Here is a 144,179-nt window from a genome sequence, read left to right on the forward strand (position 1 = left end):
TGACAGGAGGGGAGCCAATCCGATCCGCCACCGCCGCTGGAATCCGCTTCCCACCAATCGGCGCCCCGCAATGGATTAGATGGGATCAGCGTCTTCACCTCGCGCTCCATCATGCATATTCAGCCCAAATAATAACAGCGGCGCGTCTACAAAGACAAACAAGTGGAAGTATGAAGGACGGGATAACTTTGGGAATTGTATTCACCGGCGGACTGCGCGCCAAGCCGGGGATTTTTATTGGACGGGAGTAATTAGGGAGATGGCAGAATTATACCGGCAGCTGTTGAAGCTCCAGAATTCTCTCTGGAAAGTGTGAGCCTGAGATAAGTTCTAGGAAAGCAATACGGCTAATGTGTGAGATTTCATTACACGTTCCCTCCGTTATCCAATATGTACACAATGTATCTACGTGCGCATGCATAGATGATGGCGGCATTGCAGCATGATACCACGCAGACAGCATAGCCGTGTATATCGGGCAGGGGGTCAGGACTATGTCATGTACAACATATTGTATAGAGTGCAGGGGTCAGGACTATGTTATGTACAACATATTGTATAGAGTGCAGGGGTCAGGCCTATGTAATGTACAACATAGTGTATAGAGTGCAGGGGTCAGGACTATGTTATGTACAACATATTGTATAGAGTGCAGGGGTCAGGACTATGTAATGTACAACATATTGTATAGAGTGCAGGGGTCAGGACTATGTTATGTACAACATATTGTATAGAGTGCAGGGGTCAGGCCTATGTTATGTACAACATATTGTATAGAGTGCAGGGGTCAGGCCTATGTAATGTACAACATATTGTATAGAGTGCAGGGGTCAGGACTATGTTATGTACAACATATTGTATAGAGTGCAGGGGTCAGGCCTATGTAATGTACAACATATTGTATAGAGTGCAGGGGTCAGGACTATGTTATGTACAACATATTGTATAGAGTGCAGGGGTCAGGACTATGTTATGTACAACATATTGTATAGAGTGCAGGGGTCAGGCCTATGTAATGTACAACATATTGTATAGAGTGCAGGGGTCAGGACTATGTTATGTACAACATATTGTATATAGTGCAGTGCCAGGACCAGTGGCAGCTGGTATTTTTTTGTGTGTGTGTGTGGGGGGGGGGGCAGGCAAACAACCACCCCCCACAGCACCCCCCCCCGCTGTCTGCTGGACCACCGGCACCTACCCCATCGCTGGCAGGGGTTGGTGGGCACATTGGGGATCGGCAGGCACACAGTGGAGAGGATCGGTATGCACATGGGGCAGGGGATCAGGCTGCGGCGGGCATCTAGGAGTGCCACCTGTATCCCCTTTACTTCTGAGATCACGGTGGTTTCCGCCGTACGTCTCCTCCTCTCCTCCTAGACGGTTCAATGTTATAAAATTTGATGAGGTACAGAGGCTGCATTTGATGGCACAGTGGCTGTGTTTGATGGGCACAGAGGCTGCATTTGATGGGCACAGTGGCTGTGTTTGATGGGCACAGTGGCTGTGTTTGATGGGCACAGTGGCTGCGTTTGATGGGCACAGTGGCTGCATTTGATGGGCACAGTGGCTGCGTTTGATGGGCACAGTGGCTGTGTTTGATGGGCACTGTTCTAAGGGGTTCTAAGGATTTTTTTTATCACTTCTAAGTTTGTATTTTTTTTTTTTAAATCTTTAATAAAAAAAAAAATATGAAAAAAAAATACTGATTGTTACATCCAAGGAAAATGTGCCAGAAAAGGCCTGTGGGGGTAAACTGGGTACGAGCTATAAAAAAAAGTATCCTTTTGGATTGGATTAGTTTATATTATTGGATTTATATTTTCACAATATTTGTTACTTTGTTTTGCTTTTGTAATTGCTACATTTTCACAGGATAATCAAAACGATCTGCTACTTGTTGTTTGTTACAAATATATATATATATATATAAACAGGCAAATATGTTGTGAAAGTTACTTTTTCATTGCTAATAAACACTCTTTACAGTAAAACCTTGGTTTGAGAGTAACTTGGTTTGAGAGTAACTTGGTTTGAGAGCGTTTTGCAAGACAAGCAAAATGTTTTAATACATTTTGACTTGATATACAAGTAGCGTCATGTCACAACTGAGAATAAAAGAGAAGAGAGGAGCCTCTAAGTGTAGTAATATGGTTACATTTAATGAAGGGACAACATTTAGCAACTTATTGCTACACTTAGAGGCGCCTCTCTTCTCTTTTACACTCTGGAGCTCCTGATGGATTTTGCTTCTAATCCCCTTGTGGAGGCTTCCATCTGTGGATGGACATTTTATGGTCACACAACCAATCACATCGCTCTAATCTTTTTTATATGGACTATAAACTGAAGAAATTATGAATAAATGGTCGTGGAACGAATCATTTGAGTTTCCATTATTTCTTATGGGGAAATTTACTTTGATATACAAGTGCTTTGGATTACAAGCATGTTTCTGGAACGAATTATGCTCGCAATCCGAGGTTTTACTGTATTTAATTGGGTAGGTGGGGCTTTGCAAGAGTGGGTGGGATTAAGTAGTAGATAAGGACTGGGCATTGGTTGGGCAAAAATACTCCCCGAGCTCCAAGCACACAGCGCGTAGAATGAACTCAACCATTTCCGATGATTATTAGCGACCAGCGAGCCCCCGACCCGCCTCTGACGAAGATCGGGAAGATATAGCGGCATTAATCTCATCTGCATCACGCTGTGTAAATCCTCATATATCTACATTCAAATATTTCTCCGATGTCAGGGCGCGGGTTCCAATTAAGCCTGCTGGGGTCAGGGAAGGTGGCGTGTAATAAAATGGATATTAAACTCGGATATCTATGTTAAGCAGGGCCTCAACCTCCATAAAATTGATTGAAACGACTCGCGTAAAACGGTTTTGTAAGAATTTGCTGTGGCGACTCATTAAATCACCGAGGTTGTTACGTGGTTGTATGTCATGACATAATGGGGAGCTCTCCATGTATATATTAAACACAGCATGGATATATAGCTGGAAGATTATGTTATGGGATGTTTAACCACTTTAGGTCCTGCAGGTTTATTATTAGACGTTGGTGTGGATTTGCCTGAATTGGGATTGGAGCAGATAACCGAATATCAACAAAATGTGTCCGATCTGCCAGGTGGGGGTTCGGTCCTCATTTGCTCTAAAAGGGTCAGCCCAACCACCAGTGACATGGTTATAGGCATGGGCGTCTGCAGGTAGGGGCAAGTGCCCCCCCCCCGGAATCAGGATCGGATCGGCACATTCAGCGCAGTGGCGTCACTATGGGGGGGGGTGAGGGCAACCAGTGGGGTGACACCATTAAGGTGCTGTCAAGCCCCCCCATCAGTGCAGTGTGACTGCAGGCTCTTTTCCCTGCTCAGTCCAGCAGAGAACTCGGCAGCGCTGTGACAGGAGAAAGGCGAGCTGTGGGCTGTCAGAGGTTTCTTTCGCTCGCCCCCTTTCTCCTGTCAGGAAGAAGAGACAGTGGCTCTCACCAGGTTCCCCAGACAGCGTTCTGCCTGCTCCCTTCCTTCTCTATTGGCCATAACTGTGGGCCAATCAAATGAGACTAGGAGAGCATCATGGGACATGTAGTCCTGAAGATTGGTGGACCCATTTTCGTCAGGAAGGAGGCTACAGCTTGATCAAAAGAGAGATTGAGAGACTGCATTCTGGAAAAAAGCTGAGGGATTGAGTGCTACATGACAAAGAAAGAGGAGTGTGCTGGGCAGAAGCCAGAGAGAGCCACACTGCCCAGCGCCACCAGAGAGAGAGCCACGCTGCCCAGCGCCACCAGAGAGAGACACACGCTGCCCAGCACCACCAGAGAGAGAGCGCTACGCTGCCCAGCAGCACCAGAGAGAGAGACACGCTGCCCAGCGCCACCAGAGAGAGAGACACGCTGCCCATCGCCACCAGAGAGAGAGAGACACGCTGCCCAGTGCCACCATAGAGACACGCTGCCCAGCACCACTAGGCACCACTAGAGGGAGAGTGCCACGCTGCCCATCACCACCAGAGAGCGATACACGCTGCCCAGCGCCACTAGAGAGAGAGCCACGCTGCCCAGAGCCACCAGAGAGAGAGAAAGAGACATGCTGCCCAGCGCCACCAGAGAGAGAGAAAGAGACACGCTGCCCAGCGCCACCAGAGAGAGAGACACGCTGCCCGGCGCCACCAGAGAGAGAGAGACACGCTGCCCAGCACCACCAGAGAGACACACTGCCCAGCGCCACTAGAGAGAGAGAGACACGCTGCCCAGTGCCACCATAGAGACACGCTGCCCAGCACCACTAGGCACCACTAGAGAGAGAGAGCCACGCTGCCCAACGCCACCAGAGAGAGAGAGACACGCTGCCCAGCACCACCATAGAGACACGCTGCCCAGCACCACTAGGCACCACTAGAGAGAGAGAGCCACGCTGCCCAACGCCACCAGAGAGAGAGAGACATGCTGCCCAGAGCCACCAGAGGGAGAGTGCCACGCTGCCCATCACCACCAGAGAGAGATACACGCTGCCCAGCGCCACTAGAGAGAGAGCCACGCTGCCCAGAGCCACCAGAGAGAGAGAAAGAGACATGCTGCCCAGCACCACCAGAGAGAGAAAGAGACACGCTGCCCAGCGCCACCAGAAAGAGAGACACGCTGCCCGGCGCCACCAGAGAGAGAGAGCCACGCTGCCCATCGCCACCAGAGAGAGAGAGACACGCTGCCCAGCACCACCAGAGAGAGAGAGACATGCTGCCCATCACCACCAGAGAGAGATACACGCTGCCCAGCGCCACTAGAGAGAGAGAGCCACGCTGCCTAGAGCCACCAGAGAGAGAGAAAGAGACATGCTGTCCAGCGCCACCAGAGAGAGAAAGAGACACGCTGCCCAGTGCAACCAGAGAGCGCCATGCTGCTCAGTGTCACCAAAGAGAGCCACACTGCCCAGCACCACCAGAGAGAGAAACTCTCATGCCTTGTACACACAAGCGTTTTTCCCGGCAGTAAAATGTCCGCCGGGAAAACCGAGGGGAAAGCCCAACCACCAGTGACATGGTTATAGGCATGGGCGTCTGCGGGTAGGGGCAAGTGCCCCCCTGGAATCGGGATCGGCACATTCAGCGCAGTGGCGTCACTATGGGGGGGTGAGGGCAACCAGTGGGGTGAAACCATTAAGGTGCTGTCAAGCCCCCCCATCAGTGCAGTGTGACTGCAGGCTCTTTTCCCTGCTCAGTCCAGCAGAGAACTCGGCAGCGCTGTGACAGGAGAAAGGCGAGCTGTGGGCTGTCAGAGGTTTCTTTCGCTCGCCCCCCTTCTCCTGTCAGGAAGAAGAGACAGTGGCTCTCACCAGGTTCCCCAGACAGCTTTCTGCCCGCTCCGTTCCTTCTCTATTGGCCATAACTGTGGGCCAATCAAATGAGACTAGGAGAGCATCATGGGACATGTAGTCCTGAAGATTGGTGGACCCATTTTCGTCAGGAAGGAGGCTACAGCTCGATCAAAAGAGAGATTGAGAGACTGCATTCTGGAAAAAAGCTGAGGGATTGAGTGCTACAGGACAAAGAAAGAGGAGTGTGCTGGGCGGAAGCCAGAGAGAGCCACGCTGCCCAGCGCCACCAGAGAGAGACACACGCTGCCCAGCACCACCAGAGAGAGAGCGCTACGCTGCCCAGCAGCACCAGAGAGAGAGACACGCTGCCCAGCGCCACCAGAGAGAGAGACACGCTGCCCATCGCCACCAGAGAGAGAGAGACACGCTGCCCAGTGCCACCAGAGAGAGACACGCTGCCCAGCACCACCATAGAGACATGCTGCCCAGCACCACTAGGCACCACTAGAGAGAGAGAGCCACGCTGCCCAGCGCCACCAGAGAGAGAGAGACATGCTGCCCAGATCCACCAGAGGGAGAGTGCCACGCTGCCCATCACCACCAGAGAGAGATACACGCTGCCCACCGCCACTAGAGAGAGAGCCACGCTGCCCAGAGCCACCAGAGAGAGAGAAAGAGACATGCTGCCCAGCACCACCAGAGAGAGAGAAAGAGACACGCTGCCCAGCGCCACCAGAGAGAGAGACACGCTGCCCGGCGCCACCAGAGAGAGAGAAACACGCTGCCCAGCACCACCAGAGAGACACGCTGCCCAGCGCCACTAGAGAGAGAGAGCCACGCTGCCCATCGCCACCAGAGAGAGACACGCTGCCCAGCACCACCAGAGAGAGAGAGACATGCTGCCCATCACCACCAGAGAGAGATACACGCTGCCCAGCGCCACTAGAGAGAGAGAGCCACGCTGCCTAGAGCCATCAGAGAGAGAGAAAGAGACATGCTGCCCAGCGCCACCAGAGAGAGAAAGAGACACGCTGCCCAGTGCAACCAGAAAGCGCCATGCTGCTCAGTGTCACCAAAGAGAGCCACACTGCCCAGCACCACCAGAGAGAGAAACTCTCATGCCTTGTACACACAAGCGTTTTTCCCGGCAGTAAAATGTCCGCCGGGAAAACCGAGGGGAAAGCCCAACCACCAGTGACATGGTTATAGGCATGGGCGTCTGCGGGTAGGGGCAAGTGCCCCCCCCCTGGAATCGGGATCGGCACATTCAGCGCAGTGGCGTCACTATGGGGGGGTGAGGGCAACCAGTGGGGTGAAACCATTAAGGTGCTGTCAAGCCCCCCCATCAGTGCAGTGTGACTGCGGGCTCTTTTCCCTGCTCAGTCCAGCAGAGAACTCGGCAGCGCTGTGACAGGAGAAAGGCGAGCTGTGGGCTGTCAGAGGTTTCTTTCGCTCGCCCCCCTTCTCCTGTCAGGAAGAAGAGACGGCGGCTCTCACCAAGTTCCCCGGACAGCTTTCTGCCCGCTCCGTTCCTTCTCTATTGGCCATAACTGAGGGCCAATCAAATGAGACTAGGAGAGGAGAGCATCATGGGACATGTAGTCCTGAAGATTGGCGGACCCATTTTTGACAGGAAGGAGGCTACAGCTCAATCAAAAGAGAGATTGAGAGACTGCATCCTGGAAAAAAGCTGAGGGATTGAGTGCTACAGGACAAAGAAAGAGGAGTGTGCTGGGCGGAAGCCAGAGAGAGAGCCACGCTGCCCAACGCCACCAGAGAGAGAGAGAGAGCCACGCTGCCCAGCATCACCAGAGAGAGCCACGCCGTCCATCACCACCAGAGAGCGCTACGCTGCCAAGCACCACCAGAGAGAGAGCGATACGCTGCCCAGCGCCACCAGAGAGAGAGAGACACGCTGCCCAGCGCCACCAGCGAGAGAGAGACACGCTGCCCAGCGCCACCAGAGAGAGGCAAGCTGCCCAGCGCCACCAGAGAGAGAGACACGCTACCCAGCGCCACCAGAGAGAGACACGCTGCCCAGCACCACCAGAGAGAGAGAGACACGCTGCCCAGTGCCACCAGAGAGAGACACGCTGCCCAGCGTCACCAGAGAGAGGCACGCTGCCCAGCACCACTAGAGAGAGGGAGAGACACGCTGCCCAGAGCCACCAGAGGGAGAGCGCCACGCTGCCCATCACCACCAGAGAGAGATACACGCTGCCCAGTGCCACTAGAGAGAGAGCCACGCTGCCCAGAGCCACCAAAGAGAGAGAAAGAGACATGCTGCCCAGAGCCACCAGAGATAGAGAAAGAGACACGCTGCCCAGCGCCACCAGAGAGAGAGAAAGAGACACGCTGCCCAGTGCAACCAGAGAGCGCCATGCTGCTCAGTGTCACCAAAGAGAGCCACACTGCCCAGCGCCACCAGAGAGAGATACACGCTGCCCAGTGCCACTAGAGAGAGAGCCACGCTGCCCAGAGCCACCAAAGAGAGAGAAAGAGACATGCTGCCCAGAGCCACCAGAGATAGAGAAAGAGACACGCTGCCCAGCGCCACCAGAGAGAGAGAAAGAGACACGCTGCCCAGTGCAACGAGAGAGCGCCATGCTGCTCAGTGTCACCAAAGAGAGCCACACTGCCCAGCGCCACCAGAGAGAGAGAGAGAAAGACTGATGCCTTGTACACACAAGCGGTTTTCACGGCAGTAAAATGTCCGCCGGGAAAACCGAGAACCTTCCCCATACACACGACCGGGTTTCCCGACAGGAAAACTGCCAGGAGAGCTTTGGTCGGGAATCCCGGCCGTGTGTACGCTCCATCGCAGGAAAACTGCTGGGTTAAAAATCGGCGGGAATCCCGGCGGGAAAAAAGAGCTAGTTATCTTTTTTTTCCGGAAGTTTTCCTGTCGGGAAAACTGCGATGGATCATACACACGGACGGTTTTCCCAGCCAAAAGCTCTTACGGCAGTTTGTACGAGGCTTGAGCCACTGCCAGGGTACAGACACGCTACACTACTTACCAGAATCTCCCCCGGGGAAACCCAGAGTGAGCGATCGTCCTGCCGGAGGGATCACTGCTGTCATTTCTCTGGGTCCGGCACATTAGTGACCCTAAAATGATGCCCCCCCCCCTGAAAAAAGTTCTGCGGATGCCCATGGTTATGTGAGTGAGTGAATAACTTGTATAGCGCTACAAATGCCAACTGAATCGCCTCAAGGCGCTTGGCATCCATTTTCCTTCTATTTGTCCTTCAGAATAGGGGGGTCTTGAGTTTTTTTCTGAAGGCCTGGTGATCCATTTCCATTCGGATGTTAGTCGGTAACGCGTTCCACAGTCGAGGTCCTTGGACTGCAAATCTTCGTTCTCCTTTGGTCTTGTAACGAACTTCGGGGATTTGGAGTAGTTTTTGGTTAGTTGATCGAAGAACGCGATTGGGGTTTTGGTATTTTATTTTCTCAACCAAATATTCGGGGGGGGGGGGGGTTCCGTGTACATATTTGTGCGTCAGGCATAGGGCCTTAAATGTGACTCTGTCCTTTACGGACAACCAATGGAGGGATCTCAGGGACGGAGTGATTGATTCCCAGGGTTTTTTCCCTGTTACCAGTCGTGCCGCCGGGTTCCGGACAACTTGAAGATGGGCAATCTGGTATTTAGGGAGTCCGAGGTAAAGGGAATACAATATACAGCCCTCAAAATTTCCACTCGCCTACTAGCATTTGGCGAGTGGATTTAAGCTGGGGGCGAGTGATGACAGGGCTACATGACCAATCTCCCTCCAATCTGTGCCTACACTAAGGCCCTGTACACACGAGAGGATCGATCCGCTGAAATTGATCCGCGGACCGGTTTCAGCGGATAGATCCCCTGGTGTGTACAATCCAGCGGATATTTTTCCGCTGATTTTTTCCCCCGGGGATGGATTTCCAGCGGATCAAGATTTCTTAGCATGCTAAGAAATCTATCCGCTGGAATCCTGTCTGTACAGACTCAGCGGATCAATCCGTCCGATTCCATCCCTCGCATGCGTCGTAATGATTCGACGCATGCGTGGAATTCCTTATATGACAGCGTCGCGCACGTCGCCGCGTCATCATCGCGGTGACGGCGCGACACGTCACCGCGGAGGGAATTCCGTGGGGATTTTGATCTCATGGTTAGTACAACCATGAGATCAAAATCCGCCAGAGGATTTATCCGCCGAAACGGACATCCGGACCGTTTCCGCGGATAAATCCTCTCGTGTGTACTAGGCCTTAGAGTCCCAATGAGATTGGCGGCCGAAGAGGAAAGGTGCATGCTCGGGAAAAGTAGTCTGGTGAGCCCAGGCAGAGCAGTACACAGCAGTACACAGGTGCTCTCCTTACAATTCTCATTAAGCCATGGGACCTAACAGTATGACCTCTCTGAGCCTGCCCCCCTCCCCCGACCAATGTAGCTGGAGAGCAGAAAGTAATGAGTGAGGTGGAGGATTGCAAAAATTACCACTCCGGTGCAGCGCTCACTGAAAGTTGCCCTGACATGAGAGTGGCAGCCTTCTAGTTTGTGCAGTTTTCTTCTCCTTGTGCTCTATGTAAGTTTAGCCTGAGCACTGTGAGCAGACTGGTCTCAATGTGTGCTGTGCGCTGTCAGTGTGCGCTGTGCTATGGTCTCAATGTGTGCTGTGCGCTGTCAGTGTGCGCTGTGCTATGGTGTCAATGTGTGCTGTGCGCTGTGCTATGGTGTCAATGTGTGCTGTGCGCTGTCAGTGTGCGCTGTGCTATGGTGTCAATGTGTGCTGTGCGCTGTCAGTGTGCGCTGTGCTAGGGTGTCAATGGCTGTGCAGTTGTGTGGATCTCAGCGCTGGATTGTACTCCCTCCCGCTGTGCTGCAGCTCCTCTCCTTTCTGCCAGCCTGAATAAAAGGGGGAAGTGGGGACATGCAAGCGTGGAGCCGCACACACAGGCTCCTGATAAGATGAATGGGAGAGAGAGAGAGAGAGAGAGAGAGAGAGGATGGATGGGAGTTGCAGAGGAGACAGCAAGAGAATGGGGAAGAGACCCAGTTCTAGTGCCCTGTCCCTCTGGTCTGCCTCCAGTGCCCTGTCCCTCTGGTCTGCCCCAGTGCCCTGTCCCTCTGGTCTGCCCCCAGTGCCCTGTCCCTCTGGTCTGCCTCCAGTGCCCTGTCCCTCTGGTCTGCCCCCAGTGCCCTGTCCCTCTGGTCTTCCCCCAGTGCCCTGTCCCTCTGGTCTGCCTCCAGTGCCCTGTCCCTCTGGTCTGCCTCCAGTGCCCTGTCCCTCTGGTCTGCCTCCAGTGCCCTGTCCCTCTGGTCTGCCTCCAGTGCCCTGTCCCTCTGGTCTGCCTCCAGTGCCCTGTCCCTCTGGTCTGCCTCCAGTGCCCTGTCCCTCTGGTCTGCCCCCAGTGCCCTGTCCCTCTGGTCTGCCCCCAGTGCCCTGTCCCTCTGGTCTGCCTCCAGTGCCCTGTCCCTCTGGTCTGCCTCCAGTGCCCTGTCCCTCTGGTCTGCCCCCAGTGCCCTGTCCCTCTGGTCTGCCTCCAGTGCCCTGTCCCTCTGGTCTGCCTCCAGTGCCCTGTCCCTCTGGTCTGCCTCCAGTGCCCTGTCCCTCTGGTCTGCCCCCAGTGCCCTGTCCCATTTTGTTAAAGTTGTTGTTGGTAATATTTAATTTTGTAACTTGATTCTGCATAAAACATTGTCATTCCATGAGATAATCTACGAGGGCGTGTTTACGGGTGCAATTAGACGCAGGGCAGTGTATGAATTAGGTGGGGCAACCGGTGGCGAGTAACTCTTGAGACCTGGCTAGTAGCTCAGGACTTGAAATTTTGAGCCCTGCAATATATATATAAATGTAAAGTCCCACCTTCCTTCACTCGGTCTCTGTTGGCCATGATGGATTTACAAGTCTGATTTGCATTAGAAAAACTCCACATTTTCTACGCCCGCCTCGCGGCTGTAATCCGTACAACGCTCCACAATTTACACCAAACGGGCAGAAGTCCGGCTGGAATTTGCCATCTATTTTTATACAAATGATGAATGTCATATACAGGAATGAGACCGAAGACTCCCCCAACAGTACTTCATAAGCGGCATTCACCTATAGGCTGCACCCCGACCGCGACACCTGCCGCCTCCTTGAGCGTCTACGGAGCGCATCAAAGATTAATGGATTTGGGGAACGGATGAAGTTTCCTGGAGACAGTGAAATATCTGAGAGGGCATTATTTCCCCAGCTTACAGCCCATCAACACCTGAACATGGGCCGTATCAAAGCTGGTGAAGCCACCTGCAATCCCCTGGAGGACTGGTGACAAATTGATGGAGATAATAGCTGTTATAGTGATACATAACCCAGAGGTGACCCTTTGCTACAAAAGATTTGTCATAAAACTCATAATTTCGCCTCGTTGTTTATATTGCTCCGTGGTGCCCGTGGAGGATCCATGAGATGGATTTGGTGGTACGAGGAGACCCAGAGGACCGTCGTTCTCCTCTGTAACCCCGCTCTTCTGGATTCATGAGGAATACAGACGGGGGAGGGGGGGGGGGACACTTAAAATCCTAAAACTATGGGGAGATATTTTGACCATATCTGGAAAATCCAGTAACGGCATTCTCTACTGGAAGGGAGCAAATCCTTGAAATGAAAATGTAAATATTAAGGTGAAACCATTTATAATGTGGCCCCCAAATCCACAGAACTATCCAGGGGCCCGGTCACATTATTTCCACTGGTCACCGCTCTCTAGTGAAGGGATAGGCTGCATTCTCAGTGATGTCACCGCTCTCTAGTGATTGGATAGGCTGCATTCTCAGTGATGTCACCGCTCTCTAGTGATTGGATAGGCTGCATTCTCAGTGATGTCACCGCTCTCTAGTGAATGGATAGGCTGCATTCTCTGTGATGTCACCGCTCTCTAGTGATTGGATAGGCTGCATTCTCAGTGATGTCACCGCTCTCTAGTGAATGGATAGGCTGCATTCTCAGTGATGTCACCGTTCTCTAGTGAGGGGATAGGCTGCATTCTCAGTGATGTCACCGTTCTCTAGTGATAGGATAGGCTGCATTCTCAGTGATGTCACCGCTCTCTAGTGAATGGATAGGCTGCATTCTCAGTGATGTCACCGCTCTCTAGTAAATGGACAGGCTGCATTCTCAGTGATGTCACCGCTCTCTAGTGATTGGATAGGCTGCATTCTCAGTGATGTCACCGCTCTCTAGTGATTGGATAGGCTGCATTCTCAGTGATGTCACCGCTCTCTAGTGAATGGATAGGCTGCGTTCTCAGTGATGTCACCGCTCTCTAGTGATTGGATAGGCTGCATTCTCAGTGATGTCACCGCTCTCTAGTGATTGGATAGGCTGCATTCTCAGTGATGTCACCGCTCTCTAGTGAATGGATAGGCTGCATTCTCAGTGATGTCACCGCTCTCTAGTAAATGGACAGGCTGCATTCTCAGTGATGTCACCGCTCTCTAGTGATTGGATAGGCTGCATTCTCAGTGATGTCACCGCTTTCTAGTGAATGGACAGGCTGCATTCTCAGTGATGTCACCGCTCTCTAGTGAATGGATAGGCTGCATTCTCAGTGATGTCACCGCTTTCTAGTGAATGGATAGGCTGCATTCTCAGTGATGTCACCGCTCTCTAGTGATTGGATAGGCTGCATTCTCAGTGATGTCACCGCTTTCTAGTGAATGGATAGGCTGCATTCTCAGTGATGTCACCGCACTCTAGTGATTGGATAGGCTGCATTCTCTGTGATGTCATCGCTCTCTAGTGATTGGATAGGCTGCATTCTCAGTGATGTCACCGCTCTCTAGTGATTGGATAGGCTGCATTCTCAGTGATGTCACCGTTCTCTAGTGATTGGATAGGCTGCATTCTCAGTGATGTCACCGCTCTCTAGTGATTGGATAGGCTGCATTCTCAGTGATGTCACCGCTCTCTAGTGATTGGATAGGCTGCATTCTCAGTGATGTCACCGCTCTCTAGTGATTGGATAGGCTGCATTCTCAGTGATGTCACCGCTCTCTAGTGATTGGATAGGCTGCATTCTCAGTGATGTCACCGCTCTCTAGTGATTGGATAGGCTGCATTCTCAGTGATGTCACCGCTCTCTAGTGATTGGGTAGGCTGCATTCTCAGTGATGTCACCGCTCTCTAGTGAAGGGATAGGCTGCATTCTCAGTGATGTCACCGCTCTCTAGTGATTGGATTGGCTGCATTCTCAGTGATGTCACCGTTCTCTAGTGATTGGATAGGCTGCATTCTCAGTGATGTCACCGCTCTCTAGTGAAGGGATAGGCTGCATTCTCAGTGATGTCACCGCTCTCTAGTGATTGGATAGGCTGCATTCTCAGTGATGTCACCGCTCTCTAGGGAATAGATAGGCTGCATTCTCAGTGATGTCACCGCTCTCTAGTGATTGGATAGGCTGCATTCTCAGTGATGTCACCGCTCTCTAGTGATTGGATAGGCTGCATTCTCTGTGATATCACCGCTCTCTAGTGATTGGATAGGCTGCATTCTCAGTGATGTCACCGCTCTCTTGTGAATGGATAGGCTGCATTCTCAGTGATGTCACCGCTCTCTAGTGATTGGATAGTCTGCATTCTCAGTGATGTCACCGCTCTCTAGTGAATGGATAGGCTGCATTCTCAGTGATGTCACCGCTTTCTAGTGAATGGATAGGCTGCATTCTCAGTGATGTCACCGCTTTCTAGTGAATGGATAGGCTGCATTCTCAGTGATGTCACCGCTCTCTAGTGATTGGATAGGCTGCATTCTCAGTGATGTCACCGCTTTCTAGTGAATGGATAGGCTGCATTCTCAGTGATGTCACCGCACTCTAGTGATTGGATAGGCTGCATTCTCAGTGATGTCACCGTTCTCTAGTGATTGGATAGGCTGCATTCTCAGTGATGTCACCGCTCTCTAGTGATTGGATAGGCTGCATTCTCAGTGATGTCACCGCTCTCTAGTGATTGGATAGGCTGCATTCTCAGTGATGTCACCGCTCTCTAGTGATTGGATAGGCTGCATTCTCAGTGATGTCACCGCTCTCTAGTGATTGGATAGGCTGCATTCTCAGTGATGTCACCGCTCTCTAGTGATTGGATAGGCTGCATTCTCAGTGATGTCACCGCTCTCTAGTGATTGGATAGGCTGCATTCTCAGTGATGTCACCGCTCTCTAGTGATTGGATAGGCTGCATTCTCAGTGATGTCACCGCTCTCTAGTGATTGGGTAGGCTGCATTCTCAGTGATGTCACCGCTCTCTAGTGAAGGGATAGGCTGCATTCTCAGTGATGTCACCGCTCTCTAGTGATTGGATTGGCTGCATTCTCAGTGATGTCACCGTTCTCTAGTGATTGGATAGGCTGCATTCTCAGTGATGTCACCGCTCTCTAGTGAAGGGATAGGCTGCATTCTCAGTGATATCACCGCTCTCTAGTGATTGGATAGGCTGCATTCTCAGTGATGTCACCGCTCTCTTGTGAATGGATAGGCTGCATTCTCAGTGATGTCACCGCTCTCTAGTGATTGGATAGTCTGCATTCTCAGTGATGTCACCGCTCTCTAGTGAATGGATAGGCTGCATTCTCAGTGATGTCACCGCTCTCTAGTGATTGGATAGGCTGCATTCTCTGTGATATCACCGCTCTCTAGTGATTGGATAGGCTGCATTCTCAGTGATGTCACCGCTCTCTTGTGAATGGATAGGCTGCATTCTCAGTGATGTCACCGCTCTCTAGTGATTGGATAGTCTGCATTCTCAGTGATGTCACCGCTCTCTAGTGAATGGATAGGCTGCATTCTCAGTGATGTCACCGCTCTCTAGTGATTGGATAGGCTGCATTCTCAGTGATGTCACCGCTCTCTAGTGATTGGATAGGCTGCATTCTCAGTGATGTCACCGCTCTCTAGTGATTGGATAGGCTGCATTCTCAGTGATGTCACCGCTCTCTAGTGAATGGATAGGCTGCATTCTTAGTGATGTCACCGCTCTCTAGTGATTGGATAGGCTGCATTGTTCTCTAGTGAATGGATAGGCTGCATTCTCAGTGATGTCACCGCTCTCTAGTGATTGGATAGGCTGCATTGTTCTCTAGTGAATGGATAGGCTGCATTCTCAGTGATGTCACCGCTCTCTAGTGATTGGATAGGCTGCATTGTTCTCTAGTGATTGGATAGGCTGCATTCTCAGTGATGTCACCGCTCTCTATTGAATGGACAGGCTGCATTCTCAGTGATGTCACCGTTCTCTAGTGATTGGATAGGCTGCATTCTCAGTGATGTCACCGCTCTCTAGTGATTGGATAGGCTGCATTCTCAGTGATGTCACCGCTCTCTAGTGATTGGATAGGCTGCATTCTCAGTGATGTCACCGCTCTCTAGTGATTGGATAGGCTGCATTCTCAGTGATGTCACCGCTCTCTAGTGATTTGATAGGCTGCATTCTCAGTGATGTCACCGCTCTCTAGTGATTGGATAGGCTGCATTCTCAGTGATGTCACCGCTCTCTAGTGATTGGATAGGCTGCATTCTCAGTGATGTCACCGCTCTCTAGTGATTGGATAGGCTGCATTCTCAGTGATGTCACCGCTCTCTAGTGATTGGATAGGCTGCATTCTCAGTGATGTCACCGCTCTCTAGTGATTGGATAGGCTGCATTCTCAGTGATGTCACCGCTCTCTAGTGAAGGGATAGGCTGCATTCTCAGTGATGTCACCGCTCTCTAGTGATTGGATAGGCTGCATTCTCAGTGATGTCACCGCTCTCTAGTGATTGGATAGGCTGCATTCTCAGTGATGTCACCGCTCTCTAGTGATTGGATAGGCTGCATTCTCAGTGATGTCACCGCTCTCTAGTGAATGGATAGGCTGCATTCTCAGTGATGTCACCGTTCTCTAGTGAGGGGATAGGCTGCATTCTCAGTGATGTCACCGTTCTCTAGTGATTGGATAGGCTGCATTCTCAGTGATGTCACCGCTCTCTAGTGATTGGATAGGCTGCATTCTCAGTGATGTCACCGCTCTCTAGTGATTGGATAGGACACATTCTCAGTGATGTCACCGCTCTCTAGTGATTGGATAAGCTGCATTCTCAGTGATGTCACCGCTCTCTAGTGATTGGATAGGCTGCATTCTCAGTGATGTCACCGCTCTCTAGTGATTGGATAGGCTGCATTCTCAGTGATGTCACCGCTTTCTAGTGATTGGATAGGCTGCATTCTCAGTGATGTCACCGCTCTCTAGTGATTGGATAGGCTGCATTCTCAGTGATGTCACCGCTCTCTAGTGATTGGATAGGCTGCATTCTCAGTGATGTCACCGCTCTCTAGTGATTGGATAGGCTGCATTCTCAGTGATGTCACCGCTCTCTAGTGATTGGATAGGCTGCATTCTCAGTGATGTCACTGGTTTCTCTCTGTGGGGTATAGGTGTGCTATGCATAATATTGCACAAATATATATACTGTATATACCATGTATGTGTGTATATATATATATAATACCTTCTGCCAACGTTCTCATGGCTGATGTTGGTGGCGAATGATCGAATTCTTCGGGAAGATCACTAATGTTCATAATGAGCGCGGTGCTCATTATACGCGGATCAGCGTACAGAACACGAGCCGCGCACTCGACTGTCACTTCATAACATACAGAGCGCAGTGACAAGGGATGAATTACAAAGGAACTTCACATTACCATATTACCATCCTATATCTCAACGTCGCTTTCAGCAAACGATCGGCGTCATCATCGGCGCAGGGAGCTTGTCAGTGTAATTGTCACTGGGAAAAAAATCAGAAAGCACACATTGATACTTTGTATCCGAAACCTGCGAACGCTAATTTATTTTTCTATTTATTTATTTGGCTCGGCGCTCATCTCTCTGCGCCTTGTCACACGGAAAATTAATAGGCGCTGACATTTTTTTAATCTATAAATTCCTCGTCTCCTCGCACTCTGCGGATTCCCCTCCTCCTCCTCCGTATGATGAAGATACAAAACGGTTAAAGAACAAGTGTCATCCTATTTTGTATATTAAATTCATATCATCCCGTCTACAGCAATTATTTCTGCAGGTTCTGCGAATCCATCAGATAGACGGGCTCAGGGGGTGCCAGCAGCATAGAGATCAGGCAGAGTTCAGGAGGCAGAGCCGAGACCCAACTACATTCATAAAATAAAGATTAAATGGAAGTCCCGCGTATGAAAACCTTCCCATCTTCTGCCCCCCCCCCCCATTTGCTAATCCTAATGAGTGCCCAGGTGGTGACATTTTATACACTCAGACAGGGCTGCCATCTGGGGGGTACAGGCAGTACACCTGTGAGGGGCCCCTGAGGTCCCTAGGGCCCCGATGGCAACCCCCCTTTTGTTTAAAAAAAAAAATATATATATATATATATTACTTTTTTATATATTTTTAATTTTTTTTTTATTATTATTAAAGGGCCCAGAGGTCCCCAAGGCCCTGGGTGGCAACCCCCCATTTTTTTTATATGTGTATATATATATATATATATATATATATATATATATATATAAACTTAAAAAAATAAAAATTATATATTTTTTTTATTTATTTATTTTTATTTAAGGGCCCAGAGGTCCCCAGGGCCCCGGATGGCTACCCCCCTTTTTATTTATAATTTTAAATCCTCCGTGACCGCGCCCGATCGCCCGCCGGTGTCCCGAGGAAGAACAGGGAGAGATGAGTGTAAACAAACCTCTCCCCGTTCTTCCTAGTGTGGCTGTCACTGATCGCCTGTTCCCTGTGTTAGGGAACGACGATCAGTGATGTCACACGCACAGCCACGCCCCCCTACAGTATGAACACTCCCTTAATACACACTTTACCCTACAGCGCCTCCTCCTGGTTAACCCCTTCACTGCCAGTGTCATTTTCACAGTAATCAGTGCATTTTTATAGCAATTTTTTGCTGTAAAAATGACAATGGTCCCAAAAATGTGTCAAAAGTGTCCGACGTGTCGGCCATAATGTCGCAGTCATGAAAAAAATCGCAGATCGCCGCCATTAGTAGTAAAAAAATATATATATATTAATAAAAATGCCATAAAACTATCCCCTATTTTGTAGACGCTGTGGGCCAGAGCCACATACATTTAGTAAGGCGCAGCGTATCAGAGATACACTACGCCACCGTACCTTACCTGGCGTATATTCAAATCCTCAGCGAGTTTGCGCCGTAAGTTACGGCGGCGTAGTGTATTTCTGGCGGCGGATTTCAAATTGGGCAGGTTTTATTTAAATTAAGCGCTTCCCGCATGTGTCGTCCAGAAATTTCCCGCCATGCTTTGCGCGAAATGACGTCATTTTTTTAACTTAGACGTGAGTTACGTCCATCCCTATTCACGGACGACTTACGCAAAAAATAAAAATTTCAAAATTTTGACGCGGGAACGACGGCCATACTTAAAATGGCAATTCTATCTATACGCCGCAAAATACCAGCTTTAACTATACACCGGAAAAAGCCGACTAGAGACGACGTTAGAAAATGCGACGGCCGCGCGTACGTTCGTAGATCGTCGTAAATCGCTAATTTGCATACCCGACGCGGAAAACGACGTGAATGCCAACCAGCGGACGCCGAAGTATTGCATCTAAGATCCGAAGGCGTACGAAGACGTACGCCTGTCGGATCTAACCCAGAAGCCGTCGTATCTTGGTTTGAGGATTCAAACTAAAGATACGACGCGGGAAATTTGAAAGTACGCTGGCGTATCAGTAGATACGCCGGCGTACTTGCTCTGTGGATCTGGCCCTATAAATTTTGCGCAAACCAATCAATAAACGCTTATTGCGATTTTTTTACCAAAAATAGGTAGAAGAATACGTATCGCCCTAAACTGAGGAAAAAAATTTTTTTTTTATATATGTTTTTGGGGGATATTTATTATAGCAAAAAGTAATAAAATATAGAATTTGTTTCAAAATTGTCGCTCTATTTTTGTTTATAGCGCAAAAAAAAAAAAACCACAGAGGTGATCAAATACCACCAAAAGAAAGCTCTATTTGTGGGGAAAAAAAGGACGCCAATTTTGTTTAAGAGCCACGTCGCACGACCGCGCAATTGTCAGTTAAAGCGACGCAGTGCCGAATCGCAAAAAGGGGCCCGGTCCTTTAGCTGCATATTGGTCCCTTAACCACTTGAGCCCCGGGCCATCGTCAAATGACGGCCTCACGGTGGCTCTGAATATCCAACAGGACGTCAATTGACGTCCTGGATTCCTCCGGCCACTGGGGGGCGCGCGAGCGCGCCGGCGGCGGCGCGCCCGGCGCGTCCCCGAGATGCCGATGCGCGTGCCTGGCGGTCGCGATGTCCGCCAGGCACTCGGGATCGGCGGCTACAGGGACAAGACGTGGAGCTCTGTGTGTAATGATGGGGTGTAAACACAGAGCTCCACGTGCTGTCAGGGGAGAGAGGAGACCGATCTGTGTCTCTTGTACATAGGGACTAGGGATGAGCCGAACATACCCGGGTTCGGTTCGCATCAGAACGTTCGAACAGACCGCGGGTTCGCGCGAACATTTAGAACCCCATTGAAGTCTATGGGACTCGAACGTTCGAATTCAAAAACGATCATTTTAAAGACCAATATTCAATTTAATGTTGGTAAACGTCTTTCAGAACCCGGGTCTTGCCCCAGGGAACATGTATCAATCGAAAAAAATATTTTAAAAACGGACGTTTTTGCGGAGCAGCGATTTTAATGATGTTTAAAGTGAAAAAAAAAAAATGAAAAATTCCTTCAAATATCACACCTGCTGTGTGTCTCTAGTAGTGGCACGTGTTTAGAAATGTCCCTGCACAACATTAAATTATTATAAGAACAAAGTAATTTAATACTGGTTGCGCACGTGCTGTGTGGGAACAATATCTCGATTATTTTAGGGGTGGTGGGGGGGTGGCATTATCTTTTTGGGAAAGCAAAATTGTAGAAAAAAGGGCACCCCTCAAACATACTGTAATTGTAGCGCAACAAAGAGCCACGTGCAAAGTATTGCATCAAAAATTTTTATTAGGCGCCCCTGTTACACAGGGTCATAAAAATGTGTCCGTAGGCGCAACATAACACTGCAACCCCTCCCAATATCTGTAATTGGAGCGCAACAAGGAGCCACGTGCAAAGTATTGCATCAAAAATTGTTATTAGGCGCCCTTGTTACACAGGGGCATAAAAATGTGTCCGTAGGCGCAACATAACACTGCAACCCCTCCCAATATCTGTAATTGGAGCGCAACAAGGAGCCACGTGCAAAGTATTGCATCAAAAATTGTTATTAGGTGCCCCTGTTACACAGGGGCATAAAAATGTGTCCATAGGCGCAACATAACACTGCAACCCCTCCCAATATCTGTAATTGGAGCGCAACAAGGAGCCACGTGCAAAGTATTGCATCAAAAATTGTTATTAGGTGCCCCTGTTACACAGGGGCATAAAAATGTGTCCATAGGCGCAACATAACACTGCAACCCCTCCCAATATCTGTAATTGGAGCGCAACAAGGAGCCACGTGCAAAGTATTGCATCAAAAATTGTTATTAGGCGCCCCTGTTACACAGGGGCATAAAAATGTGTCCATAGGCGCAACATAACACTGCAACCCCTCCCAATATCTGTAATTGGAGCGCAACAAGGAGCCACGTGCAAAGTATTGCATCAAAAATTGTTATTAGACACCCCTGTTACACAGGGGCAGAAAAATTAGGCCTTAGGCCACGTGCAAAGTATTGCATCAAAAATTGTTATTAGACGCCCCTGTTACACAGGGGCACAAAAATTAGGCCTTAGGCCACGTGCAAAGTATTGCATCAAAAATTGTTATTAGACGCCCCTGTTACACAGGGGCAGAAAAATTAGGCCTTAGGCACTGGTGGCGGAGCACAGAAAAACAAAATTTCTTACTAGCTAACAGCATGAAAAGTGAGGAGGAGAAGGATATTCCATCAGCAGCACAACAGGACAGTCACTCAGCATCAGCAGTCTCAAAGGGATCTGATATTTCAACACAAAATTCTTATTCAGTAACATCAGCATCAGGTGCTTGGTAGCCGGTGTTGATCCAAGCCTGATTCATTTTGATGAAGGTCAGTCGATCAACAGAGTCGGTGGAGAGGCGTACCCTGTGATCGGTCACAAAGCCTCCAGCAGCACTGAATGTACGTTCTGAAAGAACACTGGATGCAGGGCAAGCCAGTAGCTCAATTGCGTACTGTGCAAGCTCTGGCCAGTGATCCATCCTCAAGACCCAGTAAGCCAGAGGATTTTCCGTGGGGAAGGTGTCCAAGTCGGATCTTGCCGCTAGGTATTCCCGGACCATGTAAACCAGACGCTGGCGATGGTTGCTGGAACCGGTCAGACCTTGGGGCTGCGGATTAAAAAATTGTCTGAACGCATCGGTCAGACGGCCACCTTCTCCACCGCTCCTTCTCTGACTCACCGAAGCCTCAGCAAGACGTTGTCCAGGGCCAGGTTTTGGTAATCCCCCCGGTTCTGGGAACGCATTGCACAGACCCTTCTGCAAGGCCTCCCGCAGTAGTTTCATCTTCTGCTCCCTCTGCGATGGCAACATAAGATCCGTTACCTTACTCTTGTAACGTGGATCAAGGAGAGTTGCCAGCCAGTAATGATCCCTCTCCTTGATAGCACGTACACGAGGATCCTTACGCAGGCTTTGCAGAATCAGGGAGGCCATGCAGCGTAGGTTTGCAGAGGCATTCGGGGCACAGTCCTCTGGGTCACTGAGGACGACAGGATCCTCAGCCACCTCATCCCAGCCACGTAAAAGTCCACGTGTTCCTTGGGACTGTAAATGATCCCTTGAAGACTGCTGCTGTTGATGCTGAGTGCTAGGCTCCATCTCCATGCTGCTGATACAATCCTCCTCCTCCTCCTCTTCCTCATCCTCCTCCTCCTCTTCCTGTGTTCCAGGTGGGCAAGCAGGAACAGTGTCTGGATAAAGGGGGCCTTGAGAGGTAAGGAAGTCCTCCTCTTCCTCCCTCTGTTCTGCCTCAAGGGCCCTGTCCATTATTCCACGTAGGGTGTGCTCCAACATGTGAATAAGCGGGACAGTCTCACTGATGCATGCACTGTCACTGCTCACCATCCTCGTGGCCTCCTCAAATGGTGACAGGACAGTGCATGCATCCCTGATCAAGGCCCACTGGCGTGGTGAAAAAAACCCAAGCTCCCCTGAGCCAGTTCTGCTGCCATATTGGCACAGGTACTCATTGATGGCCCTCTGCTGCGTGTGCAGCCGCTGCAGCATGGCCAACGTAGAGTTCCATCTGGTGGGCATGTCACAGATTAGGCGGTTCTTGGGCAGGTTGTATTCCCTCTGGAGGTCTGTCAGCCGAGCAGTGGCATTATATGACCTCCGGAAATGCACACAGACTTTCCTGGCCTGCCTCAGGACATCCTGTAAGCCAGGGTACCTGCCCAAGAACCGCTGCACCACCAAATTGGGAACATGCGCAAAACAGGGCACATGGGTGAGTTTTCCACGTCGCAGGGCAGAGAGGAGGTTGGTGCCATTATCGCTGACCACCATTCCAGGCTTCAGCTGGCGTGGCGTCAACCACCTCTGAGCCTGCCCCTGCAGAGCTGAAAGAACCTCTTCCCCAGTGTGGCTCCTGTCTCCCAAGCACACCAGCTCTAGGACCGCATGGCATCTCTTGGCCTGCATTCCTGCGTAGCCCGTCGTACGCCTACGGAGCACGGCTGGTTCTGAGCCAACATCACCACAGGAAGAGGCCACAGAGGAAGAAGAAGAGGAGGGGGTGGAGGAGAGAGGTGTGTCACAAGCAGTTGTAGTGTTTTGGAGGCGTGGTGGTGGAACAACCTCCAAAACTACTGTGCCTTGACCTGCGCCCTTCCCAGCTGCCAGCAGAGTCACCCAATGGGCCGTAAAAGACAGGTAACGTCCCTGTCCATGCCTGCTGGACCATGAGTCAGCGGTAAGATGCACCTTACCACTGACCGCCCTGTCCAGCGAGGTATGGACATTGCCTTCCACATGCCGGTAGAGAGCCGGAATCGCCTTCCGTGAAAAAAAGTGGCGTTTGGGTACTTGCCACTGAGGTACTGCACATTCCACAAACTCACGGAAGGGGGCAGAATCTACCAACTGAAAAGATAGCAGTTGAAGTGCTAGCAATTTTGCTAAGCTAGCATTCAACCGCTGGGCATGTGGATGGCTGGGAGCGTACTTCTTTCGGCGCTGCAGCAGCTGGGGCAGGGAAATTTGTCTGGTAATATCAGTAGATTGGCCGGATGTACTACCACTACTACGTTGTGACACACCTATTTCTACACCTTCGGTGCAGGCTGCAGAGAGGACTAGGGGTCTAGTGGGGTTTGAGGTCACAGAAGGGCAAGGGGAGGACCGCTTTGGTCTTTGGTGTGGGTCTTTCTGGTATGCCTGCCAACGAGCTGCATGGCAGGTCGACATATGTCTGGACAAGCATGTGGTGCCCAAGCGGGTGATGTTTTGGCCACGCGAGATACGCTTGAGACATATGTTGCAAACAGCAAAGGTAGCATCTGATGGACAGGTTTCAAAAAAGGCCCACACCAAAGAACTTTTGCTGTACCGTTGAGACACAGCAGCGCCACATAATGCAGTTGGTGTACTGCCCTTAAGCTGACCCCTGGAGGGCTTCCTGCCTCTTTGAAGATGTGCCTGTGCCTCGTCCTCTTCCTCCTCCTCCTCTCTCCTACCAGGCACCCAGGTAGAGTCAATGACCTCATCATCCCCTCCCTCCTCATCATCACTGGCGACAACCTGGCAGTATGCTCCAGCTGGGGGAACATCACTCCCAGATTGTTGTCCCTCTCGGCCACCCCCTCTCCCTGGGCTCACATCAATGCCTTCCTCTATCAGTGTTCCGTCATCGGAGTCTTCAAAACGCTGCGCATCTTCAGCTAGCATGTACCCAACACTGTGTTGAAACAGTTCGGGGGACTCCTCAGGAGGACACGGTGGGACTAGGGAAGGATTGTGTGATCCCATTGTGCAGAGGGTAGAGGACGCCTTGGCAGCTGCTTTGCCAGACAAACTATAATCAGTCTGTGTGAGAGAGGATGAGGAGGATGAGGACGGCTTGGTCATCCACTCAACTAATTTCTCAGCATGTTGAGGCTCAACACGGCCAGCTCCCGAAAAGAAGGACGAGCGGCCACGGTCACGTGCTGAAGAGGATGCACCACATCCATCACCAGCGTTACCTCTAGATGCAGAGCCTGCTTGCCCTCGTGACTCTCTGCCTCTCTTTGTCCTTCCAGCCATAGTTATGCGTTCAGGTGTTATGTAACAAAATAGTCGCTGTCACACCAACTGCGTTCAGATGGTATTAAACAGCAATCACACAGTAAGAGCGACTTGGTTCAAGTGTAAAGTAACAAAGTAGTCGCTGTCACACCGACTGCGTTCAGATGGTATTAAACAGCAATCACACAGTAAGAGCGACTTGGTTCAAGTGTAAAGTAACAAAATAGTCGCTGTCACACCAACTGCGTTCAGATGGTATTAAACAGCAACCACACAGTAAGAGCGACTTGGCTCAAGTGTAAAGTAACAAAATAGTCGCTGTCACACCAACTGCGTTCAGATGGTATTAAACAGCAACCACACAGTAAGAGCGACTTGGCTCAAGTGTAAAGTAACAAAATAGTCGCTGTCACACCGACTGCGTTCAGATGGTATTAAACAGCAATCACACAGTAAGAGCGACTTGGTTCAAGTGTAAAGTAACAAAATAGTCGCTGTCACACCAACTGCTTTCAGATGGTATTAAACAGCAACCACACAGTAAGAGCGACTTGGCTCAAGTGTAAAGTAACAAAATAGCCGCAGTGACACCAACTGCCTTTAGTTGCTATTAAACAGCACGCACGCAGTAATAGCGACTGCGTTCAAATGCGATTTAACAGCACGCACGCAGTGACACCAACTGCCTTTAGTTGCTATTAAACAGCACGCACGCAGTAATAGCGACTGCGGTCAAATGCGATTTAACAGCACGCACGCAGTGACACCAACTGCCTTTAGTTGCTATTAAACAGCACGCACGCAGTAATAGCGACTGCGGTCAAATGCAATTTAACAGCACGCACGCAGTGACACCAACTGCCTTTAGTTGCTATTAAACAGCACGCACGCAGTAATAGCGACTGCGGTCAAATGCGATTTAACAGCACGCACGCAGTGACACCAACTGCCTTTAGTTGCTATTAAACAGCACGCACGCAGTAATAGCGACTGCGGTCAAATGCGATTTAACAGCACGCACGCAGTGACACCAACTGCCTTTAGTTGCTATTAAACAGCACGCACGCAGTAATAGCGACTGCGGTCAAATGCGATTTAACAGCACGCACGCAGTGACACCAACTGCCTTTAGTTGCTATTAAACAGCACGCACGCAGTAATAGCGACTGAGGTCAAATGCGATTTAACAGCACGCACGCAGTGACACCAACTGCCTTTAGTTGCTATTAAACAGCACGCACGCAGTAATAGCGACTGCGGTCAAATGCGATTTAACAGCACGCACGCAGTGACACCAACTGCCTTTAGTTGCTATTAAACAGCACGCACGCAGTAATAGCGACTGCGGTCAAATGCGATTTAACAGCACGCACGCAGTGACACCAACTGCCTTTAGTTGCTATTAAACAGCACGCACGCAGTAATAGCGACTGCGGTCAAATGCGATTTAACAGCACGCACGCAGTGACACCAACTGCCTTTAGTTGCTATTAAACAGCACGCACGCAGTAATAGCGACTGCGGTCAAATGCGATTTAACAGCACGCACGCAGTGGCACCAACTGCCTTTAGTTGCTATTAAACAGCACGCACGCAGTAATAGCGACTGCGGTCAAATGCGATTTAACAGCACGCACGCAGTGACACCAACTGCCTTTAGTTGCTATTAAACAGCACGCACGCAGTAATAGCGACTGCGGTCAAATGCGATTTAACAGCACGCACGCAGTGACACCAACTGCCTTTAGTTGCTATTAAACAGCACGCACGCAGTAATAGCGACTGCGGTCAAATGCGATTTAACAGCACGCACGCAGTGACACCAACTGCCTTTAGTTGCTATTAAACAGCACGCACGCAGTAATAGCGACTGCGGTCAAATGCGATTTAACAGCACGCACGCAGTGACACCAACTGCCTTTAGTTGCTATTAAACAGCACGCACGCAGTAATAGCGACTGCGGTCAAATGCGATTTAACAGCACGCACGCAGTGACACCAACTGCCTTTAGTTGCTATTAAACAGCACGCAGTAATAGCGACTGCGGTCAAATGCGATTTAACAGCACGCACGCAGTGACACCAACTGCCTTTAGTTGCTATTAAACAGCACACACGCAGTAATAGCGACTGCGTTTCTGTGCAATTCAATAGCCCAGTTGCATTAACAGCGACTGCGCTTCTGTGCAAATAAATTGCACACGTGCAGTAACAGGTAATGCGTCTGTGTGTGCAATTAACTAGCACACGTTAAATAACACAGAATAATTATATTTAAAGTAAATCCCTAATGCAGGCAATACAACACGTTAGAGCGCTGCATGTAGAACATGACTAGTGTAGTCCAGATATGACACAATAACCTTCGACCATTGAGACCCCATGTACTCCACCCCTTAATTGTCCCCCACTTACTATATAGTAAAGAGACCACACCTTTGCTTTGGAGTAAACTGGCCACAACAGCCTATTTTATTAAACATAAATTGCAATAAAACTCCAACTTAAATGAAACAGTAAATATCCAACGTCAAATGACATACAGTAAACCCCCACTCTGTTGGTCCTTTCTGGCAGCACACCCATTCTCCACCATTTTACCATATACCAGATGAACAATGCACTGCGAGCAAACATTAAACTTTTTAGGCCTCCAGTCCGTGTAGTACGCTCGGAGACAACCCCCGCCCGCAGTGCAAACGTTACAGTATCCCAACTAACCTTTCGCTGGGATACACTTTAAGGGGCCCATATATTGATGAGCCCCCCACCCCCGTTTTCACACGTTTTCTACTGCCACCATAAAGGACCAACAGAACTAACCGCCACAGCCCGAAAGGATGACACCTCCACCTTTAAGGGCCCCCACCCAACCTCAACACTCTCTGGATCCCTTCTTGAATCCCCATCGACCACAGCGCAATCCCCACATCAGTCAGGTGGACCCCGTCCCTCCTCAGATACATGCCTACATTAGTCTCCAATTCCTGATGGCGTACCACTAGCCCCCCAAGGCGTGCCAAAAATTTACCCACCACCCGGTTAACCCGAGTCCTGGCTCTGTTGAGCTTTGTAACTGACCGAGCCTTGCGCCACTGTGTGCGGGCGACAATTTCCGACCACACCAGCACCGTCCCCGGAAAAGCCGCACGCAGCCGCTCAAAGTCCGCTTTGATGTCCGTAATCAGAGCCCTGATTTTCCGCACACCAAAATCATTCCCCCCCGCGTGTATAACCAGAACATCGGGGGGCCTGTCCAGTCGGGCGTACCTCTCGACCTCTGGTAGCACCCTACCCCACATCATCCCAGGTATCCCCAACCACCTCAAAACCGCTTCCTTCCTGGAAATACCCAGCTGCCTGCCTTCCGGCTTCTCATCAGCCCTTCTTGCCCCCCAGCAAACGTACGAATGTCCGAAAATCCAGACGAGGCGTGTAGTCCCTCCATCTGAAATGAAATAACAATCCACAATGCTCACCAAACAGACACCAACCCTAGCAAAAACCCCCCCCCCATTTCATCACTCCCTTCCCCATCAACCAACCACCAACTGAGGCCGCACGTATGACCGGAACCTCCGTGATTCCCACCTCCCGATCTTCCGTACTGCCGCCTCGTTCATCCCGCACCTGGCAGCTTCGGTAGCCACCCCGATACGGAAGGAGTGAGACGAAAACTCGGACTTGTCCAAGCCCATTTCTTGTAAGCAACTACGAAAAACCGCCACAAATTGGAACTTTGACAAGAAAGACCCATCTTCGTGCCTAAGCAACGGCCCGCCCCCTTCCGGCCTGACCCCCAAAAATGCCTTGAGCGATGCCACCGGACATACTCTGGCCCCCGGCAGGGAAAAAAGAACCACGTCCACCCCCCTGCCACTCTGGTCGGTTTTTGATCTGCGCAATCGAATACCCACCTTATCCTCCGATATCCACACATCTTCCCCCATCAGCCCCCCAGCCCTCATGCGAGAAGGGCTAACCAATTCACTGATGCGGAACGCGCCGTAAAATGCCAGCGAGAAAGCCGCCGCGAATAACAGGCATTCATACTGCCCCGTGCACACCCCGTCCAAGGCCTCCCTGATACTTACCAAATTGGCAAAAGAGACAGGCCTCCTGGCATCCTGCACCTTACGACCTTTCCTGTAGCCCTTCACTGCCTGTCTGACCCAGAAGTCCTTGGTCCAATCCACCCCACCCATAAGTTTAAAAAAGAACGCTAAACCCGCCAACTTTTTCTCAATGGAGGACACAGACACACCTAGCTCCATGTTCCTAGATACAAAATAAATCACCTGCAACCGCTCCTCTGGCCCCCCGCTCACGACCCCAGCTTCGGCACCCAACTCCAACCATTCCTTCCATACCTTGGCGTAGGCCGACCATGTGGCCGTGCAAACGGACCGCTTAATCCACGAGGCGGCTAATCCAGCGCCAGCTCCCAAATCCAGCCTGGGCACGGAACCCCGACCGCCTCCGCGGCCGGGGCCAGCTCTCTGAACTTGTCCCACTGAAAACGAGACAATGAATCAGCCAGCGTGTTCTCGACGCCCGGGATATGCACGGCATAAATGAAAATGTTCAGTTGCAAACACCTCAACACTAAATGCCGCATGAGCCGAATGACCGGTTGTGACGACGCGGACATGCGGTTCACTACCTGAACCACTCCCATGTTGTCACAGTTCAGCCGGAGTTTCAGGTTGCTGCAGGCCTCCCCCCAAAGCTCAATGGCTAACACCACCGGAAAAAGCTCCAGCAGCACCAGGTTCCGGAGAAAGCCTGCCTCCACCCAAGACTTCGGCCAAGGCTCTGCGCTCCACCGCCCCTTGAAGAAAGCCCCATAGCCCGTGGACCCCGCTGCGTCCGTTACCAGTTCCACGTCGAAGTTACTCACCGGACTGGACTGCCACATCGACCTGCCATTGTAGGATGACAGGAACTCATACCATACCTTCAAGTCCTCCCGATGCTCCTTAGACAGACGAATGAAATGATTGGGGGCCTTTGCCCCCGCCGTAGCCGCCGACAGCCGCCGGCAAAATATTCTGCCCATGGGAATGATCCTACAGGCAAAATTAAGTTTTCCCAGCAGTGACTGTAAAGTCCTCAGCTGCACCTTCCGCAAGCCCTGAAACTCTCTAACTTCCGCTTTCAAGGCCTCGAGCTTATCCCTGGGAAGACGGCACTCCATTACTTCCGAATCGATCACTATACCCAGAAAACGAATCTCCGTCGTGGGGCCTTCCGTCTTGTCAGCCGCCAAGGGCACGCCAAAACGTCCCGCAATGTGCTGCAACGTTGACAGTAGAGTCGCACACACACCAGAGGAAGGCGGCCCCACGCAGAGGTAGTCATCCAGATAGTGAATGATCGAGTCCAGGCCCGACACATCCCTGACCACCCATTCCAAAAAGGAACTGAATGTCTCAAACAGTGCGCAGGAAATAGAGCAGCCCATGGGTAGGCACTGGTCAACATAGTATTGGCCCTGCCAGCAACATCCCAGCAGCCTAAAACAGTCAGGATGCACCGGCAACAACCGGAAGGCGGATTCGATGTCCGCCTTCGCCATTAAGGCCCCACGTCCGTACCGCCGTACCCACCGTACCGCCGCGTCAAACGACGTGTAGGACACCGTGCAAGCCTCCGGATCGATAAAGTCGTTGACCGAACCCCCTTTTGGGAATGACAGGTGGTGAATAAGACGGAATTTGTTCGGTTCCTTCTTAGGCACCACCCCCAACGGAGACACCACCAGCTCCGGCAAGGGCGGGGCCGAAAACGGCCCGCCCATCCGTCCTAGTGCCACTTCCTTGCCCAACTTTTCCCCCACCACCCCCGGATTAAGGAGAGCCGATTTCAAATTTCGTGCCACCGGCGGCACCACCACCAGCGAACACGGTATCTTGAAACCGTCCCTGAACCCCGAGGACAATAGTTCTGCCGCTGCCTTGTCCGGGTACCTACTTAGGAAAGGTAGCATCCTTTCCCCCTTCACCGGAGTCGTCCCTTTTTTGAGCAGCGTCACCGGCACGCTTTCCTTTTTTGAAACACTTAGCCGCGGGGTGGGAGCCCCCACACCCTGAGCACTCGTGCTTGAATTTACATGATCCTCCGAATTTGCAGGCGTTCTCATTGAACTGCCAGCAAACTCCCCACTTCTTACCGGCCGACGGTCCTGAGGAGGATGTACCCCCGGCCCCCCCCGTGAAAAGACTGCGCCGGGGCCTTAGCCGCCGACATGAGCCGCATCCAGAGGCTGATATCTTTCTGATCCCAGCGCAGAGAGGGCCTAACTGCCCGCCGTTGCCGAAACTGCTCATCGTACCTGAGCCAAGCCGACCCCCCGTACACCCGATGCGCCTCCCCAATTGAATCCATGTACCCGAACAACGCCGAGCAATGTTCTGGGTTCTTTTCCCCAACGACGCTAGCCATAATGGCGAACGCCTGGAGCCAGTTCACGAAAGTGCGCGGAATCAACCTATACCTCCTCTTCTCCTCATCCTCCTTTTTAGAATCATCCGGCTTCACCCTGTCGAGGTTGAATTTCTCCAACGGCAACAGGGAGAATATCTCTACATATTCGCTCTTATAAATTTTTTCCTTCACCTCCTGCTTTAAATGACCCCCCAGAGGACACTCGTAGCATATATAAACCTCGCCCCTTGCCGCATCCGCAATACGTACCAGATCGGAACGAGTCACCACCTCCGGGGCCCCCCCTGACTTGTCTTTTCCCGTCCCCACCTGTCCTGCCACTGGGGCCACCGGGGGAAGCTGCGAAACCGCAACCCCCCCTCCGGCCGTAGCATCACCCCCAGTCGCGCCCACAGCCGCAGGTGCCCACGGAGCCACCTGTGGCGAAGGGCCCTGTACAGCAGCCACCCGGCCCAAAAGCTCCTTGAGGCCTCCCACCAATTCCGTCAACAGGGCGTCAGCCCCAGAGGCGGCAGGCGCAACGCCCGCCACCACCGGTGCAGCCACCGCCACTGGCGGCGGAGGTGCTGGAACCCCCCCCCTCCCCACTCCCAACAATTCACACAATGCGTCAGCTAAAGAGGATACATGTAAAGTAGTGGACTTACCAGGCCTGCCGGGAGACGCCCCCGCTGCCGTAGATTGGATTTCCACCGCTGCCTCCCTCTCTGGTTCCCCATCTTCTTCTTCCGATGGCACACCTTCTGACCTGTCCTCCCCGACTGGGATCGGTGCGGCCGACAGTCCCCCAGGAGAAGATGACCTGGAGGCCCCGGAGTCCCCCCTCCGATCCGGCCGGCCTTTTTCTGATCCTCTGCCCCGCGTTGCTGCAGCAGGCAGACCACCCGACGATGACTCCGCGTTGACCGATGCCCCCCGCTCCGAGCCCCGCCCACCCGCGGAACCGCCGGCCCCACGTGTAGAGGGCCCCGCGGCCGTGCCAGGTGGGTCTGAGGCCTTCTTTTTCCCCTTTGCCGCTCCCGTTCCTGCCGCAGGTGGAGAAGGTGCCCCCCCCCCGCCGCCCGCATTTGGGGAAGCGGCGCCAGTACGGCCCGTGGCCCCGCCCACCGACGGAGGTCGGCGGCGTGAGTCCTGCTCTGTCCCCCCCGTTCCGCTTCTGGTAACCCGCTTCGGCGGGGGGGCCGACCGCCCCCCCGGGGGGCTCCGGGCCCCCCTTGCAGTCCTGGATGAGGGCCCCGGGGAATAGCGGGCCGGAGGCCGCGACCTCCGCCCGCGTGGGGTCAACTCACCGCCGCCCGATCCTCCCGATCCGCCCGCCTGCTCCGCGACCCATTCTGCAGCGCGCCTCTCCAGCCAATCCGTGCCCCGATGAGCTGCCTCGGCCCGCAAGCGTGCGAGCACGAGGTCGATGGACGCCATCTTGTCTGTGTGAGAGCAGGAGGAAAAGCTGCTTCCTCGTTGCTCTCCTGACTGCAAGTGCCCGCCTGGCCCCGCCCCACCCTTTTATAGGGTAACTCCCCTGACACCAGCAGCCAATCCTGCTCCTCCTCTGAACTTGCTAATACTAACTCCCCCGCCCCTCTCTACACCAATCCTGCTCTTCCTACCTCCAACCCCCCTAAGCTTAACCCTTCCTGTGTCACTAGACACTCTGTCATGCCCGGCCCTCTGCTAGTCTTTGCTGTCTTTTGCTCCGGGCCTCCCTATCTCCTGCCTGATAGATAAACTAGCTGAGCTGTACAGTTTATAAATATATTGACAACGCCTAAGGATGTGAATATATTCTCTACAAACTGTACTTTTAACTATACTGACTACACTTCCTACTCTATCTATCTTTCTATCTATCTATCTATCTATCTATCTATCTATCTATCTATCTATCTATCTATCTATCTAGTTAAGACACTGTGTCTCTATCTCTCTATCTCTCTCTGTCTGACTGACTGATCTTCTCTAGAACCGCCAACACACTACACTAGGCAGCCGTGCAGGCTGCCTTTTATAGTGGGGGGCGTGTACTAATCCCCCTGAGCCATAATTGGCCAAAGCCACCCTGGCTTTGGCCAATTATGGCTCTTCGTTTTTTGAGCGCTGTGATTGGCCAAGCATGCGGGACATACAGCATGCTTGGCCAATCATCAGCGCTCAACGCCCCAGTGAATTATGGGACGTTTTGCGTCACTCGAATTTGGCGCGAACGACCCGTTTTGTTCGAGTTTCGACGAACGATCGAACGACCGATGTTCGAGTCGAACATACGTTCGAATCGAACGCGGAGCTCATCCCTAATAGGGACACAGCATCAGTCTCCTCCCCCAGTCAGTCCCCTCCCCCCACAGTGAGAACACAATACAGGCACACATTTAACCCCTTCCTCACCCCCTAGTGTTAACCCCTTCACTGCCAGTCACATTTATACAGTAATTAGTGCATATTTATCGCACTGATCGCTGTATAAATGTGAATGGCGCCAAAAATGTGTCAAAAGTGTCCGATGTGTCCGCCATAATGTCGCAGTCCCAATAAAAAAAATTGCAGATCGCCGCCATTACTAGTAAAAAAAAAAATAAAAAAAAATAATAAAAATAATTATAATTCTGTCCCATATTTTGTAAGCGCTTATTGCGATTTTTTTTTTTTTTTTACCAAAAATATGTAGAAGAATACGTATCGGCCTAAACTGAGAAAAAAAATGTTTGGAAAAAAAAATTGGGCTATTTATTATAGCAACAAGTAAAAAATGTTTTTTTTTTCAAAATTGTTGCTTTTTTTTGTTTATAGCGCAAAAAATAAAAACCGCAGAGGTGATCAAATACCACCAAAAGAAAGCTCTATTTGTGGGGAAAAAAGGACGTCAATTTTGTTTGGGAGCCACGTCGCACGACCGCGCAATTGTCAGTTAAAGCGACGCAGTGCCGGAAGCTGAAATTTCACCTGGGCAGGAGGGGGGTATATGTGCCCGGTAAGCAAGTGGTTAAGTGGTTAAAACGATAAACCGAAAACGTCCTTCTTTTTTTTTTCTTTTGCTGACAAATGATGGGCTCGTCTTAAAAATAGGGCAGCGATAATTCGTCCCCCGCCTGCGCCGGACAGACAGAATCTATCACGTATTTCCTAAGAGATCGGAAACGATCACACGGAGACCGGCGAAGGTCCAGAGCCATTAATTCTCCTCTTATCAAAGCGACGCAGTGCCGAATCGCAAAAAGGGGCCTGGTCCTTTACCTGCATAATGGTCCGGGGTCTTAAGTGGTTAAAAACCACCCAGTACCCTCTTTACGTTTAAAGGGGTTGTAAAGGAAAAAAAAAATGTTTTCATAATAAGCATCCTTTACCTGCAGACATTCCTCTTTTCACTTCCTCATTGTTCGTTTTTGCTCAGAAGTTGCTCTATTTCTTCTCTGTTCTGTTCACTTCCTGCTTGTCTGATTCTTACTCACCACCGTGAAGGGAGGCTTTACTGCGGTGGTCAGTGACGTGCTCGCCCCCTCCTGGGAACTACATCTGTGTGACAGAATGCTCTCTACGTGTTAGAGACTTCAAGGAGGTGTGAATTACTGGGCGTGCCGCAATTCATACTGGGAAATGTAGTTCTTACAAGAACGAGCGCCGCAAACCAGGAAGTGAATGAGAGAACAGAAACTAGAACGCCGGAGGTGATATAGATGAAGGAATTTAATAGGTATTTACTAGTTTTTTAACATAATCATTACACTATTCTGTCTGTCTACCTTGCAGACATTCATTTTAGGCAAAAAAAAATTTTCTTTACAACTCCTTTAACTTCCCCATTGATTTCAATGCATTATTTCAGAGAAATGAGAACTTTGGCTTTGGCTCGTCTCTCCTCATTGGCTGTGTTTGACCCCCATCTAGACAGCCCGGAGCTAGGACCAAGGGGACTTGGTGGAGGGCACACATGACACAGTTAACAGGGCAAATTAACCATTGGCTCTCAGGGGCGGGGGGGGCGGAGAAAGGAGGTGATAAAAGGGTAAGTCCCCGCCCCCAGAGCAAGCAGAACGCGCAGGAAAGTTTTTGCGGCCCCCGGAGCGCTTCTCCCCGGATTCATCTCCCAGAGCCCAGCGTTCCACGGGGAGTCCCCATGTGCGGGCCCCTCCGGGCCCCCCCGCGAAGCGCGCGGCAGTGACAGGCAGGGGGGGGGGGACCGGGAGGAATCCCATTCGAGGACGGGGCTGGGCGGGCGGCCGCTCCGCCAGCCCTGGGGCGGCCCCTAATCCCGCACGGCGCGTGGAGTCGGAATCGGCGGGCTCCTCCCCCCGCGGTGCTGCGCGGGGTGTGGGGCCTCAGCGGGGGAGGCAGCGGAGCACTGCTGCTGGGCATTCATCCTCCGCTGCTGGCAGCACGGCTCATGTGGAGACAGATGGAGCGATTGCGGGTGACAGTGGTGTTCGAGGCGTCGGGGCTGGGGGCGCCCCCCCCCCGGCCCGCGGAAAGTGTCGGAGAAATCCGTGAACGGGTCTGGCGCGCTTGCCGCCGCCAGGCTCGCGGCAGCCAGGGATCCTTCCCCTGGCGGGCTGTCCGAGGAGGGCGAAGGACCTGCTACGGTCCGATCGGAGGGTGAGCTGAGTGACTCGGAGGAGGATCTCCCCCCCAGGAGGGGGGTGGCGGCGGTGGAGACTGTGAGATCGACTAGTGGTCCCACCCCTAGGCAGCATGGTAAGCCAGCTTCTCCTGATATCTTGAATGCGGGGTTGGGTATGTTGGGACAAGGGGTGCCTGTGGTAGCGGGGGCGGCGGGGGGTTCCCCTCCTGGCACGGGTTTAGGGGGGGGTGGACTCGGGGTTGGGGGGGTTTGCGGGGTTCTTGGCGGGCATAAAGGCACTGGTGGGTCAGTTTGAAGGCACAGGGGGGGGGGGTTCCGGGGTCGGCGGCCGCATGGGTGGATCCCGCCGGGGCGGGGCCTAGCGCGGTGGTGGCGTCTGCGGCTCCGCCGGTGGTGGCAAGCCTGCCCCCGCCGGTGGTGGCCCCTGCTGTGGCCCTGGCAAGTGCGGCGTCAGCAGGAGTGTCCGGGTAAAGAAAGGGGGCGGGTGATGCAGCAGCAAAACAAGAGATTATACGTCTAGCGGACGCAGCTAAGTGCGAGGTTTACATATGTTACGAGGCTTCGTTAGGGACCCACCTCAAGGCGGAGGTCAGGGAAAAAATATGGAAAGGTGAGTATGTGGAAATTTTTTCTCTCCTCCCGCTAGAAAAATTTAATCTGGATAGGGGGAAGCCTGATGAGTCTAAAAAGGAGGAGGAGGAGAGGCGTCGGTATCGGTTGATACCCCACACTTTCAGTTTCGTCAGAGGATGGCCGTGCGCCCGGACCTGCGCTGGAATCAAAAGGACATGAACCTGTGGTTGTGCTTGATGACGGCGGCCAGGGCCCCGGGACAGTTTTTTCAGGGAGGGGCCGGTGGTCCCTCTACCCAGGGGCAACCGGCCAGTCAGGCAAAAGGGGTGTGCTGACAGTTCAACTCTGGCACCTGTAAGTTTGGGGGCAACTGTCGGTTCAAGCATGAATGCTCAGGTTGCGGAGGCTCCCACCCACTTTCCGAGTGCTTCAAGCAAGCCAAGGGCCGTGGAGGGGAGCCTGCAAACAAGGGGGGAGACGCCGGTGAGGGTGGAAAGGATGCGGCCGTTTCTGGGTAGGTATCTGGACAGGGGGGCAGCGACTGTTCTGGAGAGGGGTTTTTCCGTGGGGTTCCTTATTCCGTGTAAGATGAAGACGGTCCCTCCAGTGCCGCGCAATTTGAGATCGGCGTTGCTTCATCCCGAAGTGGTTTCGGAGAAACTGCGAAAGGAGGTGGCACTGGGGCGCATGGCCGGTCCCTTTCCGGTAGCTCCATAGGGGGGGGATTTGGTAGTCTCTCCATTGGGGGTGGTGCCCAAAAAGGAGCCCAACAAGTTTAGGTTGATACACCACCTCTCGTTTCCGAAGGGGCGGTCGGTCAATGACGCCATTGATCCGGAGGCTTGCGCGGTCAGTTACACGTCATTTGATGCAGCGGTTCACTGGGTTCGCCGGTATGGGCAGGGGGCGTTGATGGCGAAATCGGATATCGAGGCGGCGTTTCGTTTGCTGCCGGTACACCCGGACAGCTTCCGTTTGTTGGGGTGTCACTGGGAGGGGCAGTTTTATGTAGACCGGTGCCTTCCCATGGGGTGTTCCGTCTCCTGTGCGTTTTTTGAGACGTTTAGCTCCTTTTTGGAGTGGGTGGTGAGGGATGTTTCGGGCCTCAATTCAGTTATCCATTATTTGGATGACTTTCTGTGTATAGGGCCGGCTTCCTCCAGAGTGGCCGGGACACTTTTGGCCACGCTGGAGCATATGGCTGAATATTTTGGGGTTCCCTTAGCCCCTGAAAAAACGGAAGGTCCGCGCACGGTGATGACGTTTTTGGGGATCACGTTGGATTCCAAAGCCATGGAATGTCGGCTGCCGGAGGACAAAGTGTTGGCGCTCAAGACGGAAGTTAGAGGCATGTTGGGGGTATGCAAGGTTCGGCTAAGGGAGCTTCAGTCCTTACTGGGCAAGCTGAACTTTGCGTGCCGCATCTTGCCGATGGGACGGGTTTTTTGCCGACGGCTGTCGGCTAGCACGTCGGGGGTGGAGTCCCCGAACCACTTCGTTACCCTACAAACAGTACACAGGGAAGACTTGCGGGTTTGGCACTCCTTCTTGGAATCCTTTAATGGTAGGGCGTTGTGGATGTCCGGCCCGGTTAGCAATTTTGACTTGGAACTCTACACCGACGCGGCAGGTTCCTCGGGCTTTGGGGCCTTCTTTAGGGGCAGGTGGTGTGCGGGCCCGTGGCCGGCGAGCTGGGTGGCGGCGGGATTGACAAGGAACTTGGTGCTGCTGGAATTGTTTCCAGTAGTGCTGGCAGTGGAACTGTGGGGGGAGGAGTTCAGGGACAAGAAAGTGAGGTTTCATTGCGACAATCTGGGGGTGGTGCAGGCGATTAATCGGGTATCAGCATCGTCGCCGCCGGTGGTGCGATTTCTGCAACATTTGGTACTTAGATGCTTGCAATTGAATGTTTTTATTCATGCAGTGCATATCCCTGGGGTGGAAAATGTTATTGCTGACGCATTGTCTCGCTTTCAGTGGGACAGGTTCCGAGAGTTGGTGCCGGAATCGGAACAACACGGAGTACCTTGTCCGGAAGGGCTATGGAGGATTGCGTTGGCGTGATCTCTGGTTGGCTTAGAAAGTCGGTGAGCGAGACGACATGGGTGGCGTACAGTAAGGTATGGCGGGACTGGGAGACCTTGGCGGACTGGGCAGCAGCGGAACCCTTTGGGTCGGAGGCGCGGGGTTTGTTGTTTTATTTTGTTTCTAGGAACATGGAAGATGGGGTGTCAGTGGCGGCGTTAAATAAAAAGCTGGCGGGGCTGGCGTTTCTATTTAAGCTAAGGGGATGTCAGGACTTTACCAAGGATTTTTGGGTGAGACAAGCGGTAAAGGGGTATAGGAAGGCGAATGTTTCTAGAGACTCGAGACGCCCGGTGTCGTTTTCAGTACTACAGGGGCTGTTGGAGAAATTGCCTTCAATATGTTCTTCGGAGTACGAAGTGGGGCTATTTACGGTGGCTTTCTCGTTAGCTTTCTTCGGGGCCTTTAGGATAGGGGAGCTGGTTAGTCCGTCCAAGAAGAAACACGATGGCTTGGGAGCCCATGAGGTGAGTTGCGGTGAGGACAGGGTATCCATATGGCTGCGCAGGTCCAAGACGGACCAGGCAGGTAAGGGTAGGGAGGTGCTGGTCTTTGCGTTACCAGGTTCTCCGTTGTGCCCAGTGGGGGCGGTGCGGGCTTTCCTAAATATGCGCCCACAAGTGGGAGGTTCGCTTCTGATACATGGGGACGGGTCTCCACTGTCTAAGTACCAATTCATAGCCATCTTTAAAAAAGGTCTACGTGCGTTGGGAGTGACAGAGAAAGGTTTTTCTTCTCACTCTTTTCGCATTGGTGCAGCAACTGAAGCAGCTAGGAGTGGTTTGGGAGTGGAGGTAGTGAAACAGATTGGCAGGTGGGAATTTAGGTGATTTCAGAGCTAGGTGCGCCCCCACCTCCTGGACGGTTAATTCCGGTAAGGGGGGGGGGGCAGAGGAAGAGGGTAGAGCATTCGGGGGTTTTTGAAGGTGGTGATGTGTGTGTATGTCGGTGTGAGGATGCGCAGTGTATTATCCCGTTTGTACAAATCTCTTTACAGGTGGGATTCCGGCCCTGGTGTGGATCTTGGGCCACTCCTATGTGGCGTGGGGAGCTAGGCGGGCGGATGCTAGGCCGGAAGGTCGGCAGATGGGCTTCCCAAGGGAGGAAGCCTGTGTTCGCTGGCTGGGGGTCCCGGGAATGCTGTGGGGAAGGTTGGTGGGAGAGGTGCACCGCTATGCACGCCTGGACCGTGCACCCGACGTGCTGTTACTACACGTGGGGGGCAACGATCTGGGGGTCAGGTCCATGCTGGAGATCACGAGGGACATCAAATTTGATGTCCTCAGATTGAGGATGGCTTTCCCGGATATGGTAATTATTTGGTCCGACATTATTGCTCGGACCGCATGGAGACTAGCGAGGTCAGTCAGTAGAATCAATCGGGCCCGAAGGAAGATCAACCGAGACGTGGGCAGGTTTATGGTTCGAAATGGGGGACTGGTAGTCCGGCATCTGGAATTGGAGGAAGAGACCTGGAGATACCTGCGGGGCGATGGGGTGCACCTTACAGATGTGGGCATCGACATGTGGGTTCTGGGATTGCAGGACGGGATTCAGAGGGCCATTAGGGTGTGGAGGGGCACCCAAGGATAAGGTGTTACCCTTGGGTGCTGTGGCTTGGTTTTGGTCTCTGAAGGGGTGAAGGAGGAGCCGGGTTACAATAAAGGATTGAAGACCTGTCGGTGACAGGGGATATATGATGCCCAGAGAATGGAGGTTACCTGGGGAATGAGCATGGTGCACTGCGGTCGTAAGGTCTTTGAGCCAGCATTGGCTTGAGGCCTGTCAGAAGGGCACGAGGGACCGCAGTGCAATTAGAGAGTTGGGATACATATGTTTATATGTATATATGTTTATGTATATATGTTTATATATACAATTTAGGTTTTACAGTTATAGGCTTTCGCCTGCGGAGACCAAATAGGCAGTTAGTCAGTATGACAGGTGTTTACGTTAAAATTGTTAAAAATTATTATTATTATCTTTAATAAATTAAGGCTGCTACGGCCTATTATTTACCCAACAAAATGGTGTGGTCTCCATGTTAATGGGGGGGAACTAAGTTGGGTTGGTTTAAGGTGTTATTTATGTTGGGTAATGGTACATCTGTTATACTTGGGTCATGCCCCCCCCACTCAGCTCTACATGACCACTTTGCCCCCCCCCACACACGGCTCCTTTGTTACTGACATACATACACCGTTCTCCTAACCAATACATTGTCACATAAAGGCCCTGGGGGGGGGGGGGGGGGGGGGGGCTCCCGAGAATTGAGGCCACCGAAGGAAAGAAATTTGCTTCACAAGTGGCCACTAAGTCTGAGCGTTGGCATTGAAAAATGACTCTCGGCATCGACTCTGAATTCCAAATTCATTTAGCGAGCGCGATCCAGCGCGGAGCCGCGTTCACGGGGAGTTAATTGACAGCTTGCGCTGTTAGCTGTGACACGGCGGGCTGGTGGGGTTTTTGCTGTAATGAGATCCGTTGGCGGTGACCAACTCTCCGGTAGGGGAATCATTTACACGATTCCGCAAATTGTTTTTGAATAAGCCTTGCCGGTTCTGGGTCAGCGAAGCCCTGACTACAAAGAAATAACTGCCAGGCAATTAGCATTTTCACAAGGAGAGGTCAGGGACCCCCCCCCGCGCGTTCCTCTAGTGATGGCGAACCTTTTTCAGCCCGAGTGCCCAAACTGCGACACAAAACCAACTAGTGTGCCAACAGTGCAATTAGTACCAGCCACAGATAACGGCCGCAGGGGCTTTTCACCAATCCCGGTGACACAGCAACGACGCTTCCTCTGAACAGACGTCCTCTCACTCTCGGTTGCTCGTTGCATCACCCACAATTGGCACTGCATGGCCGGGATCCTCGCCGCCTCTGCCCCCTGGCTCATAGCATGCTGCTCCAGTCTCTCTCCCTTGCAGCAGTGACCCCCCTCTCTCCGGGTGGTGATGCTGGGCTGGACGTTAAAATGGACCCATATCCCTCCGGGACTACATGTCCCATGGTGCACCTGTCTTGGCTCCTCATTGGTCCCTGGCTGCCACCAATGCGATCTCTGCAAGCACCGTTCTGTCCCTGTCCAGCGCTGCTTGACAGAAGAAGGGAGGGGCGAGCGGGGGAAATACACCGACAACCCGCCGCTCGCTTCTCCCCTTGTTACAATGCCGCTGCACTTCTCAATCCCGCAGCTTTGCCGTGCGGTTGGGGAGGATTAGAGAGCGCGGACAGTAGTGACTTCCCTGTATAGCTGGCGTGCCCACAGGGAGGGCCCTGGGTGCCAGTTGTGGCATAGGCAGAGCTGCCATTGGGAAATTTGGGGCCCCTTACACAGCTTCAGTCATGGGCCCCCTGGAGCAGAGAATGGGGGGGCTTTGGGTGCTGACGAAAAAAAAAAAAGGGGGATGCCATCCAGGGGCCCTGGCGACCACCGGGCCCCTTAGAGGTTGTTCGGGGAGGGGGGGGGGGCTTTGGGTGCTGATGAAAAAAAAAAAAAAAAAAAAGTTATATATATATATATATATATATATATATATATATATATATATATATATATATATATATATATATAATTTATTTATTTATTTATTTAAAAAACGGGGGATGCTATCCAGGGCCCTGGGGACCACCGGGCCCCTGGGCCCTTTAATAAAAAGAAAATAAATTAAAAAATATATATACCACCAGGCCCCTTAGAGGTCGGGGGTATGGGGCTTTGGGTGCTGACGAAATAAAAAGGGGGATGCCATCTGGGGCCCTGGGGACCACCGGACCCCTTAGAGGTGGTTCGGGGGGGGGGGGGGGGCTTTGGGTGCTGATGAAAAGTAAAAAGAAAAATATATAAAATATATAAAAAATGATTTTTTTTTTTAAATAGAAAAAAAATGGGGGATGCTGTCCAGGACCCTGGGGGGGACCACCGGGCCCCTTGTAGGTCGGGGGGGGGGGGGGGGCGGCTTTGGGTGCTGATGAAAATATATATATATAAAAAAGTAAAAAAAAAAGGGAGATGCCTTCCGGGACCCTGGGGACTATCGGGCCCCTTAGAGGTCATCCAGGGGGTGGGGGACTTTGGGTGCTGATGAAAAATAAAAAATAAAAATATATAAAAAACAATTATTATTTTTTCTAAATTAGAGGTCAGGAGGGGGGGGGGGGGGCTTTGGGTGCTGACGAAAAAATAAAGAAAGAAGGGGGATGCCATCCGGGGCCCTCGGGACCACCGGGCCCCTTACAGGTGTACTGCCTGTACCCCCCTGATGGCGGCCCTGGCCATAGGTTTGCCATCACTGTTCTAGATGTTGTTTTAGGCTTTTTTTGTAGACAATAGAAGAATGAGGCAACCAATGAATTCAGATAATGAGGCTCGTAGTTCAGGACCAAGCAATGCGTTTTGGGTAAGGTGCGGTTTTTGAGGGTCGGGGTTCTGTTAGAATCAGGTGACCACGGCTGCGGCTCTAGCATCCCCCTTGGGAGGGTGGTCTATATAAGTGGGCTGGTACTTACACCGGTTGCCCCTAGTGCTGCTGGTAATGGGACTTTTTCCCTGATCCTCACAAATTATTCGCAGAATTTTACCCCGAAGCTTTCCCATAAACCTCTGGAACGTTGGCGATCACGCAATCCTCGATTTCCCACATCTGCGTCGTAATAATTCAGATCAAACGAAAGGGACGTCCTGATACATCAGTGGTAACAATTATTCTATATTTCAGCTTTTGCATTTTTTTTTTTGTATTGTAATCACTATTTACTTTTAGATACATTATTATTATTATTATTATTATTATTATTATTGCTGTAAAATATTGATTTATACGGATATAGGGGCAGATTCACAAAGATCTGCCCCGGCGCAACGTATGTGAGATACGCTACGCCGCCGTAACTTACTTTTTTTGGTTTGAATCCTGGAAGAATTTGCGCAGTAAGTTACAGCGGCGTAGTGTATCTCTCGTGGCGTAACGGCGCCTAATTCAAATCGGCGAGTAGGGGGGCGTGTTTCATGCGTGCATTGCGCTAAATGACGTCGCAAGGACGTCATTGTTTTGACGTGGACGTAAATTACGTCCAGCCCGATTCACAGACGACTTACGCAAACGAAAAAAAATAATTTAAATTAGACGCGGGAACGACGGCCATACTTAAATTTGAGTACGCCACCAAACAGCAGCTTTAACTATACGCCGAAAAAAGCCGACTAGAGACGACGTAAAAAAATGCGACGGCCGCTCGTACGTTCGTGGATCGTCGGAAATAGCTAATTTGCATACCCGACGCGGAAAACGAGGGGAACGCCACCCAGCGGATGCCGAAGAATTGCATCTTAGATCCGAAGGCGTACAAAGACGTACGCCTGTCATATCTAACCCAGATGCCGTCGTATCTTGTTTTGAGGATTCAAACGAAAGATACGACGCGGGAAATTTGAAAGTACGCCGGTGTATCGGTAGATACGCCGGCGTACTCGCTTTGTGGATCTGCCCCATAAACAATTATATTTGAATTCTTTATGAATCATTATTTATTTTTTATTTTTTTACTGCCAATACATTTGTTTCTTTTTTTTTTTTATTTGCCACACACAGTGCCTTGCAAAAGTATTCACCCCCCTTGGCACTTTCGTTGCCTCACAGCCTGGAATTCACACGGATTGTTTGGGGATTTTCATCATTTAATTTACAGACCACGCCGACAACTTTGAAGATTTTTTTTTTTTTATTGTGAAGCAAACAACAAAAAAAGGACAAAATAAGAGAAAAAGTCAATTAGCCGGATTCAGAAAGACTTACGCCGACGTATCTACAGATACGCGGCGTAAGTGTAAATTAGCGCCGTCGTATCTGTGCGCTGTACCCACAGAACGAGATACGCCTGAAAATAGACTTCTTCCGACCGACGTAACTTTCCTACGCCGGCGTAGCGTGGGCGCATATTTACGCTGGACGCATCTGGCGCTCCCATTGATTTGCTATTCAAATATGCAAATGAGGGAGATACGGCGAATCACGAATGTACGTGCGCCCGACGCAGGCTACGCGATGTGTGCGTAAGTTGTACGTCCGGCCTAAAGTTATTCCATCAAAAAGCTGGTTTATCTCAGCACCAGGTCAGCTGGAGAGCAGCTTCAGCAGCACCGTTACAAACAAGCTGAGCAACCACACTTGCAGGACAAGACATCTGTGTGCCAACATGCCAGGGGCAGGCGTGGTCATAGCACTACTAGTGTGTCCACAGGCACGTAGGAGGGCACAGGAGAGGATATACCGAACGCGCATGAACGTCTTTGGCATGGGGGATTTGGAGGTGTATCGCATCTTCAGATTCAGCCCTGATGCCATCCTGGAATTAGCCACACCCCTGCAGGATGACATCACCAGCAAGACACGCCGCGTACATGCAGTGCAGCCACTGGTCAAGGTCCTGGCAACACTGCATTTCCTCGCCACCACCGGTCCCGACTGCTGAAAAACATCCCCACAGCATGATGCTGCCACCACCATGTTTCACAGTGGGGATGGTGTTCTTTGGGTGATGTGTTCGGTTTGCGTTTTCTTTGATGGCCAAAAAGTTCAATTTTAGTCTCATCAGACCAGAGCCCCTCCCTCCATACATATTGGGAGTCTCCCACATGCCTTTTCACAAACTCAAAACGCGCCATTTTGTTTTTTGCTGAAAGTAATGTCTTTCTTCTTCTGGCCACTCCCCCATAAAGCCCAACTCTATGGAGCGTACGGCTTATTGTCCCCCCTATGTACAGATACTCCGGTCTCTGCTGTGGAACTCTGCAGCTCCTCCAGGGTCACCTTAGGTCTCTGTGCTCCTCTCTGATTAATGCCCTCCTTGCCCGGTTTTGGTGTGCGCCCGTCTCTTGGCAGGTTTGCTCTTGTGCCGTGTTCTTTCCATTTGGTGATGATAGATATGATGGCGCTCCGAGGGATCATCAAAGATTTGGAGATTTTCTTATAACCCGACCCTGACTTGTACTTCTCACCAACATTGTCCCTTCCTTGTGTGGAGAGTTCCTTGGTCTTCATGGCCGTGTTTGGTTAGCGGTGCCTCTTGCTTAGGTGTTGGGGCCTCTGGGGCCTTTCACAAAGGCGTGTCTATGTAATGACAGGTCATGTGACACTTAGGCCCCATACACACGAGAGGATTTATCCGCAGATACGGTCCAGCGGACCGTTTCCACGGATAAATCCTCTCAAAGAAATCCGCTGATTTCGATGGGATGGAGTGTACACACCATCCCATTGAAATCCGCGCGGAAATCCTCTGCCGATGACGTGTCGCGCCGTCGCCGCGATTATGACGCGGCGACGGGCGCGACGCTGTCATATAAGGAATTCCACGCATGCGTCAAATCATTACGACGCGTGCGGGGAATCCCTTTGGACGGATGGATCCGGTAAGTCTGTACAGACGAGCGGATCCATCCGTTGGAATGGATTCCAGCAGATGGATATGTTGTGCAGCACAACAAATATTCGATCTGCTGGAATCCATCCCAGAGGAGATTTCTCCGCGGAAACAGATCCGCTGGCGTGTACACACCATAGGATCTATCCGCAGAAACCCATTTGCTGGGATTTATCTGCGGATAGATTCTATCGTGTGTACGGGGCCTTAGATTGCACCCAGGTGGACGCCATTTCACTAATCATGTGACTTCTGAAGGGAATTGGCGGCACCGGAGCTTTTTATGGGTTTCATAACAAAGGGGGGTGAATACTTACGCACACGACAAGTATAATTTTTTTTATTTCTGAAAAATAGTTTTATGTATTTATTTTTCTAATTTTACTTCCCCGACTTAGGCCCAGATTCTCAAAAGAACTTACGACGGCGCAACGCCATGTACGCCGTCGTAAGTCCTAATCCGAGCCGTCGTATCTATGCGTCTGATTCTTAGAATCGGTTACGCATAGATATCCATTAGATCCGACAGGCGTAAGTCTCTTATGCCGTCGGATCTTAACTGCATTTTTTTTTTGGCCCGCTAGGTGCCGCTTCCGTCGAAATCCGCGTCGAGTATGCAAATCAGCTAGATACGCGAATTCCCGAACGTACGCGCGGCCGACGCAGTAAAGTTACGACGTTTACGTTGGGCTTTTCCCGGCGTAAAGTTACCCCTGCTATATGAGGCGCAGCCAATGTTAAGTATGGCCGTCGTTCCCGCGTTAAAATTTTAAAAAGTTACGTCGTTTGCGTAAGTCGTCCGTGAATGGGGCTGGACGTCATTTACGTTCACGTCGAAACCAATGACGTCCTTGCGGCGTCATTTGGAGCAATGCACACTGGGATATTTTAGGGACGGCGCATGCGCAGTTCGTTCGGCGCGGGGACGCGCTTCATTTAAATGATACACGCCCCCCTACCCGCCGAATTTGAATTCCGCCGCGTGATTTACGCTACGCCGCCGAAACTTTACAGGCAAGTGCTTTGTGAATAAAGCACTTGCCTGAAAAACTTGCGGCGGCGTAACGTAAATCGGATACGTTACGCCGCCGCATAGATACGCCATTCTACGAGAATCTGGCCCTTAGACTCTTGTGTTCCGATCATCACATAGAAGTCAGATAAAAAAAAAACATCGAGCTAAAGGCTGTAATGTATCAAAATAAGTAAAAAGCCAAGGGGGGGTGAATACTTTTGCAAGGCACTGTAATTAATTTTCTATGTTGAGGACGGAGCCCCTGAACTGGAAGTGCCCCGGGGGGCCCCCGAATGTCTGAATCCGGCATTGAGTGCCATAATCAATGTGAGGTCACGCCTGGGGGCAACCATTAAGGCGTGGAATAGAGGTGTAATAAGGAAGGGGCCAAAGGTCGGGGCAGGTGGAGGCTACAAGGTCAGGACAGGCGATTCATCACGCGTGACGCGTCTTTATGATCAGATCGAGGCGAATAGGCCAGCTGGGCAACCGGGCACTGCCAAGAGGGTCCAATTATAGAAGAAGAAGATAGAGAGGGGCTTTTCATGAGGCTTAAAGGGCAACACCGCAAATACACAAATCCTTTATATAGCAAAAATAATAATAGAACCGGGGGGTCCGGGGCGGCTCAGTGGTAATAAATCACATTACCGTATATACCCGAGTACAATTAGGAAAAAACAAGCTGCGCTAAGAATAGAGAGATTGTGCCACACAACACTGTTAATATGCCAATGAATAGCATAAAGGTTATATGCACCAAGAAAGTGTATATAGACACAAACAAAACATATATTGTGATATTAACCACTCGAATACCGGCCGCATGTAAAATGACGGCTTCACAGTGGCTTTGGAAACTCAACAGGACGTCAATTGACGTCCTGGATTCCTCCGGCCACTGGGGGGCGCGCGCGCGCGCCCGGCGCGTCCCCGAGATGCCGATGCGGGTGCCTGGCGGTCGCGATGTCCGCCAGGCACCCACGATCAGCAGTGACAGAGCGTGGACGTGGAGCTCTGTGTGTAATGATGAGGTGTAAACACAGAGCTCCACGTCCTGTCAGGGGACAGAGGAGACCGATCTGTGTCCCTTGTACATAGGGATATAGATCGGTCACCTCCCCCAGTCACCCCCCTCCCCCCACAGTTAGAACACACCCAGGATACACATTTAACCCCTTCCTCACCCCCTAGTGTTAACCCCTTCAATGCCAGTCACATTTATACAGTAATTAGTGCATTTTTATAGCACTGATCGCAGTATAAATGTGAATGGCGCCAAAAATGTGTCAAAAGTGTCCGATGTGTCCGCCATAACGTCGCAGTCCCAATAAAAAAATCGCAGATCGCAGCCATTACTAGTAAAAAAAAAAAAAAAAAATAATAATAATAATAATTCTGTCCCATATTTTGTAAGCGCTTATTGCGATTTTTTTTTTTTTTTTTTTACCAAAAATATGTAGAAGAATACGTATCGACCTAAACTGAGAAAAAAAATTTTGGAAAAAAAAAAATTGGCTATTTATTATAGCAACAAGTAAAAAATATTGATTTTTTTTTCAAAATTGTTGCTTTTTTTGTTTTATAGCGCAAAAAATAAAAACCGCAGAGGTGATCAAATACCCCCAAAAGAAAGCTCTATTTGTGGGGAAAAAAGGACGCCAATTTTGTTTGGGAGCCACGGCGCACGACCGCGCAATTGTCAGTTAAAGCGACGCAGTGCCGGAAGCTGAAATTTCACCTGGTCAGGAGGGGGGGGGGGGGTATATGTGCCCGGTATGGAAGTGGTTAAAGAGTCTGTGAATATTAAATTAAAAGTCCATGGGTTATGGGTCAAAACAATCATGAACGGTCACACATGTATTGAATTTCCAGTATCCAGGGATAAAGAAAACCAGGAAGTAAGATATCCAAGCTCCAGGTGATGAAGAAGTATATAAACAACCCAGAAAAGTGATGACAGGATAAAACCTCCGACCTCGAAAAAAGCTGACCCTTACCAGCTGATGTTGACCTCTTGTTACAGGAGATCAAATAAAGCGTTTGTGTGCTGATGAAGTGTAAACCGCCTATGGCATCAGATTGCAGCCTCAATGGATGGATGTTGCGGGATGCGCCAAAAAAGGTAAAGGAACGCACATAGCATAAAATCCGAGAAAGTAAAATATGCACTTACAGGGTTGTAGAATGCAAATCGCATGTAAAAGAATCGAGCCGGCCGGCTCCTCAATTCGCCTGCCCGTGTCTTCCGGGTTCAGCTGAGCGCGGTGACGTCAGAACGTCGCTGACCCACGTTCTGACGTCACCGCGCTCAGCTGAACCCAGAAGACATGCAATCTGGACGTAATTTACGTCCACGTCGAAACCAATGACGGCCTTGCGGCGTACTTTGGAGCAATGCACACTGGGATATGTACACGGACGGGGCACGCGTCATTCGTAAAAAACGTCAATCACGTCGGGTCACCAATCATTTACATAAAACACGCCCCCTCATCCTCATTTGAATTAGGCGCGCTTACGCCGGCCCCATTTCCGCTACGCCGCCATAACTTAGGAGGCACGTGCTTTGTGAATACAGCACTTGCCTCTCTGACTTACGGCGGCGTAGCGTAAATACGATACGCTACGCCGCCTGAAAGATGCGGCGCCCTATCTGAATTTAGCTATTAGTCCGGAGGGTTCAATATTGAGTTGGCTCCGCCCTTTGCAGCTATAACAGCTTCAACTCTTCTGGGAAGGCGGTCCACAAGGTGTAGGAGGGTGTCTATGGGAATGTTTGACCGTTCATCCAGAAGAGCATTTGTGAGGTCAGGCACTGATGATGGACGAGAAGGTCTGGCTCGCAGTCTCCCAAAGGTGTTCTATTGGGTTGAGGTCAGGACTCTGTGCAGGCCAGTCAAGTTCCTCCACCCCAAACTCCCTCATCCCATGTCTTTATGGACCTTGCTCCCGAGTAGAGCCTGATCACTGGGCTGCGGTTATCCAAGGTCCCCAGCTGTGGAGGTGTGACTGTTCCAGCTGGCCTGTATTCGCCCAAAGTGGTTCGTGGTCTTCAGCTGAAAGAAAGAGACTTCTCCAGTCCACCACATTTGTGTTGAACCTCTTTTTTTGTCCATGGTCTTCAGCTGTCAACTAGTGACTGTGATGATGCTATAGAGAGACGTGTCCTCAGTCTAAATTTGCACTTAAGTATTTTGGAGTATCCCATTCCCCATTGTTCTCCTTATTTTTTGAAGATCCCCCCAGCAACAATAGATCTCCCCAGCAACAATAGATTCCCCAAACAAAAATAGATCCCGCCAACAATAGATTACCCCAACAACAATAGATCCTCTCTAGCAACAACGGATACCCCCCAGCAACCACAGATCCTCCCCAGCAACAATATATCTCTCCAGCTACAATAGACTGCTAGCAACAATAGACTCTCAGCATCAATAGATCCCCAAGCTACAATAGATCCTCCCCAGCAACGATAGATCACTCCAGCAACAATCAATCTCTCCAGCTACAATAAACTCCCAAGCAGCAATAGATCTCCACAGCTACATTAGACCCCAACAACAGATCCTCCCAAGAAACCAAGCAGCCAGCATCAATAGACCTTTCATCAGCCAGGAAAAAATAGACCCTTCATCTCAAAAGTAGATCCCCCGCCACAACATAAGGGCTCCATTACAACAGTAGTTCCCCACTAGTCATGTTATGTCTCCAGCAGCAATAGATATCGGCAACAACAATAGATCCTCTCTAGCAACAATGGATACCCCAGGCAACCACAGATCCTCCCCAGCAACAATATATATCGCCAGTAACAATAGATCCTCCCAAGGTACAATAGACTTCCAAGCAACAATAGATATTCCCAGCTACAATAGACCCCCCAGAAACAACAGGTCCTCCCAAGCAACCATAAACTCCCCCAGCAACAATAGTCCCCCCCAGCAGCCAGCATCAATAGACCTTTCATCAGCCAGCAACAATAGCCCCTCCAACTCAAAAGTAGATCCCCCACAACAACATAAGACCCCTCTACAACAGTAGATCTCCGAAGTCATGCTATGTCCTCAGAGACAATAGATCCTCTAGTAGCCAGCATTAACAGACCCTTTAGCACACCCCAACACATACGTTTAGTGCTGGAGGTGCAGGAGGTGCTGGAACTACGTACCACAGCGTTCCCACTAAAAAAGCCCTGAATGTATAACTTATTAATCCCCCAAATTCCTCTGGGAAAAAAATCTTTAGAAGAGTTCCTCTGGGGGGAGAATCTTTAGAAGGGTTCCTCTGGGGTGGGGATCTTTAGAAGGGTTCCTCTGGGGGGAGAATCCTTAGAAGGGTTCCTCTGGGGGAGATAATTTAGAAGGGTTCCTCTGGGGAAGAATCTTTAGAAGGGTTCCTCTGGGGTGGGAATCTTTAGAAGGGTTCCTCTGGGGTGGGAATCTTTAGAAGGGTTCCTCTGGGGTGGGAATCTTTAGATGGGTTCCTCTGGGGTGGGGATCTTTAGAAGGGTTCCTCTGGGGAAGAATCTTTAGAAGGGTTCCTCTGGGGTGGGAATCTTTAGAAGGGTTCCTCTGGGGAGAGAATCTTTAGAAGGGTTCCTCTGGGGTGAGAATCTTCAGAAGGGTTCCTCTGGGGTGGGAATCTTTAGAAGGGTTCCTCTGGGGGGAGAATCTTTGGAAGGGTTACTCTGGGGGAGAATCTTTGGAAGGGTTACTCTGGAGGAGAATCTTCGGAAGGGTTACTCTGGGGGAGAATCTTCGGAAGGGTTACTCTGGGGGGAGCAGATCTTTAGAAGGGTTCCTCTGGGGGGGACCAGATCTTCAGAAGGGTTCCTCTGGGGGGAGCATATCTTTAGAAGGGTTCCTCTGGGGGGAGCGGATCTTTAGAAGGGTTCCTCTGGGGGGAGCAGATCTTTAGAAGGGTTCCTCTGGGGGGAGCAGATCTTTAGAAGGGTTCCTCTGGGGGAGAATCTTTGGAAAGGTTACTCTGGGGGAGAATCTTCGGAAGGGTTACTCTGGGTGGAGCAGATCTTTAGAAGGGTTACTCTGGGGGGAGAATCTTCGGAAGGGTTACTCTGGGGGGAGCAGATCTTTAGAAGGGTTCCTCTGGGGGGAGCAGATCTTCAGAAGGGTTTCTCTGGGGGGAGCATATCTTTAGAAGGATTCCTCTGGGGGGAGCGGATCTTTAGAAGGGTTCCTCTGGGGGGAGAATCCTTATAAGGGTTCCTCTGGGGGGAGAATCTTCAGAAGGTTTCCTCTGGGGGGAGAATCTTCAGAAGGGTTCCTCTGGGGTGGGAATCTTCAGAAGGGTTCCTCTGGGGTGGGAATCTTTACAAGGGTTCCTCTGGGGTAGGAATCTTTAGAAGGGTTCTTCTGGGGTGGGAATCTTTAGAAGGGTTTCTCTGGGGGGAGAATCTTTAGGAGGGTTCCTCTGGGGGGGAGAGTCTTTAGAAGGGTTCCTCTGGGGGGAGAATCTTTAGAAGGGTTCCTCTGGGAGGAGAATCTTTAAAAGGGTTCCTCTGGGGTGAGAATGTTCAGAAGGGTTCCTCTGGGGGGAGCAGATCTTTAGAAGGGTTCCTCTGGGGGGAGAATCTTTAGAAGGGTTCCTCTGGGGTGGGAATCTTTAGAAGAGTTCCTCTGGGGGGAGCGGATCTTTAGAAGGGTTCCTCTGGGGGGAGCATATCTTTAGAAGGGTTCCTCTGGGGGGAGCAGATCTTTAGAATGGTTCCTCTGGGGGGAGCAGATCTTCAGAAGGGTTCCTCTGGGGGGAGCAGATCTTCAGAAGGGTTCCTCTGGGGGGAGCAGATCTTCAGAAGGGTTCCTCTGGGGGGATTCTTCAGAAGGGTTCCTCTAAGGGGGATTCTTTAGAAGGGTTCCTCTGGGGGGAGAATCTTCAGAAGGGTTCCTCTGGGGGGGATTCTTTAGAAGGGTTCCTCTGGGGGGAGAATCTTCAGAAGGGTTCCTCTGGGGGGAGAATCTTCAGAAGGGTTCCTCTGGGGGGGATTCTTTAGAAGGGTTCCTCTGGGGGGAGAATCTTCAGAAGGGTTCCTCTGGGGGGGATTTTTTAGAAGTGTTCCTCTGGGGGGGATTCTTTAGAAGGGTTCCTCTGGGGGGAGAATCTTCAGAAGGGTTCCTCTGGGGGGGATTTTTTAGAAGTGTTCCTCTGGGGGGGGGGAGAATCTTTAGAAGAGTTCCTCTGGGGGGGGGGAGAATCTTTAGAAGGGTTCCTCTGGGGGAGAATCTTCAGAAGGGTTCCTCTGGGGTGGGAACCTTTAGAAGAGTTCCTCTGGGGGAGAATCTTCAGAAGGGTTCCTCTGGGGGAGAATCTTCAGAAGGGTTCCTCTGGGGTGGGAACCTTTAGAAGAGTTCCTCTGGGGGAGAATCTTCAGAAGGGTTCCTCTGGGGGGAATCTTTAGAAGGGTTCCTCTGGGGGAATCTTTAGAAGGGTTCCTCTGGGGGGGAGAATATTCAGAAGGGTTCCTCTGGGGGGGGGGGGGAATCTTTTGAAGAGCTGCTCAACAGAACACATCACAGAAGAAAGTCTGAATAGCAAATGGTTAAAAAAGTTGAGCTTTTGAAACAATCTTTTTTTTTGCTTTTCTTTCGATCGGATTTCGATTTTGACCCTCCGACACTTTTATTAATTAATACCGGAAAATAAATAAAAAAGGCGTCCATCTCCCCGGATCCTGACTGACCCATCGACTGGGAGATGAGAGAGCGGAGGAGAACGGGAGATTAAAGGCAGACACACAGGCGGAGAGAAAATGTATTTCTATGTCGGAGAATTCTCCGATATCCTCCTAAGAGACATCAAAGCGCGCTGATTTGGCCTGGCCTTGTCACACGCCAATCTCTTGATCTGAAAGGAGTTTAGGATTGGCTGTGATGAAGTATTGGAACATAATGTCTCGGCTTCTGAAAAGAGGAAATATTTATGGAAGGGAGAGGAGAATTAACGGAGACGACGTTTACTCTCCAGCCGAGGGGAAGGTTCCACTTCTGTTTGAAGGAACGAAGAGCGCGATTATCAGAGCGACGTCTACATTATAATATTAACGAGGCAGCAGTGGAGTGTCGCAACGCGTCAGCCCATTGATCAGTGTAGAATGTTTAGGAAACTGAAAGGAAAATGTTAGATTGCCGCTCAGGTCTCTGCATCCAAACCCCGTGGACTCAGAGCTGTAGGTGCCGATTCCAGTGGCGGCTGGTGCGCAAAATATTTTTTGGGGGGGGAGGGATGGTGGACTGGAAAAAAAAACATCAAATGCTGCCAGTGTGCCCATCAAATGCAGCCACTGTGCCATCAAACTCATCTACTGTACTGTCCCATCAAACACATCTACTGTCCCATCAAACGCAGCCACTGTACCCATAAATTGCTGCCACTGTGCCATCAAATACAGCTACTGTACCCATCAATTGCTGCCAGTGTGCCCATCATTTGCCGCTACTATGCCCCATCAAATGCTACCAGTGTGCCCATCAATTACAGTCACTGTGCCCATCAAACGCAGCTACTGTGCCATCAAACACAGCCACTGTACCCATAAATTGCCGGAACTGTGACATCAAACATAGCTACTGTACCCGTCAATTGCTGCCAGTGTGCCCATCATTTGCCGCTACTATGCCCCATCAAATGCAGCCACTGTGCCCATCAAACGCAGCTACTGTGCCATCAAACGTAGCCACTGTGCCCATCAGATGCAGCCACTGTACCCATAAAATGCAGCTACTGTGCCATCAAACACAGCCACTGTACCCATAAATTGCCACCACTGTGCCATCAAATGCAGCTACTGTACCTATCAATTGCTGCCAATGTGCCCATCAATTGCTTCCAGTGTGCCCATCAATTGCCACTACTATTCCCCATCAAATGCTGCCAGTGTGCCCATCAATTACAGCCACTGTGCCCATCAAACGCAGCTACTGTGCCATCAAACGCAGCCACTGTACCCATCAATTGCTGCCAATGTGCCGATCAAATGCTGCCAATGTGCCCATCAAATGCTGCCAGTGTGCCCATCATTTGCCGCTACCGTGCCCCATCAAATGCAGCCACTGTGCCCATCAAACGCAGCTACTGTGCCATCAAACACAGCCACTGTACCCATCAATTGCTGCCAGTGTGCCCATCAAATGCTGCCAGTGTGCCCATCATTTGCCGCTACCGTGCCCCATCAAATGCAGCCGCTGTGCCTATCAGACGCAGCTACTGTGCCATCAAACGTAGCCACTGTGCCCATCAGATGCAGCCACTGTACCCATAAAACGCAGCTACTGTGCCATCAAACACAGCCACTGTACCCATAAATTGCTGCCACTGTGCCATCAAATGCAGCTACTGTACCCATCAAACACAGCCACTGTACCCATAAATTGCCACCACTGTGCCATCAAATGCAGCTACTGTACCCATCAATTGCTGCCAGTGTGCCCATCAATTGCTGCCAGTGTGCCTATCATTTGCCGCTACTATTCCCCATCAAATGCTGCCAGTGTGCCCATCAATTACAGCCACTGTGCCCATCATTTGCTGCTACTGTGCCCCATCAAATGCTGCCAGTGTGCCCATCAATTGCAGCCACTGTGCCCATCAAACGCAGCTACTGTGCCATCAAACGTAGCCACTGTGCCAGAGAGCCAGCACAGGTTCCCAGAGGCAGTGTTAGAGCCGGGCAGATGATGGAAGCAGAGTCGTGGAGATAGCCGGGTTCGGTAACAGGCGGGCTGCAGAGTACAAGGCATAAGCAGGAGCGAGGTCAGGTGAAGGCCGGAGTCAGGTACCAGTAATCAAGTATATCCAGAAGCAGAGTCAGAGGAAGCCGGGATCAGGAATGGGTATCAAGTAGTGTTGCTCACGAATATTCGCATTGCGAATATTCGACTCGAATATAGCATATTCGAGAAATCGCGCTATATTTCGAATTTCGCGGTGAATATTCGCAATTCCGAATATTCGCATTTTTTCAATTTGATTTTTAAAACAGATCACATCCTATCGACGTCTAAAAGCATTGCTGGTATGATTAGAGACCCTGGGCCGAGTAGCTAAGCTGAGGCGATCCTATTATGTTGCCAAATTGAAAAAAAAAAAATTGCGATTTTTCGCTATTGCGAATGCGAAAATGATTGCGAATTTTCGATAACTGTGGTAGGAGAACTCTGATTGTCTCTGATGCAAAAGGGGGGGGCTTTGTGTATGTGTATGTGTATGTTATGAATATTTGTATGTTTGATATTATTATTTTTTGTAAGAAGGAAAAAATTGCGCATACCTTAAAAAAGGGGAGAATACAGCAGCAACTCAAAAATGTTATACAACATAAATTAATACAAGACAGAAAATGGAGTCGCTCTACAAGAATAAAAAATATGTCTAGTGACAAGACATGTGGGCAAATTATAAAATAAGCAAGCGCAAATAACTTGTGAAATACACAGTGAAACAAATATATAAAGAAATATAGTCCCAATAATAGAAAAATAATCTTTCATAAAAATGTCTTTGATATGTGAAGTGAAAAAAAGTCCAAAGCATGCAGCATGAACGTGTTCAATCTTTAAGGTGTTTGATTGACAAACGGCTGTGACAGATGGATAGAGTAAAGAATCACCACCAATGCAAAACACTTTTTATTTTCTATTGTAAAATATCAAGAATATTCTGAGCCAATCAGAGTGCTCCTTCCGCATTTGCCGAATATTCGCAATTATTTTGTATTGTAAAATATCAAGAATATTCTGAGCCAATCAGAGTGCTCCTTCTGCATTTGCCGAATATTCGCAATTATTTTGTATTGTAAAATATCAAGAATATTCTGAGCCAATCAGAGTGCTCCTTCTGCATTTGCCGAATATTCGCAATTATTTTGTATTGTAAAATATCAAGAATATTCTGAGCCAATCAGAGTGCTCCTTCCGCATTTGCCGAATATTCGCAATTATTTTGTATTGTAAAATATCACGAATATTCTGAGCCAATCAGAGTGCTCCTACAGCATTTCTCGAAATTGCGCAATAAATATCGCATTCGCATGTTGCGATATTTCGATAAAATATCACGAATATTCTGAGCCAATCAGAGCGCTCCTCCAGCATTTCTCGAAATTGCGCAATAAATATCGCATTCGCATGTTGCGATATTTCGATAAAATATCACGAATATTCTGAGCCAATCAGAGTGCTCCTACCGCAGTTATCAAAAAATCGCAATTATTTTCGCATTCGCAATAGCGAAAAATCGCAATCATTTACTTTCGATAAAATATCACGAATATTCGAATTTAGCGAATATATCTCGAATATTCGAATATATATTCGAGATATATCGCGAAATCGAATATGGCATATTCTGCTCAACACTAGTATCAAGCAGGCTTCAGAGGATCCAGGACAAGCTGAAGACCAGTCAGCAAGGGTCTGGGGTTAGGGCACTTTCTTAAATAGGCTGTCTGGCGCCAATTAGCGATAGAGGCGCGTGCACGCCCATTAGTGCGCCCAGGAAACTGTGGGCGCCCGTGCACGCGAATGCGCATTAGTGCGCATCGGGCAGAAGATAGTAGTTTTCTTACACCAAGCCTGCCACAGAGGCTGGAAAATACCCGGGCCCGGATTCCGGTTCAGTGTCTTACAATAGAACGAATGTCGAATGCAAGGTGAAATATATCGATTATCCATGACCTCACCTCGCATATAGTCACAATGGCCCAGATTCACAGAGAGCAAGGCGCACATTACGCAGCCGTAGAGCAAACACTGTACGGCACGCCAACGTAGCGCGGAGAGGCAAGCATTGCATTCAGCAAGCCAGTGCTCCCAACGCTGTGCCAGTGTGGCGTGGGTTTTCGAAGGCGCACCTCATTTATGGGGCCGGGTTGCACCTCATTTATGGGGAATAACTTTATGCCGGACGTACAACTTACGCGCATCTGGCGTAGCATGCGCCAGGCACACGCACGTTCGTGAATCGGCGTATTTCCTTCATTTGCATGTTTGAATGGCTAATCAATGGGAGCGGCACCATGCGCCCTTCCCATATGTGCGCCCACCCTACGCCGGCGTGTGCAAGCTACATCGGCAGGGTGTAGTCTGTTTTTAGGCGCATGTTGGTTCGTGGGTCTGCCGCACACATACGCCGGCGCACATTGGCACTTACGTCGGCGGAATGTGTTATACGTCGGCGTAAGTGCTTTGTGAATCTGGGCCATTAGCTTTATATACAGAGGCGTAGGTTGAAGCTTGTGTGGCCCCCGATGCAATAGTTGACCTGGCCCCTAGGCTGTTCTCACCCCGTGCTCCTCTCTATTCAGGAAATGGCTCACAGCTTCTCCCCAGCCAATGAGAACAGAGGGGTGTGGACTGTGGAAGGTAAAGTGGAAGCCCAGTACTGGAGCGTGGCTGTGGGGCCCTAGGGCAAATCGGAGCTGGACTTTGTGGAGGATATGATAATATGACAGGGAGGCCGCAGGGGCCCCCCTGGAGCTAGGGGCGGGGGTTGCGATTGTGACCCCTGCAACCCCTTATGCTACGCCCATATTTATATAGAAGTTGTGATTAGGGTTGTCCCGATACCGATACTGAGCATTTGCGGGAGTACTTGTACTCCCGCAAATGCCCCCGATGCCAGATCTGATACCACACACATCCCCCCCGCCCGCCCGCCGCCGCATACCACAACGCCGCCGCTGCATACCGCAACGCCGCCGCCGCCTTTTGAATCATCGTGTGGGGGAACATTACAGCTTTCATTTGAATAGCTGTGTGTTCCCCGCCGGGCCGCGTATAGACACTCCCCCTTGCTCGGGATTGGACGGGTGATCTGATAGACAGATCACCCGTCCAATCCCGAGCAAGGGGGGGTGTCTTAACGCAGCGCTGCAGGGAACACACAGCTATTCAAATGAAAGCTGTAATGTTCCCCCGCACGATGATTCAATAGGCGGCGACGGCATCTATGGGGGGACATGGCTGCCTATGTGGGGGGACATGGCTGCCTATGTGGGGGGACATGGCTGCCTATGTGGGCCGACATGGCTGCCTATGTGGGGGGACATGGCTGCATATATGGGGGGACATGGCTGCATCTATGGGGGGACATGGCTGCATATATGGGGGACATGGCTGCATATGTGGGGGGACATGGCTGCATCTATGGGGGGACATGGCTGCATATATGGGGGACATGGCTGCATCTGTGGGGGGACATGGCTGCATCTGTGGGGGACATGGCTGCATCTGTGGGGGACATGGCTGCATCTATGGGCGGACATGGCTGCATCTATGGGGGGACATGGCTGCATAAATGGGGGACATGGCTGCATATGTGGGGGGACATGGCTGCATATATGGGGGACATGGCTGCATATGTGGGGGACATGGCTGCATATGTGGGGGACATGGCTGCATATGTGGGGGACATGGCTGAATCTGTGGGGGACATGGCTGCATCTGTGGGGGACATGGCTGCATCTGTGGGGGACATGGCTGCATCTGTGGGGGACATGGCTGCATCTGTGGGGGACATTGCTGCATTCGTGGGGGACATGGCTGCATTTCGGGACACATTTTAAAAAAAGTATCGGTATCGGTATTGGTACTTGTACTCGGTACTAAAAAAGTGGTATCGGGACAACCCTAGTTGTGATAATAGGCAGCAGGTCTGGATGGGGACAGTTGTCACCTCAGGTTGGTGGGCACCTAGATTCCAGATAAATACAACTCTGACATGAAAAATATAGACTGCGATTCCCTTTAGCTCTCTTCTATACGATCCTATAAAAAAAATCCCTAAGCAGTTAATATATAACACTCATACTGGAGCCTCCTCCGACCTGATTCACCGCAAGATAAATGCGTCACCGGCAAAAAAACATCAATATTAATTCTTCATGCGGACATCAATCTGTTCGTTCCTACTTCAGCCCCCTGCACTCTATAAATCATCCGTCGGAGTAATATACATCTCATAATGATGCGATAAATGTAATTCTAACTGTAAGGTAAAGACCGCGCCGCGGTGAATCCACATCCACTGAACTGTCAGGGTGAATGAAGCCTCCTCAGGAAATATTGGAACGTTATGGATTCTTCAACATAAATAGCAACCTCTGGTATAAGGCCAATCGATACCGTGTGTACGTGTGTGACATAATCCCCGGTGAGATTGTTAACCAAGAACTCCGCCCCCCCCCCGAGATAGAAGACGAGATTGTCATTGTATATCGAGGAGCTGCTCGCCCGAATAAATGGCTCCAATAACGGCATTTATAGTCAATGGTATGCGAAATAGACCTTCTCCGAAAAGCCAAGTTCCTGTGTCCTCTGCCATAGGGATGTCACCGATCATCCGATCATGTTTGTAGCGTGTTTTGCCATATTGTTTGGCCAATCGCCACATGCGATTTTCATTTTTTTTTTATATATGTTAAAGTGCAACTATGGGCAAAATTTAAAATGACATGTATGGTGCAGTCTGGGATTAGCATTATATGTAGTATCTTGTTCCATGTTGATCGATGCTTTCTAACCCTAGCTATGAGGTCAGACTGGGTGTTCCTGCCCTTTCCTGAGACAAGAGGCAGCAAGAGGAATGCAGAGGGACAAGAAGCTGACACGCCCCCTCTCCCTCTGCATTCCTCTTGTCACTGCTTGTCTCAGAAAACTGCTGACACGCCCCCTCTCCCTCTGCATTCCTCTTTTCACTGCTTGCCTCGGAAAACTGCTGACACGCCTCCTCTACCTCTGCATTCCTCTTGTCACTGCTTGTCCAGGGAAAGTACTGACACGCCTCCTCTCCCTCTGCATTCCTCTTGTCACTGCTTGTCCAGGGAAAGTACTGACATGCCCCTCTCTTTCTGCATTCCTCTTGTCACTGCTTGTCTCGGAAAACTGCTGACACGCCCCCTCTCCCTCTGCATTCCTCTTGTCACTGCTTGTCCAGGGAAAGTACTGACACTCCCCTCTCTTTCTGCATTCCTCTTGCTGCTGTTTGTCTAAAAAAACTGCTGACACGCCCCCTCTCCTTCTGCATTCCTCTTTGCTGCTTGTCTCGAGAAACTGCCGACACGCCCCCTCTCCTTCTGAGTTCCTCTTGTTGCTGCTTTTCTCGAGAAACTGCCGACATGCCCCCTCTCCTTCTGCGTTCCTCTTGTTGCTGCTTGTCCAGGGAAAGTACTGACACTCCCCTCTCTTTCTGCATTCCTCTTGCTGCTGTTTGTCTCAAAAAACTGCTGACACGCCCCCTCTCCTTCTGCGTTCCTCTTGTCGCTGCTTGTCCAGGGAAAGTACTGGCACTCCCCTTCCTTTCTGCGTTGCTCTTGCTGCTTGTCTCGAGAAACTGCCGACACGCCCCTCTCCTTCTGCATTCCTCTTGTCACTGCTTGTCTCGGAAAACTGTGTTAACGCCCCTCTCCCTCTGCATTCCTCTTGTCACTGCTTGTCCAGGGAAAGTACTGACACTCCCCTCTCTTTCTGCATTCCTCTTGCTGCTGTTTGTCTCAAAAAACTGCTGACACGCCCCCTCTCCCTCTGCTTTCCTCTTGTTGCTGCTTGTCTCGAGAAACTGCCGACAAGCCCCTCTCCTTCTGCGTTCCTCTTGTTGCTGATTGTCTCTATAAACTGCTGGCACGCCCCCTCTCCTTCTGCATTTCTCTTGTCGCTGCTTGTCCAGGGAAAGTACTGACACTCCCCCTTCCTTTCTGCATTTCTCTTGTTGCTGCTTGTCTCGGGAAACTGCTGACACGCCCCCTCTCCTTCTGCATTTCTCTTGTCGCTGTTTGTCCAGGGAAAGTACTGACACTCCCCTCTCTTTCTGCATTCCTCTTGTTGCTGCTTGTCTCGAGAAACTGCTGACACGCCCCTCTCCCTCTGCATTCCTCTTGTCACTGCTTGTCCAGGGAAAGTACTGACACGCCTCCTCTCCCTCTGCATTCCTCTTGTCACTGCTTGTCCAGGGAAAGTACTGACACTCCCCTCACTTTCTGCATTCCTCTTGCTGCCGTTTGTCTAAAAAAACTGCTGACACGCCCCTCTCCCTCTGCATTCCTCTTGTTGCTGCTTGTCTCGAGAAACTGCTGACACGCCCCTCTCCCTCTGCATTCCTCTTGTCACTGCTTGTCCAGGGAAAGTACTGACACGCCTCCTCTCCCTCTGCATTCCTCTTGTCACTGCTTGTCCAGGGAAAGTACTGACACTCCCCTCTCTTTCTGCATTCCTCTTGTTGCTGCTTGTCTCGGAAAACTGCTGACACGCCTCCTCTCCCTCTGCATTCCTCTTGTCACTGCTTGTCTCGGAAAACTGCTGACACGCCCCCTCTCCCTCTGCATTCCTCTTGTCACTGCTTGTCTCGGAAAACTGCTGACACGCCCCCTCTCCCTCTGCATTCTTCTTGTCACTGCTTGTCTCGGAAAACTGCTGACACGCCTCCTCTCCCTCTGCATTCCTCTTGTCACTGCTTGTCTCGGAAAACTGCTGACACGCCCCTATCCCTCTGCATTCCTCTTGTCACTGCTTGTCTCGGAAAACTGCTGACACGCCTCCTCTCCCTCTGCATTCCTCTTGTCACTGCTTGTCTCGGAAAACTGCCGACACGCCCCCTCTCCCTCTGCATTCCTCTTGTCACTGCTTGTCTCGGAAAACTGCTGACACGCCTCCTCTCCCTCTGCATTCCTCTTGTCACTGCTTGTCTCGGAAAACTGCCGACACGCCCCCTCTCCCTCTGCATTCCTCTTGTCACTGCTTGTCTCGGAAAACTGCTGACACGCCTCCTCTCCCTCTGCATTCCTCTTGTCACTGCTTGTCTCGGAAAACTGCCGACACGCCCCCTCTCCCTCTGCATTCCTCTTGTCACTGCTTGTCTCGGAAAACTGCTGACACGCCCCCTCTCCCTCTGCATTCTTCTTGTCACTGCTTGTCTCGGAAAACTGCTGACACGCCTCCTCTCCCTCTGCATTCCTCTTGTCACTGCTTGTCTCGGAAAACTGCTGACACGCCCCTATCCCTCTGCATTCCTCTTGTCACTGCTTGTCTCGGAAAACTGCTGACACGCCTCCTCTCCCTCTGCATTCCTCTTGTCACTGCTTGTCTCGGAAAACTGCGGACACGCCCCCTCTCCCTCTGCATTCCTCTTGTCACTGCTTGTCTCGGAAAACTGCTGACACGCCTCCTCTCCCTCTGCATTCCTCTTGTCACTGCTTGTCTCGGAAAACTGCCGACACGCCCCCTCTCCCTCTGCATTCCTCTTGTCACTGCTTGTCTCGGAAAACTGCTGACACGCCCCCTCTCCCTCTGCATTCCTCTTGTCACTGCTTGTCCAGGGAAAGTACTGACACGCCTCCTCTCCCTCTGCATTCCTCTTGTCACTGCTTGTCCAGGGAAAGTACTGACACTCCCCTCTCTTTCTGCATTCCTCTTGCTGGTTGTCTCGAGAAACTGCCGACATGCCCCTCTCTTTCTGCATTCCTCTTGTCACTGCTTGTCCAGGGAAAGTACTGACACTCCCCTCTCTTTCTGCATTCCTCTTGTTGCTGCTTGTCTCGGAAAACTGCTGACACGCCTCCTCTCCCTCTGCATTCCTCTTGTCACTGCTTGTCCAGGGAAAGTACTGACACGCCTCCTCTCCCTCTGCATTCCTCTTGTCACTGCTTGTCCAGGGAAAGTACTGACACGCCCCCTCTCCCTCTGCATTCCTCTTGTCACTGCTTGTCTCGGAAAACTGCTGACACGCCCCCTCTCCCTCTGCATTCCTCTTGTCACTGCTTGTCCAGGGAAAGTACTGACATGCCCCCTCTCCCTCTGCATTCCTCTTTACTGCTTGTCTCGAGAAACTGCCGACACGCCCCCTCTCCCTCTGCATTCCTCTTGTCACTGCTTGTCTCGGAAAACTGCTGACACGCCTCCTCTCCCTCTGCATTCCTCTTGTCACTGCTTGTCCAGGGAAAGTACTGACACGCCTCCTCTCCCTCTGCATTCCTCTTGTCACTGCTTGTCCAGGGAAAGTACTGACACTCCCCTCTCTTTCTGCATTCCTCTTGTTGCTGCTTGTCTCGGAAAACTGCTGACACGCCCCCTCTCCCTCTGCATTCCTCTTGTCACTGCTTGTCTTAGAAAACTGTTGACGCGCCCCCTCTCCCTCTGCATTCCTCTTGTTGCTGCTTGTCTCAAATCTACCGACATGCCCCTCTCCCTCTGCATTCCTCTTGTCACTGCTTGTCCAGGGAAAGTACTGACACTCCCCTCTCTTTCTGCATTCCTCTTGCTGCTGTTTGTCTCAAAAACTGCGGACGCGCCCCCTCCCTCTGCATTCATCTTGCCGCTGCTTTCTCGGGAAACCGCTGACACGCCTCCTCCCTTTTCATTCATCTTGCCGCTGCTTTCTCGGGAAACTGCTGACACGCCCCCTCCCTCTGCATTCCTCATGCCGCTGCCCTACCAAATATTTTGTGTGTGAAAGACACGAAAGAGCCTGCAGGGGGCGTGTTTGTGAATACTTCTCCTGCACCGTACAGCGGGGTTCCCAAGGCTCCAGATTGGTGATATGCTGCACTGGGGTGGACTGGAGCCAGGATGGAAAACTAGGAAAGGAAAAGCTTGTTCACCGGAATGTACTAATAAAAGCTGAACACTCGCATCGTTGGGACCGTCCACGTTTATCAGATCAAATGAAAGCTATCTCATGACATTCATAGCAACTCCTAAAACCATATAAAGGGATAAAACCTTGGATTGCGAGGATAATTCGTTCCAGAAACATGCTTGTAATCCAAAGCACTTGTATATCAAAGCATTTTTTTTTTACACGGTATAAAAAAGAACAGAAGCGCCTCTAAGTGTAGCAATACGTTTCTAAATGTTGTCCCCTCATTAACCACTTAAGGACCGGACCAATATGCTGCTAAATGACCCAAGGGGTTTTTACAATTTCGGCACTGCGTCGCTTTAACAGACAATTGCGCAGTCGTGCGACGTGGCTCCCAAACAAAATTGGCGTCCTTTTTTTCCCCACAAATAGAGCTTTCTTTTGGTGGTATTTGATCACCTCTGCGGTTTTCATTTTTTGCGCTATAAACAAAAATAGAGCGACAATTTTGAAAAAATGCAATATTTTTTACTTTTTGCTATAATAAATATCCCCCAAAAACATATATAAAAATGTTTTTCCTCAGTTTAGGGCGATACGTATTCTTCTACCTATTTTTGGTAAAAAAAAATCGCAATAAGCGTTTATCGATTGGTTTGCGCAAAATTTATAGCGTTTACAAAATAGGGGATAGTTTTATTGCATTTTATAAATTTTTTTTTTTTTTTACTACTAATGGCGGCGATCAGCGTTTTTTTTCGTAACTGCGACATTATGGCGGACACTTCGGACACTTTTGACACATTTTTGGGACCATTGTCATTTTCACAGCAAAAAACGCATTAAAATTGCATTCTTTATTGTGAAAATGACAGTTGCAGTTTGGGAGTTAACCACAGGGGGCGCTGAAGGGTTTATGTTTCACCTAGTGTGTGTTTACAACTGTAGGGGGGTGTGGCTGTAGGTGTGAGGTCATCGATTGTGTCTCCCTATAAAAGGGATCACTCGATCGATACGCCACCACAGTGAAGCACGGGGAAGCCTTGTTTACATACGGCTTTCGGCTCCGGGGAGCGATCGCGGCGGAGCGGCTATAAACCAATAGCCGCGCCGTCGTCCCGGATCGCTCTTGAAGCCACGGGGACCGCCGCAAGTACCAGGGGGGGGGGGGTCCCGATCGGACCCCCGACCCACGTCTAGGCAGGGTACGTACAGGTACGTTGATGTGCCTGTCCGTGCCATTCTGCCGACGTAAATGTACATGCGGCGGTCCGGAAGTGGTTAAATGTAACCATATTGCTACACTTAGAGGCGCCTCTCTTCTTTTTATACTCAGTTGTGACATGACGCTACTGTTATATCAAGACAACGCTTGTATATCAAGGCAAAATGTATTAATACATTTTTTCTCGTCTTGCAAAACGCTCTCAAACCAAAGTTACTCTCAAACCAAGGTTTTCCTTCAGGAAGAATCGACCCTTGCAATAGACAAATACATGTTAACTACTGTATCCAAACCCTAATAAATAATTCAGCCTAAATAAAGGAAATTGCGGGGGAGGGGGCCGGGGAGGGGGGGGGGGGGGGCTGTCCGCTCCGGCTTTCCGCTGCCACTATCATTATAACTGGACAAGACTTTTTATTGATCATTTCAAGTCAATGGCGCAGAGCGTTTCGCACCTCCTTCAGAGGTCTGTCCTCCTAAAAACACAAGCGGGTGTAATTATATGTAAGGCGGCAGAAGGAGAGGGAGGGGCGGGGGAGGGGAGGCAGCGGCGGCGATCGATACAGTCGAGATGGAGGAAAATCCCCCCCCTCCCCATGAAACTCGTGATCGGGGTCTGGCGTTTTTTGTTTGGGCTTCCATGTTGTGGATTATTGACAAATCAGAACTTCTGCCACCAGAGAGAAGCGTTCTATGAGCGGCTAATGTATCCAGTAATCCCTGCAGCTGTGCTAAAGTCAGAACTTCCTTTCCTTCTCCCCTGTGAGATCTCTTGTAAAGTAAAGGTGTTCAGGGCCGCTGTTAGGAATCATGGTGCCCCATACAGCCTACCTGACGAGAGAGGGAGAAACCTGGGTGAGAGACACGGAGGGCATTGTTCTTCACCGATCCTCCTGCTGGTCGGGCCCCTCTGTGTGCCGGGGGGGCCCCCTACAGGAGGGCTGGTGGTCGCCCCGCTATCAGCAGCCCTGAAGGTGTTGCCTAGGCGCGGACTCGCTGTTCACTCAATTACCTAAAAAAAAGTGTCCGATGTGTCCGCCATAATGTCGCAGTCACGATAAAAATCGCTGATCGCCGCCATTACTAGTAAAAAAAAACAAAAATTTATAAAAATGCCATAAATCTATCCCCTATTTTGTAGACACTTTTGCGCTAACCAATCAATAAACGCTTATTGCGATTTTTTTTTTTTAATGTAGTAGAATACGTATCACCCTAAACTGAGGATTTTTTTTTTTTTTATATTTTTTGGGGGATAACAGATTTTTTGGGGGATTACAGCAAAAAGTAAAAAATATTGGGCCAGATTCACGTAGATCAGCGGATCTATAGATCCGCTCGATCTACGTGAATTAAGATCCGCTCCCGCAAGTTTAGGAGGCAAGTGGCTAATTCACAAACCACTTACCTCCAAACTTGCGGCGGCGGATCCTAAATCCCCTGGCGGAATTCAAATTCCGCGGCTAGGGGGAGTGTACTATTTAAATCAGGCGCGTTCCCGCGCCGATTTAAATGCGCATGCGCCGTCCGGGGAATTTCCCGGCGTGCATTGCTCCCCACTGACGTCACTGGGACGTCAGTGGTTTCGACGTGAGCGTGACTTGCGACGCGCGTGTTTGTGAATCGGCGTACGCAAACGACGTTAGAAAATTCAAATTCGACGCGGGAACGTCGGCTATACTTAACATTGGCTGCGCCTGATAAAAGCAGGGGTAAGTATACGACGGGAAAGCCGCTACGGAAACGTCGTAAGAAGACTGCGTCGGGTCCGCGTACGTTCGTGAATTTGCGTATCTCGCTGATTTACATATTATTCAAGGTAAATCAGCGGGAACGCCCCCGGCGCCATTTTTAAATTGAAAATAAGATCCGACAGTGTAACACAGTGTAACACTATCAGATCTTAGCCATATCTATGCGTATGTGATTCTATGAATGAGGCGCATAGATAGGACCAGTGTAAGTCAGAGATACGATGGGGGATCAGGAGATATCAGGAGATAATACGCCGGAGTATCTCTTTGTGAATCTGGCCCCTTGAATTTTTTTTAAAAATTGTTGCTCTATTTTTGTTTCTAGCGCAAAAAAATAAAACCGAAGAGGTGATCAAATACCACCAAAGGAAATCTCTATTTGTGGGGGGGAAAAAAGGAGCCACGTCGCATGACCGCGCAATTGTCAGTTAAAGCGACGCAGCGCCGAATCGCAAAAAGGTGCCCTGGTCTTTGGCCAGCCAAATGGTCCAGGGGGCTGAAGTGGTTAAATACAGTTCAGTTAGCGGGTTCATATACTTTTTCCCCCGTGTCCTTCCATTTTATAACACAGAACTTAATTTCTCAACGCATTTGTTTTGGTGTCTTTGGGCCAGATCCACAGCCAGCCAGCGCAACGTAAATTTTTCCATTTAAGTTACACTGCCGCAAATCTCCCAAGTAAGGTGCCGATCCACAAAGCACTTACCTGGAAATGTGCGGCGGTGTAACTTAAATCCGTCCGGCGCAAGGCGGGCCAATTCAAATGGGCGAGTCCCATTTAAATTAGGCGCGCTCCCGCGCCGGACGTACTGCGCATGCTCCGTCAGGTAAATTACCCGACGTGCATTGCGCTAACAGACGTCGCTCCGACGTCATTTGCTTAGACGGTAACGTAAATGGCGTCCAGCGCCATTCACGGACGTCTTACGCAAACGACGTAGAGTTTGAATTTTCGACGCGGGAACCACGGCCATACTTAATAGGGCTTAGTCAAATAGGACTCAGCCCTATTTTTACACGGCGTAACTCGACGTAAACGACGTAGAATTAGCGCGACGGGCCCGTCGGAACGTTCGTGGATCGCCGTAAGTGTTCATTTGCATATTCTAGGCTGGCCGCAATGGCATTGCCACCTAGCGGCCGGCCTAGAATTGCATCTTTAAGATCCGACAGTGTAATTCAATTACCCATGTCGGATCTTCTGTCTAACTATGGGAAACTGATTCTGTGGATCCGTTCCATAGATAGAAACAGGGATACGACGGCGTATCCCTTTTGTGGATCTGGCCCTTTGTGTGTAATAGGTTTACCGAGAAAAATGGTGACGCGTTCAATACTTATTTTACCCGCTGTGTATCAATACATAAAGAGGTGCTTGAAACAGAAGATAGGGGAAGAACTGCTGAGCAGCACAATGGTGTCACCTTCACAGGTCCATGTCTCCGTGTCCTGAAGGTAGGTGTATCTGTGGGCGTTGTTGTAATATGAATAGGAGCTCTTGAGAAACACGAGTGTAATAGTTTGTATTGTTTTATATATATCTGAGAATTTTATGGGATGTTTTATCTGCAAACTATTTATAAGATTCTATTCACACCGATAAGTAGGAGAAAACCGTCATGGATGGTGGAGAAGGTTCTGTGATAGAAAGGAGGACATGAGAAGAAGAAGAAGATGTGGGTTCTGCTAAAAGCCATACCCAGAGGCAATGCCGCCATCAGGGGGGTACAGGCAGTACACCTGTAAGGGGCCCGGATGGCAACCCCCCCTTTTTTTTGTTGTAAGGGGTCCGGAGGTCCCCAGGGGCCTGGAGGTCTCCAGGGCCCTGGATGACAACCCCCCCCCCCTTTTTTTTTTATAAAAAAATATATATATATATATTTTTTATATATTTTTTTATTTCTTTTTTCTTATTTTTTTATTTTTTATATTTATAATATATTTTTTTTTTTAAAGGGCCCAGAGGTCCCCAGGGCCCTGGATGGCAACCCCCCCTTTTTTTTATTAAAAAAATATATATGTATTTTTTATATATTTTTTTTTTCTTATTTTTTTTATTTTTTTTATATATAATATATATTTTTTTTTATTAAAGGGCCCAGAGGTCCCCAGGGCCCTGGATGGCAACCCCCCCTTTTTTCTTATTTATTTTTTATAAAAATAAAAAAAAATAATATACATCTTTTTTTTATTAAAGGGCCCAGAGGTCTCCAGGGCCCCGGATGACAACCCCCCCTTTTTTTTATTAAAAAAATATATATATATTTTTTATATATTTTTTTATTTCTTTTTTCTTATTTTTTTTTTTATATATATAATATATATTTTTTTTATTGAAGGGCCCAGAGGTCCCCAGGGCCCCGGGTGACAACCCCCCCCTTTCTTTTTATATAAAAAATAAATATATATTTTTTATATTTTTTTTTATTTTATTTATTTTTTCTTATTTTTTTATATATATAATATATATTTTTTTATTAAAGGACCCGGAGGTCCCCAGGTCCCCGGATGGCTCCCCCCTTTTTTTTTTTATATATATATTTTTTTTATATATTCTTCTTTATTTTTTTGTAAAGGGCCCCCCCCCCTCACAATTTTCTCAATTTGCGGCGGCACCCCCTGCTTCTCAATTCTCAAAGCCTGAAGCTGCGTAAGGGGCCCCATAGTTCCCCATGGCAGCCCTGCCCAGAGGAGATCCTCGGAGAGCCGAGTCACCTCACTGTATTGGGGAGATAATATCCGGGATGAGGGTTTGTCTGATTTGAGGTTATTACAATTGTTACAATATCTGCGTCGCAAATAGACAATCGTTACAATCCACCATAACTGATATAAAAACGTGATGACATGTTCACAGCTAATAAAGGGCTTTGTTTTTTTTTTAAACAAAAATTATTCCAGAATAGTTCAAAGAAGTGGTCTTCATACTGTGTCCCCCGAGCTGGATGTGGCCCTTTGTGGGGCACTATTCCTCCCACTGACACCAATGATGGGACACTATTCCTCCCACTGACACCAATGATGGGACACTATTCCTCCCACTGACACCAATGATGGGACACTATTCCTCCCACTGACACCAATGATGGGACACTATTCCTCCCACTGACACCAATGATGGGACACTATTCCTCCCACTGATACCAATGATGGGACACTATTCCTCCCACTGACACCAATGATGGGACACTATTCTTCCCACTGATACCAATGATGGGACACTATTCCTCCCACTGACACCAATGATGGGACACTATTCCTCCCACTGACACCAATGATGGGACACTATTCCTCCCACTGACACCAATGATGGGACACTATTCCTCCCACTGACACCAATGATGGGACACTATTCCTCCCACTGATACCAATGATGGGACACTATTCCTCCCACTGACACCAATGATGGGACACTATTCTTCCCACTGACACCAATGATGGGACACTATTCCTCCCACTGACACCAATGATGGGACACTATTCCTCCCACTGATACCAATGATGGGACACTATTCCTCCCACTGACACCAATGATGGGACACTATTCCTCCCACTGATACCAATGATGGGACACTATTCTTCCCACTGATACCAATGATGGGACACTATTCCTCCCACTGACACCAATGATGGGACACTATTCTTCCCACTGACACCAATGATGGGACACTATTCCTCCCACTGACACCAATGATGGGACACTATTCCTCCCACTGATACCAATGATGGGACACTATTCCTCCCACTGACACCAATGATGGGACACTATTCCTCCCACTGATACCAATGATGGGACACTATTCTTCCCACTGACACCAATGATGGGACACTATTCCTCCCACTGACACCAATGATGGGACACTATTCCTCCCACTGATACCAATGATAGGACACTATTCCTCCCACTGACACCAATGATGGGACACTATTCTTTCCACTGATACCAATGATGGGACACTATTCCTCCCACTGACACCAATGATGGGACACTATTCCTCCCACTGACACCAATGATGGGACACTATTCCCCCACTGATACCAATGATGGGACACTATTCCTCCCACTGATACCAATGATGGGACACTATTCCTCCCACTGACACAGATGATAGGGCACTATTCCCCTTCATTCTGACCACATGTCATTTTTATACCCGCACTGACCACCAAGACTGAGGCATTATTTATGCCCACTGTTGCTGGTGGACTTTCTACTTCACTGGCTACAGTCCAGTCTTCCCAGATCGGAAGGACCAGAAACTGTCCCTTTGTTTAGAGAGTTTGGAGATCCTCGGGTTTGAAGGATCTTCTGCATCCCCAAGAGGTCATAAAAACCAAAAAAAAAAACTTGCACTGTTAAATCCATTAGGTGTTCACCATTGAATGGCCTTGGCAAAATTTCACAGAAATGTCACAATTTCCATCAAAGTTGTCGAGTTTTGGCTCCAGTCATTCGTGTTTTTTGGTTGTTTATTTGTTTATCTTCTACCTTCATGTCCTCATTGGCTGCAAGTTTTATCTTTGTTGCCGGGCCGTCTCTGGCACTGCCCAAATCTCCTCCTGGTGCTCCACCCATTGGGTCTTCTTCTCCCGGAATCCCCCTTGGATTTTCTTTTTCCCGTAATTTCGCAACGATCTCCTCCGCGATCTCCTCATCGGCTTAAACATATTATTAAAATGCAAAGTAAAAGCGTGAAATGGTAACATTAGCCCAGATGATACTGCGAGATCTTTCACAAAGCAACAATGAATCTCGGCGACGGCATTCAGCCCCCGGAATGAAGAAAGATGGCCGATTGATTGGAACCCAAAGAGGCCGCGATAAAAAGAAATTGACTTTCCACTCGGCTGAGCAGATCCCGGGAGTGGAGGAAATGACTGGTTTGCATATGTGGAGGGGCAGCGGAGTATCCAGGGCGGCGCGGATTATATACTCCTATATCAATGGCGCTCTATGTTTTTATTGACATCGCATCAAGAGCCATGTCTGCTTTTTAATTGTGTTGGGAAGGAAACATTGAGGGAAGCCGAAGATAAACGGCCGAGGAGCTTCAACATGCAGAAGTTAATCACGTTCAGTGGACAGTTGGATGCTGTTTGGCCCCGGAGGGGCATCAGAGCTAAATAGCCAATGGGAGGAGAACGCCAATACGTCTCCAGCCACATGTTATTGTGGAACTGATGTCAGATCTCTGCTGAAGACTACTGGACTACAGCCCCCATCCTCCCGCATATGGGCGGCCAACTGTTGACTTCAGAGTTCTTCACACTACTACTTCCCTTCCCCCATATCTGACACATTTTTTTACTTTTACTCCAAAAAATATTTTTCCTTTTCCGGCGTATAAGACGACTTTTTGCATCCAAAATCATGCCCCAAAAGTCGGGGGTCGTCTTATACGCCGGGTACCTGTCTGTCAGACGGCGGCGATTCCATTATTTAAAAGCCGCGCCTCCTCCTCTGACTGTTCCGTGATAGGCGGAACACTAATTTTCCCAGCAGAGCCTCTGTTCAGTGTTCTGCCTATCTCAGCCTCGGCCTCAGACGAGAGGACATCCGTGATAGGCGGAACACTGAAGAGAGGCCCTGCTGGGAAAATGAGTGTTCCACCTGTCACGGAACAGCCTGAGGAGGAGGCGCGGCTTTTGAATAATGGAATCGCCGCCGTCTGACATACTCTGCAAACAGGAGAAGGTATGGAGATTGTCGAGGCAGGGAATGGAATGGCACAGTGAGGCATGTATAGATGGCACAGTGAGGCATGTATAGATGGCACAGTGAGGCATGTATAGATGGCACAGTGAGGCATGTATAGATGGCACAGTGAGGCATGTATAGATGGCACAGTGAGGCATGTATAGATGGCACAGTGAGGCATGTATAGATGGCACAGTGAGGCATGTATAGATGGCACAGTGAGGCATGTATAATGGCACAGTGAGGCATGTATAGATGGCACAGTGAGGCATGTATAGATGGCACAGTGAGGCATGTATAATGACACAGTGAGGCATGTATAGATGGCACAGTGAGGCATGTATAATGGCACAGTGAGGCATGTATAATGGCACAGTGAGGCATGCATAGATGGCACAGTGAGGCATGTATAGATGGCACAGTGAGGCATGTATAGATGGCAGAGTGAGGCATGTATAATGACACAGTGAGGCATGTATAGATGGCACAGTGAGGCATGTATAGATGGCACAGTTAGGCATGTATAATGGCACAGTGAGGCATGTATAGATAGCACAGTGAGGCATGTATAATGGCACAGTGAGGCATGTATAATGGCACAGTAAGGCATGTATAATGGCACAGTAAGGCATGTATAGATGACACAGTAAGGCATGTATAGATGGCACAGTAAGGCATGTATAGATGGCACAGTGAGGCATGTATAGATGACAGTGAGGCATGTATAGATGACACAGTGAGGCATGTATAATGGCACAGTGAGGCATGTATAATGGCACAGTGAGGCATGTATAGATGGCACAGTGAGGCATGTATAGATGGCACAGTGAGGCATGTATAATGGCACAGTGAGGCATGTATAGATGGCACAGTGAGGCATGTATAGATGGCACAATGAGGCATGTATAGATGGCACAATGAGGCATGTATAATGGCACAGTGAGGCATGTATAGATGGCACAGTGAGGCATGTATAGATGGCACAGTGAGGCATGTATAATGGCACAGTGAGGCATGTATAATGGCACAGTGAGGCATGTATAGATGACAGTGAGGCATGTATAGATGACACAGTGAGGCATGTATAATGGCACAGTGAGGCATGTATAATGGCACAGTGAGGCATGTATAGATGGCACAGTGAGGCATGTATAGATGGCACAGTGAGGCATGTATAATGGCACAGTGAGGCATGTATAGATGGCACAGTGAGGCATGTATAGATGGCACAATGAGGCATGTATAGATGGCACAATGAGGCATGTATAATGGCACAGTGAGGCATGTATAGATGGCACAGTGAGGCATGTATAGATGGCACAGTGAGGCATGTATAATGGCACAGTGAGGCATGTATAATGGCACAGTGAGGCATGTATAGATGACACAGTGAGGCATGTATAGATGGCACAGTGAGGCATGTATAATGGCACAGTGAGGCATGTATAATGGCACAGTGAGGCATGTATAGATGGCACAGTGAGGCATGTATAGATGACACAGTGAGGCATGTATAATGGCACAGTGAGGCATGTATAATGGCACAGTGAGGCATGTATAATGGCACAGTGAGGCATGTATAGATGGCACAGTGAGGCATGTATATATGACACAGTGATGCATGTATAGATGGCACAGTGAGGCATGTATAATGGCACAGTGAGGCATGTATAATGGCACAGTGAGGCATGTATAGATGACAGTGAGGCATGTATAGATGACACAGTGAGGCATGTATAATGGCACAGTGAGGCATGTATAATGGCACAGTGAGGCATGTATAGATGGCACAGTGAGGCATGTATAGATGGCACAGTGAGGCATGTATAGATGGCACAGTGAGGCATGTATAATGGCACAGTGAGGCATGTATAGATGGCACAGTGAGGCATGTATAGATGGCACAATGAGGCATGTATAGATGGCACAATGAGGCATGTATAATGGCACAGTGAGGCATGTATAGATGGCACAGTGAGGCATGTATAGATGGCACAGTGAGGCATGTATAATGGCACAGTGAGGCATGTATAATGGCACAGTGAGGCATGTATAGATGACACAGTGAGGCATGTATAGATGGCACAGTGAGGCATGTATAATGGCACAGTGAGGCATGTATAATGGCACAGTGAGGCATGTATAGATGGCACAGTGAGGCATGTATAGATGACACAGTGAGGCATGTATAATGGCACAGTGAGGCATGTATAGATGGCACAGTGAGGCATGTATAGATGGCACAGTGAGGCATGTATAGATGGCACAGTGAGGCATGTATATATGACACAGTGATGCATGTATAGATGGCACAGTGAGGCATGTATAATGGCACAGTGAGGCATGTATAGATGGCACAGTGAGGCATGTATAGATGGCACAGTGAGGCATGTATAATGGCACAGTGAGGCATGTATAATGGCACAGTGAGGCATGTATAGATGACACAGTGAGGCATGTATAATGGCACAGTGAGGCATGTATAGATGGCACAGTGAGGCATGTATAGATGACACAGTGAGGCATGTATAGATGGCACAGTGAGGCATGTATAGATGGCACAGTGAGGCATGTATAATGGCACAGTGAGGCATGTATAGATGGCACAGTGAGGCATGTATAGATGGCACAGTGAGGCATGTATAATGGCACAGTGAGGCATGTATAATGGCACAGTGAGGCATGTATAATGGCACAGTGAGGCATGTATAATGGCACAGTGAGGCATGTATAGATGACACAGTGAGGCATGTATAGATGACACAGTGAGGCATGTATAATGGCACAGTGAGGCATGTATAATGGCACAGTGAGGCATGTATAATGGCACAGTGAGGCATGTATAGATGGCACAGTGAGGCATGTATAGATGACACAGTGAGGCATGTATAATGGCACAGTGAGGCATGTATAGATGGCACAGTGAGGCATGTATAGATGGCACAGTGAGGCATGTATAGATGGCACAGTGAGGCATGTATAGATGGCACAGTGAGGCATGTATAATGGCACAGTGAGGCATGTATAGATGGCACAGTGAGGCATGTATAGATGGCACAGTGAGGCATGTATAATGGCACAGTGAGGCATGTATAATGGCACAGTGAGGCATGTATAGATGACACAGTGAGGCATGTATAGATGGCACAGTGAGGCATGTATAATGGCACAGTGAGGCATGTATAGATGGCACAGTGAGGCATGTATAGATGACACAGTGAGGCATGTATAGATGGCACAGTGAGGCATGTATAATGGCACAGTGAGGCATGTATAATGGCACAGTGAGGCATGTATAGATGGCACAGTGAGGCATGTATAATGGCACAGTGAGGCATGTATAGATGGCACAGTGAGGCATGTATAATGGCACAGTGAGGCATGTATAATGGCACAGTGAGGCATGTATAATGGCACAGTGAGGGGTCGTCTTATACGGCGAGTATATCCCAAAACCAACATTTTTGCTGGAAAATTAGGGGGTCGTCTTATACGCCGGCAAATACGGTAATTATAAAATGGGATCAACAATACATGCCACAGCAGAAGAGCTGACGCGTTTCACACTGTCAATCAGTGCTTAATCATAGCTTTGATAAGGCACTGATTGACAGTGTGAAACGCGTCAGCTCTTCTGTCCGTTCTGCTGTGGCATGTATTGTTGATCCCATTTTGTAATTAAAGGGAAAATATGTTTTTGGCGTGTGGCTTCTCCAGAAGTTTCCTTTCATTCCCATTGCTATACGCATTGTCGGCACCCATGGCTTCTGATTCGAAGAAGAGGTTTATTACAAACTCATCTACCTGGAGCGGTGACTCCCTTTCTCTATTTGTAATCCTTATCAGTGGCGACAATACCCCCCCCCCCCCCCCAACTGGTCGGTCACCAGCCCTGCATTTACCCCATCTAGGTCACAGGCAGCGCTTCCCTCGGGCAGCAGACAACACGTGGCGTCTCTTCCTCCTGGTGCTTCATGGTGGCTTACCCTGCATCTCCTCCCTTCTCCTCCTCGGTGGCCAATAGGATCGTTTCTCCTCTCGGCCAATCAGGTGATGGATCTCAGGCAGGGGCGGACTGACAATTTATGGGGCCCCCGGGCAATAAGAGATTATGGGGCCCCCCGGGCGATAGGAGATTATGGGGCCCCCGGGCAATAGGAGATTATGGGGTCCCCAAGCAATAGGAGATTATGGGGCCCCCAGGCAATAGGAGATTATGGGGTCCCCCGGGCGATAGGAGATTATTGGGCCCCCGGGCAATAGGAGATTATGGGGTCCCCCGGGCGTTAGGAGATTATGGGGCCACACAGTATACACATACAGGCAGGGGCGGACTGACAATTTATGGGGCCCCCGGGCGATAGGAGATTATTGGGCCCCCCGGGCAATAGGAGATTATGGGGTCCCCCGGGTGATAGGAGATTATGGGGTCCCCCAGGCGATAGGAGATTATGGGGTCCCCCAGGCAATAGGAGATTATGGGGTCCCCCGGGCGATAGGAGATTATGGGGCTCCCGGGCGATAGGAGATTATGGGGCCCCCAGGCAATAGGAGATTATGGGGTCCCCCAGGCAATAGGAGATTATGGGGCCCCCAGGCAATAGGAGATTATGGGGCCCCCAGGCAATAGGAGATTATGGGGCCCCCAGGCAATAGGAGATTATGGGGCCCCCCGGGCGATAGGAGATTATGGCCCCAGGCAATAGGAGATTATGGGGCCACACAGCATACACATACACACAGGATAGGTACTGGAGAGGCGGGGCAGCTATAATCTTGGGACAGACGTAAAAAAAAAAAAAGATATATAGATTTTTCCATACTGTCCCTGGTTTTACTGAGGATGGCAACCCTGATGGGGCCCCCTAATGGCATGGGGCCCTCGGGCAGTGCCCGAGTTCCCAAATGGTCAGTCCGCCCCTGGTCTCAGGACCCGCTTACTGATTGGCCAGGAGGAGTGCAAGACTGAAGGGTACAGCTTCATGTTGGGGGTCCCAGCATGTAGGTAGTGTTTGTTCTCATTTAGTAAATACCACAACCCACCAGTGGCGGCCCGTCCATATGGGGAGCATGGGCACCGCCCCCTAATCCATGTGCCCGGCCCCTAATCTACATTCAGGGTGGCAGATGCATGGATTTCAATTGTTTTTTTTTTTTTGGGGGGTGCCCGAGGCTCTAATTGACTCCAAAAAGATGGGCTCGGGGTGCCCTGACGGGCTGGAGGACGCACAGTGACGGGCTGGAGGACGCACAGTGACGGGTTGGAGGACGCACAGTGACGGCCTGGAGAACACACAGTGACGGGCTGGAGGACGCACAGTGACGGGCTGGAGGACGCACAGTGACGGGCTGGAGGACGCACAGTGACGGGCTGGAGGACGCACAGTGACGGGCTGGAGGACGCACAGTGACGGGCTGGAGGACGCACAGTGACGGGCTGGAGGACGCACAGTGACGGGCTGGAGGACGCACAGTGACGGGCTGGAAGACGCACAGTGACGGGCTGGAAGACGCACAGTGACGGGCTGGAGGACGCACAGTGACGGGCTGGAGGACGCACAGTGATGGGCTGGAGGACGCACAGTGACGGGCTGGAGGACGCACAGTGACGGCTGGAGGACGCACAGTGACGGGCTATATATTGAACCCTCCGGACTAAGACTGGGATGCCATTAAAGTTCATGTGCGTGTAAAGACAGACGTCACAATACTCTCTCACCCCCCCTCTCTCTCTTATCCCCCCTCTCTCTCACCCCCCTTCTCTCTCATCCCCCCTCTCTCTCATCCTCCCTCTCTCTCTCATCCCCCTCTCTCTCATCCTCCCTCACTAACCCCTCTCATCCCCTTTCTCTCTCATCCCCCCTCTTTCTCTCATTCTCCCTCTCTCTCTCATCCCCCCTCTCTCTCCTCCTCCCTCTCTCTCTCTTATCCCTCCTCTCATCCCCCCTCTCTCTCTCATCCCCCCCTCTCTCTCTCTCATCCCCCCTCTCTCTCTCATCCCCCCTCTCTCTCATCCCCCTCTCTCTCTCATCCTCCCTTTCTCTCACCCCCTCTCTCTCTCTCTCTCTCTCTCTGTCTCTCACCCTCCCTCCCTAACCCTTCACCTCTCTCTCATCCCCTTTCTCTCTCTCTCTCATCCCCCTCTCTCTCATCCCCCTCTCTCTCTAATCCCCCCTCTCTCTCTCATCCTCCCTTTCTCTCACCCCCTCTCTCTCTCTCTCATCCTCCCTCCCTAACCCTTCACCTCTCTCTCATCCCCTTTCTCTCTCTCTCACCCCCTCTCTCTCATTCCCTCTCTCTCTCTCATTCCCTCTCTCTCTCATTCTCCCTCCCTAACCCCTCTATTTAATTTAATTTGTTATTACAAAAAAAAGTTTGCATTTTTATTTTATTTTTTATAAAAAGCTTCACCAAAATCCTTAGCACCAAGCCCATGATGTTCTTAATCTGGCCCTGCCGTGGCTCCTGTGTTCTCTCCTCTTTCTCCTCTTTCAGCTGCAGGATCAGCCAATGAACAAGTCTTTTGGAGGAGTCCCACCCCTGGCTCCGCCCATCAACTCTAGCTGCCTCAGGACATATTGAAGATCCCAGAGGGACAGCCTGCCTGATTGGATGACTGGGGAGACAGGCAGGCGCCTCCCCCCCCCGCTGGGCCCCCTGATGACCCAATGGACTTCTGGGCCCAGATTCACAAAGATTGGCTTAAGTTTAGGCGGGCGTAGCGCATCTCATATGCGCTACGCCGCCGTAACTTAGAGAGGCGAGTACTGTATTCACAAAGAACTTGCGCCCTAAGTTACGGTGGCGTAGCGTAAATGGGCCGGCGTAAGCCCGTCTAATTCAAAGTAGGCTGGTAGGGGGCGTGTTGTATGGTAATGAATCGTGACCCCGCGTAAATGACGCACCTAACGAACGACGCATTCGCGCGCATGCTCAGTATCACGTTGAATTTTCTCCGTAAATTTCGCCGGCTCAATGCTTAGTCGACGTGAACGTAACTTACGCCCAGCCCCATTCACGTACGACTTACGCAAACGACGTAAAATACGACGCTGTTCCGACGTTTCCGACGTCCATACCCTAACATGACTTACCCCTGCTTTATGAGGGGTAAAGTTACGCCGGTCGGACGCCTTACGTAAACAGCGTATTTTAATACGCCGGGCGCAAGTACGTTCGTGAATCGGCGTATCTAGCTCATTTGCATATTCGGCGCGGAAATCAACGGAAGCGCCACCTAGCGGCCAGCGTAAATATGCACCCAAGATACGACTTACGCCGCTCGTATCTCGGCCGAATTCAAGCGCAAATGATTCTAAGAATCAGGCGCGTAGATACGACGGCGCACATTCGGACTTACGACGGCGTAAGTGGAGATACGCCGTCGTAAGTTCTTTGTGAATCTGATGTTTGCAAAGCTGGGAAAGTGCAGGGGCGCCCCGCTTATTAAGACGGCCCTGCTGCGATCTCCTCTCTGGGTCATCCCACCCTGAACACCCCTGGGCCGACACCCCCCCAATGTGCGGCACTTGGGGCGGACCGCACCCCCCGCACCCCCTTGGTACTCCACTGCCGCTGCTGTCAATCAGATCCAATGACGCTGCTGCCGAGTTACATAACGTACATACATTACATCATTTCCTGTAAATTTCCACCTTTTATGTCCGGATCCGCGGCCCGTTCGATGCAAACACCCGGCCCTGGTCTTTAATGTAATGTGGATCATGGCTGGCGGGATGTTGTCCCGGAGTGGAAGTAATTGTATTGGATTCGTTAATGCACATTATATTTATCCGGGGAAAAAAAAAACATATTCATTGATTGACACCTGACATGACATACGTTCCAAGTGCCGAGAGCTCCGCTACGGAACGCGTGGAGGGCGGTCCATTCCCCCGTGACATATTGTTTAATGCCTTCTAATGGAAAACATGGGATGATAATTATATAACTGGGAGCTTCATGTGACAGAGCAGCCTGATAGAAGAATAATAATAAAGATATATACCCATCTATTAAAATACTTAAAGATATCTTTATATACACTGTAAAAAAATATATGCAGTATCTCACAAAAGTAAGTACACCCCCTCAGTCACATTTGTGTACATCTTTTCTTGTATCTTTTCATGTGACAACACTGAAGAAATGACACTTTGGCCCAGATTCTCAAAGGACTTACGACGGCGTATCGCCACGTACGCCGTCGTAAGTCCGAATGAGAGCCGTCGTATCTATGCGCCTGATTCTTAGAACCAGTTACGCATAAATTCGGCTTAGATACGAGCGGCGTAAGTCTCTTACGCCGTCGTATCTTAGTTGCATATTTAAGCTGGCCGCTAGGTGGCGCTTCCGTAGATTTCCGCGTTGAATATGCAAATTAGCTAGATACGCCGTTTCACAAACGTACGTGCGCCCGGCGTATCAAGATACGGTGGGCCGGATTCAGATACATTGGCGTATCTGTCTGGCCCGCGTAACGTATCTCCGATACGTTACACCGATCTAACTTTGGGCGCAAGTTCTTCATTCACAAAGAACTTGCGCCCTTAGTTAGAGTGGCGTAGCGTATGTGTTGCGGCGTAAGGCCGCGTAATTCAAATGGGGATGTAGGGTGCGTGTTTTATTTAAATTTCCCTTGACCCCGCATTTTTTTACGTTTTACTTGAACGTCCGTAAAATCTCCCAGTGTGCATTGCTCTAAATGACGTCGCAAGGACGTCATTGCTTTTGTCGTGAACGTAAATTACATCCATCCGTATTCGCGAACGACTTACGCAAATTACGTAAAAATGTCAAAACTCGGCGCAGGAACGACGGCCATACTTAACATTAGCTATGCCTCATATAGCAGGGGTAACTATACGCCGGAAAAAGCCGAACACAAACGACGTAAAAAAAAAAAACGCCGGGCAGTCGTTCGTTTCAGAATCGGCGTAACTCCTCGTTTGCATATTCGTCGCGTAATAATATGGAAGCGCCACCTAGCGGCCGGCCTGGAATTGCAGCCTAAGATCCAACGGTGTAAGACACTTACACCTGGCGGATCTTAGGGCTATCTATGCGTAACCTGATTCTATGAATCAGGCGCATAGATACGACGGCCGGACTCAGAGATACGCCGTTGTATCTCTTTCTGAATCTGGCCCGTTGTTTATGTAAGACCTACAGTAGAAAAAGGGGTGGAGATAAGGGCCGTCTAATGTGAGCCACCCTCACTGCGCGTAGCTGGAGAATAAATGTGAACACTAGTGATATTTATAAAATAAATGAATAAATTAATAAATATGCAAGAGCTGCTGCTTTAAAAATTATAGAATCCAAAATAGTTAATATGCAAATACAGTGATACCTATTATAAATAAGGTGCCAAATGTGATATTAAACAGCGCTCAAAAAAATAAGTGAAAATGTAAATCAACAAATATAATATTGGTACAGTGACATAGTGAAAAATAAATAAATAATCCACCCTCTAAGTGAGTCAATATATAAGTGTCCAAAAATCCGTGCAAAAATCGCATCAAAAAATACCAGGTTGGCAAATAAAGTCCATGAACTGTCTAAGTGAACAAAAAAATATATATAAATAGTTCATAAATGGAGAGCAAAGGAAAAGAAAAAATCCTTCCCGATCTTCAATAAGTGCTTTCACCACACCACAGTGACTGCGTGCTTCCACCACCCATCAGAAATGCAAACTCACCGCAACAAATGGCCTGACACTTTCGTGTTTAGGCACACAGGCTTGTTAACTGACCCCCTCAGTTTAGTTGATAGAACTCCTTCTTTTCATATAGAGTGGAGCATTCAGTTAAACAGATGGAGATCCGAAGCAAAAAGAAAACTCCAAGATAACAGCCATATGCAAATAAGAAAAAGAGAGCACAATAGTGTGATACTGTAACACAACTTTTAATAACACACTACAAATCTCCCAAAGAATGCACTCACAAAGGTAACTCTTGTTACAAGCAGTGTATAAATCCAAAAACTGACACGGTGTAAAACAAAAAATAAAGATATCCTCCAGGTGAACTAGTGGTCACAGCGGACCAACGAATAGCCCAAGTGTTACTCACAGCCCTTGTGCAGGTGTACTGGAGCCGCTGCTTAGGTAATTGAGCTGGTGGCAGATTAGACCATTCCACGTTCAAGCTTAGAAAGTTAAGGTGTGCGGTTGTGACTTCAGTAATCACTCCCCGATATGTTTCATCGAAATGATTTCTTCATGGGGTTACTTACCAGCTGTTTAGGTAAGTAACCCCATGAAGAAATCATTTCGATGAAACATGTCGGGGAGTGATTACTGAAGTCACAACCGCACACCTTAACTTTCTAAGCTTGAACGTGGAATGGTCTAATCTGCCACCAGCTCAATTACCTAAGCAGCGGCTCCAGTACACCTGCACAAGGGCTGTGAGTAACACTTGGGCTATTCGTTGGTCCGCTGTGACCACTAGTTCACCTGGAGGATATCTTTATTTTTTGTTTTACACCGTGTCAGTTTTTGGATTTATACACTGCTTGTAACAAGAGTTACCTTTGTGAGTGCATTCTTTGGGAGATTTGTAGTGTGTTATTAAAAGTTGTGTTACAGTATCACACTATTGTGCTCTCTTTTTCTTATTTGCATATGGCTGTTATCTTGGAGTTTTCTTTTTGCTTCGGATCTCCATCTGTTTAACTGAATGCTCCACTCTATATGAAAAGAAGGAGTTCTATCAACTAAACTGAGGGGGTCAGTTAACAAGCCTGTGTGCCTAAACACGAAAGTGTCAGGCCATTTGTTGCGGTGAGTTTGCATTTCTGATGGGTGGTGGAAGCACGCAGTCACTGTGGTGTGGTGAAAGCACTTATTGAAGATCGGGAAGGATTTTTTCTTTTCCTTTGCTCTCCATTTATGAACTATTTATATATATTTTTTTGTTCACTTAGACAGTTCATGGACTTTATTTGCCAACCTGGTATTTTTTGATGCGATTTTTGCACGGATTTTTGGACACTTATATATTGACTCACTTAGAGGGTGGATTATTTATTTATTTTTCACTATGTCACTGTACCAATATTATATTTGTTGATTTACATTTTCACTTATTTTTTTGAGCGCTGTTTAATATCACATTTGGCACCTTATTTATAATAGGTATCACTGTATTTGCATATTAACTATTTTGGATATGTAAGACCTACGCTGGCGTAAAGTTACCCCTCATAAAGCAGGGGTAAGTCATGTTAGGTATGGACGTCGGAAACGTACGAACAGCGTCGTATTTTACGTCGTTTGCGTAAGTCGTCCGTGAATGGGGCTGGGCGTAAGTTACGTTCACGTCGAAAGCATTGACTATTTGCGACGTAATTTTGAGCATGCGCACAGGGATACGTTCGTTAAAAGCGTCAATCACGTCGGGTCACTATTTATTACCATAAAACACGCCCCCACACCAGCCTACTTTGAATTACGCTGGCTTACGCCGGCACAGTTACTTTGGGCGCAAGTTCTTTGTGAATACGGGACCTGCCTCACTAAGTTACGGCGGCGTCGTGTATCTGAGATACGCTACGCCCGCCTATAGATAGGCGCGTCTACGAGAATCCGGGCCTCTGTATCTCCAATGTTGTGTAGTGAGTGTACAGCTTGTATAACAAATAACTCAACACACAGCCATTCATGTCTAAACCGCTGGCAACAAAAGTCAGGACACCCCCTAAGTGAAAATCTCCAAATTAGGCCCCAATTAGCCATTTTCCCTCCCCCCGGTGTCATGTGACTGGTTCGTGTTACAAGGTCTCAGGTGTGATAAATTTGGTGTTATCGCTCTCACTCTCTCATACTGGTCACTGGAAGGACAACATGGCCCCTCATGGCAAAGATCTCTCTGAGGATCTGATATAAAGAATTGTGTCTCTACATAAAGATGGCCGAGGATATAAGAAGATCGCCAAGACCCTGAAACTGATCTGCAGCACGGTGGCCAAGACCATCCAGCGGTATAACAGGACGGGTTCCCCTCCCCCGCCTCGCCATGGTCCACCAGAGAAGTTGAGGTCACGTGATCAGCGTCATATCGAGAGGTTGGCTTTGGGAAATAGACGTATGAGTGCTGCCAGCATTGCTGCAGAGGTTGAAGGGGTGGGGGAGGGGTCAGCCTGTCAGTGCTCAGACCATACGCCGCACACTGCATCAAATTGGTCTCCAGAAGGAAGCCTCTTCTAAAGATGATGCACAAGAAAGAGCCGCAAACAGTTTGCTGGAGACAAGCAGACTAAGGACATGGATTACTGGAACCGTGTCCTGTGGTCTGATGAGACAAGATAAAGGTATTTGGTGTCAGATGGTGTCAGGCGTGTGTGGGAGGGGCCAGGTGAGGAGGACAAAGACAAGTGTGTCTTCCCAACAGTCAGGCATGGTGGGGGGAGTGTCATGGTCTGGGGCTGCATGAGTGCTGCCGGCACTGGGAAGCTACAGATCATTGAGGGGACCATGAATGCCAACATGTACTGTGACCTACTGAAGCAGAGCATGATCCCCTCCCTTCAGAGACTGAGCCGCAGGGTAGTATTCCAACATGATAACCACCCTAAACACACCTCCAAGACCACCACTGCCTTGCTAAAGAAGCTGAGGGTAAAGGTGATGGACTGGCCAAGCATGTCTCCAGACCTGAACCCTATTGATCGTCTGTGGGGGATCCTCAAATGGAAGGTTGAGGAGCACAAGGTCTCCAACATCCACCAGCTCCATAATGTCATCAATGAGCCTTCCTTCCTCACCTCCATCAATAAGCCTTCCCTCCCCACCTCCATCAATGAGCCTTCCCTCCCCACCTCCATCAATGAGCCTTCTCTCCCCACCTCCATCAATGAGCCTTCCCTCCCCACCTCCATCAATGAGCCTTCCCTCCCCACCTCCATCAATGAGCCTTCTCTCCCCACCTCCATCAATGAGCCTTCCCTCCCCACCTCCATCAATGAGTCTTCCCTCCCCACCTCCATCAATGAGCCTTCCCTCCCCACCTCCATCAATGAGCCTTCTCTCTACACCCCCATCAATGAGCCTTCCCTCCCCACCTCCATCAATGAGCCTTCCCTCCCCACCTCCATCAATGAGCCTTCTCTCCCCACCTCCATTAATGAGCCTTCCCTCCTCACCTCCATCAATGAGCCTTACCTCCCCACCTCCTTCAATGAGTCTTCCCTCCCCACCTCCATCAATGAGCCTTCCCTCCCCACCTCCATCAATGAGCCATCACTCCCCACCTCCATCAATGAGCCTTCTCTCCCCACCTCCATCAATGAGCCTTCCCTCCCCACCTCCATCAATGAGCCTTCCCTCCCCACCTCCATCAATGAGCCATCGCTCCCCACCTCCATCAATGAGCCTTCCCTCCCCACCTCCATCAATGAGTCTTCCCTCCCCACCTCCATCAATGAGCCTTCTCTCCCCACCTCCATCAATGAGCCTTCCCTCCCCACCTCCATCAATGAGCCTTCCCTCCCCACCTCCACCAATGAGCCTTCCCTCCCCACCTCCATCAATGTGCCTTCCCTCCCCACCTCCATCAATGAGCCTTCCCTCCTCACCTCCATCAATGAGCCTTACCTCCCCACCTCCTTCAATGAGTCTTCCCTCCCCACCTCCATCAATGAGCCTTCTCTCTACACCTCCATCAATGAGCCTTCTCTCCCCACCTCCATCAATGACCCTTCCCTCCCCACCTCCATCAATGAGCCTTCTCTCTACACCTCCATCAATGAGCCTTCCCTCCCCACCTCTATCAATGAGCCTTCCCTCCTCACCTTACTCAATGAGCCTTCCTTACCCACCTCCATCAATGAGCCTTCCCCCCACCTCCATCAATGAACCTTCCCTCCCCACCCCCATCAATGAGCCTTCCCTCCCCACCTCCATCAATGAGCCTTCCCTCCCCACCTCCACCAATGAGACTTCCCTCCCCACCTCAATCAATGATCCTTCCCTCTACACCTCCGTCAATGAGCCTTCCCTCCCCACCTCTATCAATGAGCCTTCCCTCCCCACCTCCATCAATGAGCCTTCCCTCCCCACCTCCATCAATGAGCCTTCCCTCCCCACCTCCATCAATGAGCCTTCCCTCCCCACCTCCATCAATGAGCCTTCCCTCCCCACCTCTATCAATGAGCCTTTCCTCCCCACCTCCATCAATGAGCCTTCCCTCCCCACCTCCATCAATGAGCCTTCCCTCCCCACCTCCGTCAATGAGCCTTCCCTCCCCACCTCCGTCAATGAGCCTTCCCTCCCCACCTCCATCAATGAGCCTTCCCTCCCCACCTCCATCAATGAGCCTTCCCTCCCCACCTCTATCAATGAGCCTTTCCTCCCCACCTCCATCAATGAGCCTTCCCTCCCCACCTCCATCAATGAGCCTTCCCTCCCCACCTCCGTCAATGAGCATTCCCTCTACACCTCTATCAATGAGCCTTCCCTCCCCCACCTCCATCAATGAACCTTCCCTCCCCACCCCCATCAATGAGCTTTCCCTCCCCACCTCCATCAATGAGCCTTCCCTCCCCACCTCCATCAATGAGCCTTCCCTCCCCACCTCCATCAATGAGCCTTCCCTCCCCACCTCCATCAACGAGCCTTCCCTCCCCACCTCCATCAATGAGCCTTTCCTCCCCACCTCCATCAATGAGCCTTCCCTCCCCACCTCTATTAATGAGCCTTCCCTCCCCATCTCCATCAATGATCCTTCCCTCCCCACCTCAATCAATGAGCCTTCCCTCTACACCTCCGTCAATGAGCCTTCCCTCCCCACCTCTATCAATGAGCCTTCCCTCCTCACCTTACTCAATGAGCCTTCCTTACCCACCTCCATCAATGAGCCTTCCCCCCACCTCCATCAATGAACCTTCCCTCCCCACCCCCATCAATGAGCCTTCCCTCCCCACCTCCACCAATGAGACTTCCCTCCCCACCTCAATCAATGAGCCTTCCCTCTACACCTCCGTCAATGAGCCTTCCCTCCCCACCTCTATCAATGAGCCTTCCCTCCCCACCTCCATCAATGTGCCTTCCCTCCCCACCTCTATCAATGAGCCTTGACTTCCCACCTCCATCAATGAGCCTTCCCTCCCCACCTCCATCAATGAGCCTTCCCTCTACACCTCCATCAATGAGCCTTCCCTCCCCCACCTCCATCAATGAGCCTTCCCTCCCCCACCTCCATCAATGAGCCTTTCTTCCCCACCTCCATCAATGAGCCTTCCCTCCCCGCCTCCATCCATGAGCCTTCCCTCCCCACCTCCATCAATGAGCCTTCCCTCCCTAAGGACCGCCTCCTGCACATACACGTCGGCAGAATGGCACGGCTGGGCACAAGCACGTACGGGTATGTCCTCTTTAAGTGCCCAGCCGTGGGTCGCGGGCGCGCGCCCGCGACCCGGCCCGAAGCTCCGCGGCCGCGGGACCCGATTGCCGCTGGAGTCCCGCGCTGAAAAACGGGGAGAGGTGAGTGTAAACACAGCTTCCCCGTTCTTCACTGTGGCGCCGTCATTGATCGTGTGTTCCCTGATATAGGGAAAGACAATCAATGATGTCACACGTCCAGCCCCGCCCCCCTACAGTTAGAAACACACATGAGGTCACACATAACCCCTTCAGCGCCCCCTAGTGTTTAACTCCCAAACTGCAAATTGTCATTTTCACAGTAATCGGTGAATTTATATAGCACTTTTTGCTGTGAAAATGACAATGGCCCCAAAAATGTGTCAAAATTGTCCGCAGTGTCCGCCATAATGTCGCAGTCACGAAAAAAATCGCTGATTGCCGCCATTAGTAGTAAAAAAAAAAATTATTAATAAAATTGCAATAAAACTATCTTCTATTTTGTAAACGCTATGAATTTTGCACAAACCAACCGATAAACGCTTATTGTGATTTTTTTTTACCAAAAATAGGTAGAAGAATACGTATCGGCCTAAACTGAGGGGAAAAAATGTATATATTTTTGGGGATATTTATTATAGCAAAAAGTAAAAAATATTGAATTTTTTTCAAAATTGTCGCTCTATTTTTGTTTATAGCGCAAAAAATAAAAACCGCAGAGGTGATCAAATACCACCAAAAGAAAGCTCTATTTGTGGGGAAAAAAAGGACGCCAATTTTGTTTGGGAGCCACGCCGGACGACCGCGCAATTGTCAGTTAAAGCGACGCAGTGCCGAATCGCAAAAACTGGCCTGGTCCTTTACCTGCCTAAAGGCCCGGATCTTAAGTGGTTAACGACGTGAAAAACCCGCGCATGCTCAGAAGCAAGGTTTGAGACGGGAGCGCTCGTTCTGGTAAAACTAGCGTTCATAATGGTGTAAGCACATTCATCACGCTGTAACAGACAGAAAAGTGCGAATCGTCTTTTGCTAACACAGAATCAGCTAAAGCAGCCCCAAGGGTGGCGCCATCCGCATGGAACCTCCCCTTTATGGTGCCGTTGTATGTGTTGTACGTCACCGCGCTTTGCTAGAGCATTTTTTTTTTCACGATCGTGTGTAGGCAAGGCCGTTTTAACCACTTAAGCCCCGGACCATATTGCTGGTCAAAGACCAGGTCACTTTTTGCGATTCGGCACTGTGTCGCTTTAACTGACAATTGCGCGGTCGTGCAAACAAAATTGGCGTTTTTTTCCCCCCACAAATAGAGCTTTCTTTTGGTGGTATTTGATCACCTCTGTGGTTTTTAGTTTTTGTGCTATAAACAAAAATAGAGCGTCAGTTTTGAAAAAAAATGAATATTTTTTACTTTTTGCTATAATAAATATCCCCAAAAAATATATAAAAAAACATTTTTTTTCCTCAGTTTAGGCCGATACGTATTCTTCTACATATTTTTCGTAAAAAAAAATCGCAATAAGCGTTTATTGATTGGTTTGCGCAAAAGTTATAGCGTTTATAAAATAGGGGATAGTTTTATGGCATTTTTATTAATATTTTTTTTTTTTACTAGTAATGGCGGCGATCAGCGATTTTTTTTCGGTACTGCGACATTACGGCGGACACTTCGGACACATTTGACAAATTTTTGGGACCATTGTAATTTTTTTAGCGATCAGTGCTATAAAAATGCACTGATTACTATAAAAATGCCACTGGCAGGGAAGGGGTTAAGTATGTCCATGGGTGTGTTCTAACTGTAGGGGGGGTGGCCTCACTAAGGGAAATGACAGATCGCTGTTCACGTGGCCGCGTAGAGAGTCAACGTATAGCTACGGGCTCTCGCGCAGGGGAGCCGACGTGCCGCCGTATAACTGCGGTGGCTGGTCGGCAAGTAGTTAAACATTGTCATTTTTCGGGTTGTAAAAAATGGTCGTGTGTGGACTTTAACGACGTGAAAAACCCGCGCATGCTCAGAAGCAAGTTATGAGACGGGAGCGCTCGTTCTGGTAAAACTAGCGTTCGTAATGGGGATCGCACATTCATCACGCTGTAACAGACAGAAAAGCGCGAATCGTCTTTTACTAACACGGAATCAGCAAAAGCAGCCCCAAGGGTGGCGCCATCTGCATGGAACTTCCCCTTTATGGTGCCGTCGTACGTGTTGTACGTCACCGCGCTTTGCTAGAGCATTTTTTTCTTTCACGATCGCGTGTAGGCAACGCCGTTTTAATGATCAAGTTGAAAAAAACTTAGGGCCAGATTCAGAGAAGAAGTACGCCGGTGTATCTGCTGATATCTGCTGATACTCCGGCGTACTTTCAAATTTGCCGCGTCGTATCTCTATTTTGAATTCACAAACAAAGATACGACGGCTTTTGGCTTCGATCCGACAGGCGTACGCCTTCGGATCTTAGGATGCAATACTTCGGCGCCCGCTGGGTGGAGATCGCGTCGTTTTCCGCGTCGGGTATGCTAATTAGCTGTTTACGGCGATCCACGAAGGTAGGCGCGTTCGTCGCATTCTCTTACGTCGTCGCTAGTCGGCTTTTCGCGTCGCAAAGTTACGGCTGCTATTTAGGTGGTGAACAATAGACAGCCCATGTTAAAGTATGGCCGTCGTTCCCGCGTCGAATTTCAATATATATTTTTTTTGCGTAAGTCGTCCGGGAATACGAAAGTACGTTACGCACGTCGCCGTTCAAAACATTACGTCGGGGCGACGTCATTTCGTGCAAAGCACGGCGGGAAATTTCAAAACGGAGCATGCGCAGTACGTCCGCCCCGGGAACACGCCTAATTTAAATGGTCCCCGCCCCATTTGAATTAGGCGGGCTTGCGCCGGGCGGCTTTACGCTACGCCGCCGCAAGTTTACACGCAAGTGCTTTGTGAATCAAGCACTTACGATGAAAACTTGCGGCGGAGTAACGTAAAGGACATACGTTACGCCGCCGTAATTTTTCCGTGAATCTGGCCCTCAGTTTTTTCTAGAGCTTGAAAAATGTTGTTTTTTACAACCCGAAAAATGATCGCGTGTACGCGGCATTACACTTGTACATTTTTATGCAGCATTACACTTGTACATTTTTATGCAGCATTACACTTGTACATTTTTCTGCTTTTAACACAGCAACTTCAGGGACAACATGTTCACTTGCTACCTAATGTATATCCCACCCACTGTCCAATGCTATTGTAACCAGATAATCAATGCTATTGACTTTTCCTGTCAGTGGTGAGAATGTTACGGCTGATCGCTGAATCATGTTGTCTCGCAAAAATGATTTATTTTGTAGGCAATCCGGAAGACAAAAAAGATAAAAAAGAAATAAAACTCGACTGAAAAATTGCGCCGTATTTCAAGGTCACTTTCAATGTCAGTGAAATATTGTTGCTGTAGATACAAATAGCTGGATTCAGGTCGACGTGCCTAACGTTAGGCAGGCGTAGCGTATCTCATATACGCTACGCCGCCGTAAGTTAGAGAGGCAAGTGCTGTGTTCACAAAGCACTTGCGTCCCAAGTGCAGGCGTAGCGTAAATGTGCCGGCCTAAGCGCGCCTAATTCAAATTGTGAAGAGGTGGACGTGCTTTATGCTAATGAATCGTGACCCGACGTGATTGGCGTTTTGAACGTCCGTGGATGTATCCCAGTGCGCATTGCTCCAAATTACGCCGCAAAGACTTATTGGCTTCGACGTGAACGTAAATCACGCCCAGCCCCATTCACGGACGAATTACGCAAGCGACGTAAAAATTAAAAAATTTGAGCAAGGGAGTACACTAAGGTAATGGTTTCCCTGTGGACTCTGATACAAGTGTCACGGTATCATTATTCTGGAGCCCCGAAATGTCAGGGTGTCATTGTTCTAGGACCCCCAAGTGTCAGGGTGTCATTGTTCTGGGACCCCAAGTGTCAGGGTGTCATTGTTCTGGACCCCTAAGTGTCAGGGTGTCATTGTTCTGGGACCCCCAAGTGTCAGGGTGTCATTGTTCTGGGACCCCCAAGTGTCAGTGTGTCATTGTTCTGGACCCCCAAGTGTCAGGGTGTCATTGTTCTGGACCCCCAAGTGTCAGGGTGTCATTGTTCTGGGACCCCCAAGTGTCAGGGTGTCATTGTTCTGGGACCCCCAAGTGTCAGTGTGTCATTGTTCTGGGACCCCAAGTGTCAGGGTGTCATTGTTCTGGACCCCTAAGTGTCAGGGTGTCATTGTTCTGGGACCCCCAAGTGTCAGGGTGTCATTGTTCTGGGACCCCCAAGTGTCAGGGTGTCATTGTTCTGGGACCCCCAAGTGTCAGGGTGTCATTGTTCTGGACCCCCAAGTGTCAGGGTGTCATTGTTCTGGGACCCCCAAGTGTCAGGGTGTCATTGTTCTGGACCCCCAAGTGTCAGTGTGTCATTATTCTGGAGCCCCGAAATGTCAGGGTGTCATTGTTCTAGGACCCCCAAGTGTCAGTGTGTCATTGTTCTGGGACCCCCAAGTGTCAGGGTGTCATTGTTCTGGGACCCCCAAGTGTCAGGGTGTCATTGTTCTGGACCCCCAAGTGTCAGTGTGTCATTGTTCTGGACCCCCAAGTGTCAGGGTGTCATTGTTCTGGGACCCCCAAGTGTCAGGGTATCATTATTCTGGAGCCCCGAAATGTCAGGGTGTCATTGTTATGGATCCCCTAAGTGTCAGGGTGTCATTGTTCTGGACCCCCAAGTGTCAGGGTGTCATTGTTCTGGAGCCCCGAAATGTCAGGGTGTCATTGTTATGGATCCCCCAAGTGTCAGGGTGTCATTGTTCTGAGACCCCAATTGTCAGGGTGTCATTGTTCTGGACCCCCAAGTGTCAGGGTGTCATTGTTCTGAACCCCCAAGTGTCAGGGTGTCATTGTTCTGGACCCCCAAGTGTCAGGGTGTCATTGTTCTGGGACCCCCGAAATGTCAGGGTGTCATTGTTCATGATCTTTCCTGCCTCGTCCCTGAAGAGCCCCATTCTTACCCCCCCCCCCCCCCCCACTCTCGGTGTAGACGGTGTTCTCCGGTGACCTGGAAGCCGCACAGACCGTATGTTAGAAGTCATTGCAGACGCGGATTACGGCCGAGCCGCCGGTGTGATCCAGCTGCCGCCGCTGCCTGCCGGCTATAACAGACTTTCTATCTGAAACTTGACAGAGCTAAATAACACAACAAAGGCCGGCGGAGGGAGAACTCGCTGACAGCTTCTTCACCGCCAACATCAGCCCAAGGTTGTCATAATGCAGCAAAATACTTTTGTTTCGAAATAAATGCCGAGGATCTGAATGTCTGCCAGCACTGGGAATTCTTCCAGGTGATCGTTCACTACCGCTGCCAATCTCTTCCCAAGATGTACGCCGTATTTTCTTTCCACCGCCGACCCCTCCAATACGCCCCGAGGCCAAGAGCGCCGCTGACCAGCGGACTGGGATATTAGTCCATCACACGGCCAACTGGCCAGGAAATGAAGAGGGAAATCTGCTGCACATTGTCGGTGGAGAGTGAGCGCCGAGCGCCGATTGTGACCGCCGGAATCCTTCTGTGTTCAGAACGTTTTCAAAGTCAACGGCGGCTCCGTTATAATGTGAATGTCATTTAAAGAATCGCAGCTTCACCGACCACATTACAGAATTCACCGGACCGGGAAAATGAGGCATTCGTGTTCAACACCGGGGGGCCATAAAGGGGTCTACTGAGAGCGAAATGTGAATCTGAGACCCCCACATACTAATCATCACTGTAAGACTGACCCTCCCTGTAACCCCAACACTACCCCCTGTAACCCTAAAACCCTCCCTGTATCCCCAACACTAACCCTCCCTGTAACCCCAACACTAACCCTCCCTGTAACCCCAACACTAACCCTCCCTGTAACCCCAACACTAACCCTCCCTGTAACCCTAACACTAAAACCATCCCTGTAACCCCAACACTAACCCTCCCTGTAATCCCAACACTAACCCTCCCTGTAACCCCAACACTACCCCCTGTAACCCTAAAACCCTCCCTGTATCCCCAACACTAACCCTCCCTGTAACCCCAACACTAACCCTCCCTGTAATCCCAACACTACCCCTCCCTGTAACCTCAACACTAACCCTCCCTGTAACCCCAACACTAACCCTCCCTGTAACCCCAACACTAAAACCCTCCCTGTAACCCCAACACCCCCCTGTAACCCCAACACTAACCCTCCCTGTAACCCCAACACTAAAACCCTCCCTGTAACCCCAACACCCCCCTGTAACCCTAACACTAACCCCCCTGTAACCCTAACACTCCCCCTGTAACTAATAAAGAAAAATTATTCAGCGCTGGAATGTAAATATAAACTAAAAAATGCAAGCCAGCACTAAGGTAAATTCAAATAAAACACCTCACATTGACATCTAATAATAATAGTGCAGCGCAAAACAAATAATTTTAAACTATACATACAGAAAGTTAAAACATATGATATATGATATATAATTAAAAATTATATAATAAAGTCCATATAAAGTGCTCAAGTGCAAAAAGATGATCCAAATCGGAATATAATAGTGCAAAAATCCAAAGGGTGATATCCAGAAGGAACCTCCACCAAATAGCAGGAATGGCCTCTCACCTTACAACTTCGACCTGCAATAGGTCACAAAGCATAATCAGAGAACCACCTGTTCTCAGAGGACAGCAAGCAATGCAGCAGTAGAACCACGATATCAGTCAGACTCAGGATCAGGACATGGCAATCAGGGCATAAAAAACAAAGGAGAGGAAATCTAGTGCTCTCTGAAGCCAAAATACATTTATTTAAGAATAAAAAACGAATACACTCACTGTATAAGCACTCTCAAACGAGTGCAGCGAAACAGCATAAAAACATCCATAAGAGCATGGGTTTCAGTCTAGGGCGGCGATCGCGGTTGACGTCACATGTGGCCCCTTCCCCTCGTACGACGTTACGTCCCTATGAGCGGGACTTCATCAGCGTGGGGTGAAAAAAGGCACGCTGATGAAGGCACCCCACGCTGATGAAGTCCCGCTCATAGGGACGTAACGTCGTACGAGGGGAAGGGGCCACATGTGACGTCAACCGCGATCGCCGACCTAGACTGAAACCCATGCTCTTATGGATGTTTTATGCTGTTTCGCTGCACTCGTTTGAGAGTGCTTATACAGTGAGTGTATTCGTTTTTTATTCTTAAATAAATGTATTTTGGCTTCAGAGAGCACTAGATTTCCTCTCCTTTGTTTTTTATGCCCTGATTGCCATGTCCTGATCCTGAGTCTGACTGATATCGTGGTTCTACTGCTGCATTGCTTGCTGTCCTCTGAGAACAGGTGTTTCTCTGATTATGCTTTGTGACCTATTGCAGGTCGAAGTTGTAAGGTGAGAGGCCATGCCTGCTATTTGGTGGAGGTTCCTTCTGGATATCACCCTTTGGATTTTTGCACTATTATATTCCGATTTGGATCATCTTTTTGCACTTGAGCACTTTATATGGACTTTATTATATAATTTTTAATTATATATCATATATCATATGTTTTAACTTTCTGTATGTATAGTTTAAAATTATTTGTTTTGCGCTGCACTATTATTATTAGAACTCCCCCTGTAACCCCAACACTAAAACCCCCCCTGTAACCCTAACACTAAAACCCCCCTGTAACCCTAACACTCCCCATGCAACCCCAACACTAAAACCCTCCCTGTAACCCCAACACTAAAACCCTCCCTGTAACCCTAACACTAAAACCCTCCCTGTAACCTCAACACTAACCCTCCCTGTAACCTCAACACTAACCCTCCCTGTAACCCCAACACTAAAACCCTCCCTGTAACCCCAACACTAAAACCCCCCCTGTAACCCCAACACTAATCCTCCCCTGTAACCCCAACACTAAAACCCCCCCTGTAACCCCAACACTACCCCCTGTGACCCTAACCCTAAAACCCTCCCTGTAACTCCAACACTAACCCTCCCTGTAACCTCAACACTAACCCTCCCTGTAACTCCAACACTAACCCTCCCTGTAACCTCAACACTAACCCTCCCTGTAATCCTAACACTAACCCTCCCTGTAATCCCAACACTAACCCTCCCTGTAATCCCAACACTACCCCTCCCTGTAATCCCAACACTAACCCTTCCTGTAATCCAACACTAAAACCCTCCCTGTAACCCCAACACTAAAACCCTCCCTGTAACCCCAACACTAACCCTCCCTGTAACCCCAACACTACCCCTCCCTGTAATCCCAACACTAACCCTCCCTGTAACCTCAACACTAAAACCCTCCCTGTAACCCCAACACTAACCCTCCCTGTAACCCCAACACTACCCCTCCCTGTAATCCCAACACTAACCCTCCCTGTAACCCCAACACTAACCCTCCCTGTAATCCCAACACTAACCCTCCCTGTAACCCCAACACTAACCTTCCCTGTAACCCATGTGACGGACCCATCCGTATACTGGACATATTGTGTTCGTCTGCTTTGCCGTTTTACATGAAGTCGCCCATTCGTATGTCGGCAGTTATAAAGTTATAGATTTTAATGTCTGTTATTTCAGTCTCCCATCTGGTCCCCTAGGGGAGTGTCCACCAGGTGGGAAACCTGCATAAATACGGGCGGGTAGCCCACAGTAAATGAGTTCGTGTTTTACCCTCATAATGGAGCTTGGTCTCGTTACTGGAGGGGATTGGGTTACTGGCCACTAAGGACGGTGTACTTTGGAGCTCGGGAAGAGAGGTACCGCAACAACTGGTGGCAAGCGACGGGATGAACCTCAGCGCCCAAAGAAACCACTACAACCAGGACCAAATGGAATTGCAATACCAAAACCTGAGAAGAGCTACCTTAAAGGATTTATTAGAGCAAAGAGGCGGACAGGCCAGTAACCTCAAAAAGGGGGACATTATCACATTATTGCTGGAAATGGATGGAGTACCAGCAGCAGAGGGAACCAATGGACTCAGCCCAGACGACAGAACCCCCGAAGAAGAGAGATTTGACCGGGCGGTAAGAATTAGGCTGGCCCATTATGGTCCCAACCTATCGCCCAAGTCCAAGCCGCTGTGGAGGCCAACCTGCTACGCCAAAGCGGCACTGCAGCAGCCCCAGTCACAGCAGACACGGGGGAAAGAAAGAAGGTGCCGTTTGCAGCATTTAAAGCCTTCAGTGAGACAGAAGGAGAGATCGATGGGTACCTTGCCGATTTTGAGCGGCAATGTGCCCTGCACAAGGTACCCCTGGAGGACTGGATCCCTATATTGTCCGGCAAGTTATCCGGCCGGGCCAGTGAGGCTTTTCGGGCCATCCCTGACGAGGAGATCGGGGATTATGTGGCCGTCAGGGAAGCTCTACTCTCCCGGTATGCCGTTACACCCGAGGCATACCGAAGGAGGTTCCGGGACACTGTAAAAACGACTGGGGACTCCTACGTTGAATGGGCATGTAAGGTGCACCGCACCGCCGCACACTGGATGGCGGGGTGCCAGGCTGTGTCCGGAGAGGAGGTGCTACAGATGTTTCTGTTGGAACATTGCTTCGACAAATTACCAACAGGGGTCAGAGAGTGGGTAAGGGACCGTAAACCCTCCACTCTCCATGAAGCAGCTCGCCTGGCGGATGAGTATACGGATGCCCGAAAATTGGACAATTCAGCCACCAAGGCTCCCGCCAGGGTGGAATACAAGCCAGCAGCTACTATTTACCAACCCCCTATGAATCGGCCCTCAGCACCCCCTCCGTCGACCCAGTATCCCCGCTCACCCCGGTTTAACTCTCGGGAATACTCCCAACCCAGTCGGTGCTACCTATGCAATCAGCTGGGACACAAGCGACCGGCGTGCCCAATGAACAATGCCAACCAAAGTCAGTCCTGGAAGAGACCCCCAAGGGCCAATCCACGACCACCTCTCCCCGCAACTCACTGTGTGGAGGAAGAGGAATGCTGGGGTATTCTGCATGAGGCCGACCCCGTTCAGGCGGCCCACCGAGATAACAGGCAGCACCACAGACAGTGTGTCAAGGTCAACGGGAAGGAGGTCAGTGGCCTACGGGATACCGGTGCGACCATGACTTTACTCCAGAAGCACCTAGTATCCGAGAACCAACATACCGGGGACACGGTCGCAGTACGAGTAGCCGGAGGTGCCGTGTTCCGACTACCCGTTGCCCGGGTACATTTGGATTGGGGAGTGGGCGCTAGACAAGTGAACGTGGGGGTTATGAAAGACTTACCCACCGATGTCCTCCTTGGCAATGACTTGGCCCCCCTCCTTTCAGCCTATACTCCCATGGGCCCCGCTGCAGTAGACGCTGTCACGACCCGGGCCCAGACCTGTGCCACCGAAGCCGGCCCACCTGCTGCTGCGACCCAGGTAAGACCCTCTACCCCGACGTGTATGTTAGATCCGGCCCCTTTAGGCTGGGATACCCCAGAGATGTACCGAAGGGAGACTAGGGAAGACCCGACGTTAGCGAAGTACAGGGCCAGGGCCGACTCAGGGGAGGAAGGAGTAGATGGGGAGCACTACGAGTGGGGGGGGGATAGGCTGTACAGGATCCCGAGACCGTCCCAAAAACCGAGCACCCCTCCGCACAAGCGACAGCTAGTGGTACCTGCCAAGTACCGGCAGGAGATTTTACGGATTGGGCACGATGTGCCGTTAGCGGGCCATCTAGGCTCCCACCGCACAGCTCATAGGATCACACAAAACTTTTTCTGGCCCAATTTGAACCGAGACGTGCGGATGTATTGTAGCACGTGCGACACCTGTCAACGGGTAGGAAAGCGGGGAGATCACCCAAAAGCTAGGCTTCAGTCGATGCCTATCATTGGGGAGCCCTTTTCCCGCATAGCCGTTGACCTTGTAGGTCCACTGGCCAGGGCTAGCCCCTCCGGTAAGAAGTACATTCTTACCGTGGTGGACTATGCCACACGTTACCCAGAGGCAGTAGCGCTGTCTAATATCGAGGCAGAGACAGTAGCTGATGCCCTGGTTAAGATATTCACTAGGGTCGGGTTCCCTCAGGAGATTCTCTCTGATCAGGGAACTCAGTTTACCGCTGTGCTCACCCAGCAACTGTGGAAGGTGTGCGGCATTAAACCGCTGCTTAGCTCACCGTATCACCCACAGACCAACGGCCTCTGCGAGCGATTTAATGGTACCCTCAAACAGATGCTGAGGACCTTTACTGACACTTGCAGAGACTGGGAGCGATTCCTGCCTCATCTGCTATTTGCATACAGAGAGGTGCCCCAGGAATCTACTGGGTTCTCCCCCTTTGAGTTACTCTATGGGAGAAGGGTCCGAGGACCCCTAGATCTCATTAGAGGACACTGGGAGGGGGAGACGGAGCAAGAAGGGACCCCCATAGTACCATATGTCCTGGAACTCCGGGACCGCATGGAGAAACTATCCCTGATGGTAAGGGAGAATCTCCAGGCGGCCCAGGGGAGACAGAAGCGGTGGTACGAACGGGGCGCCCGACAGCGGGTCTTCCAGGTTGGGCAGAAGGTTCTAGTGCTCAAACCTGTGAAGGCAAACAAGATGCAAGCATCTTGGCAGGGCCCGTATAAAGTATTAGCGCAGATATGTGATACTACCTACCTTATAGCCAGCTGTTCAGATGAAGGGATCCAGCGATCCTTTCATGTGAACATGTTAAAGGAGTATCAGGAGCGACCAGAAGATGTTGCGGCAGTCTGTGCCCCAGCTACGGATGACCCCGAGAACTTACCTTTACCTGACTTGTTAGAGAGGAATCCCCAGACGGACCTTACGAGCCTTGTGCAGCTAGGAGACCGGTTAAACCCAGCAAAGAAGGTACAGGCAAGACAGCTTCTGTGGGAAAAGCAGGCGACGTTCTCCCAAGAACCCGGGTACACCACACTAGCTATGCACAAAGTCGAGACGCCCGGACAGAACCCCCTACGACAACCCCCATACCGTATCCCTGAAGCAGTCCGAGAGGAAATGCGGACGGAGATACAGGAGATGACTCGGCTGGGGGTTATCGAGCCGTCAGACAGCCCTTGGGCCTCGCCTGTAGTTCTGGTGCCTGAAAAAGATGGGACCACCCGGTTCTGCGTAGATTACAGGCGGCTCAACGAACGGACCACCACTGACGTGTACCCGATGCCCCGGGTAGACGAATTATTAGACCGCATTGCCAGGGGGCGCTACCTGACCACCATTGACCTGTGCAAGGGTTATTGGCAGATCCCCCTGGCCGAGGATGCTATCCCTAAGTCGGCCTTCGTCACCCCATTTGGCCTATACCAGTTTAAGGTTATGCCATTTGGAATGAAGAATGCTCCGGCTACCTTTCAGCGTATGGTGGATAGACTCCTCGATGGCTTCCAGGACTTTGCGTGTGCGTACCTGGATGACATTGCGGTCTACAGCGAGACTTGGGAAGACCATTTAGTCCACGTGGGGGTGGTGCTGGACAAGATTTGGGCCGCCGGCCTGACCTTGAAGCCAGATAAGTGCCATTTAGGCATGGCAGAAGTGCAGTACTTGGGTCACAGGGTAGGATGTGGGACCCAGCGACCAGAGCCAGCTAAGGTCGAGGCGGTAGCTAACTGGCCCACACCTATCACCAAGACCCAAGTGCTAGCCTTCCTGGGGACGGCAGGGTATTACCGACGTTTTGTCCCCGACTACAGTACGGTGGCCAAGCCCTTGACGGACCTGACTAAGAAAAACTTACCTAAGCAGGTCCTGTGGTCGCCAGCTTGTGAAGCCGCGTTTCGGGCCCTGAAGCAAGCTCTAGTGAATGCCCCTGTCCTGGCTGCCCCAGTGCCTAACAAACGTTTTCTCGTCCATACGGATGCTTCCATGTATGGACTGGGGGCTGTGCTAAGCCAGGTCGGGGAAGATGGAGGGGAGCACCCTGTCGCGTATCTCAGCAGAAAACTACTACCCAGGGAAGTGAGTTATGCGGCAGTGGAGAAGGAGTGTTTAGCCCTGGTCTGGGCACTAAAGAAATTGAGTCCTTATTTATACGGACAAGAATTTTCCCTCATTACGGACCACAACCCCCTAGTTTGGCTTAACCGGGTCTCAGGAGACAATGGCAGACTGCTGAGGTGGAGTCTGGCACTACAGCCTTACAATTTCACCATCAGCTACCGACCCGGTAAGCAGAATGGGAATGCGGATGGATTATCTCGGCAAACAGACGTCTCTACGCCTTCTCCGTCCGGTCATCCCCAAGTTGACCCGCCAAAGGGTCAAGCCGGGTCTGCCGGAGTGTTCCACAAGGAGGGAGCCATGTGACGGACCCATCCGTATACTGGACATATTGTGTTCGTCTGCTTTGCCGTTTTACATGAAGTCGCCCATTCGTATGTCGGCAGTTATAAAGTTATAGATTTTAATGTCTGTTATTTCAGTCTCCCATCTGGTCCCCTAGGGGAGTGTCCACCAGGTGGGAGACCTGCATAAATAATATGCCCTCAGTTCCAGGCTATCTGGGGATACGTTATATGAATATAAAATGTTCGGCAGTTATAAAGTTATAGATTTTAATGTCTGTTATTTCAGTCTCCCATCTGGTCCCCTAGGGGAGTGTCCACCAGGTGGGAAACCTGCATAAATACGGGCGGGTAGCCCACAGTAAATGAGTTTGTGTTTTACCCTCATAATGGAGCTTGGTCTCGTTACTGGAGGGGATTGGGTTACTGGCCACTAAGGACGGTGTACTTTGGAGCTCGGGAAGAGAGGTACCGCAACAACCTCAACATTAACCCTCCCTGTAACCCCAACACTAACCCTCCCTGTAACCCCTGTAACCTTCCCTGCAACCCTAACACTAACCCTCCCTGTAACCCCAACACTAACCCTCCCTGTAACCTTAACACTTACCCCCCTGTAACCCTAACCCTCCCTGTAACCCTAACAATGACCCCTTTGTGACCCTAACACTAACCCTCCCTGTATTCCCAACACAAAACTTTCCTTTAACCCTAAGTCCCCGTACACACGACCGAGTTTCTCTGCAGAATTCAGCCAGAAACTCGATCGGAGCTGAATTCTGCCGAGAAACCCGGGCCGGTGTACACTTTCGGCCGAGGAAGCCGACGAGGATCTCGGCGAGGAAATAGAGAACATGTTCTCTATTTCCTCGTTGTTCAATGGGAAATTTCGGCTCGCCGAGATTCTCGGCGGTTTCACAAGGAACTAGACGAGCAAAACTATGTGTTTTGCCCGTCGAGTTCCTCGGACGTGTGTACGAGGCCTAACACTAATACTCCCTATAACCTCAACACTATCCGTCCCTGTAACCCCAACACTGACCCTCCCTGTAACCCCAACACTAACCCTCCCTGTAACCCCAACACTAACCCTCCCTGTAACCTCAACACTAACCCTCCCTGTAATCCCAACACTAACCCTCCCTGTAATCCCAACACTAACCTTCCCTGTAATCCCAACACTAATCCTCCCTGTAATCCCAACACTAACCCTCCCTGTAACCCCAACACTAACCCTCCCTGTAACCCCAACACTAACCCTCCCTGTAACCTCAACACTATCCGTCCCTGTAACCCCAACACTAAACCTCCCTGTAACCCCAACACTAACCCTCCCTGTAACCCCAACACTAACCCTCCCTGTAACCTCAACACTAACCCTCCCTGTAACCCCAACACTAAACCTCCCTGTAACCCCAAAACCAACCCACACTTTAACCCTAATGCTAACTCTCGCTGTAGCCCTAACACCAACCCTACTTGTAACCCCAACACTTCCCTTCCCTGTAATCCTAACACTAAATCTCCCTGTAACTCTAAGGCTCCGTACACACGACCAAGTTTCTCGGCAGAATTCAGCCAGAAACTCGGTTCAGAGCTGAATTCTGCCGAGAAACCCGGCCGTGTGTATACTTTCGGCCGAGGAAGCCGACGAGGACCTCGGCGAGGAATTAGAGAACATGTTCTCTATTTCCTCGTTGTTCTATGGGAGAACTCGGCCCGCCGAGCTCCTCGGCGGCTCCAGGACTGAACACGCCGAGGAACTCGATGTGTTTGGCACGTCGAGTTCCTCGGCCGTGTGTACGGGGCCATACACTAATAGGTAGATTCACGTAGATTGGCCTAACTTTAGGACGGCCTAGCCTAGTCATTTTAGGCTACACCGCCGTAAATTAGTTAGGCTAGTAGTGATTCACAAACTACTTACCTGTTAATTTTCGGCGGCGTAGCCTAAAACGAGCGGGCGTAAGGGCGCCTAATTTAAATGACTTGGAGGGGGGCGTGTTGTATGGAAATGAGGCTTGACCTCACGTTTTTTAACGTTTTTTGACACTGCGCATGCGCCGGGCGACTACATTTCCCAGTGTGCATTGCGGCTAAGTAGGCCGTACGGGCCTATTGATTTTGACGTGGACGTAAACGACGTAACTCCCGATTCGCGGACGACTTACGCAAACGACGTAAAAAATTCGAACCTCGCGGCGGGAACGGCGGCCATACTTTAACATTGTTATTCCACCTCATAGGTGGAATAACTTTAGGCCGCCTAAGGCCTTACGGAAACGGCGTTAATCGACTGTGGTGGCCGGGCGTACGTTCGTGAATCGGCGTATTCCCTCATTTACATAATCTACGCCGGCCGCAATGGAAGCGCCATCTAGCGGCCAACAGAAACATTGCAAGCTAAGATAGAACGGCGCAAGCCGGCCTATCTTAGCTTTGTTTAAATGTATCTCTGTTAGAGAATACACTTAAACAAACGCCGGCGTAGATTCAGAGTTAGGTCGGCTTATCTACTGATATGCGCCTATGAATCAGGCGCATAGATACGACCGTCGGAACTCGGAGATACGCCGTCGTATCTCTTTCTGAATCCCAAGTCTAAACGATGGTGATGCTGGCAGGAGCTGGTGGGGCAGGAGGTGGCAGGAGCTGGTGGGGGCAGAAGGAGCTGGCTGAGGCAAGGTTAATGACCACTACTGTGTATTATTAAAAAAAAAACAGCAGATAAAATATGGTTTTGAGTTATTTTAAATGAGCCATGCTTGCCATCTGACTTGCATTGTTGCTGCCCTCTGTTCATGTGTTCCCTAAGTGGCACCCCCACTGTGAAAGTGCATAAGATTGGAGTATGAACTGTATGCGAATTAACCACTTAAGCCCCGGACCATTATGCAGGTTAAGGACCTTGCCCCTTTTTGCGATTCGGCACGGCCCCTGAATGATGTTACAAAAATCCAAATGGCCCTTGGCAGAAAAAAGGTTCCCCACCCCTGCTGTAGGCCCATGATGGACATGGTGGGTGTTGGCGAGTAGCGTAGGGCAGAGGAAGATCAGCAAATAACCGTTCACTGATCTTCTCTTTTGGCGGACCACTTCCACATCTCTACAAAACAACTTCCCCCCAATGACTACACCCACCATGTACCCCAGGCTCCACTTTCCCATCCTGCAGGCCCATGATGGACATGGTGGGTCTTGGTGAGTAGAGCAGAGGGAGATCAGCGAATATCCCTTTACTGATCTTCTCGCTTGGTGGATCCCTTCCACACCCCACCAAAACAACTCCCCCCAATGACTACCCCACCATGTACCCCCGGCTCCGCTTTCTGGGAGTCAGAAAGTGCAGGGTTTCAAGGAGGACCAGAGGAGGTCAGAGTCTGCTGAATGCTGAGACCAGGAAAGGCAGAGACGAGGGAGGTGCTGCGGCTGCACAGAGAGATAGAGGATCTGTAGGAGTTTTGTCCTTCTCTCTGCTGCCAACTGCTGAGCAAGGGGGAGGGGGGGGCAGAGATTAACCTCTCCGCAGATACACAGAGAAGGGCAGGTTCTGGAGGAGGAGTTCTGTCCTCCTCTCTGCTACCGAGTGCTGACCCAAGGTGGGGGCGGAGACGAGTGGGGTGCCGCAGCTGCAGGAGAAGTGTGAGGGGCCACATGAAATAGCCTGGTGGGTTGGATTCAGTCCGTGATCCTTGTGTTTGGTACACGTGGTCCAGACAGATCAGGATCTTCAGAGGTTTGTGAATATATAAAGCAGCAGTTCCAGTCCCAGACTTTGTCCTGATTCTAACTATGGAGCATATTTACACTTCACACATTCTCCCGGAAACATGCGGCCGCGTGATTTCTGGTTTTTCCCACATGCTCACAAATCTCTTTTTTATATAAATAAATAAAATGGACAAACGTGGATTGGGTTTCGGAGGGAAGGGAGATTTAGATGCCCGTCTAGCTCTACCCTTATTGTTTTGTTGTTTATGTCATTTATCAATCTGTTTGCAAAAAATAAAAAATGATTTTGTTTCTGTTTGTAAATACAATGTATATTTTTGTTTCTGTTTGTGAAAACAACAAATCAGTGGCGGCTGGTGTTTCTTTGTTTGGGAGAGGGCGCAAACAACAGAACCCCCCACCCCCTGCGGAAACTCAAACAACCACCCCCTGTCTGCCGGGTTGGTCCATCAGGACTTACCCCATATAGGCAGTGGGCATCGGTGGGTATCCGAGAAGCAGCGGCGGGGATCGGGCAACCAGGCATCGGTGGGGACCGGGCATCCGAGGTCCGGCAGCGGGGATTGGGCATCCAGGCATCGGCGGGGATCGGGCATCCAGGCGTAGGCGGGGACCGGGCATCCGAGGACCGGCAGCGGGGATTGGGCATCCAGGCATCGGCGGGGACCGGGCATCCGAGGATCGGCGGCGGGGATTGGGCATCCAGGCATAGGCGGGGACCAGGTATCCGAGGAGCGGCGGTGGGGATCGGGCATCCATGCATAGGCGGGGACCGGGCATCTGAGGAGCAGCGGCGGGGATTGGGCATCCAGGCATAGGCGGGGACGGGGCATCTGAGGAGCTGCGGTGGAAATTGGGCATCCAGACATCGGCGGGGACCGGGCATCCAAGGAGCAGCGGCGGGGATCGGGCATCCAGGCATAGGCGGGGACCGGGCATCCGATGAGCAGCGGTGGGGATTGGGCATCTAGGTGTAGCGCTACCCCCGGAGGAGCCGCTGATTAAATTTGGGATCGGCGTGTTTAAGTTACCTCTATACTGTGTCTAGGGGTGATGGTAGTTCTGAGAGCAATAATAGAATGTCCAGGACCGTTGGTTGACGTTTTCAAATGCTTTTTTTTCCCGGTCCAACATGACCAACTTGTAAACTTGAGGTAGACAGGATATGTTGGTGAAGAAAGAGCAACTTCACAGTATCAGGCTATGGATAGTAAAGGCAGTCCTGCCCCTTCCTGTAGTTGTATTAGTCTGCGTCGCCACTCCAGCTGGAGTGGGTAAAAGTGCCCCTGGACAGACCTCTCTCACAGGCCTGGCAGCCAGAGCGCCACTTAAAGCTTCTGGGAGGAACACGTCTCTGCCACGGACTTGGCTCTGATTGAATCAAGATATTAAATGCGACCTCTGCCACAGGCCTAGTGCTGAAATTGTGAACTTTTGAGCAAATCCTCCCAGTATGTCTTTAGGGTCACCGACTGACAGGTTGAATGTGACCTGTCAGTGTCCGGTCACCCAGATCCCAGATGGTTCGTTCAAGCCCTATTGGATCACCTGCCTCCGGGTTCTCCTCAGATCGATCCCCCACCCAACAGCACCCAGCTTGGGATCTTCTCAATAGAAATGGGTACCCAGTAAGTCACTGGGGTCCCGCTGTATTATTAGTTGCTCCGGGCTCTGAGAGCTCAGAGTCAGGAAATCCGCGTAGCACGTGACCCCGGCCAGGTAGGCCATAGAGGTTGGGTCCGTGATGTGCGCACACCCTAAAGGTGGGTGCCGCACCTGGAACCAGGAACCCGCAAAAGAACCCCGAACAACGGCCTCCGCCACAGAAATACCCCTCCCCAGCATGCCCCGCGAGGGAAAACGCCTCCAATTGGCTGCTGGGAAGAAGCGGCTCCGCCTGGACCCCTCTGACGCCACCTGCCGCTCAGAGATGATACCGCATCTCTGAGGCACAGACTGACCCACAGGACAATTCAGATTTGGCGACAGCCAAATTTAACCAATCAAAGAATGAGAGCAACATAACTCTCTCATTCTTCCACTAAATTTAAGCATAGCACCTGTACGAAAGTACACAGGCGCTACACAGGCATAGGTGGGGTTTGGGCATCTGAGGAGCTGCAGCGGGAATAGGGCATTCAGACATTGGCGGGGACCGGGCATCTGAGGAGCTGCGGCGGGAATTGGGCATCCAGACATTGGCGGGGACCAGGCATCCAAGGAGCAGCGGCAGGGATTGGGCATCCAGACATCGGCGGGGACTGGGTATGCAAGGAGTGGCGCGGAGGATCAGGCATCCAAGTATAGGCGGGGACCAGGCATCCGAGGGGTGGCGGCAGGGATTGGGCATCCAGTCATAGGCGAGGACCGGGCATCTGAGGAGCAGCGGCAGGGATCGGGTATCCAGGCATCGACGGGGACCAGGCATCCGAGGAGCAGTGGCAGAGATTGGGTATCCAGACATTGGCGGGGACTGGGCATCCGAGGAGTGGCGGCGGGGATCGGGCATCCAGGCATCGGTGGGGACCGGGCATCGGAGGAGCGGCGGTGGGGCATCCAGGCATCGTGGGGACCGGGCATCCGAGGAGTGGCGGTGGGGATTGGGCATCCGGGCATCAGCGGGGACAGTGCATCTGAGGAGCAGTGGCAGGGATCGGATATCCAGGCATAGGCAGAGACCGGGCATCCGAGGAGCAATGACAGGGATCGGGCATCCAGGCATTGGCAGGGATCGGGCTTCCAGGCATTGGTGGGGACCGGGCATTCGAGGAGCATTGGCAGGGATCGGATACCCAGGTATAGGCAGGGACCGGGCATCCGAGGAGCAATGACAGGGATCGGGCATCCAGGCATTGGCAGGGATCGGTCTTCCAGGCATTGGTGGGGACCGGGCATTCGAGGAGCATTGGCAGGGATCGGATACCCAGGCATAGGCATTGACCGGGCATCCGAGGAGCAATGACAGGGATCGGGCATCCAGACATCGGCAGGGACCGGGCATCCAGGCATTGGCGGGGCTCGGGCATTCGAGGAGCATTGGCAGGGATCGGGTGAGGAGCGGCGGTGGGGATCGTTGGCCTGGAGAGAGGGGGGCGGTGCCCGGGCGCCCCTAATGGACGGGCCGCCCCTGCAACATATCTTTCTGTTTGTAAATATGTATCTTTGTGTTGCTCTTTGTAAATACAATGTATGTTTTTGTTTCTGTTTGAAGATACGCGTCCTTTCATTCCTGCAGGTAAATACAACGTATCTTTTTTCTTCTGTTTGTAATGATGTATCTTTTGGTTTCTCTTTGTTGTGTCTTTTTTCTTCTCTTTGTAATGATGTATCTTTTGGTTTCTCTTTGTTGTGTCTTTTTTCTTCTCTTTGTAATGATGTATCTTTTGGTTTCTCTTTGTTGTGTCTTTTGGTTTCTGTTTGTAAATACAATGTATATTTTTGTTTCTTTCTGAATATTCAGGTCACCGGTCCGCCTCATTATTTTGAAGGTAAAAAAGAAAGGACCTGGAATTCCGAAATCCTTTCTTCTTGCCGGGATTTCCGCTTTCCCCTTCCATTCCAGACGCCTCAGATCTGCCTCATTACGGACGTACGCGGGATCTATAATGCACGCTCAAACGTTCTCTGCGTTTGTTTTATTCCCGAGCTGACCCCCCGTGTACACTTACCCTTTGTAGTTCTAAATCCCGACATTTCACTAAAACGCGTCTCATTAAACGGGCTTTAGTACAATGACTCGCAAAAACTGACAAGCGAGAGAATCATTTCCTTCTCTCTCCAGAAATGTTAATTATGTAAATGAAAGTTTCTATAATGCACACAGCGCTGGGTTTTATTTTTTTTATGGGGAAGCGAATAAAAAGGATTTTACCGTTAATTTCGGCGGAGATGAAAAAAGGCCGCTAAGCATAAATTACAATTTGGTTTATGTAAAAGTTATTTTTTATATATATATCTGCATGTCAGGGCCGCCATCACCGCGATTTGAGAAGCGGGGGGGGGGGGGGCCTTTACAAAGAAAAGAAGAAATAAAGAAAAATATATATAAAAAAAGGGGGGACCTCTGGGCCCTTTAATAAGAAGAAATAAAACATATATATATATATATATATATATATATATTTTTTTTTTAAAGGGGGGTTGCAATCTGGGGCCCTTTAATTAAAAAAAAGAAACCTCTGGGCCCTTTAATAAAAAAAAATAAAGAAATAAAAGTAAAAAAAATAAACATATATATATATATATATATATATATATATATATATATATATATATATATATATATATATATAAATAAAAAATAAAAGAAATAAAAAAATATATAAAAAAAGATTGTTTTTATAAAAAAAAAGGTGGTTGTCATCCGGTGCCCTGGGGACCTCCGGACCCCTAAAAAAAAAAAACATGGCCCTTTAATAAAAAATAAAATAAAAATATATTAAAATATATATATATTTTTTTTAATAAAAAATAAATTAAAAAAAGGGGGGGGGGTTGCCATCCGGGGCCCTGGGGGCCTCTGGACCTCTAAAAAATTTTTAATAAAATTGTCCCTTTAAAAAAATAAATAAAACAGAAATATATCAAAAAAAATATATATTTTTTTTATAAAAAATAAATAAAAAAATGGGGGGTTGCCATCTGGGCCCCTGGGGACCTCCGGGCCCCTTAAAGGTGTACTGCCTGTACCCCCCTGATGGCGGCCCTGCTGCATGTAGATTGTGTATTTTTAGTGTGATATCAGAAAAGACAGGGCCGGATTCAGATACATTGGAGTATCTATCCGCGGGGTGTAACATATCTCAGATACGTTACCCCGCCGTAAATTAGGGCGCAAGTTCCATATTCAGTAAGATGTATTAAGCCCGCCTAATTCAAATGTGGATGATGTAGGCGTGTTTTATTTAAAATTTAGTGTGACCCCACGTATTTGATGTTTTTTAACGTGCGCATGCTCGAAATTACGCCGCAAATCGTCAATGCTTTAGACGTGAACGTAACTTACGTACAGCCCTATTCGCGAACGACTTACGCAAACGGCGTAAAATTTTCAAAATTCGGCGTGGGAACGACGTCCATACTTAACATAAGATATGCCTCATATAGCGGGGGTAACTTTACACCGGAAAAAGCGTAACGTAAACGACGTAAAAAAATGCGCCGGGCGGACGTACGTTTCTGAATCGGCGTATTTACGGCCAGCGTAAATATGCAGCCTAAGATACGACGGTGTAAGACACTTACGCCGGTCGGATCTTAGGGAAATCTATGCGTAACTGATTCTATGAGTCAGGCGCATAGATACGACCCCGCAACTCAGAGTTACTCCGTTGTGAATCCGGGCCAAAGTATTCAAATATCCAACGGAGCAATGCAGGGGCGTAACTAAAATTCATGGGGCCCCATAGCAAAAAACTTCAAGGGGTCCCCCTGCAAGATGTTCCACCAGTCTACTTTGAGTGGTAACCGCCTCCTACTGAACCCAAGCCTCGTGCCCCAGATTATCCAGAGGAGGAGAGCACCACCAACTCATCTACCAACAGTTCTGAGGTACCGATCCCGGCAGTGGCGGTGCGTCCATAAGGGGCGCATGGGCGCCACCCCCTTTCTCCTGTCACCTGTCTATCACCATAGATAGACCCGTGCATTGCATGAATCTATCTATGGTCGGCACTGCCACCCCCTATTCAGGTGCCCGACCACTTTTCGGGCACCTGAATTGCAGTTATGTGTTTTTTCGATGGCGGGCACAGCATCTCGTCAGGACGTGGGCGCTTTAAAAAAATGTTTTTTTTTTCTTATTTATTTTACTTGATTTTTTTTATTTTTACACTGTTTTAAAAAAAAAAAAGAATTGGGTCACTTTTATACGTATTACAAGGAATGTAAACATCTCTTGTAATAGAAAAAAGCATGACAGGTCCTCTTATGTATGAGATCTGGGGGTCAAAAAGACTAAAATGCAATAAAAAAATATAATAAAAAATTGTCAGTTGAAAAAAAAATAAAAAAGTCCCTTTAAGAGCTATGGGCGCAAGTGATGTTTTGACATCGCCTTCCGCCCTGCTATGGTATGGAGACGGGTGGGGGGCCATCTTCCTCTCACTCGTAACCATACCCAGCTAGGAAGAGGACCTGATCGCCTCCGCCGCTACCGAAGGCTCCGGTAAGCAGCAGAGGGCACTGGAGAGCGGCGGGAGGCGGGGTCCTCTCCCAGGCCTAGAACCTGTCGCTTCAGCCAATCAGGTGACGGGTAACCAGACCCGGTGCACCTGATTGGCGGCTGAGAGGCGGGTCAGTGTTGGGGAAGTTTAAACAAGGAACACACAGCAGTGCGCCCGCTGTTTAACAATTTGGAAGCCTATTATAGAGCCACTGGCTCTAATCAGGAACTTCCAAAACACCCATTGCTGTAATTCAGATGGTCGGCGCTCAACAGGGGGCCGGACACCTGAATAGGGGGCGGCAGCGGTGACAATAGAGAGATTCATGCAATGCATGAATCTCTCTATTGGAGATTGACGGGTGCAGGAGAAAGGGGGCGGAGCTCCTGCGCCCACTATGGATGCACCGCCACTGTCCATCCTGTCATATGATTCCCTGTCTCTCCTATACAGGTTTTACCTGTAACCATGTGATTTACTTGGGTATTTTCTATGCAGTGTACAAAGTTCTATCCTTTCTGCCCTTTCTTATTGAATAAAATAAAATAATTATAGCATAATAAAACAACATTGCATACGTTTTCGTAGTATTATTATCTTTCCCTCGATCTTCCGTCCAGCCAGGGGATGTAACCCTTCTTGGCTGTATCCAGGGTGAGGTTAAGGGTTTTTCTAGGGTTGTGCTTTAAGATTACTAGCCAGATTCAGGAAGAGTTACGCCGTCGTAACTCTGAATCTGCGCCGTCGTATATTTAAGTGTATTCTCAAATTGAGATACGCTTAAATCTAGCTAAGATACGACCGCCTGCGCCGTTGTATCTTAGCTGTCTATTTACGCCGGCCGCTAGGGGCGTGTACGCTGATTTACGCCTAGAATGCGTAAATCAGCGAAATACGCCTATTCATGAACGTACGCTTGCCCGTCGCAGTGAAGATACGCCGTTTACGTAAGGCGTTTTCAGGCCTAAAGATATTCCACCAAAAAGATGGCGCAATGTTAAGTATGGACGTCGGAACCGCGTTGAATTTTGAAATGTTTACGTTGTTTGCGTAAGTCGTCCGTGAATGGGGCTGGGCGTAATTTACGTTCACGTCGAAACCAATAAGTCTTTGCGGCGTAATTTAAAGCTTGCGCACTGGTATACGTGCACGGACGGCGCATGCGCCGTTCGTTCAAAACGTCATTTACGCGGGGTCATGCTTTATTTACATTAAACACGCCCACCTCTTCACAATTTGTCGCCGTCACATTTACGCTACGCCGCCGTAACTTAGGACGCAAGTGCTTTGTGAATACAGCACTTGCCTCTCTAACTTACGGCGGCGTAGCGTATATGCGATACGCTATGCCTGCCTAACGTTAGGCACTTCTACCTGAATCCAGCTAAACAAGTCCATATAGAAGCTGAGCCCTTCAGAACCAAGGACAGCCGCCTCCGCCGCCTACCTACTGGATTAACCCTTAATCAACTTCAACGACCTCGACTTCCATCATTCCAATGCGTCTATTTCCAGCAGCAGCAAAATGAGTCATTTTAATACCGATCACATGCTAATCACTGAGGGCTGACCTGAAAATTGAAATTACATTTACTTTACACGTTTATGGAGCTTTCTTTGTACACGGGGGGGGGGGGGGGGCAGAGTCATGATGGAACCAGAAAAGGGTCTTTACCAAAATGATCACAAGGTTGGAAGATCACAATTGTGTACGATATCTTTGTATGATGAACTATTACTGTAACGAAACGTCCCAGACTCCGCTTTCGTCATATACCACTTCCTCCCAGTCTGAACATAGATATCAGATATTCCAACCACTAACAAGCACAAAACAAGACGATACTCGTTTGATTGCTGAACATGGACTGTTTATTAGAACCAAAATACAAGTCTTATATACAGTAGAAGAGGAGGTCCCCCCCTCCTGCTCATATTACTCTAACAATACACCTGTAACATGAAACACAAATTAACATGAGCTAATTAACTAATCCCACCTGGCCATTGTTGTGATTATTCAGGATTCCACTACAGGTCAGACTTGTTGTCACCGAGCTTGACACAGTAGATTATACATTATCATAAGTATAAACACAGGACACCTTCACACAATAGCAGGAGCTCCAGCAGGAGTCGGCCCGTCTCCTACATTGTACAGAGGCCAATGTGATCGGCTCTCTCAACTAACATGTTGAGTTCAGAATCAAACAAATCAAGAATAGTCTTTACATCTATCCTGGGAGATATTGTAGATAAATATTACTGTCCCATTTTAAGTAACCCAAGATAAATTTTCTCAGTCACCCTGGGCCAGGATGGACACAGGGTAACTTAGACATAAGAGGTGCATGGGGAGTTGAAACAAGGGTTTCCCAACCTTTCCAAGGGATTATGGGTTCCACGGGCCCTCCCGTCACAATTACCAATACGCCTCACTGGGAAAACTGAACTTTATCATTTGGAGGGTGTGACAGACCTAGCCGGGACAGAGGCTTTTGGAGGGGGGACTGAATGCTACCAATCATGGGCCCTGGCATTTGGGGGAACGGTGCTCTTTGTGAGCTGTATACCTGGGGACCCTTGAGGTGGTGTTACTTTGGATTCAGATCCATATCCCTCCAAGACACACTGGGCTAGATTCACATAGATTAGCAGATCTTTAGATCCGCGTAATCTATGTGATTTACGATCCGCCGGTGCAATTTTGCCAGGCTAGTGCATGATTCACAAAGCACTTACCTCCAAACTTGCGCCGGCGGATCGTAACTCCCCAGGCGGAATTCAAATTCTGCGGCTAGGGGGAGTGTACAATTTAAATCAGGCGCGTTCCCAGTGCGCATGCTCCAAATGACGTCGCTAGGACGTCATTGTTTTCGGCGGCAACGCAAATTCCGGCCATCCGTATTCCAGACCGACTTACCCAAACGATGTAAAAATTTGAAACTCGGCGCGGGAACGACGGCCATACTTAACATTAGCTACCCCTCATATAGCAGGGGTAACTATCCGCCGGAAAAAGCTGAACGCAAACGACGTAAAAAAAAAAAAGCGTCGGGCGGCGTTCGTTTCTGAATCGGCGGAAATCGGAATTTGCATATTCCTCGCGTAAAAAACCGAAGCGACACCTAGCGGCCGGCGGGATATTGCAGCCTAAGATCCGACGGTGTAAGTCACTTACACCAGTCGGATCTAAGGGAGATCTATGCGTAACTGATTCTTATGAATCAGTCGCATAGATCCGACCGGCGGTTCTCAGATATACGACGGCGGATCAGGAGATACGCTGTCGTATCTCTTGATGAATCTGGCCCACAGACTCTGGAACCCTGTATATGCCATATTAGAAATAGTGACTGATTCATACTGTTGGGACACATACTGTTAGAAGATGCTGACGTCAGCTCCAGCCACCTGTCTGTCTGTTGTCTGTTATAATGTAAATGAGTCTAGTATAACTTCTTAGGCCTCGTACACACGACCGAGGAACTTGTTTTGCTCGTCGAGTTCCTTGTTAGGCTGTCGAGGAACTCGACGTGCCAATTTTCTCCATTCCCGTCGAGGAAAAAGAGAACATGCTCTCTTTTTGTACTAGGTGAAACTCCTGCGCTGTATGGGATATAGGTGAGGGGGAGTGGGCCGGAGAAGGGGCAGTGGGGTGGGTGGGCGTGAGTACTGCAGCAGACAGCAAGAATGTTGTCCTCTCAAGACAAGGAATGTTACTATAAAAATGTGAAAGTGTCTGCGCTGTAAAAACCTGGAATGGGGGAGGGAGAGAGGGAGGGGTGAGTGGACAGAAATCCGTGGACCAGTGGAGTGGTGGGGTGTGCTGACAAAATGGAAGTGACCTACAGCTCTCTTTTTGGCTCGTCGAGTTCCTTGACAGTTTCCTTATCAAAAAATGTACACATGACCTGTTTCCTCTGCAAAAAAAAATAAAACAGCAAGTTTCTTGCTGGTTTTTGCTGAGAAACTTGGTCGTGTGTACGAGGCCTAAGACTCTTTCACTCATTTTTGGTTGTGCTAATTAACCCTGCAATTGTATGATGGAGTTTCTATGTTGATATGTATGATAATGTGTATTGTAGTTAGGGAGTCACATCGGCTGCTTCATGGGATTAGTTAATTAGCTCATGTAAATTTATGTTTCTGGTTACAGGTGTATTGTTAGAGTAATATGAGCAGGAGGGGGGAACCTCCTCTTTAACTGTATATAAGACTTGTATTCTGGTTCTAATAAACAGTTAATGTTCAGCCATCAAACGAGTATCATCTTGTTTGTAGTTGTCAGTGGTTGGAATATCTGATCTCTATATACAGACTGGAAGGAAGTGGTATATGAGGTGGAGTGGAAGTGGAGTGTGGGACATTTCATTACAGAGGGTGTCTGTGGAAATTGGTGCCCATTTGTGAGGTCAGGTCCTGATATTTGAGGAGAAGACCTGGAGCATAATCACATTCCAATTCATCCCAAAGGTCTTCAGTAGTGATGGGGTCAGGGCTCTGTGCAGGACACTCAAGTTCCTCCATCCATCCCACCTATTTGGGCTTGCTGGACATCCCACTTCAAAACCATGGCCATTAACCATTAACTTACCCATTAAGTTGTCCCCTTTGTATCTACAACATCCTCCACTCTTCTGAGAAGGCTTTCCACAAAAATGTGTGGCGTGTCTGTGGGAATTTGTGCCCATTTGTGAGGTCAGGTCCTGATATTTGAGGAGAAGACCTGGAGCATAATCACATTCCAATTCATCCCAAAGGTAATGAGTAGGGATGAGGTCAGGGCTCTGTGCAGGACACTCAAGTTCCTCCACACCGAACTGGTCAGACCTTCTCTCCATCACCTAAGGGCTTAAAATCACGTGGTTTTGACCAGTTGTAATCCATCAGTTATAAGTGATCAGGGATCAAAATAGACACGTAGGTTATATTATTGGAATATATGGACAACAACAGTCATACTGGAACAGAAGGGTCTTCGCCAAACTGTTACCACAAGGTTGGAAGAGCACAACTGTCTACACTGTCCCTGTATGATGTAGTTTAACCAGTGGCCATCACCGGAGACACCTGAACTCCATCATTTGAAGTGGGGTTCACATATTCTTGGCCATGCAGTTGCCTATTGGACAGTGTATGTTTGTTAGGGAAGGAGGGGGGAGGGGTATAGGGCTGCGTTCAGTACAGGGTGTATTTGGGTGTTATTGGGTTCCTTTCTGTACATTGTGTTTGGGGAGAGAGGGGACTATAGGGCTGCCTTCTGTACAGTAGTATATACTTGCTTGGTGGGGGGGGGGGGGGTACAGGGTTTCTTTTTGTACAACCAGTATTTGGGGGAGGTATCGGGTTGACTCCTGTACAGTGTATATTTGGGGGGTATAGGGTTCCCTTCTGAAGTGTGTGTAGGGGGTACGGGGTTCCCCTCTGTAGAGTGTGTAGGGGGATAGGGGGTACGGGGTTCCCCTCTGTACAGTGTTTAGGGGGATGGGGGTACGGGGTTCTATTCTGTACAGTGTGTAGGGGGAGGGGGGTACGGGGTTCCCCTCTGTACAGTGTGTAGGGGGATGGGGGTACAGGGTTCCCCTCTGTACAGTGTGTAGGGGGATGGGGGGTACGGGGGTTCCCTTCTCCACAGTGTGTAGGGGGATAGGGGGTACGGGGTTCCCCTCTGTAGAGTGTGTAGGGGGATGGGGGTACGGGGTTCCCTTCTGTACAGTGTGTAGGGGGATGGGCGGGTATGGGGTTCCCTTCTGTACAGTGTGTAGGGGGATGGGGGGGTACGGGGTTCCCCTCTGTACAGTGTGTAGGGGGATGGGGGTACGGGTTTTCCCTCTGTAGAGTGTGTAGGGGAATGGGGGGGTATGGGGTTCCCCTCTATAGAGTGTGTAGGGGGATGGGGGTACGGGGTTCCCCTCTGTAGAGTGTGTAGGGGATGGGGGGTACGGGGTTCCCCTCTGTAGAGTGTGTATGGGGATAGGGGGTACGGGGTTCCCCTCTGTAGAGTGTGTAGGGAATGGGGGGTACGGGGTTCCCCTCTTTAGAGTGTGTAGGGGAATGGGGGGGTATGGGGTTCCCCTCTATAGAGTGTGTAGGGGGATGGGGGGTACAGGGTTCCCCTCTGTAGAGTGTGTAGGGGGATGGGGGGGTACGGGCTTCCCCTCTGTAGAGTGTGTAGGGGGATGGGGGGGATACGGGTTTTGATGTGAAGAGCGATCATTGTCTGTGTTGCCTCCGCCGGGCCACAGTCACAAATGATCGGCATGTCCTCTGAAGGGTCTCTGGATGTCTTTGCTGCGTTCTTGAGGAAATCTTCGGTGCAGAAAACAATCTGTGAGATCGATCCTCTGGAGCCCGGTATTTCCTCTGGTGAAATGACAGGTTACACACATCGGACAACCTTGGTCATTGCGTTTGGTTTTACGAGACTATTTGTGACCCACCAACCATCACCATTCCTCCATCCCTCTGGGGGGGGGGGGGAGTGACGTATTTATGAGGTCGATCGTAAATCCAGACCGTGTGACGGGTTTGATTACAAATTCTGGGATAGTTCTCGTCGGGTTGGATGAGCTCCTCTATACGGCTCGTTATGTGACTATAGTCATCCTACGATCAGCAGAGCCCTGCACAGCGCCTTCTACCATTAACATTGCTGCAACGATCGACGTTATTCATCGACCTAAAATTGGTGTCAAGTTATCGGCCCGGTTCTTTAACTACTTCCATACCGCGCCTATTCAGAAACTTCTCTCCTACATGTAAAAATCATAATTTTTTTGCTAGAAAATTACTCAGAACCCCCAACCACTATTGTAACGGCCAGGGGTTAACGCCGTTTACGATCTTCCATTCCACCAACCCAAGACAGCTTATCCGACACTCCAACAACCCAACAGACACGATCCATTAGAATTCCCCAGAAGGACGAGACAATAATCACCAGAGTGCCTGAGTTTCTGAGTGCCCGAGTGTCCAAGTGTCCGTGTGCCCGAGTGCCCGAGTGTCCGAGTGTCCAGCTTATCCGACACTCCAACAATCCAACAGACACGATCCATTAGAATTCCCCAGAAGGACTAGACACACACAGCTCTGTCTCTGGTTCAAAAAATGAATGAATGATTTAATGGTAACTCAGCCTTGTTATATACAGTTACAAGCATGCTGCAGTAATCACAGGGACAATGAAACTCTCCACCCACAACATCACACAATGGGTGCTTAACGAGTTCCCCCCTCAATCCATATCCCAGACAGACATTCTGACACCGAATCTAGAGGAGTTAATTACTACAGCTGACAAGTCACATTCCACATCTATTATCAATAGTATTTTCACACAAAACAGTGGGGTAGATTCACGTACGGGCGCGCAATGATACGGCGGCGCAGCGTATCGTATTTACGCTACACCGCCGTAACTTACAGGAGCAAGTGCTGTATTCACAAAGCACTTGCTCCGTAAGTCGCGGCGGTGTAGCATAAAAGGGGCCGGTGTAAGCGCGCGTAATTCAAATGTGGAAGGGGGGGCGTGTTTTATGTAAATTTATGATGACCTGACGTGGTTGACGTTTTGTACAGACGGCGCATGCGCCGTCCTTGTACATATCCCAGTGTGCATTAGTTCCAAGTACGGCGCAACGACGTATTGGTTTCGACGTGAATGTAAATTACGTCCAGCCCTATTCGCGAAACGACTTACGCAAACGACGTAAAAAATTTAAATTTCGAAGCGGGAACGACATCCATACTTAACATTGGCTGTGCCTTCTAATAGCAGGAACAACGTTACGCCGAAAAAGCCTTAACGCAAACGACGTAAAAAACGAATGCCGGGCGCACGTACATTTGTGAATCGGCGTATCTAGGAAATTAGCATATTCTACGCCGACAACAACGGAAGCGCCCCTAGCGGCCAGCGTCAGAATGCACCCTAAGATACGACGGCGTAAGAGACTTATGCCAGTCGTATCTTAGGCTAAAGTCGGCATATCTAGCTTTCTGAATACAGAAAGTAGATACGCCGGCACAGCTTAGCAATTACGCGGCGTATCTATGGATACGTCGGCGTAATTGTTCTCTGAATCTACCCCAGTGTCATTAGCATACACAATTAAATATCTTAGGAGAAGACGTAATTAGCACAATGGACAACAGAATGCAATCACAGCAAGCCCCCATCACTACAGCCAGGAGGACTTAATTAGCATCTCAACAGTCTATGTTACACATTGAATGAGACACTCTTATTGACCTGTTGGGGTCAGAATAAACCACCTGTAATATGTCAAGATCTCCTGCAATACCTGAATTATCATTAATGTCCCATCTCATGTAATCCGAGATATCAGTTCTCAGTCATCCTATGCCCCTATTGGACATAGGATGACCCTAGACCCAAGAGTCATTAGTGAAGCTGGCACAGGAGTACCCCGCATCCTTCAAAAGTCTCTGGGTATCACGGCCATACCGTTACAATTATATATGTTTTTTTTTTAGCAGACACCCTAGGGAATAAAATGGCGGTCATTGCAACTTTTTTATCTCACATGGTATTTGCGCAGCAATTTTTCAAACGCCTCCAGGATCTACATGTCAGTGGAGGCTTGTGGAATTTTTATTTGGAGGGGGGGGGGCAGCAGACAGTATGACAAAAGTGGAGGGAGGGAGAGGAGAGGAGGCGGCCTACCGGGAAATATCCTGGTATCCCGGCAGGCCAGTCCGGCCCTGCCCTCACTTAGTACTTGGTGGTCATCTTAGGCTGACCATGAGGGCATGGGTCCCATCAGACCTTTGCGCTAGGTCATGGGTTCTCAACCTGCGGCCCTCCAGGTGTTGGGAAACTAAAAGTCCCATGAGGCAGTGCAAGCTACTGAAAGTTTAAAGCGCGACTCTCAAAGGCAGAGGCATGATGAGAGTTGTAGTTCCGCAACAGCTGGAGGGCCACAGGTTGAGCAGCTATTTGCTTGGTAGACCATGTTGAGCCTTTCTCCCTGGGTGGAGGGGGGAGGGGGGTTAGGGTAGAGTCCTACTTCTTCAGGAGGTGGACTAGAGACACGCCCTTTAGGTGTTTATTTCTTGCACACCATCGCAGGTTTAAAACATTTTTGGGTCACTTCCGGAAAGTTCTCAGGTTTTCAGATTTGCTAAATCTAATTTTTCAATAACATATAACAGTGTTATAGGCAGGCCCAGGCTGGCCATAGGGCATACCGGGCATATGCCTGGTGGCCTGCGACGGCCCGCGGGCCGCAGGTCACGTCTCTGTAATGTAGGGGGGGGGTCTGTATGGGCTGTATGTAGAGGGGGCTGTAATGTAGGGGGGGGGTCTGTATTGCAGAGGAGGTCTGTAATGTAAGGGGGTCTGTACTGTAGGGGGGTCTGTACTGTAGGGGGGTCTGTAATGTAGGGGGGGTCTGTAATGTAGGGGGTCTGTATTGTAGAGGGGGTCTGTAATGTAGGGAGGGGGTCTGTACTGTAGGGAGGGGGGTCTGCACTGTAGGGAGGGGGTCTGTACTGTAGGGAGGTCTGTGTAACATGCAGGGGGTCCAGAACTGTTAGGGGGGTGTCTGTGTAACAAACTGAGGGGGGCTGTGTAATGTAAAAGGGTCCAGAGGTGCAGGGTGCTGTGTAATGTAAAGGGGCCCAGAGGTGCAGGGTGCTGTGTAATGTAAAGGGGTCCAGAGGTGCAGGGTGCTGTGTAATGTAAAGGGGCCCAGAGGTGCAGGGTGCTGTGTAATGTAAAGGGGCCCAGAGGTGCAGGGTGCTGTGTAATGTAAAGGGGCCCAGAGGTGCAGGGTGCTGTGTAATGTAAAGGGGTGCAGGATGCTGTGTAATGTAAAGGGGTCCAGAGGTGCTGTGTAATGTAAAGGGGTCCAGAGGTGCAGTGTAATGTAAAGGGGTCCAGAGGTGCAGGGTACTGTGTAATGTAAAGGGGTCCAGAGGTGCAGGGTACTGTGTAATGTAAAGGGGTCTAGAGGTGCAGGGTGCTGTGTAATGTAAAGGGGTCCAGAGGTGCAAGGGGCTGTGTAATGTAAAGGGGTCCAGAGGTGTAAGGTACTGTGTAATGTAAAGGGGTCCAGAGGTGCAAGGGGCTGTGTAATGTAAAGGGGCCCAGAGGTGCAAGGGGCTGTGTAATGTAAAGGGGTCCAGAGGTGTAGGGTACTGTGTAATGTAAAGGGGTCCAGAGGTGCAAGGGGCTGTGTAATGTAAAGGGGCCCAGAGGTGCAGGGTACTGTGTAATGTAAAGGGGTCCAGAGGTGCAAGGTGCTGTGTAATGTAAAGGGGTCCAGAGGTGCTGTGTAATGTAAAGGGGTCCAGAGGTGCAGGGTGCTGAGTAATGTAAAGGGGTCCAGAGGTGCAGGGTGCTGTGTAATGTAAAGGGGTCCATAGGTACAAGGTGCTGTGTAATGTAAAGGGGCCCAGAGGTGCAGGGGGCTGTGTAATGTAAAGGGGCCCAGAGGTGCAGGGGGCTGTGTAATGTAAAGGGGTCCAGAGGTGCAGGGTGCTGTGTAATGTAAAGGGGCCCAGAGGTGCAGGGTGCTCTGTAATGTAAAGGGGTCCAGAGGTGCAGGGTGCTGTGTAATGTAAAGGGGTCCAGAGGTGCAAGGTGCTGGAACCCCACATCCCATCATTAACTGCCGCTGCCGCACTTTGAATTGATCGGTTTCAGGCGGACATACACTTAAACACCAATACGTGATTACTACCCGTTTTATGTCTGTTTGTACACAACACCCTCCAGGCTGCCAAGAGAGCGGCGGCACAGACATTAATCGATTAACGTTTTATTATCCGGTTTCCTAAGTACACGCAGGCGCCTGGTGCCAAGTAAGAACAATCTCATTTCCCTCTAATTTAGAACAAATTATAGAGCGGCGGAAGGCGCAGCAGCTGCTGTATTACACGTCGCGGATTCGCAGTGCGCATATCCAGGTGGATCCACGCCGACATCCTCAGAACCGCCGTCCTCCTCCTCCCCTAACAGACGCGTTTTATTGGACGATCGCAGACGTTCTTAATAAAGAATAATAACTTCCTGCAGGAGTTCTACACTCAAATTTCATTATAGTTTTAAAAAAAATAACCACCCGAGTGTCCGAGTGTCCGAGTGTCCGAGTGTCCGAGTGCCCGAGTGTCCGAGTATCCGAGTGTCCGAGTGTCCGAGTGTCCGAGTGCCCGAGTGTCCGAGTGCCCAAGTGTCCGAGTGTCCAAGTGCCCAAGTGTCCGAGTATCCGAGTGTCCGAGTGTCCGTGTGCCCGAGTGTCCGTGTGCCCGAGTGTCTGAGCGTCCGTGTGCCCGAGTGTCCGAGCGTCCGTGTGCCCGAGCGTCCGAGTGTTCAAGCGTCCGTGTGTCCGAGTGCCCGAGTGTCCGAGTGTCCGAGTGTCCGAGTGCCCGAGTATCCGAGTGTCCGAGTGTCCGAGTGCCCGAGTGTCCGAGTGCCCGAGTGTCCGAGTGTCCGAGTGCCCGAGTGTCCGAGTGTCCGAGTATCCGAGTGTCCGAGTGCCCGAGTGTCCGAGTGTCCGAGTGTCCGAGTGCCCGAGTGTCCGAGTGTCCGAGTGCCCGAGTGTCCAAGTGTCCTAATGTGCCCGAGTGCCCGAGTGTCCGAGTGTCCTAATGTGCCCGTGTGCCCGAGTGTCCGAGTGTCCGTCTGCACGAGTACCCGAGTGTCCGAGTGTCCGTGTGCCCGAGTGTCCGAGTGTCCGAGTATCCGAGTGCCCGAGTGTCCGAGTGCCTGAGTGTCCGAGTGTCCGAATATCCGAGTGTCTGAGTGTCCGAGTGCCCGAGTGTCCGAGTGCCCGAGTGTCCGAGTATCCGAGTGTCCGAGTGTCCGTGTGCCCGAGTGTCCGTGTGCCCGAGTGTCCGAGCGTCCGTGTGCCCGAGTGTCCGAGCGTCCGTGTGCCCGAGCGTCCGAGTGTTCAAGCGTCCGTGTGTCTGAGTGCCCGAGTGTCCGAGTGTCCGAGTGCCCGAGTGTCCGAGTATCCGAGTGTCCGTGTGCCCGAGTGTCCGAGTGCCCGAGTGTCCGAGTGCGCGAGTGTCCGAGTGTCCGTGTGCCCGAGTGTCCGAGTGCCCGAGTGTCCGAGTGTCCGTGTGCCCGAGTGTCCGAGTGCCCGAGTGTCCGAGTGTCCGTGTGCCCGAGTGTCCGAGTGCCCGAGTGCCCGAGTGTCCGAGTGTCCGTGTGCCCGAGTGCCCGAGTGTCCGGGTGTCCGTCTCCCCGAGCATCCGAGTGTCCGAGTGTCCTTGTGCCCGAGTGCCCGAGTGCCCGAGTCCGAGTTTCCGAGTGCCCGAGTGTCCATGTGCCCGAGTGTCCGTGTGCCCGAGCGTCTGAGTGTCCGAGTGTCCGTGTGCCCGAGTGTCCGAGTGCCCGAGTGTCTGAGTGTCCGAGTGTCCGAGTGCCCGAGTGTCCGAGTGTCCGAGAGGCCGAGTGCCCGAGTGCCCGAGTGTCCTTGTGCCCGAGTGCCCGAGTGTCCGAGTATCCGAGTGCCCGAGTCCGAGTGTCCGAGTGCCCGAGTGTCCGAGTGCCCGGGTGTCCGAGTGCCCGAGTGTCCGTGTGCCCGAGTGTCCGAGTATCCGAGTGTCCGAGTGCCCGAGTGTCCGAGTGTCTGAGTGTCCGAGTACCCGAGTGTCCGAGTACCCGAGTGCGCGAGTGTCCGAGTGTCCGAGTGTCCAAGTGTCCGAGTGCCCGAGTGCCCGTGTGCCCGAGTGTCCGAGTGTTTGTGTGCCCGAGTGTCCAAATGTCCGAGTGTCCGTGTGCCCGAGTGTCCAAATGTCCGAGTGTCCGTGTGCCCGAGTGCCCGAGTGTCCGTGTGCCCGAGTGTCCGGGCACACGGGACATCCCCCCCATTCCTCCTATGTGACCCGGGTGTCATGGGACTTCCCCCCCATTCCTCCTATGTGATCCGGGTGTCATGGGACCTCGTGTCCGAGTGCCCGAGTGTCCGAGTGCCCGAGTGTCCGTGTGCCCGAGTGCCCGAGTGTCTGAGTGTCCGAGTACCCGAGTGCCCGAGTGTCCGAGTGCCCGAGTGCCCGAGTGCCCGTGTGCCCGAGTGTCCGAGTGCCCGAGTGCCCGAGTGTCCGTGTGCCCGAGTGTCCGGGCACACGGGACATCCCCCCCATTCCTCCTATGTGATTCGGGTGTCATGGGACCTCCCCCCATTCCTCCTATGTGATCCGGGTGTCATGGGACCTCCCCCCATTCCTCCTATGTGATCCGGGTGTCATGGGACCTCCCCCCATTCCTCCTATGTGATCCGGGTGTCATGGGACCTCCCCCCTCATTCCTCCTATGTGATCCGGGTGTCATGGGACCTCCCCCTCCCATTCCTCCTATGTGATCCGGGTGTCATGGGACCTCCCCCCCCCATTCCTCCTATGTGATCCGGGTGTCATGGGACCCCCCATTCCTCCTATGTGATCCGGGTGTCATGGGACATCCCCCCCCATTCCTCCTACGTGATCCGGGTGTCATGGGACATCCCCCCCCATTCCTCCTACGTGATCCGGGTGTCATGGGACATCCCCCCCCATTCCTCCTACGTGATCCGGTTGTCATGGGACATCCCCCCCCATTCCTCCTACGTGATCCGGGTGTCATGGGACATCCTCCCATTCCTCCTATGTGATCCGGGTGTCATGGGACCTCCCCCCCATTCCTCCTATGTGATCCGGGTGTCATGGGACCTCCCCCCCCATTCCTCCTATGTGATCCGGGTGTCATGGGACATCCTCCCATTCCTCCTATGTGATCCGGGTGTCATGGGACCTCCCCCCCCATTCCTCCTATGTGATCCGGGTGTCATGGGACATCCCCCCCCATTCCTCCTATGTGATCCGGGTGTCATGGGACCTCCCCCCCATTCCTCCTATGTGATCCGGGTGTCATGGGACCTCCCCCCCCATTCCTCCTATGTGATCTGGGTGTCATGGGACACCCCCCCCCCATTCCTCCTATGTGATCCGGGTGTCATGGGACATCCCCCCCCCATTCCTCCTATGTGATCCGGGTGTCATGGGACCTCCCCCCCATTCCTCCTATGTGATCCGGGTGTCATGGGACCTCCCCCCCATTCCTCCTATGTGATCCGGGTGTCATGGGACATCCCCCCCCCATTCCTCCTATGTGATCCGGGTGTCATGGGACCTCCCCCCCCATTCCTCCTATGTGATCCGGGTGTCATCGGACCTCCCCCCCCCCATTCCTCCTATGTGATCCGGGTGTCATGGGTCCTCCCCCCCATTCCTCCTATGTGATCCGGGTGTCATCGGACCCCCCCATTCCTCCTATGTGATCCGGGTGTCATGGGACCTCCCCCCCATTCCTCCTATGTGATCCGGGTGTCATGGAACCTCCCCCCCATTCCTCCTATGTGATCCGGGTGTCATGGGACCTCCCCCCATTCCTCCTATGTGATCCGGGTGTCATGGGACCTCCCCCCCATTCCTCCTATGTGATCCGGGTGTCATGGGACCCCCCCCCATTCCTCCTATGTGATCCGGGTGTCATGGGACCTCCCCCCCATTCCTCCTATGTGATCCGGGTGTCATGGGACCTCCCCCCATTCCTCCTATGTGATCCGGGTGTCATGGAACCCCCCCCCCCATTCCTCCTATGTGATCCGGGTGTCATGGGACCTCCCCCCCCCATTCCTCCTATGTGATCCGGGTGTCATGGAACCCCCCCCCCCCATTCCTCCTATGTGATCCGGGTGTCATGGAACATCCCCCCCCCATTCCTCCTATGTGATCCGGGTGTCATGGAACCCCCCCCCCCCCTTCCTCCTATGTGATCCGGGTGTCATGGGACCTCCCCCCCCCATTCCTCCTATGTGATCCGGGTGTCATGGAACCTCCCCCCCATTCCTCCTATGTGATCCGGGTGTCATGGGACCTCCCCCCCATTCCTCCTATGTGATCCGGGTGTCATGGGACCTCCCCCCATTCCTCCTATGTGATCCGGGTGTCATGGAACCCCCCCCCCCATTCCTCCTATGTGATCCGGGTGTCATGGGACCTCCCCCCCCCCCTCCTCCTATGTGATCCGGGTGTCATGGAACCCCCCCCCCCCATTCCTCCTATGTGATCCGGGTGTCATGGAACATCCCCCCCCATTCCTCCTATGTGATCCGGGTGTCATGGAACCCCCCCCCCCCATTCCTCCTATGTGATCCGGGTGTCATGGGACCTCCCCCCCCCATTCCTCCTATGTGATCCGGGTGTCATGGGACCTCCCCCCCATTCCTCCTATGTGATCCGGGTGTCATGGGACCCCCCCCCCATTCCTCCTATGTGATCCGGGTGTCATGGGACCTCCCCCCCCATTCCTCCTATGTGATCCGGGTGTCATGGGACCTCCCCCCCCATTCCTCCTATGTGATCCGGGTGTCATGGAACATCCCCCCCCCCCTTCCTCCTATGTGATCCGGGTGTCATGGAACCCCCCCCCCATTCCTCCTATGTGATCCGGGTGTCATGGGACCTCCCCCCCCCATTCCTCCTATGTGATCCGGGTGTCATGGAACATCCCCCCCCCCATTCCTCCTATGTGATCCGGGTGTCATGGAACCCCCCCCCCCCATTCCTCCTATGTGATCCGGGTGTCATGGGACCTCCCCCCCCCCATTCCTCCTATGTGATCCGGGTGTCATGGGACCTCCCCCCCATCCCTCCTATGTGATCCGGGTGTCATGGGACCTCCCCCCCATTCCTCCTATGTGATCCGGGTGTCATGGGACCTCCCCCCCATTCCTCCTATGTGATCCGGGTGTCATGGGACCTCCCCCTCCCATTCCTCCTATGTGATCCGGGTGTCATGGGACCTCCCCCCCCATTCCTCCTATGTGATCCGAGTGTCATGGGACATCCCCCCCCCCATTCCTCCTATGTGATCCGGGTGTCATGGGACCTCCCCCTCCCATTCCTCCTATGTGATCCGGGTGTCATGGGACCTCCCCCCATTCCTCCTATGTGATCCGGGTGTCATGGGACCTCCCCCTCCCATTCCTCCTATGTGATCCGGGTGTCATGGGACCCCCCCCCCCATTCCTCCTATGTGATCCGGGTGTCATGGAACATCCCCCCCCATTCCTCCTATGTGATCCGGGTGTCATGGGACCCCCCCCCCATTCCTCCTATGTGATCCGGGTGTCATGGGACCTCCCCCCCCCCTGCTCTGTGCTTTAGGCCCCCGGATTGGGAGAAGTCTTCCTATGAATACGGGATGATATAGCGCAGCTCTCAGCTCCGGGTTACCCAATCAGAGGCGTCGGGCAGAAGGCTGTTGATAAATTTACACACACATTTGTTCTTTTTATTTATTCATCAATAGAGGGAGTTATATACATCCATATTTAATCGTCTCACTTACTGGATGTTCTTCCTGTGCATTGCAGGGCCAGCGACGGCGCCGGAGTGCGAGACCTTTTATTACACAACGCTTTGTGTACGATAACTGCGCCAATATCACCGCCATCATTCCACGCCGAGTATTATTATATAACAATACGAGGAATAATAATAATAATATTACACAAGCGGAGTAGTTCTACAATGAGTGAGTGAGCCTCCATTCATAATACAAGGGCCATGGATGGAACTTGTAGGACAATTGGGCACAAGAGCTTACAATCAGTTACGGTAAAAGTGAATGACTGAATTCCACCGGCGTACCGCTTATTACCATAGAGGGGCCATAAGGGAATGATAGAATAGTATAAGAGGATACAGATATAAGCAGGGGCGGACTGACAACTCATGGGGCCCTCGGGGAATAGGAGATTATGGGGCCCTCGGGGAATAGGAGATTATGGGGCCCTCGGGGAATAGGAGATTATGGGGCCCCCCAGGCAATAGGAGATTATGGGGCCCTCGGGGAATAGGAGATTATGGGGCCCTCGGGGAATAGGAGATTATGGGGCCACACAGTATACACACACACATACAGTATACACACACATACACATACAGTATACATACACAGTATACACACACATACAGTACACACACAATATACGCAGACTGTATACATACACACAGCTTACAAACTATTAGGATATAAGGAAGGATACAGAAGACAGAAGAGCTTACAATCTATTAGGATATAAGGGAGGATACAGAAGGTAGAAGAGCTTACAATCTATTAGGGAGGATACAGAAGGTAGAAGAGCTTACACTCTATAATGGAGGATACAGAAGGTTGAAGAGCTTACACTCTATTAGTGAGGATACAGAAGGTAGAAGAACTTACACTCTATAAGGGAGGATACAGAACGTAGAAGAGCTTACAATCTATACGGGAGGATACAGAAGGTAGAAGAGCTTACAATCTATTAGGGTATAAGGGAGGATACAGAAGGTTGAAGAGCTTACACTCTATAAGGGAGGATACAGAAGGTAGAAGAGCTTACACTCTATAAGGGAGGATACAGAAGGTAGAAGAGCTTACACTCTATTAGGGTATAAGGGAGGATACAGAAGGTAGAAGAGCTTACACTCTATTAGGATATAAGGGAGGATACAGAAGGTAGAAGAGCTTACACTCTATTAGGGTATAAGGGAGGATACAGAAGGTAGAAGAGCTTACACTCTATTAGGATATAAGGGAGGATACAGAAGGTAGAAGAGCTTACACTCTATTAGGGTATAAGGGAGGATACAGAAGGTAGAAGAGCTTACACTCTATTAGGGAGGATACAGAAGACAGAAGAGCTTACACTCTATTAGGATATAAGGGAGGATACAGAAGACAGAAGAGCTTACACTCTATTAGGATACGTCGGAGTATACAGAATGTTGGCAGAGCTTGTGGTTTATCGGTGATGAAGGTACAGAGGGCACCCTGGAGGTGGAGAACCCCTTTAAGCGCAGAAAGGGGGTTCCGCAGGTGAGGAGAGTTTTCTAGCAGCCGTTGTAGCGCACAGCCGACTGACACTTTTATTCAGATATCGGGATTGGTAAATTCATGGGAAATGATTGATTTCATGGCTACTGTCTGTGTTGGTGTTATTGGGGCGCTGTGTTTGGAATTATGGGGGGGGGGGTCCCCTTATACCCACTTTCTTGTATATTCTGCTGATCTCACAGACCATTCACATCTATCGGGTGGAATATACAAACTCCTTGCAGACAGCGCCCCCGGTGGGTGGTAAGCCCAGGACACCTGTACTGCAAATAACCATCCAGCCGTCACAAGGCATTCAGATGTCATCTGGGACTCCACACCAGCCTGCTGGAAATTCATATAAACAGATGAAGGTTTTTCGTGATATCTGGTATGATATGGAGGAGAGCACCAATATTCTGGGCTCTCCTCCATGCAGAGCGCAATGTACAGGGAGCAGCTGGGCACAGCGGTGGGTGAAGGTGCTGCAGGGTGCGGACAGCGGAGCAGAACTCGGGGATCAGTAGGGAGTGGGATCTTATTGCTGCAGGTAGGGAGGGCAGGAGATCAGAGAGAGAAGGACGGCGGAGGAGACAGAGGACTGAATCCGAGAGGAAGACAATGAAAGAGGACAGCAGGGGCGTTGCTAGGTGCCAGGTGGCGCGGGCATGGTCGGTGGAGTGGCGCAGGGTGACCTACCTGATGATACACATACCCTGACCTACGTGAGTGTGTGTGTTAGTACACGCACACACACTGACATAACCTGCATACACTGACATGACCTGACTGCCACTGACCTGTCATGCATACACTGACCTGACCTACATACACTGACCTGACCTGACTACACTAACCTGACTACACTAACCTGACTACACTAACCTGACTACACTGACCTGACTACACTGACCTGACTACACTGACCTGCACTGCATACACTGACCTGACCTGACTACACTGACCTGACTACACTAACCTGTCCTGACAGAGGGACAGTGACCAGACAACACAGGGACAGTGACCAGAAGACACAGGTTTAGTGACCAGAAAACAACAGGGACAGTGACTAGAAGACAAAGGGACAGTGACCAGAAGACACAGGGACAGTGACTAGAAGACAAAGGGACAGTGACCGGAAGACACAGGGACAGTGATGAGAAAACACAGGGACAATAACCAAAAGACAAAAGGACAGCGACCAGAAGACAATGGGGCAGTGACCAGAAGAAGGGACAGTGATGAGATGACAGAGGAACAGTGATGAGATGACAGAGGGACAGTAGTGAGAAGACAGAGGGACAGTGATGAGATGACAGAGGGACAGTAGTGAGAAGACAGAGGGACAGTGATGAGATGACAGAGGGACAGTAGTGAGAAGACAGAGGGGGACAGACAGAGGGACAGTGATGAGATGACAGAGGGACAGTAGTGAGAAGACAGAGGGACAGTGATGAGATGACAGAGGGACAGTAGTGAGAAGACAGAGGGGGACAGACAGAGGGACAGTGATGAGATGACAGAGGGACAGTGATGAGAAGACAGAGGGACAGTGATGAGATGACAGAGGGACAGAGAAGACAGAGGGGAACAGACAGAGGGACCGGCTGATGACACATGGGCAATTCTGCTTCTAGAGACAAATTACAATGGGATGATCACTAAAAAAGACCACCTGTGCCTCTAGTGATGGGAGTGACAAGGTGTCTCAGCCACAGAGGGAGAGATTCCAGAGAGGGGGACAGTGAGGAGTAGAGAGAGAGGATAATAGTGACACAGACAGTAAAGTACAGAAGATTCACAGGGACAGTGAAGCAGAGGATAGACATGGGGGTGATGGAGGTGGTGGGGCAAGGGGGGGGGGGCAATAAAGGGACTGTAAAGCAGAGGAGATATGTCCGGCCAATAAAGGGACAATGAACCATGGACAGTGAGGAAAGAAAGAGACAGAGGGACATAGAATAAGACAGAGAGGGGATGGAGGGGCAGAAATGGAGAAGGAAGGACATTTAGGTGGATACAGGGGACGGTGAGAAAAGGACAAGGGAGTAGAGAATCGAGACTTTAGAGAGATGAAGGAGAACAAAAAAGAAGAGGTAATGGTGAAACAGAGGAGAGAAAGAAACGACCCTGAGGTAGAGACAGAAGACCATGGAACGTGTCTGTGAGAGAAGCAAAATCAGAGACAGAGAGCCAAGGAGGAAGAGACTGAGGGACAGTGATGCAGAAGTAGATCTACAGTGAAGCAGAAGTAGATCTATAGTGATGTAGAAGTAGATCGGAGTTATGGAGATGCCCTGTCATAGAATACAGAGGCCCAGATTCTCAAAGGGCTTACAACGGCGCAATGCCATGTGTGCCGTCGTAAGTCCTAATCTGGGCCGTCGTATCTATGCGTCCGATTCTTAGAATCAGTTACGCATAGATATCCATTAGATCCGACAGGCGTAAGGCTCTTACGTCGTCGGATCTTAACTGCAATATTTTTTTTGCCCACTAGGTGGCGCTTCGGTCGTTTTCCCCGTCGAGTATGCAAATTAGCTAGATACGCGAATTCCCGAACGTACGCGCAGCCGACGCAGTGAAGTTACGATGTTTACGTTAGGCTTTTCCCGGCATAAAGTTGCCCCTGCTAAATGAGGCACAGCCAATGTTAAGTATGGCCGTCGTTCCCGCGTCAAAATTTGAAAAGTTACGTCGTTTGCGTAAGTCGTCCGTGAATGGGGCTGGACGCCATTTACGTTCACGCCATTTGCGACGTCATTTGGAGCAATGCACCCTGGGATTTTTTACAAAAGGCGCATGCGCAGTTCGTTCGGCGTAGGAACGCGCTTCATTTAAATGAATTTGAATTACGCGGCCTTACGCCACGTGATTTACGCTACGCCGCCGCAACTTTACACGCAAGTGCTTTGTGAATAAAGCACTTGCATGAAAAACTTGCGGCGGCGTAACGTAAATGACATACGTTACGCCGCCGCAGAGATACGCCCGATGTACAAGAATCTGGGCCAGAGTATGGAAGGAGGCCCTGGTTCTGGTACTGGTTCTGGTACTGGTGGGGTCCACAGTCCTCTCTACCCCTATCTAGAGAGAACCCGCTGAGGTCCTCCATCACTGACCATGAGAAGACCTGTTACCCTCTTTCTATGAGGACAGTGACCAGAAGACACAGGGACAGCGACCAGAAGAACAGGGACAGTGACCAGAAGACACAGGGACAGTGACCAGAAGACACAGGGACAGCGACCAGATAAACAGGGACAGTGACCAGAAGACACAGGGACAGCGACCAGAAGAACAGGGACAGTGACCAGAAGACACAGGGACAGTGACCAGAAGACACAGGGACAGCGACCAGATAAACAGGGACAGTGACCAGAAGACACAGGGACAGCGACCAGAAGACACAGGGACAGTGACCAGAAGAACAGGGACAGTGACTGGTTCTGGTACTGGTGGGGTCCACAGTCCTCTCTACCCCTATCTAGAGAGAACCCGCTGAGGTCCTCCATCACTGACCATGAGAAGACCTGTTACCCTCTTTGTATGAGGACAGTGACGGCCACCTAGACAGAAGCCTGGATTTATCCTACAGACAGAATTCTTGTAGAGCGGTCCCTTCTATAAAGGGGTGCCGGGTGACCCATCTTTCTGTAGGGTGCTCCCTGTACTTGGCAATCTGTCAGCACTGCCTCCCACATGTCTGTTCTTTACATGGTATTAGTGGTCAACACGAACCTTCAGACACCAGGGTGACCCAGGGCCGTCTTAATAGCATCATGGGCCCCTGGGCAAAGTAATGCACTGGGGCCCCTACCAGCTTGCCCCAATTTACAAACCTACTTTCAAGAAATAAAGTGTAAATAGTTGATAGAACTAAACATATATTCATTAGTACTTTCAATAAAATCGATTTTACAAATTGAAAACATTCCACGAATCAAAGACTAGTCAACACAAAGGGCAAAGTACAGGGGGGCACAACAATGGGATCAGGAGGGCACAGTACAGAGGGGGAATGCAGAAGGGCACAGTACAAAGGGGGTCAGGAGGGCACAACAATGGGATCAGGAGGGCACAGTACAGAGGGGGAATGCAGAAGGGCACAGTACAGGGGGGCACAACAGTGGGATCAGGAGGGCACAGTACAGAGGGGGAATGCAGAAGGGCACAGTACACGGGGAATGCAGAAGGGCACAGTACAGGGGGGCACAACAATGGGATCAGGAGGGCACAGTACAGAGGGGGAATGCAGAAGGGCACAGTACAAAGGGGGTCAGGAGGGCACAACAATGGGATCAGGAGGGCACAGTACAGAGGGGGAATGCAGAAGGGCACAGTACAGGGGGGCACAACAATGGGATCAGGAGGGCACAGTACAGGGGGAATGCAGAAGGGCACAGTACAGGGGGGCACAACAATGGGATCAGGAGGGCACAGTACAGGGGGAATGCAGAAGGGCACAGTACAAAGGGGGTTAGGAGGGCACAACAATGGGATCAGGAGGGCATAGTACAGTGGGGGAATGCAGAAGGGCACAGTACAAAGGGGGTCAGGAGGGCACAACAATGGGATCAGGAGGGCACAGTACAGGGGGAATGCAGAAGGGCACAGTACAGGGGGGCACAACAATGGGATCAGGAGGGCACAGTACAGAGGGGAAATGCAGAAGGGCACAGTACAAAGGAGGTCAGGAGGGCACAACAATGGGATCAGGAGGGCACAGTACAGAGGGGGGATGCAGAAGGGCACAGTACAGGAGGAATGCAGAAGGGCACAGTACAGGGGGAATGCAGAAGGGCACAGTACAGGGGGAATGCAGAAGGGCACAGTACAGAGGGGGGGTGTAGAAGGGCACAGTACAAAGGAGGTCAGGAGGGCACAGTATAGCTTCTGGGACGCTTCCCGGGACACAACCATATCGGGACAGTTTAGTAAAAAGCATGACTGTCCCAGCAAATCCGGGACAGTTGGCAAGTATTATGTAATGCAAGATTATTGTGGGGCCCCCCATGTACCTAGGGTCCCACAATAGAGGGACATGTCAGATAGGAGAGAGACAGAGGGACAAGTCAGATAGGTGAAAGACAGAGGGACAGTTCAGATAGGTGAAAGACAGAGGGACAGGTCACATTTTTACTGGCTAATCTGGTAAAGTAGAGGCCGGGCGCCCGCCCTGGAGAAGAGGGGGGGGGGGGGTTAGGGAAGAACTTGAGAAATGGAAGAATAGGTCAGGTAGATCTTGAGGAACAGGTGATAGAAAGGAGAGACTCAGGACAGGTCAGGTGGAGAGCAGATGGTGGAAATGGTCAGTTTATGGATTTATTTCGGAACTGGTTGGTTAAGAAACCAGAGAACACATCCGCCGGGTGACGATTTAGCAGAGCAAGTTGGGTACTAGAGCTGCACCTGAGCAATCCAGGTGGCACGCAGCAGAAGGCAGCTTGTAGAAGAGACTAAACAGAGCAGGTTGGGTAGCATGCCATGCAGCAGAAGACACCCAGCAATGAAGTAGAGCAGCACAGTCCAGGCAGCACACAGCAGAACATGTTGTGTAGATGTGATAGAGCAGAGCATAGCAGGTAACATGCAGCAGAACGGGTCTAGATGCCATAGAACAGAGCATTTCAGGTAGCCTGCAGCAGAACACATTGTCTGCATGGGAGAGACCAGAGCAGTTCAGGTAGCATGCAGAACATCATGTTATGGAGATGAGACAGAATAGAGCCGTTGAGGACGGTAGCGTGCAGCAGAACACATTAGTCTAGAATAGATGAGATAGAGCAGAGCGGTTTAGATGGCTTGCAGAAGAATATGTTGTATAGGTGGGATAGAGCAGAGCAGTCCAGGCGGCATGCAGCGTAACACTATAGAGCAGAGGAGCAGTCCAGGTGGCATGCAGCGGAACACTATAGAGCAGAGCAGTCCAGGCGGCATGCAGCGGACCACTATAGAGCAGAGGAGCAGTCCAGGCAACATGCAGCGGAACACTATAGAGCAGAGGAGCAGTCCAGGCAACATGCAGCGGAACACTATAGAGCAGAGCAGTCCAGGCGGCATGCAGCAGAACACTATAGAGCAGAGGAGCAGTCCAGGCGGCATGCAGCGGACCACTATAGAGCAGAGGAGCAGTCCAGGCAGCATGCAGCGGAACACTATAGAGCAGAGGAGCAGTCCAGGCAACATGCAGCGGAACACTATAGAGCAGAGCAGTCCAGGCGGCATGCAGCAGAACACTATAGAGCAGAGGAGCAGTCCAGGCAACATGCAGCGGAACACTATAGAGCAGAGCAGTCCAGGCGGCATGCAGCGGAACACTATAGAGCAGAGGAGCAGTCCAGGTGGCATGCAGCGGAACACTATAGAGCAGAGGAGCAGTTCAGGCAACATGCAGTGGAACACTATAGAGCAGAGCAGTCCAGGTGGCATGCAGTGGAACACTATAGAGCAGAGCAGTCCAGGCAGCATGCAGCGGAACACTATAGAGCAGAGGGGCAGTCCAGGCAGCATGCAGCGGAACACTATAGAGCAGAGGAGCAGTCCAGGCGGCATGCAGCGGAACACTATAGAGCAGAGGAGCAGTCCAGGCAACATGCAGCGGAACACTATAGAGCAGAGGAGCAGTCCAGGCAACATGCAGCGGAACACTATAGAGCAGAGGAGCAGTCCAGGTGGCATGCAGTGGAACACTATAGAGCAGAGCAGTCCAGGCGGCATGCAGCGGAACACTATAGAGCAGAGGAGCAGTCCAGGCTGCATGCAGCGGAACACTATAGAGCAGAGGAGCAGTCCAGGCGGCATGCAGCGGAACACTATAGAGCAGAGGAGCAGTCCAGGCAACATGCAGCGGAACACTATAGAGCAGAGGAGCAGTCCAGGCAACATGCAGCGGAACACTATAGAGCAGAGCAGTCCAGGCAGCATGCAGCGGAACACTATAGAGCAGAGGAGCAGTCCAGGCAACATGCAGCGGACCACTATAGAGCAGAGGAGCAGTCCAGGCAACATGCAGCGGACCACTATAGAGCAGAGGAGCAGTCCAGGTGGCATGCAGCGGAACACTATAGAGCAGAGGAGCAGTCCAGGTGGCATGCAGCGGAACACTATAGAGCAGAGGAGCAGTTCAGGCAACATGCAGCGGAACACTATAGAGCAGAGCATTCCAGGCAGCATGCAGCGGAACACTATAGAGCAGAGGGGCAGTCCAGGTGGCATGCAGCAGGACATGTTGTGTAGATGAGATAGAACAGAGCAGTTGAGGTAGCATGCAGAACACTATTGAGTATATGAGATAGAATGGACCAATTAAGGCAGTGTTCAGCAGAGAACATTGAGTAGGTGGGATATAGAACAGTGCAGTTGGTTTAGTGTGCAGCAGAACGTGTTGTGTAGATGAGAAAGAGCAGAGCAGTTGATGTAGTGTGCAGCAGAACATGTTGTGTAGGTGTGATGACATAGAGCAGAGCAGTTAAGGTAGTGAGCAGCAGAACATGTTGTGTAAGTGACATAGAGCAGAGCAGTTGAAGTATTAGTGTGCAGCAGAACGTGTTGCATTGATAACATTGAGCAGATCTGTTGAGGTAGTGTGCAGCAGAACATGTAGATGACATAGAGCAGAGCAGTTGAGGTAGTGTGCAGCAGAACATGTTGTGTAGATGACATAGAGCAGAGCAGTTGAGGTAGTAGTGAGCAGCAGAACATGTAGATGACACAGAGCAGAGCAGTTGAGGTAGTGTGCAGCAGAACATGTTGTGTGTTTTTCTTGCATGTAATCTCATCCAATCCCTCCACCTCCTAAACTCCATGGATCCCAAAGTGTGGTGACATGTGAGGTCTCACCATAGAGATCACCATGTGCCCCCCTCTCAGCACCCTCCTCGCCCCCCCCATGTGCCCCCCTCTCAGCACCCTCCTCGCCCCCCATGTGCCCCCCTCTCAGCACCCTCCTCTCCCCCCATGTGCCCCCCTCTCAGCACCCTCCTCTCCCCCCCATGTGCCCCCCTCTCAGCACCCTCCTCGCCCCCCCATGTGCCCCCTCTCAGCACCCTCCTCACCCCCCCATGTGCCCCCCTCTCAGCATCCTCCTCTCCCCCCCATGTGCCCCCCTCTCAGCACCCTCCTCTCCCCCCCATGTGCCCCCTCTCAGCACCCTCCTCTCCCCCCCATGTGCCCCCCTCTCAGCACCCTCCTCGCCCCCCCATGTGCCCCCTCTCAGCCCCCTCCTCACCCCCCCATGTGCCCCCCTCTCAGCATCCTCCTCTCCCCCCCATGTGCCCCCCTCTCAGCACCCTCCTCTCCCCCCCATGTGCCCCCCTCTCAGCATCCTCCTCTCCCCCCCATGTGCCCCCCTCTCAGCACCCTCCTCGCCTCCCCCATGTGCCCATTGGGTAGCTCTGCGCTGTGCTGGCCCCTTTAAGGCTCGACTCCCTGATTCCCACACAGACATGCATCCCATAAAGGGACATCTGTCCTAAGCTCGGCCGCTCTGCGGAGCCATTTCTGCCATTAACCCTCCACCATCCCCTTTGCAACCAGCAGCTCCCATCAGCCAATCCAAACCTCCCGCTCCTCACCAATCCTCACCAATATATACCTTCTGAATGCCACAGACAGCTCACACCGGCACCCCCCCCCCCCCCCCATGCCCTTTTCTCTTTTTAATTTCTTTTTTTCTTTTTTTCCCTTCCACTTAGAGCAACATCTCATTGGCTTCCCCCCCCCCTCCCAGTTACAACATCCTATTGGCTTCCCCCCAGGTAAAACATCCCATTGTCTCCCCCCCCCCCCAGTTACAACATCTCATTGGCTTCCCCCCCCCAGTTACAACATCCCATTGGCTCCCCCCCCCCAGTTACAACATCTCATTGTCTCCCCCCCCCAGTTAAAACATCCCCTTGTCTCCCCCCCCCCAGTTACAACATCCTATTGGCTTCCCCCCAGTTAAACATCACATTGTCTTCCCCCCAGTTACAATATCCAATTGTCTTCCCCCCCAGTTACAACATCTCATTGCCCCCCCCCCCCCCCAGTTACAACATCTCATTGGCTCCCCCCCCCCCCAGTTACAACATCCTATTGGCTTCCCCCCCAGTTAAAACATCCCATTGTCTCCCCCCCCTCCCAGTTACAACATCCCATTGTCTTCCCCCCCAGTTACAACATCTCATTGCCCCACCCCCCAGTTACAACATCTCATTGGCTTCCCCCCCAGTTACAACATCCCATTGGCTCCCCCCCCCAGTTACAACATCCCATTGGCTCCCCCCCCCCCCCAGTTACAACATCTCATTGCTTCCCCCCCAGTTACAACATCCCATTGGCTTCCCCCCCAGTTACAACATCTCATTGGCTTCCCCCCCCAGTTACAACATCTCATTGTCTTCCCCCCCAGTTACAACATCTCGTTGGCTCCCCCCCCCCCCCCCAGTTGCAGAGACCTCCTGGTGTCAACTCGTGTTAGAGGCTTCAGGTGCAAGGAAAGGGGACAATGCAGGAACAAGCATCTCTCTACAGTGTGGTACACATGGCTGGATGCTGTCGCCATGGTAACATCCACAGTTAATCACAAGGAGGAGGGTGGTGGGGACGGGGGGGGGGGGGGCCCCATACTGCATCCCTCTCTCCGCTGACTTTTCTTCAGTCTCTTTCCACCGTCTCGGCCAAAAAAAAAAAAAAAGAACCCAAGAGGTCGTTAAAGTCCTATGTTTGCCTGGTAAGGTGGGGGGGTCTCTCCTCGCCCCCCTCCGCGGTGAACTAACCAGAACCTCCTCGCACATTCCTATATACAAATCAATAGGCGAACGAAGATTCGCAAGTCCCCCGGCTATGGAACGCTCTTCTCTACATCCGCTCGGAAGAAAACCATCTGGCCTTCGGGAAGAAGCTTAAGACCCAACTCTTCTGAAGACACAGGCGGACGCCTGGAGGCGATTCAGTTCGCGTTTTGTAGCGCTATACAAGTTACTCATTCATTCATTCATTCTTTCTTCTTCTCCGGATTCGGTCTATCCATTTGGGGGGTCGTCCCGGTTGCTGCCCTGGAAAAATGGACAGCGGTAGCGCCGGCGCAGCTTCTGGGGTGCCCTTGCCACCGGTGAGGATGGTTCCTTCGCCCAACAACTGGGCTGCTTTATCCGGAGTTCAGAATTCCTTCTATTCAAGTTGGAGCCATCCGCAGCTGTTTGGTCTCCATCTCAGGGTCTAGCTACTCCCCTTCCCACCCTCCCATTTTTTTTTTTTTTTTTTTTGCAGCTACCAACTTGTGCATCCATCCCAGCGTCTTTGCACTGGCTGCTGACTGCATCAGGACTAGGCTGGCTGGCTGGCTGGCTGCAACAGGAGCAGCTTCTGAAGGCACCTTGGAGGAGCAATCCTCAGCCCTGCTTTGGATAAAGCCGAATTTACTTCTCTCTCCCCCTGGTGTGTGGCTTCTTGGGTGCATTTTTATCCTTTTTGCTCCTCTGCATCCTCTCCCCTCCTCTTCTCTCTCTCTCTTCTTTCCTCCTCTCACTCTTCTCCCCCACTCTCTCTCTCTCTCTCTCTGTCTTTCTCTCACTCTAATGTGTGATCTGGAAAGCTTATAAAAGCCTGATGTAATTCTTAATGCAGCCCCTGGCTACGAGGACTGGATCTAGTTTCTATAGAGAGTAGCAAAAAAAAAATTTAAATTATAAAAAAAAAATAGAGAAGCTTCAGACGCCTAGCAGCAGCAGCGGATCTTAAGCAAAAGCATCTCATGGGGAAGGCGATCCGGCGTCTTGTTGTGTCACCAGAGCTTGGCCGAAGAAGACTTTGATTGTTCTATTGGATCTAATCATTTATTGGATTTGTTGTAACTGGGCATTTTCCATAAAGGCTTGCGTTCCATTTTTATTTTTTTTCCCCCCCCCCGGCTTGTCTACCGTTGGAGGCAAAAAAAAGGGACTGGCTGGGGCTTTGAGACTTTGCACAATTTTGGTTATCGTTGGTGGAAAAAGGATTATACTTTGGGGTGGGGGTGGGGGGGCTCTTGGCTTAATACCTGGAATTTTCTACAGAAGGTGGTGAAGAATTCTCAAGTGCAAGCAATCAGGTAAGGGAAACAAAAAAACTTAAGTCTATTGATATTTTTGGGGAGATTTTGCAACATTTCGTGTAATTTTGGGGGGGGTCCTGGTTGGACGCTGGTCAAATATTGCTGAGATTTACAGGAAGATTGTTGTCCTCTCGTCTATTAAGTTCTCTCTCCATCCCCTTCGCCTTTAGAATTGAAGCAGCAGGATCTGGTCCTTAGAGTACATTGTGTGCCCAGCACACAGGGAGCCGGGGAATAAAATACATGTATGAATATTTCACGGGAGGGATGAAAAAGAAGTATTATACCATCATGAATAAATCAGCCCTTCAGTGAAGCACAGAGAAGCTTTTAATACACGCTGCTGCACCACTGGTGGTGGGGTTATTGAAAGGAAGACAGTTCCACAGCAAGAAGTCCATGCTTGAGCTTTTATCAACGTTGAGGGTCAGCGGTGTGGACCCCCTACTGCCATAGATCATGCTAGCACATGCTGATTAGCTGGATTGGGGAAGGGGAGGGGGGGAGTATTTAATGTTTCCCTAATGGGACGCCAATTTTAGGTGATGGTTTTAACCATGGTAAGCCTTGGGTTGAGATCTCACCATGGTAGACTTGGGTTGAGATCTCACCATGGTAGACTTGGGTTGAGATCTCACCATGCTAGCCTTGGGTTGAGATCTCACCATGGTAGACTTGGGTTTGGATCTCACCATGGTAGCCTTGGGTTGAGATCTCACTATGGTAGTAGACTTGGGTTGAGATCTCACCATGGTAGCCTTGGGTTAAGATCTCACCATGGTAGCCATGGGTTGAGATCTCACCGTGGTCGCCTTGGGTTGAGATCTCACCATGGTAGCCTTGGGTTGAGATCTCATCCTGGTAGCCTTGGCTTGAGATCTCATCCTGGTAGCCTTGGGTTGAGATCTCACCATGCTACCCTTGGGTTGAGATCTCACCATGGTAGCCTTGGGTTGAGATTTCATCCTGGTAGCCTTGGGTTGAGATCTCATCCTGGTAGCCTTGGCTAGAGATCTCATCCTGGTAGCCTTGGGTTGAGATCTCACCATGCTACCCTTGGGTTGAGATCTCACCGTGCTAGCCTTGGGTTGAGATCTCACCATGCTAGCCTTGGGTTGAGATCTCACCATGTGCCTCCTGCAACTAATTACCTCCTGTTTTAAAAGCAAATCCACATCTGATCACAAATATGATGGGTTTGTATCATCTGGTGGCATGTGCTTGACTCAATCCTATCGAAATCACCTGTGATGATATAAAAAAGCATATATTTTTTTTTAGTTCATTGGTAAGGGATGGATGCTAAATGGTGACATTTTATGTGTACGACTCAATCAGTGGATGTCAGTGCCTAATGGGTCTTTTAATACACCCAGGCTCAGAAAATTAGACATGGGGCTTCTAGAATGTGAGTCTGCAGCTGATCAGACCTCACACACACACACACACAGACTACATCAATATGGATAATTACCAGCTAACCTTGTGCGAATCACTGTTCTAACGTAGGAGTCAATGGCAACACTTGCCTGCATCCCTCAACCCCACCATGCTCCCCAATCAAGACCCCCCCCCCCCCACATTCCTCATCTAATTAAGATTCCAGAACTCAGACCTTGTTTGTTTTGTTGAATTGAAATATTCCACCAGATTTAAGCCTAATGTTTAACCCTTGAAGACGTGATGGTTGGGGGTGATAGAGAACCCCTTAATGAAACCCATGCCAAAGCAATTTGAACCCAGATAGTTCATTAGATAAATTCTGCAATAGGGAAATTAACCCAGACCTTGTCATTTGTTTTGTTGAATTGAAATATTCCACCAGATTTAAGCCTAATATTTAAAGCCTTGAGGATGTGATGGTTGGAGGTGATAGAGAACCCCTCAAATTAAATTCCAGCTTATGAAACCCATGCCAAAGCAATTTGAACCCAGATAGTTCACTAGATATATTCTGCAATAGGGAAATGAACCCAGACCTTGGCATTTGTTTTGTTAAATTTAAATATTTCACCATTTCACCAGATTTAAGCCTAAAATCTGAGCCTTGAAGAAGCAATGGTTGGAGGTGATAGAGAACCCCCCCCCCCCTCCCTCCCCTCCAAATTCCATTCCGGCTTATAAAACCAACGCTAAGAAATTTGAACCCAGATATTCCATTAGATAAATTCTGCAATAGAAAAATTAACCCAGACCTTGTCATTTGTTTTGTTGAATTTAAATGTTCCACCAGATTTAAGCCTAAAATCTGAGCCTTGAAGAAGCAATGGTTGGAGGTGATAGAGAACCCCCCCCCCCACCCCCAAATTCCGTTTACAGCTCATGAAACCCACGCCAAGCAATTTGAACCCAGATAGTCCATCAGATCGTTTGTGCAATTATAAGAAAAAGGCTAATATTTTGTGGTTGCTTCCTGAGGTTGGTGTAGATAAGAGGATCCAGTAGGGTAAAGATCCATGAGTGGTCTTTGCAGTCCCTGGAGGACAGAAAATCTACTGGGACTTGTTGAGCTGATCCGTTATTTGTGCTTGCCAATTACCCCCCCCCCCCCCCCCCCCACTTCCAAGGATCTTGTGTTCTTCCAGTGAATATTTTTATTTTTTTTGTAGGCTGTTAGGCAATTGTAGATGCCCAATGGGCCCTTTATGAAGAGCAAGAGGGCACAATTTGAGTCAATAAACAGGCTGGAGGGTTAGATAAAAATCCCCCGGAGAACGCCACATGCTCACATGCTATTCTGCATTGACTAAAACGAGACCGGTGATTTTTTTTTTTTTTGCAAAAGTGAGAAAATTTCATCACAAGTTTGCTGTGATTGCACCTAAAAGCTGCTAAGACATTCTGATAGCTTGTACAATTACACTGGGAATCTCTCGCTCTATTTTAGGCTCTGAAAAAAGAAAAAAAATGTGAAAAGAAAAGGGTTTTCCACGGGTTTTCAGCTTTTCCCTCTCTCTACTTCACTACAATTCAATTCTCTGGCTAACAGCAATTTTCTCCTCCTGGGAGGTCGCATCGTCTGGCCAGCAAGGGGTTAGCCGGCGGTAAATGGAGGCAAATTGTTTCACGGATTTTCATTTGAATTCAACAGTCTATTGTCTAGAATCTTACAAAAAAAGAACAGACAGGAATTCACGGATGAGTTTTAAAGGCAGTGGGGAAATTTGAATAATGTCTATGATCAGGGCAGATAGAATTACTAGAGAAAAAAAAATAGATAAATAGCAAAGTGGACAGTCGTAGAATGCAGACCACGTCTAATGTTATCCAGAAAAACATCCCTTTAATCTCTCTCTAATCTACCATATGCTACCCAGAGGAGAGGGAAAAAAAATCAAACAATGATTTTTTTAAGGGTCGTTGGATAGCAAAAGCAAGACTGAGCTGTGATCATGAGTGTTGGGATATAGCTTATAATGTGCAAGCAATCAACTGGATGATTGCCATTGATGATGGAACCACAAGTGGTGCTGGGGCTTATGGTTCTCTCTGAAGCTAGTAGACCTCAAAGCCCTTCTTATTATGTGCAAGCAGTCAACTGAAAGGTTGCCATTGATGATGTGACCACAGGTTGTGCTGGGAACTATGGTTCTTCTGCAGCTAGCCGACCTACTAAGCCTTAGCCCAAGCCCTTCATAATTGTGCAAGCA

General features: G+C 50.3%; 1 protein-coding gene across 2 annotated transcripts in view; it reads left to right on the forward strand.

Annotated features, from left to right (window-relative positions):
- Positions 1–139,729: 139,729 nt before the first annotated feature.
- Positions 139,730–144,179, forward strand: part of ADGRB1 (adhesion G protein-coupled receptor B1) — a 735,432-nt gene continuing 730,982 nt past the window's right edge. For both annotated transcript variants that reach the window (XM_040352071.1, XM_040352072.1), the window contains exon 1: positions 139,730–140,526. The gene's annotated coding sequence lies outside the window, so the exon portion shown is untranslated. The remainder of the gene's footprint in view (positions 140,527–144,179) is intronic.

Source organism: Rana temporaria, chromosome 5, assembly GCF_905171775.1.
Source record: "Rana temporaria chromosome 5, aRanTem1.1, whole genome shotgun sequence".
In the NCBI taxonomy this organism is placed as follows: Eukaryota; Metazoa; Chordata; class Amphibia; order Anura; family Ranidae; genus Rana; species Rana temporaria.